The sequence below is a fragment of the Chiloscyllium plagiosum genome, unplaced genomic scaffold (genome assembly GCF_037043375.1).
Source record: "Chiloscyllium plagiosum isolate Xiang-an unplaced genomic scaffold, Cpla_swu_hap1 HiC_scaffold_36, whole genome shotgun sequence".
Taxonomy (NCBI): Eukaryota; Metazoa; Chordata; class Chondrichthyes; order Orectolobiformes; family Hemiscylliidae; genus Chiloscyllium; species Chiloscyllium plagiosum.
In genome coordinates this window covers 5,418,692-5,562,870 of record NW_028270174.1, presented here as the reverse complement: position 1 = coordinate 5,562,870, position 144,179 = coordinate 5,418,692, and the positions used below count along the sequence as shown (strand labels likewise).

The 144,179-nt window shown below is 43.6% G+C and overlaps 2 protein-coding genes, 1 long non-coding RNA gene and 1 pseudogene across 4 annotated transcripts; 2 read left to right on the top strand and 2 right to left on the bottom strand.

The window, feature by feature from the left end:
• Window positions 1-6,975: 6,975 nt before the first annotated feature.
• On the top strand, window positions 6,976-25,324 carry LOC148139889 (uncharacterized). Its single transcript, XR_015753224.1, has 4 exons — window positions 6,976-7,049; window positions 12,923-13,076; window positions 15,617-15,813; window positions 24,988-25,324. It is a non-coding gene; the product is annotated as an uncharacterized LOC148139889 (long non-coding RNA).
• Window positions 25,325-43,321: 17,997 nt separating this feature from the next.
• On the top strand, window positions 43,322-105,576 carry mttp (microsomal triglyceride transfer protein). Its single transcript, XM_043674459.2, has 18 exons — window positions 43,322-43,536; window positions 55,315-55,502; window positions 60,297-60,440; window positions 69,977-70,084; window positions 71,313-71,429; window positions 73,777-73,916; window positions 74,327-74,477; window positions 75,104-75,261; window positions 76,578-76,746; window positions 78,460-78,567; window positions 81,416-81,628; window positions 83,723-83,934; window positions 88,730-88,827; window positions 89,832-89,953; window positions 91,502-91,729; window positions 95,580-95,704; window positions 99,208-99,378; window positions 103,210-105,576. The coding sequence occupies exons 1-18, from the start codon at window positions 43,479-43,481 to the stop codon at window positions 103,373-103,375; spliced, it is 2,676 nt and encodes an 891-aa protein (XP_043530394.2). The 5' UTR covers window positions 43,322-43,478; the 3' UTR covers window positions 103,376-105,576.
• A 2,002-nt stretch (window positions 105,577-107,578) lies between these two features.
• LOC122558671 (syncytin-A-like) lies at window positions 107,579-109,031 on the bottom strand (annotated as a pseudogene).
• Window positions 109,032-112,176: 3,145 nt separating this feature from the next.
• On the bottom strand, window positions 112,177-143,759 carry LOC122539514 (uncharacterized protein C4orf54-like). 2 transcript variants are annotated; one of them, XM_087979905.1, is made up of 3 exons: window positions 143,606-143,759; window positions 137,428-141,259; window positions 112,177-112,316 (listed from the first exon to the last, which is right to left on the bottom strand). In XM_087979905.1, the coding sequence occupies exon 2, from the start codon at window positions 141,159-141,161 to the stop codon at window positions 137,448-137,450; it is 3,714 nt and encodes a 1,237-aa protein (XP_087836031.1). In that variant the 5' UTR covers window positions 141,162-141,259; window positions 143,606-143,759; the 3' UTR covers window positions 112,177-112,316; window positions 137,428-137,447. The 2 variants fall into 2 exon arrangements, with proteins under 2 accessions (XP_087836031.1, XP_043530392.2); XM_043674457.2 differs by lacking the exon at window positions 112,177-112,316 and adding an exon at window positions 116,943-121,647 and having other exon boundaries at window positions 143,606-143,758.
• Between the last annotated feature and the right edge of the window lie 420 nt (window positions 143,760-144,179).

Here is a 144,179-nt window from a genome sequence, read left to right as displayed (position 1 = left end):
CGGCAAGCTCAAGAGGTCATCTGATCTACTTCTATTCTTAAATGATGCATTTGTACCTTATACTTACTGCCCTAGAACAGGCAACATTTTCTGTATGCCTGGCATAACTTCTTCAAGTCTGAATGGCCTACTTCTGCTCCCTTCAGAGTCTGAAGAAGTTTCATGTTGGACTCGATAAATTAACTGTTTCTCTATCCATAGATGCTGCTGGGTCTGCTGAGTTTTTCCTACATTCTTTCAGCTCGTTCCAGATTTTCAGCATCCACAGTATTTTGCTTTTATTCTGTGTGTCTTAAGAATCTCTTCATAATTTTAAAGAACTCTGTTACTTTGTTATTTAAGTTTTATCTTTTCTAGAGAATAGAGCTCTCAACTATTCCATCTTTACTGATAGTTGTAACCCTATGTACTAAAATCACCTTCATCAATGTTTCTATGATTTGGAGATTTGGTGTTGGACTGGGGTGTGCAAAGTTAAAAATCACATAACACCAGGTTATAGTCCAACATGTTTAATTGGAAGCACTAGTGGGCCAACTACCTGATGAAGGAGCGTTGCTCCGAAAGCTAGTACTTCCAATGAAACCTGTTGGACTATAACCTGGTGTTATGTGATTTTTATCAATGTTTCTATATCCATTATGATGGTGGAGAAGACAGGAAAGGTTGTCTAGTTATGAGGAAGTAGAATTATTATATAACTACTATAATAATTCCTATTTACCCTCACAACTGTTGTGAGGGTAAATAGGAATGAATAATTATGTTGACCGCATATATTTTTCATTACTGATACCTCCTAACACCAAAGTCTTACATCTCAAAGCCCCCTATGGAGGAACCTTCCCAAACAAGATGTCCCAGTGAAGCATTCTTTGAATTAAGGAATGGGAAACAGGGAAGTCACCAAAAAGTTCAGTGTGACAAATCCCACCTATTGAATGGGAGGCTTTGATCAGCCACAGCCAGAGGGCTTCTTGCCAAACAGGTTCAGGATAAGCCAGGGTCACAGAGCTTTGGTTAACTACAACATAACTTCCACCAGTCTGTTCCAACCACATGGAGAAAGGAGCCAACATTCTGAACTCAAATCATTTACAGTCTGTTTTCTTTAAACCCTGGAAAGCTCAACTTGGCTAACTTCAGCTGGTTTGTACTTTGGAGCAGCATCATGGCTCAGTGGTTAGCACTGCTGCCTCACAGTGCCAGGGACTTGATTCCACCAACAGGGGACTGTGAGCAGTTTGCATGTTCTCCCCTTGTATATGTGACTTTCCTCCCACAGTCCAAAGCAAGGGAAGAGATTGTAGGGGCCCTTGCTGAGATATTTGTATCATCGCTAGTCACAGGTGAGGTGCCAGAAGGCTGGAGGTTGGCTAACATTGTGCCATTATTTAAGAAAAGTGGTAAGGAAAAGCCATGGAACTAAAGACCGACAAGGCTGACATCAGTGGTGGGCAAGTGTTTGGAGGGAATCCTGAGGGATGGGATTTACATGTATTTGGAAAGTCAAGGACTGATTAGAGGTAGTCAACATGGCTTTGTGCGTGGGAAATCATGTCTCACAAACTTGAGTATTTTGCAGGAGTAATGAAGAGGATTGATGAGGATAGAGAGGTGGATGTGATCTATATAGAATTCAGTAAGGTTTTCGACAAGGTCCCTCATGGTAGACTGGTTAGCAAGGTTAGATCACATGGAATACAAGGAGAACTAGCCATTTGGATACAGAACTGGCTCAAAGGTAGAAGCCAGAAAATGGTGGTGGAGCGTTGCTTTTCAGACTGGAGAGTTGTGACCAGTGTTGTGCCACAAGGATAGGTGCTGGGTCCACTGCTTTTCATCATTTATATAAATGATTTGGATGTGAACATAGGAGGTATGGTCAGTAAGTTTGCAGATGACACTAAAATTGGAGGTGTAGTGGACAGCAAAGAAGATTACATCAGAGTACAATGGGATCTTGATCAGATGGGCCAATGGGCCGAGGAGTGGCAGGTGAAGTTTGATTTAGATAAATATCAGGTACTGCATTTTGGAGAGGCAAATCAGGACAGGACTTATAGTAATGTCCTGGGGAGTGTTGCTCAACAAAGAGACCTTGCAATGTGGTTCCCAGCTCCTTGAAAGTGGAGTCACAGGTAGATAGAAAGTGAAGAAGGCATTTGGTATGCTTGCCTTTATTGGTAAGTGCATTGAGTATAGGAGTTGGGAGGTCATGTTGTGGCTGTACAGGACATTGGTTCGGCCACATTTGGAATATTGTGTGCAATTCTGGTCTTCCTCCTATAGGAAGGATGTTGTGAAATGCAAAAGGGTTCAGAGAAGATTTACGAGAATGTTGCCAGGGTTGAAGAGTTTGAACTACAGAGAGAGGCTGAAAAGACTAGAGTTACTTTCCCAGGAGTCTCGGAGGCTGAGGGGTGACCTTATAAGGGTTTGTAAAATCATGAGGGGCATGGATAGGGTAAACAGGCAAGGTCTTTTCCCCAGGGTGGGGGAGTCCGAAACCAGATAGTATAGGTTTAGGGTGAGAGGGGAAAGATATAAAAGGGATCTAAAAGGCAATGTTTTCATGGTACGTGTTGCAGGCTGGTACAGGTACAACATTTAAAAGGCATCTGGATGGGTATATGAATTAGGAAGGGTTTAGAGGGATATGGACCAAATGATGACACATGAAACTAGACTTATATAGGATATCTGGTCGGCATGGACAAGTTGGACCAAAGAGTGTGCTCCTGTGTTGTATATCTTTATGAATCTATGTGCAGATTAGGTAGATTGGCCATCAGAAATGCAGGGTTCTAGGGATAGGATAGGAGGGAGGGTCTGAGTGGGATGTTCTTTGGAGGGTTGGTGTGGACTCAATGGGTTGAATGGCCTGTGTCAGTACTGTAAGGATTCTATGATTCTGTTTCCTACTCATTGCCTTGTCCTGTTTATCATTATCCTAAGCCACTCGGGAGATCTGTTGCCCAATTCAGAGCAGTGGGTCTTTGAGAAAAACCAGCTTGCAAATTTAATGCAAATGGAAAATTTAGCCTTCCATTGGGTAATTTCTCTAAAGGGAGGAGGCTAGATGTGAGGAAAGTAACACTGGCCAAGCAACTGAACTACTGGCTTCCTAACTTTAAACAGAAGTTGCATTAACTAAATGTGTGCAGGTGCATCATGCTAGACATGGTTGATTGGGATGTTGTAGCGCATTTTCCCATCGTATGCATTCTTAATGATATTGATCATAGGGAAGTCTGTTGCATTGTGACATCTGATGTAGCTGTGGTCTCTGGGTATAGCTTTGGAGAGTGTTTAAATTTTAACAGGCTGCATTACCTAGTGGAATTAGCCACACGCTGATTACACCTCGCAAAGCTGGGACTTTATCAATGCCACTGAAAGAAATATGTTGACTGACCTCAACAAGAACTGTAGCAAATTTCTCATCCACGCCCAGCTCCTCACATCACCAACAACATACAAAAAAACCACAAAGGATGCAAGGAGAGCATCCTTCCCAGTTCTGGAGTGTGAAGGAATACTCCCACTTGCCTGGACGAATGCAGCTCCAATAACACTCAAGCAGCTCGACACTATTCAGGACAGTCCAACTCACTTGATTGACATGTTTCACCACCTTCAACATTCACTCCCCTCACCGTGCCATCTCCAAGATGCACAACAGACATTCACCAAGACTCCTTAGCAAACCTACAAAAACTTTCATCTAGAAGGACAAGGGCAGCAGATACATTCCAATATCACCACCTGCAAGTTCCCCTCTGAGCCACTCACCATTCTGACTTGGAAATATCTCACTATTGCTGGGTCAAAATTCTGGAATTCCCTTCCTAAGGACATTGTGAGTCTATCTACAGCACATGGACTGCTGCGATTCAAGAAAGCAGCTCACTAACACCTCCTCAAGGGCGAGTCGGGACAGGCAATAAATGGTGACCCAGCAAGTGACACCCATGTCCCATGAGTGAATAAAAAAAATGTTGCTGCAGGAAGGAAGCTTGGGCTGTGGACCTGATTTTTGAGGTTTGATGGTCTACTCTGTGTTTCACAGTGATATGGTCCACTGTGGCTTTAGAGATATATTGCCATATCGCAAGTACATGGGAGTACTAAAATTGAGACTTGTAATCTAGAGTCTAGTTTTTAGTTGATTCTACTTCCATCCAGTTTAGTTTATTAGCGGTAGATTTCTGTGTTATTGGTTTATGATATTTCATAAGGAATCTGAATGCTGTCTCAGTTACAATGTATTGACTATTATGCTGGTCTATTATTTGCTGCAACTTAGAAAAAAAATCACTTTTCCTTAACAACATCTCTTCAGGCTTATTCTTCTCTGCTTGTCTGGAATTATTTCCTTTCCTATTAATTATTTTTTTATTTTTCATTGTTGCCTCGTGTCTTCAGGAAAAAACACCTATGAGCAGGTAAAACCAACGATCGAATAGTTGAGTGAGTCAAAGGAATGCAGTAATGTAGAATTGCATGCAACACCATCCCTCATTTAAATAGCACCTTTAAACCTAGCAAAACATCCCAAGGCATTTCATAAGAGCATTATCAAACAAAGTTGGAGCCCAAGCCATATGAAGAACTATTAGGCCCAAAGTTTGTAGAGGTCGCATGAGGTGTGTCAAAGGAGGAGAGGTTTAGGATGAGAATTGCAGAGTCTAGGGTCCAGGCAGCTAAAGGTCTGACTGTGAGTGATGGAGGGATTCAAACCAGGGATGTCCGAGAGGCCAGGATGAATACAGGTATCCTGGGAGGGGTGGTGTACCAAAATTTCAGAGATTTGTTAGACAGGAGGAAGTTAAAGAGAGGACTGAGGCTATGCATGGGTTTGAAAACAAGTTGAGAATTTAAAATGGACTACAAGCATGGTTGCCAAATTTGCTTATAACACAACAGTAGATAGGAAGAAAAGTGAGTTGTGAACAGGATGCAAGGAGGCTACAAAAATATAGATAAATGAGTGGGCAAGTATCGAGGAAATGGCATATTATATGGTAATACGTATAATCATCCATTTGGCAGAAAGAATGAAAAAGAAGCATGTTATGTAGAGATTGAGAGGTTGCAAAACTCTGACATACAGAGAAATTTGAGTGTCTTTATGCATGAATCAGAAAAAGGTTAGTATGCAGGCACAGGAAATAAGTAAGACAGCTAATAGAATGTTATCACTTATTGCAAAGGGATTTGGATACAAAAATACAGAGATTATGCAGAGCACTGGCGAGCCCACATCTAGAATACTGTGTATAGTATTGGTCACCTTATGTGAGGAAGGTGATTAAATACATTGGAGGCAAGAAGGCATTTCCCAGACTAATACCTGGATTTGGCAGGTTGCCTTATTGAGAAAGGCTATGGTGCAATCCACTGGAATCTAGAAGAAATATGTAAGATCCTGAGGTTTTTTGACAGGCTGCTGTGGAAAAGATGTTTCCTCTTGTGGGAAAATGTAGAATGAAGGATCACTAATTAAAAACAAGGGATCACCCATTTAAATCAAAGATGAGGTGAAACTTCTTGCAGAGAGTCGTGAGTCTTTGGAATTTTGTTCCTCCAGGCGTCGTGTGACCAGAGTCTGGTGATGGAGGAGGCCAAGGACCTGCATGTCCTTGGCGGAGTGGGAGGGGGAGTTAAAATGTTCAGCCACAGGGCGGTTGGGTTGGTTGGTGCAGGTGTCCCTGAAACGTTCCGCAAGTAGGCGGCCTGTCTCCCCAATGTAGAGGAGACCACATTGGGTGCAGCGGATACAGTAAATGATGTGTGTGGAGGTGCAGGTGAATTTGCGCCGTCACGGTGCAGGTCCTTGGCCTCCTCCATCGCCAGACCCTGGCCACACGACGCCTGGAGGAATAGCGCCTCATCTTCCGCCTAGGAACCCTCCATCCACACGGGATGAACGTAGATTTCTCCAGTTTCCTCATTTCCCCTCCCCCCACCTAATCTTAGTCCCAACCCCCGGATTCAGCACCGCCCTCTTGACCTGCAATCTTCTTCCCGACTTCTCCGCCCCCACCCCCTCTCCAGCCTATCACCCTCACCCTCACCTCCTTCCACCTATTGTATTCCAAAAGCCCCCTCCCCCAAATTACCCCCCCCTCCCCCCCAGCACCTTTTATCTCAGCCCGCTTGGCACACCAGCCTCATTCCTGAAGAAGGGCTTATGCCCGAAACGTCAATTCTCCTGCTCCTCGGATGCTGCCTGGCCAGCTGCGATTTTCCAGCACCACACTTTTCAACTCTGGTCTCCAGCATCTGCAGTCCTCACTTTCTCCTCTCCTGATTGAATCACAATGCAGGCAAGATTTAATTGTCACTATTATTTGAGAACAAGCTTCTGAGTCTCAACCTCTTTGTCTCATTGTGTCTCTTGCTCCACTCAGTCTCTTTCCTTGCATTTATTTTCTCAAAGTATCTTCTGCGTTTTCATTGCCCCTTCATCTTTCCCTTTGGAGTTGAGTTTGTAACGTTTCATTCCTTTGTATTTCCCCCACTTTATTGTGCTGTCATTTCATGTGATGCATCTCTCTACTTTTAGCCCTTGTTTCACTATCTGGGAATGTCACAGTCTCTCAGCAAATGCTCTTTGGAGCTGGCTATTGAGATCTGAGTGGGAAAGAGCCTGATCTTCCCAGCCTACTTGAGTATGTGAAGGATAACAGTAACAAAGTCATATCTTAATGCACGGGCATGGTTTGAGATTTCACAACTTGCACCATATCTTTTTGACCATTCATACTGTTTAGTTTTTTCATTGATGGGAAAATATTTAGTGCCATAAGGTGATAGATAACATTAATTAATTAATCTAGACATGCCATCAAATCATAATAAGGAACTTTTTTCTGCTTAAATGAAGAGTTTGGTTTTTCACTTTGCTCCCATATCCTGTTTGGCTAACAATTTGAATGTTGTTGTTGACAGTATATAGGTGTGTACAAGTCAAAGAAAAGCCCTTTTAATGAAGGATGTCTGAAGAACTTTAGGGTGATGTTGCTGAGTCCTCTGCCTCCAAGGTAAGTTTTCCTTTTGAAGAACAAAATGAATGAAAATCAGTTTTATTTGTGGATTGTTATAATTTGAATAGATAATAATTTTTAAAAGTTAATATAGGCTCCATGCCATGTGATTAGTTTATAATGAAGTAGAGGACAATGTTGGTGATCAGAGCAATGCTTTTAAAAGTGCTTTTGTGTGTTCTTTAAAGTTTGATGCTCAGTACACCCCGTACAATACTACAGTGCAGGTTATTTTGTCCTCAGATTATGAACGCAAAGTTTGAACATAGTCCTTTAAAATAGTAAATACAATAACGAATGTGATGGAATCCCATATCAAGAATTTGGCTAATTGTTTTTAATGGCAAAAGAAAACGCATGGCCCATACTGATCTCTGTCCCTGAATTCTTGGTACCCATTCTTGTTCAGTATTAGGCGACACTATGTATTATTCGCTAGAGCCTAGACATCCATTACTCTTTTGAAACATCTGAGACTCTGTTTGTCTGTCTGACTTTATGATCTCTGCTATCAATTTCATAATATTTATGCACAAAGTTTGGAGCTTGCAGTTTCAGTTTTAGAAACTTTTAAAGTTTGGACGTTTGACATTCTATAGCCCTGTAATCTTTTATATAAAAAAGGGTTTTAATGTGGGAAATTATAATGAAAGTTTTCTTCAAAAAAACTTTAGTTTTTACACATACAGTGGCATTATGGGATATACTGCTTCTATACAGTGTATTGTGAGTGAATGGTGATGCAGTGCTGCAATTGACATAGGAGTACATAAGGGACCATGGTGGTTTGTGGGGGTCATGTGGTAGCATGAATGGGGTGTTGGAAGTGTGTGGAGGTTGAGAAAATGTAAGGGATAAGGGTTGGGATAAGGTACTCTATTCTGAATTACCAGAGCACCTAGTTAGACCTTTTTAAATAGTTCTCCTGTACACTCAGCAGCCACTGTGGCTGAACCCAAACTTCTCTTAGGGTTGGCTGCTCCAACTGCTCCCCACACTCCTTGCCCCTTTCTCCCTCATGCCCACTGGAGCCTGCTTTCCCAGAGGTGGGCTTGCAAGGCTGAGATATTTCTCAACATCTGCTATCAATATGGAGGATCAAAATCTAGCCTTGAGAAGCTATTTTCTCCTGGTCAGGGAATGTAGAACATGGGGGCATGGCCTTGGGACTAGGTTGAGGTCATTTTGGGCTGAGGTCAGCAGGAATTACTTACCTCAAAAGAATTGTGAATTGCTGCAATTCTCTCGCCTCCCAGTCTCTCAGTTTCACTGTGTCTCATGTTCCACAACCCAGAGGGTTTTGTTGCACCATCTTTGAATATACTGAAGGTTGACGTAGACATATTTGGTCATCTCCAGACAGATTTTGTTTTGTCCCTTAAGGAATTGAGGGAAATGGAGAATGTTGGGAAAGTGGAGTTGGTATTGAAGATACTTTACAGCAGAGCAGCCTTGACAAGCTGTCCAGCCTTCTCCCACTTCTGTCCGTTCTGTTTTTCTGGCTTTCCTTGGCTGATTGTGGCTTTTTATCATCATTAGCTGCTTCATCTATGAGTGACCTCATAAGGCCTGAGGCAGAATGTTCACCGATGACATCAGTGTCCAGCTTCATTCCAAACCCTCCGATAATGTCACAGCCCTTGCCCATGTGCAGCAAGACCTGGTCAACATCTAGGTTTGAGCAGATAAGTGACAAGAGCCAGGAAGTGACTATCTCTACAAGAGAGAGCCTGACTATCTCCCCTCGACATGCATGGGCATTTTTGTTGAATTGCCACCATCATTTAGGACAGCATGATGGCTCAGTGGTTAGCACTGCTGTCTCACAGCGCCACTGACCCAGGTTTGATTCCACCCTTGGGCGACTATCTGTGTGGAGTTTGTGCATTCTTCCCATGTCTGCGTGGGTTTCCTCTGAGTGCTCCAGTTTCCTCCCATGGGAAATGCAGGGTTACAGGATAGGATGGGGAGGGGGGCTGAGTCTGGGTGGGATGTTCTGTTTCCATGCTGTAGAGATTCTATGATCAGCAACTATGGTACTAGGGTGGTTTGTTGGGACTGAAGAATGGGCGTTACTAGCTCTTACCTGCCATAAAGACACTGTCTATTGACAGTCTTATGTAAATGTGCTAAAGGATGTCTTCACATGGGACACTCTAACTAGAGCCATAACTCCCATAAGTGGTGCCCCCCAACTCCTCAGATCTAAATGTGCCTCTTGCTTGTGTTGTGTATGCCATCTTTGACTGAACTAAGACTTTTAAGGACAAAGCTGCCTGTTTAATCAGCAGCCCATTCACCTGCTTAAACCTCCACCCAGGTGCCCATTTCCAGGATTCCCTGCTTGTTGAGCTCTGTCTTAAGTGTGACACCATTACAACATCTAGGTACTTGTACTTAAGATGGCACCTTGTGTGGTGACATTATATACTTTTCACTGTATTCCAATACTTCTGCCCATGAGTACATGTAACAATAAAATCAAAACCAAAATCACCAATGGGGCATCTCGGTTGCCCTCTAGAGAGGCCTAACTGACAATTCAGTGAGATCAAACTGTCACGATAGTTCCCATGTTGAGAGGGCAGGGCCCAAGATTACTTTTTCAATGTAACTAGAAATGAGCTGACAATAGGTGAGATGGTGGTATAGTGGGAATATCACTAGACTAGTTATCCAGAGGCCCAGGCACATGCTGGGAGAACACTAGTTCAAATCCCACCATGGTGAACTTTGAATTTAATGAATAAATCTGGAAATAAAAGGTAATGCCTGTCATAGTGCGTATTAAGCCACCATTGATTGTCATGGCAAAAACCTCATTTGGTTCACAGATGATCTTTAAGGAATGTGGGTGACTTCAAATTCCCTCTGAAATGACTAAGCAAGAACTTGAGGGATGGGCAACAAATGCTGGCCTTACCAATGATGCCCACGTTCCATGAAACATAGAACATAGAAATGTACGGCACAGAAATGTACGGCACAGACAATGTTGTGTCGAGGATTAATCCTAATGTAAAATAAGATAACCTAAACTATGCACCCCTCAATTCACTGCTGTCCATGTGCATGTCCAGCAGTCGCTTAAATGTCCCTAATCACTCTGCTTCCTCCAGCACCGCTGGCAACACATTCCATGCATTCACAACTCTCTGTGTAAAGAACCTATCTCTGACATCCCCTCTATACCTTTATCCTAATATCTTAAAACTATGACCCCTCGTACCAGTCACTCCTCCCCTGGGGAAAAGTCTCTGGCTATTGACTCTATTATGCCTCTCATTACCTAGTATACCTTGATCAGGTCACTTCTCTTCCTCCTTCTCTCCAGAGAGAAAACTCCAAGCTTAGACAACCTCCCTTCATAAGACAAGCCCTCCAGTCCAGGCAGCATTTTGGTAAACCTTCTTTGCGCCCTCTCCAAAACCTCTGTATCTTTCTAGAAGAAAGTGAGGACTAGAGATCAGAGCTGAAAAATGTGTTGCTGGAAAAGCACAGCAGGTCAGGCAGCATCCAAGGAGCAGGAGAATCAATGTTTCGGGCATAAGCCCGAAGCATCGATTCTCCTGCTCCTTGAATGCTGCCTGACCTGCTGCGCTTTTCCAGCAACATATTTTTCACCTCTGTATCTTTCCCCTAGTAGGGCGACCAGAACTGGACACAATATTTCAAGTGTGGCCTCACCATGGACTTGTAGAGCTCCATCAAAACCTCATGGCTCTTAAACTCGATCCCTCTGTTAATGAAAGCCAAAACACCATATGGTTTCTTAATAACATATAAGATAATCAGAGGGTTAGATAGGGTGGACAGGGAGAGCCTTTTTCCAAGAATGGTGACGGTGAGCACAAGGTGGCATAGCTTTAAATTGAGGGGTGATAGATATAGGACAGATGTCAGAGGTAGTAAAGGTATGGAATGCTTTGCCTACAAAGGTATAGATTCGCCAACTTTAAGTACATTTAAGTTGTCATTGGACAAAGCATATGGACGTCCATGGAATAGTGTAGGTTAGATGGGCTTCAGATTGGCAGGACAGGTTGGCGCAACATCAAGGGCCGAAGGGCCTGTACAGCGCTGTAATGTTCTATGTTCTAACCCTTGGGTTTCAACTTTGAGGGGTATATGTACTTGAAAACCAAGATCCCTCTGTTCCTCCACACTGCCAAGAATCCTGTCTTTTATCTTATATTCAGCATTCGAGTTCGACCTTCCAAAATGCATCACTTTAGAACATTTAAAAAGGGAGGGTGGAAAAAGAGGAGGGGATGTAGCATTGCTAATCAGAGAGTGCTTCATAGCTACAGAAACAAAGGTTGTTGAGGAAGGTTTGTCTACTCAGTCATTATGGGTGAAAGTTAGGAACAGCAAGGGAGCAGCCACCTCATTGGGGCTTTTCTACAGACCCCTTAATAGCAGTAGAGAGACTGAAGAACTCATAGGCCGGCAGATTTTGGAAAAATGCAGATGTAGCAGAGTTGTTGTTATGGGTGACTTCAACTTTCCCAATATTGACTGGAACCTCCTTAATGCAGTTTTTGTCAGGTGTATTCAGGTGGGTTTCCTTACTCAGTATGTGGACAGGCTGACGAGGGGAGAGGCCAATTTGGATTTGGTGCTCGGCAATGAGCTAGGACAGGCGTCAGGTCTCGCGGTGGGAGATCACTTTGGTGACAGTGACCACAACTGCCTCACATTTACCATAGCCTTGGAGAGGGAAAGGAGCAGTTACCAAGGGAAGATATTTAATTGGGGAAAAGGAAATTTTGTTGCTATCAGACAGGAGTTGGGAAGTACAGACTGGGAGCAATTGTTCCACAGAAAGGGCATAGCAGACATGTGGAAACTGTTTAAGGAGCAGTAGTTGCAAGTGATGCACAAATTTGTTCCTCTGAGACAGGTAAGAAGGGGTAAGATTAAGAAGCCTTGGATGACGAGAACAGAGGAGCTTCTCGTTAAAAGGAAGAAGACAGCTTACATAAGGTTGAGGAAGCAAGGATCTAGTACAGCTTCAGAGGATTACAGGCTTGCTACAAAGGAGCTCAGAAATGAACTGAGGAGAGCCAGGCGGGGGCACGAGAAAGGCTTGGCAAATAAGATTGGGGAGAACCCAAGGGCATTTTACTCATACGTGAGGAATAAGAGAATGATCAGGGAGAAGGTAGGGCCGATCAGGGATAGCGGAGGGAGCTTGTGCATGGAATCTGAGCAGATAGGGGAAGCCCTAAATGATTAGATTAGATTACATTACATTACAGTGTGGAAACAGGCCCTTCGGCCCAACAAGTCCACACCGACCCGCCGAAGCGAAACCCACCCATACCCCTACATTTACCCCTTACCTAACACTACGGGCAATTTAGCATGGCCAATTCACCTGACCCTGCACATCTTTGGACTGTGGGAGGAAACTGGAGTACCCGGAGGAAACCCACGCAGACACGGGGAGAACGTGCAAACTCCACACAGTCAGTCGCCTGAGGTGGGAAATGAACCCGGGTCTCAGGCGCTGTGAGGCAGCAGTGCTAACCACTGTGCCACCGTGCTCCAGCTCTAGTTCCCTAACTTGGTTTTCGAGGAGCTGGAGTTGGGTGCACTTCCCACAGATGTGGTCGGCAGAGACATGTGTCGTGTCTCTCACCTGCCACCTTCTGCAGGAGGAACATGTAACCGCCCTATCAGCCAAACCCCGCTAGTCTGAAAGCCCGCACAATAAGGAAATATTGCTGAGTGTATCAGCAGTATCCATAACTTGGGAATTAATGAACTAATATAAATTAGGATGCTGTTTTTATCTGATGAAATATTAATCTAAATGTGAAGAACGACAAGTCAACATCACTATGTAACTTTTATTTTCATTGCAGCCATGTGAAGTCCATCAAGAAATCCCAAAAAATAAATCATCACCAGGAACAAATCCCACTGTCTGTTGTAGCTCCGTCTGGTGACTTTCCCACTGACCAACCTCACTTGACTCACAACAGTGCAATGATTCGCTCCTTTGCTACCCCAGCAACTGTAAGTACCCTGACCAAACCGTCTTGTGTAATTTTTCTGCTTCATACAGAACAGAGTTAAGTGTTCTGCCTAACTCTTCCAATACAGCTCTCTCCCCCAGCCCAGCTCCCATCATTTCCCTGACCATCTCTCTCTCTGTAATGGCACTGAGCACTCCTTTTCCGTGAAGCTGTGCTAAGACACCACCCAACCACCCATCCCATGACTGACTCGATCGTCAACTTCCTTGCAACAGTACTGACCACCCCCTCCACTACAGCCACCCCAACTAACCCCTCCCTCCTGTAATTACTTTGGCTGAGCTGTATACGGTAACAACCCTGTTTATATCATCTGCTGTATTTACTCTGGCCAAACCTGCTCCTGGATTAGGTCAATATCTTCCTTCAGCTATAATTACCCTGATCTTTTGAAAACAATCTGTAGCCAGCCTTGTACTAACTGTCCAGAATAGCCTATATAGCCCAGCTGATCCTACTTGGTATCAATCATTCATTGTTCCTGACTATTAACACCATTCTCATTGCATTTTCTCTTCCACTTATAGAAGTTAACCATAGCAGACAACTCAATGACTTAACACAAAGTCAAGGTTCCTGACCAACGTGACTTTTTGAAAAGATATCAGCTCAGATTTGTTCAGCGTTTTAACTGGAGGAAGTGGTCCCAAGATATTTAACAGATCCCAGGTGGACGAGATAGAACCAGGGGAGGAATGGTTAGGAGCGTTGTACAGAAACCTGTTCAGACAGGTGGGTTTGAGGCAGAAGAGGACTGTGCAAGTGCTCTGGAGGGATTTAAAATTATGTGACATGGGTTTTAAACACATGCACCCCACCAGCATTATAAAACAGTGATTCTTAATTCCACCTCCAATAACCCTGTAACAACCTTTTAATGGAAAAGCTTGGCTCAGAGGAATTAACTATTTACCATGGGTATTCACCTGATGTTGCAGATCCATCAAGATATAGTCACATGGCTTAACTCCTCATTGTCAGTAAGTTCAGTGAGGGAAGCAACCACTGCAAGCTTCCCCAGACACCTTAAAGCTGATTACTTTGCCTCCCAGACACAAGGGACACTTCTTTCCTCATGACCTCCCAAACCCGGTGGTGATGGCGGTTTGGGGGGTGGGTGTGTATTGTTGGGAAAGGGAAGGGTGTTTACCCTGATTTTCCCCAGAGGTATCCAGAAGTTGTTGGCTTAGTCCATGTCCAGTTCTCAGCTTTACAACCACCTGGCAGAGTTTCTGGTCTGCACTGTTCATAGCCCTGGTTCTTCAGTGATCAGCCACCAGCCTGGATCTCTGCTCCAATTGCTGGCTGTTGTCCTGCTGTATCTCACTCGCTCACTCCATCAGGCTTCTCCAACTAAAGGGTGCTGCATATTGGTGTGACCAATATTGAGTAGTTGCATGCCTGCTCCAATTCTTCTTCCTGGTTCTCCAGACAGCATCAGAGGCTTCCTACTCAAGTCATAATGTTTTGGGTCTGCTAGTTTAACCTTTTGCTTATGGCCTCTGACTCCACCCGCACCCCCACCTTCCTACCTGCACTCTATGCCTCTCCTTATCTCCAGCTTGCCAAGAAACTGTTTTTTTGCAGGAAGCAACTTTAACATGCTCTTCCCCACCATCAGAGGACCACAGTAGCTGAAGACAATGTTTCTTGATAGTTTTGCAGGAGGTATGTGGGAGCGGACCCTCTATTCCAGCTTAATCACAGGCACTCCATGTAAATGCTGCCCATTGCAGTGTTATACTTCTTCCCATTCACAAGTAAAATGAGCCCATGGACATCTTCTAGGGCAGTCTGGTGCTCAGTAGTACAAGTGATAACAGTGACGGCACGGTGGCACAGTGGTTAGCACTGTTGCCTCACAGCGCCAGAGACCCGGGTTCAATTCCCGCCTCAGGCGACTGACTGTCTGGAGTTTGCACATTCTCCCCGTGTCTGCGTGGGTTTCCTCCGGGTGCTCTGGTTTCCTCCCACAGTCCAAAGATGTGCAGTTAAGGTGAATTGGCCATGCTAAATTCTCCATAGTGTTAGGTAAGGGGTAAATGTAGGGGTATGGGTGGGTTGCGTTTCAGCGGGTCAGTGTGGACTTGTTGGGCCGAAGGGCCTGTTTCCACACTGTAAGTAATCTAATCTAAAGTGACATCATGCGCAGCTCTTTTAACAGCTTCCCAGGAGCAATTACCAAACAAAACCTGACACACAGCCTTGTAACTAGATATTACGCCCGGGAGACTGAGACCTTGGATACTGGGGAGGAAAGCGGCAGAGAAGTTTAGGAGAGAATCCAGCACTTCGGGCCCTTACAGCTGAAGGCATAGCCACCAAGGTGGGGCAATGGAACTTGGGGGGGATGGTCAAGAGTGTGGAATAGGGGTGCAGAGATTGTAAGTGTGTTTTGATGGTCCAAAAAAAGGAGATTTGTGTCACAGTTTTCAGACCACGTAATAACATTCCAGTTTTCCTTTGCTTCCTAACCTTTTATAACCTTTCGCATCAATTGTTTTATCGATTTGCCTGTAGCACCAAACAGTTTCCAATTTGCTGTCCAGTTGCAATGAGTAACGATGAAGGTTAAGAGTTTGGCTGTGGAAGGTGCCGTGCAGGTGAAGTTGTACACGAGGACCTCGTTGCCCAGGTGCCAGTAAGCTCACACACTTTTCTACCACATTGAGGCTTGGCTGTTCCTGTCTGCAGAAGAGTTGACCCCAACTTTGATGGTAAGTTGTGACAGTGGGTTGGAAGCACTGATTTGCTGGAAGAGCTCTTTGATTCACAGCATTTATGCTTTATATGACATACTGACAAAAGAATGAAGGCTTCCAGAACGTGATCATTGGTTACTCCATATGATGTTGCTACTATTGATCCAATTGCTCACATCACCAAGTTATCTGATTGGCCATACACACTTCTCATAGGATGTAGGAGCAGAAGTAAGCCACTCATCCCCTGAAGTCCACTGCACTATTCTAGAGCATGCTTGGTTATCTACCTCAAAGCCATATTTTTGCACATCTCCATATTCTCTAATGTCACTCAGAACAACAAATCTATCATTCACAACTTAACCATACTCAGTGACAGACAATCCACAGCCCTCTGGGGTAGGGAATTCCAAAGATTCACCACCCTCTGAGTGAAGAGATTCCCCCTCATCTCAATCCCAAATGACCCAGTTCTTACTTTAAGACTGTGTGTCTCCTGGTTCTAGTACTCCAGCCCCCTGTCCAGCTAAGGGAAATAGCCGGCTTGCATCTGATTAAAGAAAGGGAGATCATGATGGACAAACCTCTTTTTGAGAATGTTACTTCCAGCAGAGATAAAGTAGATCCCCTGGATTAGGATTTTCAAAATTTTGATAAAGCCCCACACAGTTTCGTTTAGTAAGCCAACAAAAAAGCACATGGATTTGGGAGGGTTGCATGGGTGAGGTATGGTGGTATGTTGCCATGGACTCAGAATTGGTTAGCAGCCAGAAACAGAGAATTGCAATAAATAGTTCATCTGGGGGTGGCAGCCTATTACCAGTGGAGTACCACAATCAGTATTTGGGCCCCAGTTATTAACAACCTATATATTAACTGTGATGTGGGAAATAAACATAATATTTCCAAATTTGTTTATGACTAAAAATTCAAAGAACAGAACAAAGATCAATACAGCACAGAAACAGGCCCTTCAGCACGCCAAGCCTTCCACTGATGCCTTTCTAAACTAAAAACCTTTTGCCTCTTCATCATCTATATCCCTCTGTTCCCTGCCTATTCATGTATCTGTCAAACTGCCTCTTAAACATTGCTATTCTATCTGGTTCTACCACCTCATCTGGCAGCACATTCCAAGCATTTAACACCCTCTGTGTTTAAAAATAAACTTGCCTCTCACATCTCCTTTAAACATTCCCCCTTTTTACTTTAAACATATGACCCCAAGTAATTGACACTTCTACTTTGGGAAAAAGACTGACTATTCATTCTATCCATGACTCTCATAATTTTATAAACTTCTATCAGCTTGCCCCTCAGCCTCTGATATTCAAGTGAAAACAATCTCTCCTTATAGCTAATACCCTTGAAACTAGGCAAGATCCTGCTTAACCTTTGTTGTACTCTTTCCAAAGACTCCACATCCTTCTCACAGTGTCGCAATTAGAACTGTATGCAATATTCCAGAAATGGCCTAACTGAAGCTTTTATACATCTGCAACATGATTTACCAATTTTTAACTCCTCAAAAAATTCAAACAGATTTGTCAGATATGACTTTCCTTTGATGAAGTCGTGCTGACTCAGCCCTACTTTAGTATGCAATTCCAAGTACTAGAACGTAGAACAGTACAGAACAGTACAGGCCCTTCAGCCCACGATGATGTGCTGACATTTTGTTCTACTTTAAGATCAAACTAACCTACATACCCTTCAATTTACTATCATCCATGTGCCTACCCAAGAGTCGCTTAAATGTCCCAAATGTGTCTGACTCTACTACCACTGCTGGCAGTGCATTCCACGCACCCACCACTCTCTGAGTAAAGGACCTACCTCTGACATCTCCCCTCAACCTTCCTCCAATCACCTTAAAATTATGCCCCATCATGATAGCCATTTCCGCCCTGGGAAAACATCTGGCTATCCACTGTATCTATGCTTCTCATCAAACTTGATTGAGTTTTTTGAAGAAGTAACAAAGAGGATTGGTGAGGACAGAGTGATAGACGTGATCGATATTGACTTCAGTAGGGCATTCGACAAGGTTCCCCATGGGAGACTGGTTAGCAAGGTTAGGTCTCATGGAATATAGGGAGAACTAGCCAATTAGATACAGAACTGGCTCAAAGGTAGAAGACAGAGGGTGGTGGTGGAGGGTTGTTTTTCAGACTGGAGGCCTGTGACCAGTGGAGTGCCACAAGGATCGGTGCTGGGTCCACTACTTTTTGTCATTTATATAAATGATTTGGATGTGAGCATAAGAGGTATAGTTAGTAAGTTTGCAGATGACACCAAAATTCGAGATGTACTGGACAGCAAAGAAGCTTACCTCAGATTACAACAGGATCTTGATCAGATGGGCCAGTGGGCTGAGGAGTTTAATTTAAATAAATGCAAGGTGCTGCATTTTGGGAAATCAAAACTTAGCAGGACTTATACACTTAATGGTAAGGTCCGAGGGAGTGTTGCTGAACAAAGAGACCTTGGAGTGCAGGTTCATAGCTCCTTGAAAGTGGAGTCGCAGGTAGATAGGATAGTGAAGATGGCGTTTGGTATGCTTTCCTCTATTGGTCAGAGTATTGAGTACAGGAGTTGGGAGGTCATGTTGCAGCTGTTACAAGACACTGGTTAGGCCACTGTTGGAATATTGTGTGCAGTTCTGGTCTCTCTCCTATTGGAAAGATATTGTGAAACTTGAAATGGTTCAAGAAAGATTTACAAGGATGTTGCCAGAGTTGGAGGATTAGAATGATAGGGAGAGGTTGAATAGGTTGAGGCTGTTTTCCCTGGAGTGTCGGAGGTTGAGGGGTGACCTAATTAGAGGTTTATAAAAATATGAAGGGCATGTATAGGATAAATAGAAAAAAATCTTTTCCCTGGAGTGGGGGAATCCAGCACTAGAGGGCATAGGTTTAGGGTGAGAGGGGAAAGATATAAAAGAGAGCTGAGGGGTAACTTTTTCACGGAGAGGGTGGTGTGTTTATGGAATGAGCTGTCAGAGGAAGTGGTGGAGGCTGGTACAATTACAACATTTAAAAGGCATCTGGATGGATATATGAATAGGAGGGATATGGGCCAAGTGCTGGCAAGTGGGACTAGATTAGGTTAGGATATCTGGCTGACTGAAGGGTCTGTTTCCATGCTGTACATCTCTAAGACTTTATGTCTCTATTTTGTACATCTCTATCCAGTCACCTATCGTCCTTCTTTGCTCCAGTGAGAAAAGCCCTTGCTCCCTCAATCTTTCGTCATAAGACATGCCCTCCAGTCTAGGCAGCATCCTGGTAAATCTCCTCTGCACTTCAAATCTTTCCTTTAATGAGGTGACCAGAACTGAACAAAAGTACTCCTCAATCTCATCCTTAATAATGGACTCCAAGATCTTCCCAGCGACAGAGATCAGGCTAACAGACCTATTGTTTCCTATCCTCTCCCTCCCTGCCTTTTTAAACAGGGCTATTACTTTAGCCATAAGCATTTGCCCCACTGTTCTTTGAAATAAAGCTACAGATCTTTTATATCCACTTGAGAGGGTGGACAGAGCCCAGTTCAGCATCTCATTTGGAAGATGTCATCACTTTGGACAGTGCACAGAAGTGTGTGCTTCAACCTTATCGATATTGAATTTATTGTCATGTGTACTTTTACAAGAAAAATACATTGAAAAACGTTAGAAGTCACCCGACCATGGCACCTATATGAATGACAGAAGTCATACCTGACAATAAAAGTAAATTTAAGACATAAGTTCATCACAGTTCAGTTAATGGCTTCTAGACTCAGAGAAGCGATGGAGCACACAACTGGGACGACAGGGGCAAGGTGATCCTTGAAGCATTACAGCTTTCAATTAAATATTGCAGGCTGAGATTTTTATTAGCCTGGGTCTTAAGCCAGGAAATGTAACATGATTTTGACAGTTCACCATTTCCAGACCCCTAGAGGGAGCCAGAGGATTGGTGTAAATATTGTACATTCATTCAGTTCTGCTGGGGTGGAGCTGTAACACAGTCGGCAACTTGGCTGGTGGAGTTTGTATTTAAATAGTGCTTTTAATATAATAATCTGGATTAGTGGTGCTGGAAGAGCACAGCAGTTCAGGCAGCATCCAAGGAGCTTTGAAATCGACGTTTCGGGCAAAAGCCCTTCATAAACCTTTTAATATAATAAACCAACTCAAAAATTTGCAAGAATGCTGTGAATCATTTGGCATTAAATCACATAAGGGGATATTATCAGAGATGATCAGTAGTTTGGTCAAAGCAATAAGGTGTGACCTAATGTAGGAGAGAAAAATAGTGATGTTTGGGGAGGGAATTCCAGCTCTTAGAACCCCAGTAGCTAAGGGCACAGATGTTTTGGTGCAGTAATTAAAACCAGGATGTATTAGAGGTCAGAATTGGAGGTGTTTAAAGGAATGAACTATTGAGTCAAGAGCTGTAGTAGGCCGTTCATTTTCAACTGCTGCTGTGGCACTGACTGCCTCAACTTGTCCAACCCCCTCATCCACTCCAACCTCTCACTCTCGCAACGTGTAGCCCTCCACTCTCTCTGTTCCAACCCCAACCTCACCATCAAACCAGCAGACAAGGGGTCGCAGTGATAGTTTGGCGCATCGACCTCTACACCGCTGAAGCCAGGCACCAACTTGCGGACACCTCCTCCTACTGCCTCTCAGCCACAACCTCACCTCCCATCACCAAACCTTCATCTCCCAGACCATCCACAACCTCATCCCCTCAGGGGATCTCCCACCCAAGCCTCCAACCTCATAGTTCGGGAACCCCGCACTAACCGGTTCTACCTCCTACCCAAAATTCACTAATCTGACTGCCCCCGTCTCAGCCTGCTCCTGCCCCACGGAACTTATCTCTGCATACCTTGACACCGTCCTGTCCCACTTGGTCCAGGAACTCTCCACATACATTCGGGACACCACCCATGCCCTCCACCTCCTCTATGACTTCCGTTTCCCCAGCCCCAACACCTCATCTTCACCATGGACATCCTGTCCCTTTACAAATCCATCCGCCATGATGAAGGCCTCCAAGTCCTCCGTTTCTTCCTCTCCTGCTGACCCTTCCACTGACACACTCATTCGATTGGTTGAACTGGTCCTCACCCTCAACAATTTCTCCTTCGAATCCCCCCACTTCCTCTAGACCATGGGCACCCGCATGTGCACCCACATGGGCCCCAGCTATGCCTGCCACTTCTTTGGGTACATGGAACAGTCTATCTTCTGCAGCTACATCGGTACCATTCCCTACCTTTTCCTTTTTCCTCCGCTACATTGATGACTGTATCGGTGCAACCTCACACCCCCACGAGGAAGTTAAACAGTTCATCAACTTCACGAATACCTGCCACCCCAACCTCCAGTTCACATGGACCAGCTCAGACATCTCCTTCCACTTCTTTGACCTCTCCATCTCCATTTCTGCTGACTGGCTTAACATGGACATCTACTACAAACCCACCGGGTCCCACAGCTACCTGAACTGTACCTCCTCCCAGGAGAAAGCAAGGACTGCTAACACTGGAGATCAGAGTCAAGAGTGTGGTGCCATTCCTGATGAAGGACTTATGTCCAAAACATTGATTCTCCTGCTCCTTGAATGCTGCCTGACCTGCTTTGCTTTTCCAGCACTACACTCTACATGTCCTCCAACTCTGCCTCCTGTAAAAATGTTACCTTATTCCCAATTCCACTATCTCTGCCACATTTGCTCCTAGGAGGACCAACTCCACAATAAAACATATCAGAGGGCCTCCTTCCTCAAAGACTGCAATTTCCTCTCCCGTATGGTCAATGATGCGCTCCAATGCAACTCTTCCACTTCCTGCATCTTCACCCTTGAACTCCAGCCCTCCAATTGCAACAAGGACAGAGCTCCCCAGTCCTGAACCTCCACTTGGCGTGGTGGCTGAGTGGTTAGCACTGCTGCCTGACAGTGCTAGGGACCCAGGTTCAACTCCAGCCTCGGGTGATTGTCTGAGTGGAGTATGCATGTTCTCTGCATGGGTGCTTCCCAGTGCTCCGGTTTCCTCCCACAATCCAAAGATGTGCAAGTTAGGTGAATCGAACAAGCTAAATCACCCATAGTGTTCAGGGATATGTAGGTTAGTTGCATTAGTCAGGGGAAATGTAGAGTAAAAGGGTAGGGTAATGGGTCTGAGTGGATACTCTTTGCAGGGTCAGTGTGGGCATGTTGGGCCAAAGGGCCTGTTTCTTCACTGTAGGAATTCTAATTTCAATTTTAATTCAAACTTTGGAAACATCGCATCATCCTCTGCCATTTCCACCACCTAAAAACAGTACCTGCCACCAGGGATATATTTCCCTCTCCACCCTATCTGCATTTCAGAGAGTCAATTAATTCCCTCCCCGACTCCCTTGGGTTAGGTCCACGCCTCCCACTATCCCACCCTCCACTCCCGGCGCATTCCCGTGCCACCACAAGAGGTGCAAAACCTGTGCCCACACCTCCCCCATCACCTCCATCTAAGACCCCAAAGGATCCTTCCACATTTGACAGAGATTTACCTGTACTTCCACACACATCATCTACCATGTCTGTTGCTCAAATGTGAGCTCCTGTACATTGGGGAGTCAGGATGCCAACTTGCGGGACATCTTTTGGACACATGCACTAAACAACCCCACCCCCACCCACTCCACCAAGGACATGCAAGTCCTGAGCCTTCACCACCGCCAAAGTCTAGCCACCTGATGCCTGGAGGAAGAATGCCTCATTTTCCACCTTGGGAACCCTCCAATTACATGGGATCAATGTGGATTTTACCAGTTTCCCCATTTCCCTTTCCCCTTTATCCCAGATCCAACCTTCCAACTCGGCACCGTCCTCTTGAACTGTCCTACCTGTCCATCTTCCTTCCCATCTATCCGCTCCACCCCTCTCTCTGACTTATACCCTTCACCTCCACCTTCATCTACCAATCGCATTCCCAGCTACCTTCTCCCCCAGCCCCATCTCCCTCTAATTTATCTCTGCCGTCTTGGGCCAACCCCTCATTCCTGATGAAGAGCTTCTGCTCAGGATGTTGACTGCCCTGCTCCTCAGATGCTGCCTGACCTGCTGTACTTTTCCAGCACCACACTCTCGACTCTGATCGCCAGCATCTGCAGTCCTCACTTCCTCCATGCAGCCCTTTAGCCTGCTCCTCCATTGTATAAGAATGGCTGATCTGATCACTCTGTATTCCTGACTACCCTGATAACTTTTCAGCCTCTTTCTTATCAAGAATCCACATACCTCTGCCTTAAAAAATCTTGAAGGATTCTGCTTCCACCTCCTTTTTGAGGGAGAAAATTCCAAAAACTCACCACCCGCTGTGCGGAGACAATGCTGTTTATCTCTTTTAACTGAATCATCCTTTATGTTGAAAGAGTGATCCTAAGTTCTAAATTCTCCCAAACATAGAAACTTCCTTTTAACCCTCAGCAGCCTTTAGGATCTCCCATATTTCAATCAAATTGCTTCTTGTTCTTTTCAACTTCAGTGGATAAGAGCCCAAACTGTCCAGCCTTTCGTCGTAAGACAACCCAACCATTTCATGGATTAATTTAGTAAACGATCTCTGAAATGCCTTCAATGCATATGCAGCCTTCGTTAAATAAGGTGATCAATATAGTACACAGTCTCCAGATGTGGCCTCACTAGTGTCCTGTATAGCTGAGTTATAAATCACACCACACCAGGTTATAATCCAGCAGGTTATTTGGAAATACAAGCTTTTGGAGTGCTGCTCTTTTGTCAGGTAGCGCTCTGAAAGCTAGTGCTTCCAAATTACCTGTTGGACTATAACCTTGTGCTGTGTGATTTTTAACTTTGTCCACCCCAGTCCAACACCAGCACCTCCACATCCTGTATAACCCCAGCATAACCTCCCTATTTTTGTATTCAATTCCCCTCGCAATAAATGATGTCATTCTATTTTCTTTCCTAATACATACTAACCTGTTGTACTTATGCACTTGAATGCCCAGATCTTTCTACATCTCAGAGCTCTGCAATCTCCAATGTGATGTGCTCCTTTTCTTTTCTTCCAGCCAAAATGGACAATTAGATGTTTTCCCACCATATTTTCCATTTGCCAGACCTTTGTTCACTCGCATCACTTCATAATCAGAAATCACACAACATCAGGTTATAGTTCAAAAGGTTTATTTGAAATCACAAGCTTTTGGAGCGCTGCTCAAAAAGCTTCTGATTTTAAATGAACCAGTTGGATTATAGCCTGGTGTTATGTAACTTCTGATTTTGTCTGCCCCAGCCCAAGACCAGCACTTCCGCATCATGACATCCCTTCATAACATACTTATGTACTCCTCACAATGCACATTCCTACTTATTTGTGTGTCATCACAAAATTAGCAACCATACCTTTCATCTCTTAAGCCAGTTCATTTCTATAAATTGTAAACAGATAAAGTTTCTGCACCAAACTCTGTGCTACATCACTCATTACATCTTGCCAACCAGAAAATGATTCACTTCTGCCTACTCTCTATTCCTGTCAGCGAGCCAATCTTTCATCCATGCCAATGTGTGCCTCTCTGTGCCTCCTGTGAACAAGTGAACCTGGGGAAAGAAGATTGAAGAGCAGAAAGTCTTGGGAAGCTAAAAGGAATATCTCAATGACACTAATTGGTGCTTTTGGTGTTTCCACTGAAACATGCTTTTCCCAGTTTTTCTTTCCCTCCACCCATTAAATCCCTTTTAAAACCTTTTGTATACACGTACAGACAAAAAAAAAGATTGGGTTTGAGTTTTCACTCATAGAACTATACATTCATTGTTCATAACTTTTTAACTTGTGATTAGAGGTTACCTACTTGTAATGAACAATAATTCTTGTTAACTACAGAAACCTGGTCAGTGTTTTCTGATCAGACAGTAAATTTTGTGTGCTTTGATTAACTCATTAACCTTTGTGGTGACCTAGGACTGGCAGGTTCAGAACACTTTCCCAAATGGGTGATAATATTGGTGCCAATGTCCAAAAACTAGATTCTTTCAGACATGTATTTGTTTCTCTAATCTTAATTGCCCTAGGATGATTTGTCAGAGCCGCTGGTAATAATCCAGAAATTATTACCTTTGCAGTGCTCCTTATTTTGGTATCTGGTTCTTCATACTCTTTCCTCGTCCTACCTAGATTGGGATCAACATGGATCACAATGACTGGAGCCTTCTCCTTCCACTGCAAGTTCCTCTCCAGCCTGAGGAGATGTCCTGATTCTGGTAGCCTGGACTTTGTGGCAGCAAAGAGTGTTAATCCACACCACACAACACCTCCCCCCCACTTCCCCGCTCCCAAACCACCACCACCTCCACCCACTTTACTGAACACCACCATATTCCTTTTGCTCTGCTTACACGGATGGCTTCCTGTACTTGGCCAGCCATAGGTGGATTGGCCATACAAAATCATCCATAGTGTTTTGGAGTGTGCAGGCTGGGTGGGATAGCCATGGGAAATGCAGAGTTACAGGGATAGGGAAGAGGGCTGTGTTTGCATGGGATGCTCTTTGGAGGGTTAGTATAAACTCAATGGGCCAAATGGCCTGCTTCCACATGCTAAGGATTCTATGATCCTATGAGTTCACATACAAAGAAAGCTGATGTATGAACAAGGAAATTGAACCCTTACATGCTAAAGTTCAAAGTACACTATACACATTCCAGTGTTCATATTTTCTTATCTGTTTTTCAGTTTCACAGAAGTTCTTTAGCCTTAAGGTAGATGCAGTATTACTGGAATCAAAACCTTTATATAATGAGAAGTCACAACTGCTCATTTAAAGTAGAACCAATTACAGAATTAGATGGTATTTTGTAGCTCAGAAACAGGTGAATTGGTCACTGCTAATGTTTTGCTTACACACCATCTCTCATCTTCAGCTCACTCCATTAACATCTTCTTCTATTCCTTACCACCATATCTAATTTCTCTGTTAAAGAATCCAGAGTATTCACTTCACTGCTACATTCAGAAGCAGGTTTAATAATAAAGATAATTGGCCAGCGCTCGCAGGCCAGTCTGAGTAAACTGCTCGAAACAATTATTCGGGATAAACTTACAGTCAGGTGTGTTGTGAGTGTAACTAGGTCAGCCAGGTGGACCTCATAGAGTAGGAGTTCCCTGATTGGGGCTATTAATCTTCTCCAATCAGAGAGCCCTGGCTGACAGATATGGACAGGAGTATCAGGGCCCTCTTGTGATACAGTGATAGTGTCCTTATCCTTGAATCAATAGACCGAGGTATATATCCCACTTGCTCCAGAGATGTGTAATAACATTTCTGAACAATTTGATTAGGAAAATTATTTTTTTAAAAAATTAACAGGATTATCAGAAGTTCTGCTCACTCTGAGAGCTGATCCTGAGGAAACTGGGTCAGTGTCAAGAACCCTCCATATATAAATAAAGGGTGACTTGATGATGGGATACCAGCCTCTGTGGAGTTATTTCAACATGAAGAAAATGTGGGTTCAGTCAGAAGATCCAGAGTGGATTTGTCAAGGAAAAGACATGTCTGACTAAGTTGCTGGAGAAAGTTAAAAATCACACACCAGGTTATAGTCCAAATGGCTTATTTGGAAGCTCTAGCTTTCGGAGCGCTGCTTCTTCATCATTAATGCATGTCAAGTCTTTAATCACCTAGAATGGGGATGCTGGACTATTGTTCACAGCAAACTGCTCAACCTTCAGGACAGCATCAATCACAACACCATACAACTCTGTTGTACTACCATTACACATGGGGATACCACCAACCACATGCGCCGCAGGTATTCATCTGACTCGGCCAATGTTGTCTATTCAACACGTTGCAGGCAAGAATGCCCTAAGGCACGGTATATTGGCGAACCCAGGCAGCGCTACGACAAGGGATGAATGGACATTGCGCAACAATTTCCAGACAGGGTTGTTCCCTCCCAGTCGGGGAACACTTCAGCGATCAAGGACATTCGGCCTTGGATCTTCAGGTGACCATCCTCCAAGGTGGACTTCGGGATACGCAACAACCCTGGGTCATTGCTTGGAGGCTGATAGCCAAGTTCAATACCCATGAGGATGGCCTCAACCAGAATCTTGGGTTCATGTCACACTACAGGTGACTCCAATACACTATACACTCTCACACACACACTCTCATATTAGCACACATACTCTTATACACAATCACACGCACACAGTCGACAGTCGCACAGACTATCTCATACACACGCTCTCTCTCACATACACACATACTCACAAACACAGGCATATTCTCCATCACATTCGCGTGCCCACTCTATCAAGCACACGCGTGCACACGCACACACACTCATACACTCTCCCTCCCACCACAGACATACTTATAAGTCTATGGAGTGAATTTGCATTTGCAGATTTGTATTTGCAGATACATTCTATTTTGCTCAAAAAGCACATGATCTTCGGCAGTCAGTCCTTGTGACATTTTATAAATTCCTACTTTGGAAACCAGAACCAATCTGACTCAAGGTTAGGATACAGACAGACTCTAACCTCATGCCTTTAATGCATTGTCTGAGCTCAGATGGCACTTTTTTTTAATACTGATAAAACCTTAAATTGTCTTGGGATTGTGACTTGAAAGAAGTTCTTGGATTTATATATTAATCATTTGAATCCTGCAACTCCATTCTAAGTGATTAAAGACTTAACAGCAATCAAGGTTTGTTCAGTACATCGCATTGATTGCATGACACTTTGATCTTTTATGATAAATTCTATGATCATGCCCTATTAGTTACCTGATGAAGGAGTGGCTCTCCGAAAGCTAGTACTTTCAAGTAAACCTGTTGGACTATAACCTTTGCCCACCCCAATCCAATACTGGCACCTCCACATCTTAAGTTGCTGGACTTCTTGAAGAGATAAAAGAAGAGGTTGATGAGCACAGTGCTGTTGATGTGATAGACGTGGACATGCAGAAAGAATTTTATATAGTGCCACATAATAGACTTGTAAAAAATATTGTAACTTATGGATTAAAAGGGTCAGTAGCAACATGGATACAGAAATGCTGAGTTATCAAAAGTAGCGAGTGATGGTTAATGGGGATATTTCAGTTTGGGGGGAAGGTTTGTGCTAGTGGGACTAATATTGGGACTCTTGCTTTTCCTGAAAAATAACTAATTATCTAGATCTTATTGGAGGAGTTTAAGAACTCACTTCAAGAGATGGTAAGAATTCACGTGGAAGAACAGAAAGTGAGAAGGGCAGCAGAATTAGCAGATGAATATATGTTGGTGCACAAGACAAGCTTCCAGCCAGAATTTCATCCTGTGAGGAATTGAAGTTGGGAGAAGGGGAGGTCCTACACTATGAAACCAAGAGTAGGGAGCACCAGTAAGTGTTTAACACAGGATAAAAAAGAAGCCCAAGAAGGTGGAAAGGAGGTGAAAAGCCTCTGGTGTTTTCACTGTAATGGAGTGGGACACAGAAAATTTCAGTGCTAATGGTTTCAAAAGGGCATTGGGAAAAGATGTTTTCTCTGCCAGATGGTGGAACACATAAAGTCACAGCGCTGGCCATTAAAGAAAGGTGCTGTGGGAAAAGATGTGGTAAAAGAAGCTAAGCCAGTGACATTAGTGAAGGTGGTAAAGAAGACCCCAAAAGAGCTGAGGAGCTGCAGGAGAGTGCACAGCTGAGGCAGGGGTTGGGTATAGAGTTAGTACCTGCCTCTGTGGGTAAAGTTTACTCAGAAAGAACAGGGGGAGAAGGACAAGAAGTTATAATTTTGAGAGATATAGGATCTAACCAGTCGCTGATAATAAGAGATGAGTTAATATGCATGCTTTCTGATCTGTTACCCAAGAGTGTGGTAATTTGTGGGATAGATGGACAGAAATTTAGCGTTCCCCAATGTAAGATCAGGTTGGAGAGCCAACTCAAGACTGGGGAAATTACAGTGGGAGTGATTGACAAAGTGTCAGTTCCAGGAATTCAGTTTGTTCTTGGGAATTATTTGGCAGGATCCAAGATGGGAGTGACACCCTTTGTTGTGGAGAAGCCCAAGGAAGACCAGAGAACTGAGGAGTTAAAACAGAAATATACTGGTATTTTCCAAGACTGTGTGGTAACCAGATCCCACTATCATAAGTGACAGCATGAAGCGAAAAGTAAAGAGAAAGATGGAGGAGTTGAGGTTCAGTTAGCGGACACTCTGTTTGATGTAATTGTGCATGAAAGCCCTGAACAGGCAGATGGTCAGATAGAAGTGTTTACTCCTGAAAGACTAAAGGACTTGCAACAGCAAGACAAGACAATAAAAGATACATGTGTGTATGCGTACTCCGAAAAGGAGACAGAGAATATTCCTGAGGGTCATTACCTGAAAAATAGAATCCTAAGACGGAAATAGACACCACCGCAGGTTAGTGCGGAGGAGAAATGGGCTGAAGTGCACCAGATTGTGTTGCCGATAGCATACAGACAGGAAGTGTTACGGGTAGCACATGAACTACCTGTAGGAGGTAACCTAGGGGTATGAAAGACTCAGACTAAGCTACAAAAACATTTTTATTAGCCTGGAATGCACAAGGATGTGGTTAACTTTTGCCATACGTGTCATATGGTAGGTAAGCCACAGGTGGTAATAAAATCAGCACCTTTGTTGCCAATTCCCACATTTGAAGAACCTTTCACACGAGTTATGATTGATTGTGTAGGTCCCCTCCTGAGAACTAACAGTGGGAGTCAGTATTTGTTAACCATAATGGATGTGTCTACCACAATTCCGGAGGCAATTCCATTACAGAGTATCAAGGCAAAAACGATAGTAGAGGAATCTGTAGCTTTCTTCACATGGTATGGGCTCCCCAGAGCGATTCAGTTGGACCAACGGTCAAATTTTACTGCTAGGCTGTTTAAGGAGGTTATGGATAGCTTAGGTATACTGTACTTTAAATCTAGTGCATATCATCCTGAATCCCAGGGAGCTTTAGAAAGGTGGCATCAGACCTTGAAGACCATGTTGAGAGCATACTGTCAGGATTACCGCAATGATTGGGATAAAGGTATCCCATTCGTATTGCTTGCCATTCGAGATGCTCCAAATGAATCTACTCAGTTCACTCCCTTCCAGTTAATATTTGGGCATGAAGTGAGAGGTCCTTTAAAATTAATTAAAGAAAAATTGACAGGACCAAAGTCAGAGATCTCATACTTAGATTATGTATTGGAGGTGAGGGAGTGATTAAATCGAATAGGTGAGTAAGCTCAGCAGCACCTAAAGAGGACACAGTATAGAATAAAACACGTGGTAGATAAAAGCTCTAAGACTCTGACGTTTTCCCGAGGAGATGACGTGTTACTACTGTTAGCAGTGATAGGAGATCCATTCAAAGCTAGGTTTAGTAGTCCCCAATTTCTCAAATTGAGAAAACGTTGAGTCAGGTGAAGTATCTAGGCTGAAAATGTGTTGCTGGAAAAGCGCAGCAGGTCAGGCAGCATCCAAGGAGTAGGAGAATCGACGTTTCGGGCATGGGTCCTTCTTCAGGAATGAGGAAAGTGTGTCCAGCAGGCTAAGATAAAAGGTAGGGAGGAGGGACTTGGGGGAGCGGCGTTGGAAATGGAAGGAGGTCAAGGTGAGGGTAATAGGGGGAGTGGGGGTGGGGGCAGAGAGGTCAGGAAGAAGATTGCAGGTTAGGAAGGCGGTGCTGAGTTCGAGGGATTTGACTGAGACAAGGTGGGAGGAGAGGAAATGAGGAAACGAGAAATCTGAGTTCATTGCTTGTGGTTGGAGAGTTCCTAGGCAGAAGATGAGGTATTGTTCCTCCAACCGTCGTGTTACTATGGTCTGGCGATGGAGGAGTCCAAGGACCTGTATGTCCTTGGTGGAGTGGGAGGGGGAGTGAAGTGAGCCACGGGGTGGTTGGGTTGGTTGGTCCGGGTGTCCACAGGTGTTCTCTGAAACGTTCCGCAAGTAGGCGGCCTGTCTCCCCAATATAGAGGAGGCCACATCGGGTGCAGCAGATGCAGTAAATGATGTGTGTGGAGGTGCAGATGAATTTGTGGCGGATATGGAAGGATCCCTTGGGGCCTTGGAGGGAAGTAAGGGGGGAGGTATGGGCGCAAGTTTTGCATTTCTTGCGGTTGCAGGGGAAGGTGCCGGGTGTGGAGTTGGGTTGGTGGGGGGTGTGGACCTGACAAGGGAGTCACGGAGGGAGTGGTCTTTTCGGAACGCTGATAGGGGAGGGGAGGGAAATATATCCTTGGTGGTTGGATCCGTTTGAAGGTGGCGGAAATGACGGTAGATGATACGGTGTATATGGAGGTTGGTGGGGTAGTAGGTGAGGACCAGTGGGGTTCTGTCCTGGTGGCGGTTGGAGGGGCGGGGCTCAAGGGCGAGGAGCGGGAAGTGGAGGAGATGTGGTGGAGGGCATCGACGATCACGTCTGTGGGGAAATTGCGGTCTTTGAAGAAGGAGGCCATCTGGGTTGTATGGTATTGGAACTGGTCCTCCTGGGAGCAGATGTGGCGGAGACAAAAGGAATTGGGAATATGGGATGGCGTGTTTACAGGGGGCAGGGTGGGTGGAGGTGCAGTCTAGGTAGCTGTGGGAGTCGGTCCGTGTTGATTCGGTCGCCCAAGATAGAAATGGAAAGGTCTAGGAAGGGGAGGGAGGAGTCTGAGACGGTCCAGGTGAATTTGAGGTCGGGGTGGAAGGTGTTGATAAAGTGGATGAACTGTTCAACCTCCTCGTGGGAGCACGAGGCAGTGCCGATACAGTCATCGATGTAGCGGAGGAAAAGTTTGGGGGTGGTGCCAGTGTAGCTGCGGAAGATGGACTGTTCCACATATCCTACGAAGAGGCAGGCATAGCTGGGGCCCATGCGGGTGCCCGTGGCTACTCCTTTGGTTTGGAGGAAGTGGGAGGATTGGAAAGAGAAGTTGTTCAGAGTGAGGACCAGTTCAGTCAGTCAATGGAGGGTGTCAGTGGAAGGGTACTGGTTGGTACGGCGGGAAAGGAAGAAGTGGAGGGCTTTGAGTCCTTCATGATGGGGGATGGAGGTGTACAGGGACTGGATGTCCATGGTCGGCCGGGGCAATCAGGTTTGTGGATTTTGCCGGGGCAGTCAGGTGTCCACCTGGACACCCCGTGCTGGCCTCTTACCTGCCCTCGATCTCTTTATAGCTAACTGTTGCTGCGACATTAACCGCCTCAACTTCTCCACCCCTCTCACCCACTCCAACCTCTCACCCTCGGAATGTGCAGCCCTCCACTCCCTCCGTTCCAACCCCAACCTCACTATCAAACCGGCAGACAAGGGAAGCGCGGTCGTAGTTTGGCGCACCGACCATTACACCGCTGAGGCTAAACGCCAGCTCGCAGACACCTCCTCCTACTGTCCCCTTGACCATGATCCCACCTCCCACCACTAAACCATCATCTCCCAGACCATCCATAACCTCATCACCTCAGGGGATCTCCCATCCACCGCCTCCAACCTCATAGTCCCACAACACCGCACTGCCCGTTTCTACCTCCTGCCCAAAATCCACAAACCTGACTGCCCCAGCCGACCCATTGTCTGAGCCTGCTCCTGCCCCACAGAACTCATCTCTGCATACCTCGACACGGTCCTGTCCCCCTTAGTCCAAGAACTCCCCACCTACGTTCGGGACACCACCCACGCCCTCCACCTCCTTCATGATTTTCGCTTCCTCAGTCCCCAACGCCTTATCTTCACCATGGACATCCGGTCCCTGTACACCTCCATCCCTCATCACGAAGGACTCAAAGCCTTCCGCTTCTTCCTTTCCCACCGTACCAACCAGTACCCTTCCACTGACACCCACCTTTGACTGACTGAACTGGTCCTCACCCTGAACAACTTCTCTTTCCAATCCTCCCACTTCCTCCAAACCAAAGGAGTAGCCATGGGCACCCGCATGGGCCCCAGCTATGCCTGCCTCTTTGTAGGATATGTGGAACAGTCCGTCTTCTGCAGCTACACTGGCACCACCCCCCACCTTTTCCTCCGCTACATCGATGACTGTATCGGCGCTGCCTCATGCTCCCACGAGGAGGTTGAACAGTTCATCCACTTTACCAACACCTTCCACCCTGACCTCAAATTCACCTGGACCGTCTCAGACTCCTCCCTCCCCTTCCTAGACCTTTCCATTTCTATCTTGGGCGCTCGAATCAACACGGACATTTACTATAAACCGACCGACTCCCACAACTACCTAGACTACACCTCCTCCCACCATGCCCCCTGTAAAAACGCCATCCCATATTCCCAATTCCTTCGTCTCCGCCACATCTGCTCCCAAGAGGACCAGTTCCAATACCATACAACCCAGATGGCCTCCTTCTTCAAAGACTGCAATTTCCCCATAGACGTAATCGACGATGCCCTCCACTTCCCGCTCCTCCGCCCTTGAGCCCCGCCCCTCCATCCGCCACCAGGACAGAACCCCACTGGTCCTCACCTACTACCCCACCAACCTCCACATACAGCGTATCATCTACCGTCATTTCCGCCACCTCCAAACGGACCCAACCACCAGGGATATATTTCCCTCCCCTCCCCTATCAGCGTTCCAAAAAGACCACTCCCTCCGTGACTCCTTCGTCAGGTCCACACCCCCCACCAACCCAACCTCCACTCCCGGCACCTTCGACTGCAACCGCAAGAAATGCAAAACTTGCGCCCACACCTCCCCCCTTACTTCCCTCCAAGGCCCCAAGGGATCCTTCTATATTCGCCACAAATTCACCTGCACCTCCACACACATCATTTATTGCATCCGCTGCACCCGAGGTGGCCTCCTCTATATTGGGGAGACAGGCCGCCTACTTGCGGAACGTTTCAGAGAACACCTCTGGGACACCCGGACCAACCAACCCAACCACCCTGTGGCTCAACAACTCCCCCTCCCACTCCACCAAGGACATGCAGGTCCTTGGACTCCTCCATCGCCAGACCATAGCAACACGATGATTGGAGGAAGAACACCTAATCTTCCGCCTAGGAACCCTCCAACCACAAGGGATGAACTCAGATTTCTCCAGTTTCCTCATTTCCTCTCCCCCCACCTTGTCTCAGTCAAATCTCTCGAACTCAGCACCGCCTTCCTAACCTGCAATCTTCTTCCTGACCTCTCTGCCCCCACCCCCACTCCAGCCTATCACCCTCACCTTGACCTCCTTCCACCTATCGCATTTCCAATGCCTCTCCCCCAAGTCCGTCCACCCTACCTTTTTATCTTAGCCTGCTGGACACACTTTCCTCATTCCTGAAAAGGCTCATGCCCGAAATGTCGATTCTCCTGCTCCTTGGATGCTGCCTGACTTGCTACGCTTTTCCAGCAACATATTTTCATCTCTGATCTCCAGCATCTGCAGTCCTCACTTTCTCATCAGGTGAAGTATCTAGTAAATATGCCAGATAGAGTAAAGATATCGGATATGTCATGTGAGCATGTTGAAACCATATTATATTCGAGAGAAAGAACTGGAGAAACAAGTGTTAATTACTGCCCCACAGAGTGAGGAATCAAATCCATTTGGTGTGGATTTTGATGTGCCTTGAAGTAGATTAAAAAATGAAGAAGTCCTTGAGAATGGGATAGATTAGTAAACTATGTGTCTCATGAGCATAGAACACACTTGAAAGATTTGTTACTGCAGTACAAGGACATATGTAAGAATCTGGTGGGGAGGACTAATGCAAGTAGACGTGGAGAATACTGCTCCGATAAAACAACACCCCTATCGGGTTAATCATTTCGAAGCCAGAAAGGTCCAGATGGAGGTGGAGGCCATGCTTGACAAGGACATCATTGAACCAAGCCAGAGTGAGTGGAGTTTACCAATCATCTTAGTTGAAACTTTATTGCTGGAACAGCACAGCAGGTCAGGCAGCATCCAGGGAACAGGAGATTCGACGTTTCGGGCACAGGCCCTTCTTCGGCCTGTGCCCGAAACGTCGAATCTCCTGTTCCCTGGATGCTGCCTGACCTGCTGTGCTGTTCCAGCAATAAAGTTTCAACTTTGATCTCCAGCATCTGCAGACCTCACTTTCTCCTCAATCATCTTAGTTCCCAAACCGGATGGGACTCAACGAGTCTGTGTGGATTATCGGTAGGTCAACACCATTACAAAATCGGACTCATATCCAATTCCTAGATTGGATGACTGTCTCAAGAAAGTTGGACAAGCCAGTTACATCACCAAGTTGGACCTAATCAGAAATGACGAAAGAAATTTCTGCGTTTGTAACCCCAAATGGGTTATACCAATTTAAAGTGATGCTCTTTGGAATGAAGAATGCACCCGCCACATTCTAAATGCTCATGAAAAAACTCTGCAGTTTATTTGGATGATGTTTAATAAGTCCTGGAAAGATCACATTGTATAGCTGGCAGAGCTCTTTGAATGACTACAATAAGCAAAACTGGGAATAAACTTAAACAAACCTGAATTCACGAAAGCAGAGGTGATGTTCTTGGGACATAACATCGGTCGTAGAAGATTGATCCCACGGAACACAAAGACGAATGCCACCGAGAAATTTCCATGACCAATCTCGAAGAAAGAGGTGCTTCGATTCTTAGAACTCAGTGGATTCTATTAGACATTTGTTCCAAACTTTAGCAGTGTAGTGGCACCATTAACCAATTTGCTGAAGATGAACATAGAGTTTCGGTGGATAGAAAAATGCCAGGAGGCATTCGACCATTTGAATGCTAGTTTTAGTTACACCAAACTTTTTAAAACCTTTTAAAGTTGCCATTGATGCTAGTGACATAGGAGTTGGAGATGTACTCCTACAGGAAGATGAGGATGGGATTGAACTGCCAGTTAGTTACTTTTTGAAGAAGCTCAACATCCACCTGAGGAAATACTCCACGTTTGAAAAAGAACAATTGAGTTTGGTACTGGCCTTAAACATTTTAATGTGTATGTCATGAAGAATGTGTCGGAGACGGTTGTGTACATGGATCGTAATCCTCTTACATTCTTAGAAAGCTCTAAAGACAAGAATATGAGACTATTTAATTGGAGTCTTATGCTACAGACTTTTAATTTAAAAATCGTACATGTTGGGTCATAAGAATGTAATTGCAGATGCAATATCGCAGATTTAACTGATAAAGTTTAGATGAGATTTGTATTTATCCAATATATATAGATGGGAAGACATTAAGGTGAACTTAGGTTAAAGTTATCTGTATATTATGAAAATGTGTTTTAAGAATAGCAATCAAAATGAAGCCATCTTTTCATCATGATGGTACATTTTTTCTTGAGGGGGGAGGTGTTATGAAGGTGTAAAGGGGACAGTATCTTTAAGAGAGTTGAAAACTAGCAAGGACTTAGAGAAACACACTAAGTACTGGAAAATTTAAAATGTAACTTTTGGTTGAACAGCTAGATTAGCTGCGTTGCCTGGAGACAGAAAAAAACAAATTTGAATTTGGCCAATCAGTTTAAATTATGCCCCAAAATACCAAACTCCAATCAAGTTTGAATTTGGTATTTTGACAACATTAACACCAATGAAACAATCCAATGGTTTGGGGTATAAAATTGGGAAAACAATTGAACAACTGGGGGAGAATTGCCAAGCCACCAGCATGTACACACTGCCTAAAGCACTGCTCTCTTAAAGATACCTTTATCTATCAATGATCTGTGAAAGAGTAATTCCCCAAGAAGAAAATCTAGAGAAGGAAGATGCAAAGGGAAGATTCGATAGCTACCTGGTTTTGAAATTTGAATTTTTGATCTATCTTACTCGGGGGTTTTATCAGACTAGTATCATAGAAGGAAAAGTAAAAGATAGGTTAGAAGAAGGAGTTGTAAATAGTCGTTAGTTAATTATTCTCTGTTATACTTTAAGAAATAAAGTTGTTAATTTTTACTTTAAGTTCTTGGCCACTCGAATTTTCACAGATTACTGCACGGGATAAATCTTTTCTGTGTTGCTGGTTTAAATTAAGCAGGGGGTTTAACCCGTGTCGTAACAAAAGGTATCAGGTCAAGTAGAAACAGCTGTTCGGAAAGTATACTCTGCCCTCAGCTTTATTATTAGGGGCATTGAGTTCAAGTGCAGGAAGGTGTTGTTGAACTTATATAAGACACTTGCACCTCTGGTGGAGTATTGTTTAAGTGTGGGTGATACATTATAGGAAGAATGTGAACGTAAGAGTCATAGAGATTTACAGCATGGAAACGGGCTCTTCGAACATATTGGAGAGACCGCAGAAGACATTTTCAAGAATGGTTCCAGAGATGAGAAACCTGAGTTATTATGGTAGATTGGTCAAGTCGGGACACATTTCCTTTGGAAGGACAAAGCTATGACGAGATCTGATCGAAATTTCCAAGTGATGAGGACAGAGCAGATAATGGGATGCTGTTCCTGTTTCAAAGAAGGATGGAGGAAGGTGAGAGAACACATTTCAAAATGTTTTGCAAAAGAAGTAAATGCGAAGTGAGAAGATGTGTTTTCACCCAGTGTGTAATTAGGGTGTGGAATGCTCTGCCTGGAAATGTAGTGGAGGCAGGTTCCAGTGAGGCATTCAAGAGCGTTTTGGGTGGTTATTTAAATAGAAACAATGTGCAACGGTTACAGAGAAAATGCAGGAGAATGGAAATGTGTCAAAATGCTCAGAGAACTGGTGCAGACACGATACCTACCATTCATCAGGAATAAAGGCAGAGAGCCACTTCCGCCCCTCACATCATCGCCGATGCCACACGCTCAGTGACTTCCGCCACCCCTACTGCCGTGTCTGCCATCACTTCCGACCCCACCAGCGCCACTCACCTGCATTCTGCTGAACACGCCCCCCACAGACCCCACTGTCACTATCCCCACCCCCCAGAACCCCGAGGGGAACACTACCCCTGCTCATGACTCTACCCCCATTCCCCCCACCATCACACCCACTCCAGGTACTGGCTCCAACCCCACTCCCAGCTCTACACCCACACCAGCTCCCAGCTCCCAGCCCTGCCGAGTTTTCACCATCCCCCCAGACCTCCCCCTCACTGAGGACGAACGATCAGTCCTCAGCAAAGGACTCACCTTTGTCCCCCTCCGTCCACGCATCAATGAATTTAATACACGCCGTGACATCGAACAATTCTTCCGTCGCCTCCGCCTCCGAGCTTACTTTCACAATCAGGACTCCCGCCCACCTTCCGAGGACCCCTTCGCCCACCTCCAACACACTGCATCCACCTGGACACCCCACGCTGGCCTATTACCTGCCCTCGACCTCTTCATTTCCAACTGCCGCCGGGACATTAACCGCCTCAACCTGTCGACCCCCCTCCCCCACTCCAACCTCTCACCCTCACAACGCGCAGCCCTCCAATCCCTCTGCTCCAATCCTGACCTCACCATCAAGCCAGTGGACAAAGGGGGCGCAGTGGTAGTCTGGCGCACTGACCTCTACATCGCTGAAGCCAAACGCCAACTCGAGGACACCTCTTCCTACCGCCCCCTTGACCATGACCCCACCCCCCATCACCAAACCATCATCTCCCAGACCATACAGAACCTCATCACCTCAGGAGATCTCCCACCCACAGCTTCCAACCTCATAGTCCGGCAACCCCGCACTGCCCGGTTCTACCACCTTCCCAAGATCCACAAGCCTGACCACCCTGGCCGACCCATTGTCTCAGCATGCTCCTGCCCCACTGAACTCATCTCTACCTACCTCGACACTGTCCTATCCCCCCTAGTCCAGGAACACCCCACATACGTTCGAGACACCACCCACGCCCTCCACCTCCTCCAAGACTTCCGTTTCCCCGGCCCACAACGCCTCATCTTCACCATGGATATCCAATCCCTCTACACCTCCATCCGCCATGACCAGGGCCTCCAAGCCCTCCGTTTTTTCCTCTCCAGACGTTCCCAACAGTACCCCTCCACCGACACTCTCATTCGTTTGGCCGAACTGGTCCTCACCCTTAACAATTTCTCCTTTGAATCCTCCCACTTCCTCCAGACCAAAGGGGTAGCCATGGGCACACGTATGGGCCCCAGCTATGCCTGTCTCTTTGTTGGCTACGTAGAGCAGTTGATCTTCCGTAATTACACCGGCACCAATCCCCACCTCTTCCTCCACTACATTGATGACTGCATTGGCGCCACCTCGTGCTCCCGCGAGGAGGTTGAGCTATTCATCAACTTCACCAACACATTCCACCCTGACCTTAAATTTACCTGGACCATCTCTGACACCTCCCTCCCCTTCCTGGACCTCTCCATCTCCATCAGTGACGACCGACTTGACACTGACATCTTCTACAAACCCACCGACTCCCACAGCTACCTGGATTACACCTCTTCCCACCCTACCTCTTGCAAAAATGCCATCCCGTATTCCCAATTCCTCCGCCTCCGCCGTATCTGCTCCCAGGAGGAGCGGTTCCACCATAGAACACACCAGATGGCCTCCTTCTTTAGAGACCGCAATTTCCCTTCCCACGTGGTTAAAGATGCCCTCCAACGCATCTCATCCACATCCCGCACCTCCGCCCTCAGACCTAACCCCTCCAACCGCAACAAGGACAGAACGCCCCTGGTGCTCACCTTCCACCCTACCAACCTTCGCATAAACCAAATCATCCGCCGACATTTCCGCCACCTCCAAACAGACCCCACCACCAGGGATATATTTCCCTCCCCACCCCTCTCCGCCTTCCGCAAAGACCGTTCCCTCCGTGACTACCTGGTCAGGTCCACGCCCCCCTACGACCCACCCTCCCATCCTGGCACTTTCCCCTGCCACCGCAGGAACTGTAAAACCTGCGCCCACACCTCCTCCCTCACCTCTATCCAAGGCCCCAAAGGAGCTTTCCACATCCATCAAAGTTTTACCTGCACATCCACTAATATCATCTATTGTATCCGTTGCTCCCGATGCGGTCTCCTCTACATTGGGGAGAATGGGCGCCTCCTAGCAGAGCGCTTTAGGGAACATCTCCGAGACACCCGCACCAATCAACCAAATCGCCCAGTGGCTCAACATTTCAACTCCCCCTCCCACTCTGCCGAGGATATGGAGGTGCTGGGCCTCCTCCACCGCCGCTCCCTCACCACCAGACGCCTGGAGGAAGAACGCCTCATCTTCCGCCTCGGAACACTTCAACCCCAGGGCATCAATGTGGATTTCAACAGTTTCCTCATTTCTCCTTCCCCCACCTCATCCTAGCTTCTAACCTCCAGCAACTCGATCCCCTGACCTGTCCGGACTTGTCCGACCTGCCCAGCTCCTTTTCCACCTATCCACTCCACCCTCTCCTCCCTGACCTATCACCTTCATCTCCTTCCCCACTTACCTATTGTACTCTATGCCACTCTCTCCCCACCCCCACCCTCCTCTACCTTATCTCTCCATGCTTCAGGCTCTCTGCCTTTATTCCTGATGAAGGGCTTTTGCCCGAAACGTCGATTTTGCCTGTCCTCGGATGCTGCCTGAATTGCTGTGCTCTTCCAGCACCACTGATCCAGAATCTGGTTTCCAGCATCTGCAGTCATTGTTTTTACCACAATACCTACCATAACAGTTCTGTGAAGTTTCTCATTCTAACTTATAAACATTGGGCAGTTTTTCTTACTCTTCAATAGAAGTTGAAATGAGATATGCGGGAATGCACTAATTACCCTGAAGAACAGTCATAGGGTTTTGTATAACTGCAACTAGGAGAAGGTGAGGACTGCAGATGCTGGAGATCCGAGTCAAAACGTGTGGCACTGGAAAAGCACAGTAGGTCAGGCAGCATCCCGCTCCTCGGATACAGCCTGATCTGCTGTCGTTTTCCAGTGCTACACTTTTCAACTTTGTATAACTGCAGCATAACTTACTCATCCTTGTCCTCCAGTCATCAAGATATAAAGGCTAAAATTCCATTAGCTTTCTTGATTATTTTCTACACCTGTTAATGATATTTTAAAGATTTAAAGACCTGAACACTGAAGTCTCTTTGGGCATCCTTTAGATTTAACTTCAGCTAGAAAGTACCTTTGGTCCAAAATGGATAATGTCACACTTGTTCACACTGAACTCCATCTGTCAAAGCTTTTTCCCATTCACTTAGTCTATCAATATCCCTTTGTAATTTTATGCTATCATCTATACTGTCCGTGCTGCTGCCTAACTTGATGTCAGCAGCAAATTTGGATATGTGACTTTCTACGCCATTATCCAAGTCATAAATAAATAATGTGAATAACTGAGATCCTAACACCGATCTTTGTGGGGCGCCCCTGATCACTTCTGATGCATACATAGTCACAGGTGTTGGGTTAACAAATAATAAGCTATTTTACAACCACCAGCACTCTTCGGTCAGCATGTCATGCTTCAAGTTCCAGTGAAGTTGGAGTCTGAAACCTTCATACCCTCAGATCATATTTTTACCAGGATGTTGCCTGGTCTGGAGGGAAGGTCTTACGAGGAAAGGCTTGGGTCTGTTCTCATTGGAGAGAAGGCTAAGAGGAGATTTGATAGAGACATACAAGATGATCAGAGGATTAGATAGGGTAGACAGTGAGAGTCGCTTTCCTAGGATGATGATGTCAGCTTGTACGAGGGGGCATAGCTACAAATTGAGGGGTGATAGATTTAAGACAGATGTCAGAGACAGGTTCTTTACTCAGAGAGTGGTAAAGGCGTGAAATGCCCGGCCCGCCAATGTAGTTAACCTGGCCAGATTAAGGGCATTTAAACAATCCTTGGGTAAGCACGTGGATGATGGTGGGATAGTGTAGGGGGATGGGCTTATATTAGTTCATGGATTGGCGCAACATCGAGGACTGAAGGGCTTGTTATGCACTGTACCGTTCTATGTTTACTGTTCTCTGATGTGGTGATGATATAAGCTTGTCTCTTAAAAATAGACTGCACTCTAGAATTGAGACACAACACAACAGGTTTTGAGTCTAATAGGTCTTTACCTTTGGAATAGATTCATCCTGTTTTTTAACTTCTGTGAACATTTTCCTTGATATTTGTTACCCATCCCCCATCCTGATTCCTGTTCTGTATGGGATACTCCCACCACAGCCAACCCATCTTTAACTATTCGCACTTCTTGTTAGCACCTATTCAACATTTACCTGTCTCCTGGCTTATCACCAGAAATCACCTTTTCTGCTTCCCTTTATTTTCTCTCCCTGGGCACTGTCTCCATCTAATCCACTCATTGCTATCCCCTGACACCCCCACCCACACCTGCTGTCATCAACATAATGCTATTATTTCCCTGCTGCTTTCAGTTCTAAATAAGGGTCACTGGACTGGAAATATTAGCACATTCACTCTCTCTCCACAGATGCTGTCAGACCTGCTGAGTTTCTCCAGCACTTTCTGTTCCTTTTCCATCTAATGCTCCTGAACAGCTGTGGCTCAGTTGGTAAATGACTCACCTCAGAGTCAGAAGGTTGTAGGTTCATGATCCACTCCAGAGATTTAAGCACAAAATTTAGAACTGGTGCTTCCAATGCAGCACTGAAGGAGTGCTGCTCTGCTGGAGGTAGTGATTGATTGAGGTGTTAAATAGCAGCTACATCTACCTTTAAAGTGGACCTATTTCAAAGGAGTAGTGCTGGTCAGTATTCATTTATTCATTCAGGGGATATGGATGTTGCTGTATGGTTAGTATTTATTGTCCTTCCATAATTGTCCTAGAGTAGATGATGATGAGTGGCTTTCTTGAAGTCCATATGGTGTAGGAACACTCACAGTGCCCTGAGGGAATTTTGACCCAGTGACAGTAAAGGCACAGTGACATATTTCTAAGTCAGGATGGTGAGCGGCTTAAAGGGGAACTTGCAGGGAGTAGTGTTCCCATGCAATGCCACACCCACTGTCAGCAAGTGAGATTATCACACTCATTTGGGGTGTGTTTCAGGTAATTTAAATGACTGCAACGTTGCACCAGTGACTACATTTTAAAAGTACTTATTTACCTGTGTAGAAGGATTTCCTATAGTCAAGAAAAGTTCTATATGAATGCAAGACTTCTTTTTCTCGAAAGGATCACACCCAATATTGCTTGGCCTTGTCCAAGGTAAAGCAGCTAGCTGTAATTCTGAGTGAGATCAGTGATTTGAAGCTGCCACTAAGATTTTACCCATTACCTTTGACATGTTTCAAAGACCCTTTTCAAACCCACCACATTAAATCCTACCACGTTCAGTTCTGTGAAATGGACAGAATGTAACACTGGAGAGAATGTCAAAAGCTTTGCATTCTTGATTCACATTCCTAGAGCGAATGTGAAGTATCATGTACCTTCTCTCTGTCGGATGGAATGAGAGCTCAGAATGTTTTCTTGGTCCAATCAGTTTCTGTGTCAGGATCTGTATAAAATCATTGCTGATTAATATTTAACTCTAGGACTTAGAACCACAATGTGGAGTTTGGAACCTGACCTCTGTTCCATCTAGATAAACGTTAAAACCTTCTGCCCTAACTTTTTCAGTGGCTCCCTTCTCCAGAGCCGATTTGATTTTGTGAGTGCCCCTCCAAGCCACTCACCTCTCCCTCCACCTCTGTCTTTTTGATACGTTGGCATCTTCTTCGAGGCTGCACCTTCTAATTTCTCCTGCCTGGATACACGGTGTTGAAAAATGTCAACACTTGGGGTGCTGCTAATCCTGCTGATCTCGTCTTCAATTTCTGCAAAACGTGAGTACATGTAATTGGTGTTTTTTTCTTGGTATTTTCTGTGTGTACTGAAGTCTGCAAATGCAGTGTCCTGCAGCATTTATCCTAGCCAGTGTTTCTATCTAATTCCGGATCCTTTCCCTATCTTTCACAATTAATGAGGCACAAGGACAATTATTGCCGAAATAACAGTTGAGTCATTTGCAGCCAATACATTGCTACTTGTGTCAAACATTTCGCTCTGTTGTTCTGTTGTCGTTTGGAAGATTAGAGATTTACTTGTTGGGCATTGAGGGGGGATCCAATATCTCTAATATAGAATTCAGGAGAAGTCTCTTTACTGGGAGACTTGTGGGAATGAGGAATTCACTGGAATACCAGTTTAGATAAGTAGATGAATTAAGGTGAGAGAAGCTGATGAGCTTGCAGTTGAGAGGATTTAAAGGTTATGCTGATAAACTGAGTTGAACTGAGCTGAGATTTTTGATTTGATTTGTTATTGTCACATGTACCTAGGTACAGTGAAATGTTTTTGTGTTTTGTATGCAGCACAGACAAATCATACCATATAAAATGCATGAAGGTATTAAAACAGAGCAAGAAATACAATGTTACAGCTACAGAGAAGGCAGACAGAGCGCGAGATCGACATTAAATTTAAAATTTGAGAGGTCCATTCAGAAGTTTATTAACACCAGGGAGGAAGAGATGAGGCTCTTGCAGAACTTAAGGTGACAGGTGGGCAAGTTAGGCCAAACTGTTGTCTTCCTGCTGTTAGTTCGATTCAATTCCTTAACATGGAATCAAAGAGACCTATCTGGGCTGAATGGTCTTTATTTTGGTTTTGCGCTTTATTTTTTTCCCTTCTGACTTGAAGCTACTGTGTTCATTTGTTAGTAGGAGCCAATGAGAACATAAAAAGTTATTTTCACTTACACAAGGATATAAAATCACACAAATCGCATGCCATAAAAGTTGGGCAGAACATTCCTTCACAGTATCCAGCATATACGAACATAAAAGTAGGGGCATGAGCAGGCCATTCAGCTCCTCAAGGCTGCTGTGTCATTTGATAAAGCCATAGCTGTTCAATGCAATGTTACTCCCTCAACCCCTACACCCTTGTCAATCAAGTATCTATCTCACTTAACTTTAGAAATCATCAATGATGCTACCTCTATTGCCGTCAAATGGTCAAGATTCTTCAGACATACATAAATTGAACTGTGAAAATAGTTTCAGGGTTGTTATGATCTCAAATTAGGGGGAAAGAGCTGAAGCTTAAGAAAGATAAGTTTGGATTTAATTACATTACACAGAAGGTTACGAATTTGGTGAATGGGCTGTTCATGGAAGCAGATATTGTGCAAAGCACTACAGGAGAATTGGATAGATATTTTAAGGAGTATAGGACAGAGTGTTTTGATGTTTGAGATGGCCATAATTTGCAGTCTTTTCTGGTCATTTTTTTCCAAGTTCCCACAACTTTCAAAACGTTTTAGAATTAATTCACAGGATGTGGATGTTGTTGGCAATGCCAGTGTTTATTGCCCATCCCTAAATTTGCTGGAGTAGATGGTTGTGAGCCACCTACAGCTGGGTGGCTTGTTCTGTAGTTGAGTCAGCTACATTGCTGTGGACCTGGTGGTCCGATAGGCCAGACTGGGAAAGGGTGACAGATTTCCATCCCTGATTGGCATGAATGAATGAGATGGACTTTTCTCCAATCTGATAATTTCAGAGTCACTACACCCAGCCTAGCTTTCTCATTTCAGGTTTATTTATTTAATTAAATTCCTGGCTGTTGTGGTGATATTTGAACCCATGTCTAGACTTTGGAATTATTTGTATAAAAATTATTCTGTTTGTCAATATACCTCCACCAACTGTAAATCAGGTAGTGGCTCGAAGCTATTGCAAATTGAACATGACTGTGATTTGAGTCTAGGAAGAGTCTTGTCTAAGTATGCGAATATGGATTACATCTCCTTTAACTGTACATTGGATTTAAAGGCTTTAGAATCATGGTGTTTTACAGCATCATACAATTCAAAGTGCAAAATTCAACTAGTTTCACACTCAATCACCTTGTCCCTTTGAATTTTTTCTTTCCAAGTATTGATCCAACTCGCTTTGAAAATTATTAATCAATCTGCTTTCCACATCATTTCAGGTAACACACTCAAACAACCTGCTGTATTAAAATATTACATTGCAGTTTCTTTATATAACTCTGTTTGAGAATCTTGGGGGAGGTTGGAAGAACGTGATGTTACAGCCTAGGGTCAAGAAGAATATTATAGCCTTGTGTTGTGGATATATGCAAATGTATTAATATGTGTTTGAAAAAATAAGACTTTCCTCCTAGCTGTATCATTTATGGACCACCTTCAGCCTTTTTAATAAGTACTCTTCCTTTTTGTTTTCCTATAACACATTGTCCTTAGTTAGACTTTAAGGGGTATGACTTAGAGCTGTGCTTGCATGTCTCTTGAGCCTATCAGCCTTTGGGACATGGTTTCTCTCCCAGTGATTACAGCTAGAACTTTCCCCTGGGTTGTGCAGCTATAATTGCAAACCCAGTGTGTGGGTGTAGGTTCTGGGTGTGGATGGGGGAGACTGTGGGTTAGTTGGGTTAGCGTTTGGTAGTGGGGGAGGGGGCAAGGCTTAAACAAAAACAAAGTACTGCAGATGGTGGAAATCTGAAACAAACACAGGGAACAGCTGGAAAAACTCAGCAGGTCTGGCAGCACCTGTGGAGAGAGAAACAGAGTTAATGTTTCAAGTCCAGAATGACTTCTCTTCAGAACTGAAAGGAGCTAAAAATTAGTTTTGTTCAAACTTTCAACAGAAGTGGACGAGGGTCAAAGGTGACAGCGGTAGTAGTGCTCCAATGCAAAAGGCAAAGGGGTTGTTAAACAATAACACGGAGTGCAGTGGTTCAAGAAGACTTCACTGCCACCCTCTGAAGGGCAATTAGGAATGGGCAATAAATGCTGGCCAGCAATGCTCACATCCTGTGAGTAAATGAAATAAAACAAAACAAAACCCTTTGACTTTTGCACTGGGTTTCCACGCCATCTGTTACCTTCTCCCCTCCTCTGCCAAATGTATTTGTTCTGTAGAAGAGTGGTACTGGATTTACAATGTTAACTGTGTTTTCTCCAATAATGATAATGCTTAGGTAGATTTCTGAAGATGCTGAATCACATCTGCCCACTTTGTGTTATTTCCCCAACAATTACTTACAGGTTTCCTGTGAGCTGGCTATACAGACCAAACATGGACTTACACAAAAGTTGCAGTATGGAATCAGACCATTTGGCCCATCCATGTCAGTATTTACATTCCACACGAGTCTCCTCTCATTTTTGATTAACAAGGGAGTCAAGGAATATGGTGGTGCTGACAGGAAAGTGGAGTTCCAGCCATAATCAGATCAGCCTTGCTCACATTGAATGGTTGAACACCTCAATGGGCTGAATGGCCTACTCCTGCTCCAACTTGATCAAAATATCCTTCTAGTGTTCTCTGTCTTGTGTGCTCATCTGGATTCCCTTTACATGGAGCTATGCTGCTTGCTTCAACCACTCACTACAGAGAGTGGGTTCCACATTGTCACCATCCCCTGGGTAATGACATTTTTTCTGATTTGTTTATTGGACCTCTGGGTGACCAACTTACCTTTTACTGGCCCTCATCTTGCACTCCCCAGTTGAGAAATTGAAACATCTTCTCTATGTTTCCCCCAATAAGCTGCTTCAAAAAGTACATCCTTTATTCAGTCAACTTTGGAGATAAGAGCCCCACAATCTTCAGCCTTTCCTGATAATTTGAACCTCAGAGTGTGGCAAGGATCAGAGAAATTTGCAATTGATTTTATTTAAGATGTACCATTCTTGAGAAAGTAATTGATAATTTTTGGAGAGTAATAGCATCAAGAAACATGGAGATAGTGCAGGAAAGTGGCACTGGGGTAGATGATCTGTCTTCCTTACCTGGTCTGGCCTGCATGTGCCTCCAGAAGCAAGGATTCTTAACTTCCTTCTGGGTAACTACGGATGGGCAATAAATGCTGGTCTAGCCAGAGATGCCCACATCCCGTGAGTAGATTAAAGAAATGATCTAATTGAGTGGCGGAACAATCTGGATTGATTGGATGCTCTCCTCCTGTTCCTACGTGTCTGTGAACCATTGCATGCTGTAATCAGGCAGAGGGCTGCAGTAGTCTACAAACCTCTACCCACACAACATTGTACTTTAACTTGTCCACTAAAACACATGGGTTCACAGGGATAGGTCAGTGTCACTGATGTTAAGTCTCAAACTAGACTTGCAACTCAAAAACCTGTGTACAAGTTTGAACTTTTGCACCCAGTTTTATGGATTGTGACAACAACGCATTTTGATAAGGTGCCTGATACGTTATTGTTCCATTGAGTTTATGAAGACTTTAGCTTATCATGCACTTAATATAATCAGTATCAATATAATCAGTTTAATTTCAATGTATCTGTACTTCATAATGCCACAAGCATTGTACTGCATATTTGAGATACCATAGTTGGTCTCATCACTAGGGAGCAATGCTTCTGAAAATCTCTCTGGGGTGTCCAGGAAGAAATAAAGTGTTGTAGCTCACATCATGCTTCAATTATAAAGGGTATTTATGAGATCATTTCCAGGAGACTATGACCTATACATCATAAGATGTAAGAGCAGAAGTAAGCCATTCAGCCCATCGAGCCTGCTCTGGCTAATCTGATTATCCTCAGCTCCACTTCCATGCCTTATCCCTACCACCATGGATCCCCTTACTGATCAAAAAAAATCTGTCTTTCTCAGCCTTGAATATCCCAGCCCCAACAGGCTTCCATGTACAGTATTGATATCCTTATTTAAGGGAGGAATTAAATGACTTGGAATCAGTACAGAGAAAAATTCCTGAACTATATCTGGAATGGATTGTTTGTGTTATGAGAAAAGGTTAGTCTGTTAGATCAGATTGTATTTGCTGGAGTTTAAGAAAGTGATATATGCCCTGATTGAACAACCAAAGAACAAACTGCATATAGATAGCACGTTTAGACAATTTACTGTCACAAGTGAATTGACAGCAGTGATTATCAACAAAATTTGACACTGAATTGTATAAGAAGATATGAGCTGAAAATGTGTTGCTGGAAAAGCGCAGCAGGTCAGGCAGCATCCAAGGAACAGGAGAATCGACGTTTCGGGCATAAGCCCTTCTTCAGGAATGAGGAAAGTTTGTCCAGCAGGAATCCTGAAGAAGGGCTTATGCCCGAAACGTCGATTCTCCTGTTCCTTGGATGCTGCCTGACCTGCTGCGCTTTTCCAGCAACACATTTTCAGCTCTGATTTCCAGCATCTGCAGTCCTCACTTTCTCCCCTAAGAAGATATGAGGACAGATGACCAAAATCCTGATAGCAAGGTATGTTTTAAAGAAGATATTCAAGGATTAGAGGGAGGCTGAGTGGGACTAAGGGAGGAAATTCCAGAATTTTAAGCCTAACAAGCTGTCAATGGAGGAGCACTGGAAATCAAGGACGCTCAAGAGGCCAGGATTGAGAGAGTGCAGTTATATTGGAGGGTTGTAGGTCTGGAGGAGGTCACAGGCAGAGGGATGAGTGAGACCAGAAGGGTTCTCAAAACACAATTAATTAATGTGTACCATCTGTAACTGTCCAAGGCTCTTTAGGCAGCACCCTTGGAAGCAAGACATCTACCATCTAAAAGGATAAAAGCAGCCGATGGTGGGACCACCATTTGAAGTTCCCTTATATTGCCATTCCTTTATAGTCACTGAGTGATGTGGTGTGAAGCTACACCCGTAAGGACAGCAACAGTTCAAAAACTATGCTCATACCACCTTCAAGGCACTGGAGGATGGATAATAAATACTGGTCCAACTAGCAATACCCAGCCCATGAATGAATGAATGGAAAAATGTTACATTTTCAATCCATTGTTGGAGCTCGGTGGATCAGTTAGCCAGTTTAGATATAATACTGAGGGGTAAAACAAATATATACAAAGGATAGAGTTTTATATCACATTTGTGCAAAGCTAGTGTTGGAATCAATCTCAAATGTTACCTAATGAATGGGTTAGGTTATACCTGTTTTAGTCGTGTTTCACTATAATCCAGCAAGTTCTTTCATTTTTGGGAAGAGGAGTTTAAAATTGGGCCCTAGCAACACCTAAAATGGAATTGATCAATTAAATCACAGTTGACTAAGTTACTTGGTTATAGAGAGCTTGATTTTGTTGGAGAGACAATATTGAAGAATTGCATTTTGCACTCATCAGGATAAATGCAAGAATATCAAATTTCAAATAATCACAACAATTTATACTTCAGAATGAAAGGGTGTTGTTTGGTTGGCAAGTTGATTCGGATTGGCTGAGGTATTGCCATGGAGGAGCTGTAGACTCTCAAGTTCTGAAGTAATTCACAAAGTGGCAATGCTTTATCCAATCATAGTTGACATGGCAGCTAATGAACATTTTTTTGGCTGCTGTATATATTGTTCACATCGTTTGAAATTTGGAATTCTTGTATTGGTCCTGATGAGTGCAAGACATAAGGCTTCAGCAATGTGTTTCTCTTCTCAAAAAATATTAAAGCTGAAATTATTTGACGAATCAGGATAAATCAACATTTTGGTTACCTGCCCTCCACAATAACAATATTAACAAAGGCTAGAAAGATATTTGGCTTGTTTCAAACCTAATCCCAGTGGTACTTAAGTTTCTTCAATGATTCCAGGTTTTTGATCTCCACTCTCTGCTGGAATTGAAATCTACTTGATGATCACTCTTTGTGTGAAGACCTTTCAGGTATCAGGAATTTGTGCTGTACCAATTTGTCCTGTAACCACTTGTCCTGCTCACAGAATCATAAATCCCTCAAAGGTCAAATAGGAAGCCATTGTGCTGTTGGCTCTATCACGAGTCTACCGATTAATCCTACTCCTTTACTCTTCTCCATAGCCTGGAAATCTTTCCTTTGAATATTTTCATTTTCAATTCCAGCTTTGATAAGTTACCATTGAATTCCACCACCCAATCAGGCAGGACACTTCATACTCTCGCTGTTTCATTTAAGGACATTTCCTGAACCTATTTTTCTATTTGCCATCTTTTACACTTCCATAAGATCATTTCTCGACTAAAATTTCAAAATTAATAAGCTCAAGGCTCTCTTGTGTAAATGTATATTCTGTTGCTGATGGGTTATATTTAATGGAGGTGATAGGGGTGCTCACATGTCACTGCAGACCTGGTTAGAAGTCCTCATCACGTCATTTCAAGAGGGTCCACTGCATTAAGTTGCATCCAGGTACTGAGGGACATACAAAGTAGGAGCAGATGTCAGCCATTCAACTCTTCGGGCCTGTTCTGGCATTCAATAAGATCTTGGCTGCTCTGTTTGTTTCTGAATATCACATTCCCATCTACAATAACCATTGCCTAATAAGAATGTATCCACCTATATCTTTAATGAACTATGTCCACTGCCTTCTGAGACAGAGAGATCCAGTCACACAATGCTCTGAGAGAAATGCTTTCTGTTCAATAAGGGTGACCACCTAATTTTAAAAGTGTCCCCTTATTCTGAACTCACCCACAAGAGGAAACATTGTCTCCACGCCCACCTTGTTAAGACCATTCAGGATCTTATACACTTCGATCAAGTCACCCCTCGGTCTTCTAAACTCCAGAGGAAACAAGTCCAGCCTGTCCAACCTTTCCTCATAAGACAACCCATTCATTCCAGGTGTCAATCTAATAAACCCTCTCTCAACTAACTCCAACACGTTTTTATCCTTTGTTAAATAACGAGACCAAACCTGGACACAGTATTTGAGATGTGGTCTCACCAGTACCCTATATAACTGAAGCATAACACTATTACTTTAATATTTACTTTGCTTCATTATAATGGATATCAATCTATTAGCCTTCTTGCTATGTGCTGTACCTGCAAATACTCACGACCTGTCCCACATAAGAGTGGTGCTGTGTGGTTTGCAGTATTTACACTCTCTGCCTGAAACCACATGCCAGGCAAAATGAAAAGCTGAAAAAACACCCAGGGCAATTTGGAAAAAATACTCTGGGAAATTTCTCTCCCACACTTTAGTTAATCAAACAATTCCAGGAGATCGCTCTGACCCAGATTTGTTTCACCTTCCCTGCCTCTGAGCCACTCCAAGACTCAATAGTCAAAGACGGTGTGTTTGGTTCTTGGCTAAACTGATTGAATATCAACCTGTGAGTCCTTTCAACATACACCAAGGGCAGATGATAAGAAGAGGAGGAATTCCTGGTCAGTCCTGTGATGGAAGGAAATTCAGAGACTCTGCCATCACTGTCTATCGCACCAGAACATACTGTATGTATAAAAATTGTCACTGCACTCGGACTCACTGAATGCATTGTGATATACACACCTGCCTTTTGATTGAGGTGATCCTTGAGGTGGTCAGAATAACAAACACAAAGGATTAAGGTTGAGAACTGTTTAACAAGTTATAGCTTATTAAAATCTGCCATGACATTGCTACCAACAAATAGTGACAGGAGCTAGGGTTTTTGTGTGCAGGGATAGTATCCTTACCTCTGAGCAGAAGAACCTCTGGTTCAAAACTCAAGACCATTGGAGCTATAGACAGTTATGTCGAGTCCAACTTTCCTTCCATCACAAGCCTGACCAAAAATCTCTCCCACTCTTATCACTTGCTCTTTGCATGTGTTAAAGGGCTTGCAGGTTGATATTCAACCTGGGCCAGAGGTGTTTTATACTATATCTGAACAGGAAAGTTACAAATATCGATAGTGACAGGAGGGTAATGTAATCTATCATTCAACCCACAAAGTGTACCTGGATGTAATTGGACTGTGAATGTTTAATATGAGATTTAGATCCTGAAAATGAAACAAGTCCTCATCAGTTAGAGGCTAATTCCCCTAAACAGACCTTTAGGTCATTTAAAGAGTAATTATTTTTGCTGTACTCTCCCATCTTCAGGAAATTATTTTATTCCCCCCATGATTGCCTTGTGTCTCTAATGATGAAGTGTGCTAATCCAGTGTTCGATGGTCTCTGCCACATCTGCTCATATTCCACTGATAGCTCTCCCCATGGTGATGTTTAAAGTGAGTCAAAGAATACAGGAAAATAGGAACATGAAGAGGCCATTCAGCCCACCAAACCTGTTTTACCATTAAATTACATCAAACCATCTTTGTTGTGTAATGCAATAAAATACCCCAATCAATTATATTGCTATCAATCTCAGTTTTGTATTTTTTCCTTAATCCCCAGGTCTCAATAACTGGAGGGAATTGTAAATTTCTGCTATCCTTTTTTGTGAAGAAATTCTTCTTACTATCACTTTTCAATTGCCTGGCTTTAATTGTGAGATTATGGCCCCTTGTTTTAGACTCCACCAGAGTTTGTCTCTAAATAATCCATCAAATCATTTAATCATTTTCAATCGATTAGATGGCCCTAAAACTCCTGGACTCAACAGTTCGCTACTTCTGAAATCATCAGCTATAGCGTGATGGAAATTTATAATTTGAGTGAAAAACACAAGCCTTCTATACGTTAACAATGTAGACACATTATTTTCATTGCAATGCAATTAATATTCTCTCACCTGTTTCAGATAGTTACACACAGCATTTCTAGCCTGTTTGGAAGAAGAGTCATACTCAAGTCTTGAACTTGAAAAGTTAACTCTGTTTCTCTTTCTGCAGATGCTGCCTGACCTGCTGAGTTTCTCCAGCATTTCTGTTTTTATGTTCCCAGACTGTCTGGTTAAATTAAGGTCCTCTGCACAGTGTATATTTTACTAATTGAATTAACCAGACATTTGTGCACAACAGCAAAAACATGTATAGCACCTTTAACTTTATAGTACTAAAAAGTTCCAAGGCACTTTACAACTGAAGCGGCATGGAATTGGGTGTCACTGTGCCAGCATTATTGCCCTCTCTAATTTCCCTGGTGATGTTGAGTGCCTTCTTGAACCACTTCAGTCCATTTAGTTTAGGTATCCCCACAATGCTGTGAATGAGGACATTTCAGCAACACTGAGGGAACAGCGATATATTTCCAAGTCAGGATGGTGAATGGCTTGGAGGGAATGGGTTTCCATGTATTTGCCTCAGGATGGTAGGTGTTAGGTCATGTGCTAGGTGCTGTCTAAGGAGCTTTTGGGACAAATGGCATCAAACTGGCACTGATACTCATAGACCACATTACCCATTTGTGTGATAAGCATTGATCTTTTGGTTTGACAGCAGCATTCTGTTCGTGGTGAACACCACTCATGTTAGTACTGCATAGTAACAGTAAGAAAACAGCTAGCTTTGCCTGTAGCTCAAACTATTGAGATACCTTACCTGTTAAAATTCAACAAAACCTGTCTTTTCTCAGCAAAGATTGTTGTATAGTCACCTCAAAACGATTAGTTCATCAGGCACTCAAACATTTGAGTTTGAAATAGTGCAATTGGTAAGGGTTAGTCCATTAAATGAAGTGGCCTACAAGTAATTCATTTTATTTTGAGTGAAAATGTTAGAATATCTGTAAATATCAAGGAAATCACTCACCAAACTGTGTTAAATTAGATACACTGCACAAACTCAACTAAACAGATCGCTAACAAATATTATGGCAAAGTTGAGAATATTTTACTGATAGGGAACAGTGATTTACAAAATGGTCAATCCACAGCACATTGACATCTGCTTTGGACAGCACTTAATTCCCTAGCCTGCAAGCCTGTAAACTCACATCCCATTATGGACTTGTCTCAGTTGATACTTCAGAACAATACTGACCAGTGTGACTATCTATTCAAGTTGTTTTGTTTTATTCATCTGTGGGATATGGATGTGAATGGTTGGCCAGCATTTATTGCCTGTCCCTAGTTGCCCTTGAGAAGGTGGTGGTAAGCTACCTTCTTGAACCACTGCAGTCCACTTGCTATGGGTTGACTCACAATGCCATTAGGGAGAGAATTCTCAAATGAGCTGAGCACGGGGCCAAGGTGGAAGTGAGGGTTGTTTTGGCGAGGGTGTGGATCTGTGATTGAGATCTCACCTCAGAGAAAAGTGGGCAGCTGAGGGTGAGGATTGTCTGGTTCAGCCTCCAGGACAACATAGACCACATTACCCAGGAAAAGGGTTATGGATTGAGGTTTGTTCAGAATTCAAACCAAATGACTTTGTATTCCTAACCAGTTAGAGGAAATTTCTGCTCCTTCAGGAAAGGATATCGGAAAACAGATTAACAACTCAGAGACAGTAGAGGGATCAAGAGAGAGGTGAAGGTGGGCTGAGTGTCACTACTCTACAAGAAAAATCTGGCTTTCTTTCACTAACACCTTTAGGTTCAAAGATGTGTAGGCTAGGTGGATTAGTCATGGGAAATGCAGGGTTACAGAGATAGAGTGAGGAGTTGGCCTGAGTGGAATGCACCTTGGAGGTCGGTGAGGACTTGATGGGCCGAATGGTTTCTTTCTACACTGTAGAGATTCTATGATTCTACGTCTCTTGCACGTGCATCTGCCTTGATGTAAGTTTGCTTCCCCGAAACAAACTCTGCTGAACTTTCTAATGAGGCAATGCAATTGTTGCTTGGGGAACTGACAACAACCTTCACTTTCAACCAAGTGGGTATGACCTGAGATACTCCTCACAGGAACACAGCTTGCTGCAAATCTGACTTATTGTAATTTTAATTTTTTCTTTTTAATCAGCGCAACGTGGTGGACCGAGGTTTAATGCAGAGAAGACCTACAAATACAGTTATACCATGGAGGTACAATTAGACAGAGGTAGAGGAACAGACAAAGACAGTGCTGGATTTAAAATTGCATCCAACATCAATGTTGACTTGCTGTGGAGAAATTCAAGCAACGAAGAAGACCAGCTTATCAGAATTACGGTAGGTTTTGATTAATAGTAACCATTTTAATCTTAGAATAAACAACACTCAAGAGTCCATTTGGCTCCTTGTACCTGTGCTGGGAGTGGAGGTGGACACTGGAGTATGCTAGCGGAGAAGAATACTTTCTGCTTTTTGTGATTGTTCTCTTCTCTCCCCTTCATGCCACTTCTTGACTCTTTCTTTACCTTCAGTCACAGGGCTAAAGGTAGTCAGAATAGCCAGAATTAGGCTGCTGATAGGAGTCAATTGATTAACTAAGTGACTGAGTAAATATAGAGAGGGGGGAAAGGCAGGTCCAGGCAGGGGGCAGTGGAGAGTGGTCAAAGCTGCTGACTGTCTGCTCTTCCTATGCTGCTATATTCGTGCCGGGTGTCCTACAAGAGGGAGCACGCAATGTACATTCTCAGTACTTTTATAAAGTTGGGCACTGTAGGAGGTGGAATGCCATGTCTCCCCTTTCAATTCCAATTTGATTTAACCCCGTTCTCTACTCCCGACCTTTCCCTCACCTTTGGAGATTTGTATTGCCCATAGAAAACAAAGAACAGTACAGTACAGGAACAGGCCCTTCAGCCCACCACATTTGTGTACCTATTGGGTATTTCATTTCACTTGATTAGTTGGAAACACAACTGATTTAATTTGTGGAGGATAAATGATGACCATTACCATGGGTGATTTGATTGTGGGGAGAAAGCTGATCAGTTGTGTGTAATAATACTTTCTGGTTTTGGGGTAGCACGGTGGCTCAGTGGTTAGCATTGCTGCCTCACAGTGTCAGAGACCTGGGCTCAATTCCAGCCTCGGACAACTGTCGTGTGGAGTTTGCACATTCTCCCCGTGTCAGCATGGGTTTCCTCCCACAGTCTAAAGAGGTGCAGGTTAGATGGATTGGCCATATTAAATTGCCCATAAGGTCCAAAGCTATGCAGGCTAGGTGAATTAGCCATGGGATGGGTCTGGACACAATGCTGTAATGGGAAGTTGGTGTGGACTTGATAGGCTGAATGGACTGCTTCCACACAGTAGGGAGTTTATGAAGATATTTTAAAAATGGGAAAAGATGGCCCTGTTGTTGTGTTGCTGATTAGTCAATAAATTATTTCCACAAGAAAAAGATGTCTTGAGTTATATTTCACTAATATGCTTAGATCAGAATTGACAAGGAAGATCCCAATTATTCAGGGTCTCATGACAGCATCAATCTCCAACCTGCCCATTTCTTACTCATTTTTACAAGAGACAGGGTGAAGATGGATGGGGATGTTCAGAGTTGATTGCTTTTTGGTTTGTTTTGGTGAACATGATTCAGACACCAGACTTAATTACCAGATTTAGTCTTTCACCCTTCAGATACAGGAGCTTTAAGGCAGTTCACCAACCTGTGGTGACTGTCAACATACAGGCCAGGAAGATTCCAGGCTCAGTCACTGGCTGGAGTTGCCAAACTTCCAGGATCATCCAGGATCCATGTGAATGCCACTGTGCATTAAGCAAAAAGGCCAGGAACAGATAATGTGTGTTCCACCTACAGGAAATAAGAATATCTATCACAAATCAATGGCTTCAGTGCTTCATTCATCAGTGTTTTTAATACTTAGTGGTAGGCCTTGATATTCATAAACAGCCAACACAACTGATACAGAATATAATTTTTTCCTTATGGATCTTACCAGAAATGAACAATCATTGGGTTATCTATAATAGTGAGAGGTATTGTAATTATTTTTACATTAAATAATTAGAATGAAAACATCCTCTCTCAGTCCAGTAACAAATGGATCAAACGCTGGAAGTATTTAGCAGCTCGGGCAGCATCTAGTGGATGTACACAGTTTGAGAGAACTTGGGGGGTGGGCAATCCATGGTGAAAGTGTCTCTGGAGGCTTCGGTCCATCATCCTCCCCACGGTCATTTCCAGTTGGTTGACAGTGACTTGAGATGCAGGGAGGATGTTTCCTTGATTGCGAAGTCTCAAACCAGGGGACACAGTTTCAGGATGTGGTGTTGAGGCGATGACCTAATGGCATCATCATTGGATTGTTATTGTAGAGACCCAGGTAATGTTCTGGGGACCTGAGTTTGAATCCCACTATGGCAGATGGTAGAATTTGAATTCAATAAAAATGTTAAGAGTCAATGATGACCATGAATCCATTGCCACTTTTTGGAAAAGCCCATCTGGTTCCCTAATGCCCTTTAGGGAAGAAAACAGCCTTCCTTACCTGCTCTGGCCTATATGTAACACCAGATTCACAGCGATATGGTTGACTCTTAACTGTTCTCTGGGCAATTAGGGATGGGCAATAAATGCTGGCCTAACCAGTAATGTCCTCATCCAGTGAATGAATTTTTAAAAATCACAATTTAGGAAAGATTTCTTCACTCAAAGTGTGGTCACCCTGTGGAATTCTCTACAACAGAAGCTGTGCAGGCCAAGTCACTAAATATATTCACGAAAGAGACAGATATGTTTCAAAGGGATCGAGCATTTTGGAGAGAAAATGAAAATAGGGCTTTGAGATAGAATGTTGGCCTTGATTGTATTGAATGTGATTTTTGTGAGAAGATTTGTAGCTCAGGTTGAGGTTCAGGTTGTAAATTTGCTCGCTGAGCTGGCAGGTTTGTTTTCAGACATTTCATCATCATGCTAGGTAACATCATCAGTGAGCCTCCAGTGATGACCTAAAGGACCCAAACCAACAACCAGCAAAACGAATGTCATTTACAAAATACCCTGCAAGGACTGTAACAAACATTATATTGGTAAGGCAGACAGGATACATGAAAACCAGCTAGCCACCAAAAGACATCACCCACTATCACTTACATTCTGACGAAGATGGACACCATTTCCACTGGGACTACACATCCATCCTCAGACAAGCTAAACAGAGCCACGCATGGGAATTTCTAGAGGAATTTCTAAGCACATCAGTTTGGACCCATTTACCAACCTCTGAGAAAAAGAACCGGAAATGATATCCCACCTTAACAGACCAAGGCACATAAATAGAAAGCAGAACAAAACACCAGCACTTCACCGGAGGCTCACTGATGATGTTACCTAGCATGGTGATGTAACATCTGAAAACAAACCTGCCAGCTCAGCGAGCAAACTTACAACCTGATCGTATTGAATAGCAGAGCAAACTCAGAGGGATGAGTAGCCTAGTCCTGCTTTTAGATTCTATGTTACTATGACTTCTCAATGACAATAGACCCACCCAGTTGGGCAATTCTTGTCCTATTTGCCTTACCCTAGGGAAGTTATCTCGGTACTCCCCATTAATGAACAATGCTTATCATCCTGGATGGTGTGGTGAGCAAATCCAGTAGTTAAGTTCCAAAGCCAGAAACATTTGCGTGACATAGACAGGATGCAGAGCTGGGCTGAGAAATGGCAGATGGAGTTCAATCTGGATAAATGTGAAGTGATGCATTTTGTAAGGTCGAACTCGAATGCTGAATATAGGAATAAAGACAGTAATCTTGGCAGTGTGGAGGAACAGAGGGATCTGGGTGTGCAAGTACATAGATCTCTCAAAGTTGCTACCCAAGTGGATAGAGTTGTTAAGAAAGCATATGGTGTTTTGGCTTTCATTAACAGGGGTATCGAGTTTAAGAACCGCGAGGTTTTGCTGCAGCGTACAAGTTGCTGGTGAAATCACAATTGGAATATTGTGTCCAGCCCTGCTATAGGAAAGATACAGAGGCTTTGGAGACAGTGCAAAGACGTTTACCAGTATGCTGCCTGGACTGGAGGGCTTGCCTTATGCAGAAAGGTTGAATAAGCTCAGACTTTTCTCTCTGGGGAAAAGGAGGCTCAAGAGAGGAGACCTGATCAAGGTGTACAAAATAATGAGAGGAATAGATAGAGTCAATAGCCAGAGACTTTTCCCCAGGGCAGGATTGACTGGTACGAGAAGTCATAATTTGAAGATATTATGAGGAAGGTATAAAGGAGACATCAGAGGTAGGTTCTTTACGCAGAGAGTTGTGAATGCAGGGAATGCGTTGCCAGCTGAGGTGGTGGAATCAAAGTCATTGGGGACATTTAAGTGACTGCTGGACATGCACATGGATAGCAGTGAGTTGAGGGGTGCGTAGGTTAAGTTACTATATTTCACATTAGGATTAAGTCTCGGCAGGACATCATGGGCCTAAGGACCTGTTCTGTACTGTACTTTTCTATGTTCTATGTTCTACATTCCAATCTGTTTTTGTCTATCTAACTCTATAGTAGTATAGAACTCTCCCCCATGTGTTTATCTATCTTCTATTTCAATGTATCTATGCTGCCAGTCCCTGAGGCAGCGCGTTCCACACTTTCACCATTCTCTGCATAAATACATTTCTCCAGAATTCCTTCATGTTGGTGATTAACATTTCCATACGGCTCCTAAGTTTAGACTCCCCTTCGTTCCTCTTTTGCCATCGCACCCAAAAGGGGGATCTCTTCGTATCAAACACGTTCATAATCTCGAAAACCCAACCATGGAATTATTCAATGCTGAGGGAGTCCATTCAAGTCCATTGTTTCCATGCTGGCTCTTTGAGCGAGCTATCTAATTAGTCACACACCCCACTGCTCATTCCTCATCTTCCTGTCAATGTTTTTCCTTTCCAAATATTTATCCAATTTACATTTGAAAGTTTGTACTGAATCTGCTTCCCCATTACTCTTCCAGGCAATGTGTCCCAGATCACAACAACTCACTGCCTTGTTTTAATTTTAAAACTCAGAGTTTCTCTCCTGAGACTTAACTGCTGAATTGCCTTCTTTCCCAGATAACTGACGTCAACTTTGAAAATGTGAGTGAACGAACAGATGACAAAAACATCTTTAAAGATTCCACAGGAGGAGGGATCCTGGGAAAGACAAACCTGGCAGCTTTGAAGAGCCCAGTCCTCATCCACTGGATTAATGGGAAGGTACCGTGGACTGTTTTGTGATCTAAACTAAAACAGATTGTCTGACCCTTGTGACATTGCTTCTTGTGGGACCCTGCTGTGCATAAATTGATGATGCCTGTAATTGTCTACATTGTGACAATGACTATACTTCAAAAGATGGTTCATTTGATTTCATTTGATTTATTGTCACCTGTACCTCGGTACAGTGCAAAGCTTTGTTTTGCGTGCAATATAGGCAGATCTTAACATACAAAATGCATAAGGGTAATAGAACAGAGTGAAGAATACAATATCACAGCTGCAGAGAAGATGAGATGAACATTAAATTTAAAATTTGAGAAGTCAACTCAGAAGTCTATTAACAGCGGGGAAAGAAGCTGTTCTTGAATCCGTTGGTACATGTTTTGAACTTTTATATCCCAACAGAAGAGATTGGAAGAGATTATAGTTGGGGTGGGAGAGGTCTTTGATGATGTAGCAAGGAGTATAGATGGAGTCAATGGATGGAAACAGTGAGGACTGTGGAAGCTGGAAAGTCAGTCGATAAAGTGTGGAGGTGGAAAAAGCACAGCAGGTCAAGCAGCATCAGAGGAACATGGGAGTCAATATTTCAGGTTGGAATCTTTCATCAGGAAAGAAAGTTGGCTTGCATAAAGGACTGGATTACGTTTACGACTCTCTGTATTTTCTTATGGTCCTGGGCAGAGCAGTTGCTATACGAAGCCATGATGCTTCCAGATAGAATGCTTTTGATGGTACATCTAAAAAAGTTGGTAAGACTCTTACTGCAACACTCTGTGGGATGTGAAGTGAAAGGTGCTATATAGATGCAAGTCTATTTTCTTTTCTTTAAATTGCATCCCTGGTGATTCATTAAATGAGCAGCTTTATTAAACTTAAGGCACTGATTGCAGTCACAATGGAAGGCTCTGAAAGCTTTGGATGTGTATACAGGAATCAGAGGAATCTTCTAGAAACTTAGCAGACATTAGCCAGCCTAGAGATGGCCCTGAGCAATATTTCAAGCAATTGTAGCAGATCAAAACTACAAGACGTGACCAAAATTGGATCAAGAAAATATTGGGATTGGATATTAAGAAGAACATCTTTATGTAAGGAGATATTGTTCTTTATTAATTCATGATCTTTACGAAGGCCTGCTTTTGTTGCCCCTCACTAAAAACGTGGTGATGAACCAGCTACCTGTAGATCTGTCCACAGTGCTGTGGGAAGCAACGGTGATATATTTCCAAGTCAGGATGGTGTTTGACTTGCAGGAGAACTTGCTGATAGGTGATGTGCTTGCTGCCTTTGATCTTCTAAATGGTCGAAGCTACAGGATTAGAAATAATCAAGATGTGGAATAGCTTGGATAGGCAAATGGAGGGCAGAAGTTTCTAACGATCAAAAGTACCAATTAGTTGACATTACAGCAGGTAACAGAGGTTGTTTCTCCTGGTGCATGCACAAGGGATTTATTTTTAATTCATTCATAGGATTTGGCCATCTCTGGCCAGTCCAGAATTTATTGCCCAAACATCATTTCCCTGAGAAGTGGTAGGGAGCTGTCTACTTGTACTGCTGCAGTCCTTGAAGTGCTGTATGGAAAGGTCACGTATTTGCCCCTTATCTCCATGGTGTAATTTTGTGAATGGATCAAATCTATCTCTGCCAACAGTTACAAAGGTAATGTGTCAGCACTGAACATACATATGGTTGCCAGGTACCCAGTGGTACTTTGACCTCTTGATGGTCATTACGTCACTAATCTGATTAAGGAGGGATGTCCATATTCAGAATAAGCCAATTAAACTGTGACACATAAAGCTCTCAGTGACTATGATGCAGCCGTAGGAATTTTGCTGACTCTGGGAGTGACACACAAAATCAAGGCTGAAAATGTACTGTCAACGGCCAGGAGAAGATAATACTTTACAATCACAAATGATACTGCAAGTCATAGCCATGCATTTGTAGATATAGTGGCCTACTAGTGTTGTTAATGGACTAGAAATCAAGGTATACTGTCAAATGTTCTGGGAGGAAGAGTTTAAATCTTACCAAGGCAGATGGTAAGAGTTAGAGTCATACATCACAAAAACAGACCCTTTGGTCCAACTAGTTCATGGCCACCAGTTTCCTGAACTAAACTAATCCCATTTGCCTACATTTGGCCTCTCTTTCTTTAAACCTTTCCTATTCATGTACCTGTCAAAATATCTTTTAAATGTCGTAACTGTACCTGCATTTACCACTTCCTCTGACAGTTCATTCCAGTTATGAACCACCCTCTGTGTGAAAAAGTTGCCCCTTTTAAATCTTTCAACTTTCACCTTAAAAGCCCTCTCACCTTGAACTCTGCTACCCTGGGAAAAAGACCGTTGCAATTCACCACATAATTTTATAACCCTCTGTAACCTTCAACCTCCTATGCTCCAGGGAAAAAAGTTCAGCCGTCCAATTCGTAAAGATCTGGAATTGAAAGTTAGTCACAGTAATTGTGTCATAATCGTCTATGCAGTTTGGTCAGTGTGTGACTCCAGATCCAAAGAGGTAAAGTCATGAGCTGCTGTTTCATGAGAGAGAGAGAGAGAGAGAGAGAGAGATGATTGTTGGTGATATCACCACACCTCAGACATGAGGGCAGAGGTTGAGAAGGAGGTTCTCATGTTAACCTCAGCTGGTGCAGGAATTGAACTCAAGCTATTGTCAACCCCTTTGCATTTCAAATCAGATGACTCCAGATCCACAGCAATATGGCTAACCCTAAACTACTCTCTAACATGCTCAACAAGGCATCCAGTTCAAGAGCAATTAGTTGGACAAAAATCACTGGCCTTGCTAATGATGCCCACATCTCATGAAAAAAGACAAGAACTTTATTTATCCATTTGTGGGCGTTGCTGGCTGGGCCAGTGTTTATTGCCTGTCCCTAGTTGCCCTTGAGAAGGTGGTGGTTAGCTGCCTTCTTGAACCGCTGCAGTCCAACAGTTAGTTCAAGAATAGTCCTAACAACCTTCCAGGATTGCCTTCGAGTTTCCAGTTGAGTTGAATATTGATTTTCAGGCTCTGCCTTGGGCAAAAAAAACCCCAAGGGAGACAATTCATCACTGTCTTCAAGAAAGTTGCGTGCATGTCTAAAAACAAATTGTAATGAGAGACAAATGTATTCAAAAAGAAATATAGGACATGAGGAAAAAAGACCATTTAATGAAAGTGCAGAATCATTTGGGTGGCAAAGATATTTCCTTGCTTCTGATTTGGTCATGAGAAGATGAGCAACATGAAGATAGACCAATGGTGGCAGGGGCAGGGGTAGGGGCAGGGACAGGGCAGTTGAAGATCACGTGATGAGGCCTCCAGACATGCACCCAACCAGAGTTAGCGACCCAGCTGAATAAGAGGATGTGAAACTTACACTTTTATTAGATAGCGCTGTCCAAGCTCACACTGGAACAATACACTTTCTCCTATAATTTTATCATAATTATAAAATTATGATAATCTACAGAAGTTTACCTGGTGCCCATTCCAGTGCGTGGAATTCTTACTCTTGCTTTGTCAATGAGTTTTGCAAGACATCCTGCTCCAATTCAGGAGTGATAACTTACTGCTTTCTTGATCAGAAGGGTGCACTTTAACTCGGTGAATTGTTGTAATGATCATTGTGTGGTAAAGTCTTCATTACTACACCGAAAGCAATAAAGTTGTGTCTGAGTGTTGCTTAAGGTTCAGAGTCGAGAATCCTGGAGGCTGCTAATAGAGATAGGCCACCTTGGCAGTTCAAAAGTCAGGGTGCTCATTTGTAACCTTAATAAAAAGAAAACTGATATATTTATCTGTGACTTTAAACTTACTGGTTGTCAAGTGCAGAGTAAAGTGCACCTTTACGTGGTGATTTGTTCTGTCTCTTCTTTCAGGTGGATGATGCCTGATACCATAAATGTGCCACAACTTTCTTAATAGGAACAAGAGCAAGGAGGTGATGTTGAACTTGTTCAAAATGCTTGTTAGACCTCAGCTGGAGTATTGTGTACATTAAAGAGCATCACAATAGGAAAGACATGAAAATATTGGAGAGAGTGCAGAACCGGTTTACAAGAATGGTTCAAGGCATGGGAATTTCATAAGGATAGATTGAAGAATTTGGGACTGTTCACTTTGAAGAGAAGAAGGCTTAGAGAAAATGTGACAGAAATTTTCAGTACAAGGAGGTTAGATAGACAGGGAGGAACTATTCATACTCATAACATGATCAAGAACCAGATTGCACAGATTTTAAGCAATTTGCAAGAAAGCAAATATGGGTTGAGAAAAAGTACTTTTTCACCCATTAAGTAGTTAGGGTTTGGAATGCACTGCCTGGAAATGTGGTGGGGGCAAATTCAAATGAAGAGGGAATTGGATGTTTATTTGGAAAGAAATAGGATGCAAGGTTACAGGAAAAAAAACAAAAGATCAGCACTGAGTAATGATTCATTTGAAGGTCTGGTGCAGACATAAGAACCCAGATGGCCTCCTTCTGCACCCAAACACATTTGTGGTCCTGTGATAACAAAACTCTGCTTTAATTCCTTTTGGAGTGTGGGCTGATTTCTTCATTAGACTATCACTTGGTTATTCCCGTATCTCACCTTCTCTAGGTTTTTCCAGGGAGGAGGAACTGATTGTCAGGAGGAATTCCCAAATTTATAACTTCATTTGGAGCCAGTCATATGTTCAGAGGCTGAGCCCCATCAGCATGTGAGGGTGTACTGGATTTCTGTAGGAGGTGAGGGACATTGCTCTAAAGGTGGTAGCTGGGATATGGCTATCAGGTTAAGGATGTTGGCTGAAGTTCCTGTAACTAGCTTTTTAACATAATTCATTATCAGTTTCCATGGCAAGAAGCCAAATGGACGTTCTAAGTTCATAAGAGGAAGTAGCAGAATAAGGCCATTCGGCCCATTGAGTCTGCTCCGCCATTCGATCATGGCAGATATGCTCTTCACTCCGTTTTTCTGCCTTCTCTCCATAACCCTTCCACTCTTCCATTAAGAACCTGTGACTTTATATATTCCACCCTTTACAACCATTGGATGTTGCAAAGATGTTACTGCCAATGAATGTAATGTGAACACTACATGGAAATATGACAGTCAGTAATTGCACAGCAAGCTCACAAAAACAGCATTATGATATGAATAGTCTATTTTTAATAATGTTATTTGTAAAGTGATTATAGGCCAGGACTGGGGAGAACTTCCTTCTTCTGAGTAATGGTACGGTCCACTCAAGAGAGCAGACTTCCAATCTCATCCAAGAGGAGAACATTTTTTCCCTTGTTTTTTGATGAATTGTGGGCATTGCCAGCGTGTGATGCCCATCCCTAATTGCCCTTGATCTGAATGAAGCATTTTAAGAGGGCAGCTCATTGTGTGAGTCTGGAGTCACATAGAGTCATAGAGATATAAAGCATGGAAACAGACCCTAGGGTCCAACTCATCCATGCTGACCAGATATCCTAACCTAATATAGTCCCATTTACCAGCACTTGGCTCATATCCCTTTTAACCCTTCCTATTCATATACCCATCCATTGCCTTTTAAATGTTGTAATTGTACCAGCTTCCACTACTTCCTCTAGCAGTTCATTCCGTACACACACCACCTTCTGTGTGAAAAAATTGCCCCTTAGGTCTTATGCCCTCTAGTTATAGACTCCCTCACCCCAAGGAAAAAGGACTTGTCTGTTTACCCTATCAATGCCCTTCATGATTCTATAAATCTCTATAAGTCACCCCTCAGCCTCTGACACTCCAGGGAAAACAGCCCCTGCCTATTCAGCCACTCCCTGTAGCTCAAATGCTCCAATCCTGGCAAGATCCTTATAAATCTTTTCTGAGCCCTTTCAAGTTTCACAACATCCTTCCGATGAGAAGGAGACTAGAATTGCATGTGATATTCCAAAAGTGGCCGAACCAATGTCCTGTACAGCCATAACATGACCTCCTATACTCAATGCACTGACCGATAAAACAAAAGCATACCAAATGCCTTCTTCACTATCCAATCTACCTGCGACTCTACTGTCAAAGAAATATGAACCTGCACTCCGAGGTCTCTTTGTTCAGCAACACTCGCCAGGGCCTTACCGTTAAATGTATGAGTCCTGCTCTGATTTGTTTTTCCAAAATGCAGCATTTATCTAATTTAAACTCCATCTACCACTCCCCAGCCCATTAGCTCATTTGATCAAGATTCTGTTGTACTCTGAAGTAACCTTCTTCACTGTCCACTGCACCGACAATTTTGGTATCATCTGCAAACTTACTAACTATACCTCCTATGTTCACATGTAGGCCAAACCAGGTAAGGACAGCAGATTTCCTTCCCTAAAGAACATTAGTGCACCAGATGGGTTTTTACAACAATCAATGCTCACCTTACCATCAGTGGGACTAACTTTTAATTCCAGACTTATTTATTTAAGTCAAATCCACCAGCTGTATGGACAGAACCTGTGTCCCCAGAGTATTCATTGTGCCTCCCCATTACTAACCCAGCAATACTGTCACTTTGTCACTGCATTCCCTAATGAATGGGGAACAAGAAACACCCATTTACCTCACCCCCTCAAACCAACAAGATTTCCAATCATATCCATCCACAACTTTACATCCCAGGACCATAGAGTAAGTCCCCTCTCCCTCTCCTCATGTATCCTGATTCTGAATATATTCTGGGCTGAAAAATGTGTTGCTGGAAAAGTGCAGCAGGTCAGGCAGCATCCAAGGAGCAGGAGAATCGACGTTTCGGGCATAAGCCCTTCTTAAGGAATTGTAGAGGGAGGAAGAGAGCTTCTTCAAGGAAGGCATCCTTGCAAGAGGATTCACAGTAGGTTAAAATCAACTAGGAGAAAGTGAGGACTGCAGATGCTGGAGATGACAGCTGAAAAATGTGTATCTGGAAAAGCGCAGCAGGTCAGGCAGCATCCAAGGTGCAGGAGAATCGATATTTCGGGCATAAGCCCTTCTTCAGGAATTGTAGAGGGAGGAAGAGAGCTTCTTCAAGGAAGGCATCCTTGCAAGAGGATTCACAGTAGGTTAAAATCAACTAGGAGAAAGTGAGGACTGCAGATGCTGGAGATGACAGCTGAAAAATGTGTTGCTGGAAAAGCGCAGCAGGTCAGGCAGCATCCAAGGTGCAGGAGAATCGACATTTCGGGCATAAGCCCTTCTTCAGGAATTGTAGAGGGAGGAAGAGAGCTTCTTCAAGGAAGGCATCCTTGCAAGAGGATTCACAGTAGGTTAAAATCAACTAGGAGAAAGTGAGGACTGCAGATGCTGGAGATGACAGCTGAAAAATGTGTTGCTGGAAAAACGCAGCAGGTCAGGCTGCAACCAAGGAGCAGGAGAATCGACGTTTCGGGCATCTGCAGTCCTCACTTTCTGAATATATTCTGCAAGGCCCTGTGGAATCTCTACCTTCCTGTGGGACCACAACCTGTTCTTTGGGTAGAACACAAACAGGAGGAAGTAATTTGACGTTTTTGACCTGTGCTTTCATTTAATTTGATCTTGGGGCTCCTCTGCCTTGTAACTCTGTTTATCTGTCGTGTTCCATTCCTTTGAAATAGCTCTTCAGAGGCTGGTATCCTGTCACCAAGTCACCCTTTATTGATACATCAATAGTATTTGCTACTGATCCAGCTTCGTCAGAGACACTCTCAGATTGAACAGAATCTCTGACGCTCCTGTTCTGATCTGTCAGCAAGAGCTCCCTGTTTGGACCAGGTTAATAGGCCCAGCTAGGGAACTCATATACAGTGAGGAAGATCACAGTGAGTCAGACAGAATTCATGGAGAGAGAGCAAGCTAACATTTCGAGTCGAAATGCCTCTTCATCAGAGATAATCACTTCACTTCAGCTGTGATGAAGAGTCATCTGGACTCGAAAGGTTAGCTAGCTGTCTCTCCATGGATGCTGTCTGACCCTGCTGTGATTTCCAGCGTTTATCATTTTCAGTAGAGATTCCAGCACCTACAGTAATTTGTTCCTTCATATTCTATAAGGTCCACCTGGCTGACCTTGTAACGTCATTACACCCTTAAGTGACAAAGTGTAGAAAACGAGTAACTAAATAAACCATTGCACCCTGAAATAATTGGAATAAAGGTACAACCCTGTATTAAAGGGTACTGCATTGTTGTTATAATAAAGACTGTAAGTTCTGGAGAAACGCAGCAGGTCTGTCTGCATCTGTGGACAGAGAAACAGAGTTAACGTTTCAAGTCAAATATGACTCTCATTTAAAACACTTTATATAAAGTTGTTAAGAAAGCTGTTCCTCTCCACTTCTGCCTTCCTTTTTTACTGAAAGATTTTGGTTTATGCTAGAATATTATCCCACGGCAACTAGTTCTTCAGTAACTCAATCAATCATCATAGAAGTAGGCCATTCAGCCAAATGTGCTTGTGTCATGTCTTTGAAGTAGTACCATTAGTCTCACCCTGTGTTTTTCCCCACAAAGCTCTGAAATTTAAAAAAACTCCTTAAAGTATATATCCAAGTCCCTGTTGAAAGTTATTGTTAAATCTGCTTCTACTAGTTAGCTTGCTCTCTCTCCATGAATGCTGTCTGACTCACTGTGATCTTCCTCACTGTATATGAGTTCCCTATCTGGGCCTATTAACCTTATCCAAACAGGGAGCCCTGGCTGACGGATAAGAACAGGAGTGTCAGAGGTTCTGTTCACTCTGAGAGGTGACTGAGGAAGCCATCCAGTGTCAAATACTATGCATGTGTCAATAAAGGGTGGTGGAGGCTAGTACAATGAAAATATTTGAAAGGTGCCTGGATGGGTATATGAGTAAGAAAGGCTTAGAAGGATATGGGCTAAAACTGACAGATGGGACGAGATTAATTTAAGATATCTGGTTGGCATGGACAAGTTGGATTGAAGAGTTAGTTTCCATGCTGTACACATCTATGACTCTACTGCCCCATCTTAAAAACTCACTGTATTGAAACAATTCCCCAAATCTCAGCTTTGGTATTTTTGATCATTCTCTTAAATCCGTGTCCTCTGGCTATCAACCCTCCTGTCTGTGCAAACAGCATTCAATCCAGCATCACAGATCCTTGCTAAATGGCCTCCTCATGCTTCATAAAAATAGTGTGAATCTGTGAGAATAGTGCATGATTATTCACAATAACTAGGAAGTATACAATTCATCATCAGATTTACTCAACAATTTACAAAGTCCCATATTTCATGTGGTCCTTTGGCGGCTGTGCCTTTAACTGCTTCAGCCCTATGCTCTGGAATCCCCTTTCTAAGATTGTCTATCCCTCTGTCCTGCTTTAAGATGTTCCATGTCATTGGCCAAGCTTTTAGACACCTCTCCTAATATATTGTACATGGTTTTATGTCAAATTTAGTCTGATTACTGGGGACATTTTTGCCAAATTAAGAGTGCTACATAAATGCACGAAGTTGCTGTTGTTGAGGACTTTCAGAGTCTGTTTCCAGCACCAGGTTTTGATGTTTTTTGATGTTTTCATTTTCCAGGTGAAGACCTTTTATTCGTTTTCAAATGAACCAGTCATAATCCAGAACATCAAGAGAGGCCTCACCAGCCTGTTCCAAGTACAGCTCACAACAACCAGTCAGACTGAGGTAAACCTGTCTTTATGAAGCAATTCTATATGTTTTAGGGTTGTGATGGGTTCACAATTTCATGATTCATTATTTGGAGATCTAGTGTTGGATTTGGGTGTACAAAGTTAAAAATCACACAACACCAGGTTATAGACCAACAGGTTTAATTGGAAGCACTAGCTTTCGGAGCACTCCTCCTTCATCAACCACCTGACGAAGGAGCATCGCTCTGAAAGCTAGTTGCTTCCAATTAAACCTGTTGGCCTATAACCTGGTGTTGTGTGATTTTTAACTTCATGATTCATTGCAATTCACTATTCAAACTTGCTCCTGTACTCACTTCATTTAATCTCATTAAGTGCTGTCTCATGTTGGGTTTTTCTATTAAAAATCAGAAAATCAGCATTCACTCTTTCCAATACTGACCCTCAGTCACAGTAGTGTGTACTATCTACAAGAAATTCACTGCAGAAATTCACCAAGGTTCCTTAGACAGCACTTTCCAAACCCACAAACACTTCCATCTGGAAGGAAAAGGGCAGTAGGTAAGTGGGAACACATCCCCTGCAAGTTCCGCTCCAAGCCACTCACCATCCTGACTTGGAAATGTATCACTGTTCCGTCAGTGTCACTGGATGAAAATCCTGGAATTCCCTCCCTCAGGGAATTGTGGGTGTACTTTCTACTTGCTGCCTTCCGGAGGGCTATTGGGGATGGGCAATAAATGCTGGTCTCGCCAGTGATGCCCACAGCCCATGAATGAATGTAATGCAACAGCAATAATCTTTACCATGTCTGCAACTACTGATTGTGTGAGGTAACAAAGCAACTGAAATGACTCACAGGCGATGGGTAGAAGGGGTGACCAACTCCTGCGTAGTGATACCTGTCACAGCTAGGAATTGTCCAAAGACAAACCTGCTAGTTCTCTATTTGTTCGTGAGAAGGCAGAGGATTGTAAGGGTGGATACGTTGGGTGACCAGTGGAGAAAGTGATTAGGGTGGAGAGGAATGAAATGGTTGCAGGTGATGAAGCCTCAACAAGTTTTCCAACTGGAGTTAACAACCTAATGTGAAGGCCAAGTATTTTGTTTCCTCTACCTTTAATTATCTTATTTGATATCTCTAGTCTTTCTTTTCCCTCTTATTTTTCAACGTATTCTTGTTCCGCATCCCCCTCTTTTTCTCCCTTATTTCTCCTTTCAGTTTGTCTCATGTTGTTGTCTTTCGGCCCCATATTTACCAGGTTGACGTCTCTGGGAAGTGCAAGGTGAATTACCAAGCCCATGACAACAAGGTGACCAAAGTGAAATTATTGGACAGCTGCAAAGGAGTTCAGAGAGGATTCACCAGTCACAGCAAGGTCAGTATCGAGACGATATCCAGCACCTCGATCCCCATAGTGATCAACAGATCATTGGTATATGCAGGTTTGTCTATGAATAGAGAAGCTACGAAGAATTATATGGAGTTGCATCAAATTTACAGGGAAGAAACAGGCCATTCAGACCATCTGCTCCATGCAGTGTCGCTGCTCCAGACAGGCCTACTCACATCACATTTTACTTCATTAGCTATCTTCCTTTTCCTATCTCCCTCTTGTACCTAGCCAGCTTCTCCATGAACGTTTCAGTATTGCTCACCACAAACAGTCCCTTGCTAATGACAACTACATTCTCGCTACTGAATTTTTACCATTGAATTTATTACTGACTGTCTGTTAGGAGAGGTGATGGCTTAGTGTTATTATTGCTAGACTGTTAATCCAGAGACTCAGGTAATGTTCTGGAGGCTCCAGTCCCAATCCCACCATGATGAAATTTGAATTCAATATATTTTTAAAAAACTGAAATTAAGAGTCTAATGAAAATCTTAACTGGTCTGGCCCATGTGCCACACAGCAATAAGGTTAATTTGTAGCTACCCTCTGGGCAACTAAGGATGGGTAATAGGTGGCCAGGCTGTTGATGCTCACATCATGTGAACGAACTTAAAAAAAACTTCATTTATAACCCTTGGTTTTGGTAATCCCCACAACTGGAAACTTCTTCTCTACATCAATCCTATTGAACCCCTTTATCATTTTAGTGTCCTCTGTTTGGCTACCTCTTCTCCTCCTGCTTTTAGTGAAAAGGTTTTCAGTGTGTTCAGTCTTATCTGACAGCTGACACATTAGCAGTATGCTACATACCGCAACACGAGGGCCTTTGTACATGCTCCAGCCGAGGCTTATCCCCAAAATTCCCACTTATTCCTAGGGAGAACTGAGAAAAATAATGAGGGAGAGATAAAAGAAAGAATCCAGGCTTGTTGGGAGATTTCATTGGAGTGTTCAAATGATGTGGTTCTTTCGGTGAAGTAGTTATAAAGAAACAGTGCAGGACAGCCAGTAACCAAAGAACATAAGTTCCAGGTCATTGTAAAAGTAACAATGTGGGATGAGCAAATCTGTTTTTGAAAGCAGCTAGACACTGGGATCTGCGATATGCTGCTGGAAAGGGAGGTGAAAGTAGATTCAATAGGGACTTTCCAAGGGAGTTGGAGATGTGCTTGAAAAGGAAGGTTTTGTAAGACTAAAGGGAAAGAGCAGGAGATTGTAGCCAATTAGCTAGCCCTATCTGAGAACCAACAATGGGCGGAAAGGCTTACTTCAGTCCTCGGTCATTCCGTGATTCTTTGAAATAGTGAAAGAGTAGCATGTGGGAAGCTGGAAAAACAAAGAATCAAATGGTTAAAAAATTAGCATATGGAAAAAAAATCCAAGCTTGGGACTGATTGAGTTTACATGCGCACAGGTTCTACGGCACAGAAATGGCCCGTTAGCCCATCAATTCTGTGCTGAACTTGCTAGAGTTTTTTTTACAGCACTGAAAGAGGCCCTTTGTGCCTGCACTAATCATCTATCATCTCACTATTCTAAACGTCTTGACTAATAAAGGCAAATATCCCATATACCTTCTTATTCACTTAGACTGGAGAAGCTGTGATTAGTTAGATCTTACATTTCATCTGGTTAATTTTATAAGAAACAACAAGAGCTTCCTCGGCATCATTATGTGTATATGTATGAATGTGTACATAGTGTATATTGCTTACTGCATAGGATCATGTTGAGATGAGCTTGATGCTGAAAAGGGAGATGGCTGACATAGTTTATACTGATTGGCAACTCAGAAATAAGGGGAAATTTGCATGAAGTGGGACAAATAAGGCAGGAGCTAATGAAGGGGTGAGCATGAAAGAAGGAAATTACACTTCCTTTATTTTGAAATAAATTAATTCCTATATATGATTTAATAATGTATCATACGCAACTTTGATTAATGGCAAAGGAAATGATTCCTGCTTCTTGTTTGCTACTGGTATTAAATTGGATGAAAAACAACTTATTTTCACTTTTAATTATTTTCAACCAACCAGTTCTGACATGCTATGACACACCTCCAGGTCAGGTAGGTCTTGAACTTGGGCCTTTGAGTGCAGAGGTAGGAGCATTGCTACTGCATCACAAGAGTCCTGGAAATTGCATTTTTTGTCCAGCTGTGATGAGCCCTTAGTTTTAGTTAAGGGTTGTGACTTTGAGGGATCAACATCAGTCACCTATTTACAATGAGAGCCACTGACTGTAATGTGAAAAGCTGTATTCAGGGTGAGAGAGTGAAAGGATATTGTACGATTATGTATTTTAATACTGACTTGAATTTTTTTAGGTATTAGGAGTCAATACAACATCAACATCAGCTAGCATTTATCTACTGGAGAAGAATCTCATTCATTCAGTACTGTCTGAGGAACATATCCTGGTTTCACTCAATCTACGGCGAGAATTGGCAGCCAAAGTTTTATCAAAGTGAGTTCAAAATGTTGATACTTGGACAAAGGGGAGACTTGCATTTATGCAGTGCCTTTCTCAAACCTAGGGTATCCCAAAGAACTTTACAGCCAATTAAATAATTATTGAAGGTGATGTCATGGTTGCAATGTGAAAAATGTACAGTAGTTAAACATGTACCAGAATTCACTTATAGAGTTTTATCATTACAACACTGGAACTTGAGAAAGGGAGACAAGATTAATTATTTAAATATTATCGCTTGTAGTCAATAAATGGAAATGCCATTTCTAAACCCCGTCTTTTTACATTGAAATGAAGAAAAACATGAATATGCCTGTCAAATAAAGCAGCATGGTGGATATCTGCAGGAAACTGAACTGAGTGTGGAAGACACCTAACATGAAAACTCTTTCCTTCACTTTTAGACAGAGGTTGGAATTTCAGTTGACAAAGACTGGACCTAAACAAATCCAGGCAGAACAAATTAGCAGTGTTGTTGATTCTGTGAATCCTGAATATGTGTCCATCCCCTTGACCTCGGCAGCAGTCAAAGTAACATGCAAACGTTGCCCTTCAGTAAGTAGTCAAAACTTTAAAATGTTATTTTGGTCATGTTCGAGATTTAATTTTGCACGTTGAGTTAGACCTGAGGAAAAGTTTTCCATATTTTGCAGCCAGCATAAAAAAACAAGCATTTTCAATTCATAGAATCATATAATCCCCACGGTATGGAAGCAGGCCATTCAGCCTATCGAGTTTACACTGCCCCTCCAAACAGCATCCCAACCAGATCCACCCTACCCTATCCCTGTGACCCTGCCTTTCCCATGGCTAACCCCCCTAGCCTGGACACTATGGGCCATTTAGCCATGAGCAGAATTTTAATTGGCAGTCCCTTCATATTAAGGATACTCTTTCAGTGGATGGGTGTGGAAGAAGTAAGATGTTTCTTTTCAGAACAGCTTTGAGCCCTGCCTTAGCCACACTGGCTGTCCTGTATTCAGGCCATCAGTTCTCAGTCAGTCAACTGGGGACAGCTTGCAACTTCCTGTCTTTCTCTCTCTCACCATTCTCTGTCCCTCAGTGCTGCTCTCATGAATTGGAAGGTCTTGATATCATTTTAGATGATGGACTGCCATTATGGACAGGATAACCTGTGCCTGATAAGGATTAATTTTGTATTTCTCTCTCTCTGTTGGTAGCTTATTGAATATTGGAAGACCATACGGGAGGAACTAGAGCCTAAGAATCTCGCAAAAGCCTCTGCCACCAGGAGTTTCCTATTGCTGGTTCAAGCTTTGAGAAAAGCCAAGAAGGAAGATATCCTGAAAGTCCTGAGAAGTGAGAAGGACAGCACGCTGTGAGTCACACTCTCACTCGCAGCTCTCAGACAATTTAGGATTTTGAGGATGGACTTGCTGAGTCAGTTTGCCAAGGCCATACAAGGCAAGAAGGAGGCAGATAATAAGGATCATCATTAAAGACAAGAAAGTAGTGGAGAAACGTTGTATTTCTTGAAAATCAGTGAGACTCTTTGATTAAAATAGAAATTGCTGGAGAAACTCAGCAGGTCTGGCAGCATCTCTGGAGAGAAAGCAGAGTTAATTTTTCAAGTCCAGTAACCCCTGCAGGACTCTGCAGCCATCAGGACTCAATGTTGAATGCAATAATTTTGGCACCTGAGCATCTTCTTTCATGTCCTTCATCCACCCCCACACCCCCAGGCCTCTAATAACATGGGCTGCTTTTAGCACAGCCAAACCCATTTTCATCTACACATGGTTCCCGTTATCACCTAGCTAGCTTCTCTTCTTCCTGTTCTGAAGAAGACTCATACTGGACTGAAAGAACTCTGTTTTCTCTCTCCATGGATGCTGCCAGACATGCTGAGTATCTCTAGCAATTTCTGTTTTTGTCTGTTTTCCAACAGCTGCAATTCTTTGTTTAATTTTAAACTGATTACAAAGGCGTAAAGCTAACAAACACAATTACAGGTAGTAACTGAATCATTCTCTTCATCTCTTTCATATGCCACCCCCCCCCCCCGGCCCGCCTCCCCATTCCAACAATAACCCCTAGGATTGAAGTCAAATGGTCTAAATGAAAAAGTTGCAACCGCAGATTGCCACTATTCAGCACAAAAATTGGGAGTAAACCCATTCACAGGACAAGAGGTGCTTTGAATCAAAGTTTAGCATCCTTTAGTTTCTGGACTAAGGGGACTGTTACCCATCAGTTAATTGTCTTAAAATAAGATACACTAGTGAAAATAGTAAGTGAAACTAGTTGAACTTGCCTTGCGTATATTAACATGGAATGCACAGTTTGAACTAGTGCCATTGTTTCTAAGTTTTAATAGTGGTATTTACCCAGATGTCCACTGCTGGCACCTTGTGGTATTTGCCACCTTTACCAGCATGCGGTTGTTTATGCAACTAGGGCAACAAGTTGATGATTGGTTAGTGAGGTGATGAATTGATTTGTCTGTGTTGAATAGTTCAATATTTCTTAAGTTTGAGCTGGATAGTTCCTTAATACAGAGTAACATCTCTGTGACCGTGGACAGGGTAGAAGCAATTACTCAATGTAAAGTTGGAACTTTGGAACTTGATGTTTGCTCCTCAGATCTGTGATCAATTGCACTCATCCAGTTACTATTCAATCTTTCTGTCCCAGTCCACAGCTAGTTGATGCTGTGACTTCAGCTCAGACCTCAGCTTCATTGGCAGCGATGCTGGAGTTCTTAGATTTTGGAAATGACAGTAGCACCATCTTACAGGAAAGGTTTCTGTATGCTTGTGGCTTTGCTTCTCACCCCACTGAGGAATTACTGAAAGCGTTAATGGTGAGTATTTCAGTCTAAGAAATGAGATATTGCAACACTGACATGATCTTTAAAAATTGTACTTTTTTTAGTTATGTCCTCTTCCTGTCCTAATGCATTGACTCTTATTGGGATGAATTCCTGAGAATAGTAGCACTGTGCATTACCCTTATGGTCATTCTGCATCGGTAGAGCAGGGCCAGCATTATGTGAGGATCTTTATTGCTGCCAATGACATTGTTAAAGAATACAAAGCAATGCCTGTGACTTTTTGGATGAGCAGTAGATTCAGTAAGTTTGAGAAACAAGTCCCAGAATATCAGAAGGCCAGCAAAGAGTGAAAGAGATATAAAAAACAACTTGAGTCCTATCACTGAGGTACAGCCACACATGATTCTCTTTACATTAGGAAGCATTCAGGGATTGGGAGTTCTGGCTCTGAGTCATTAAGGATGATTGTCACCAAATGTCCAAACATGAAGACTTTACCCAAGGTTGGGAATGCCAACTACTCACGCCCAGCCTGCTCCAAGGGGGTGAATGACCAAATACTGACTTGGGAAAGGGAGAGCTTTAACCCTCACTTTCCAATTTACAGACTCGATAAGATTAATACATGCTTTTTGGAGATATGCAGATACAGGGCAGCCATTGGGTCTCCATCAAAGAGATATCAAAGGGTATGAAGGGGAGAAAGCCAAGTGGGCAAATCTTTCAGTCATTCATGGACAGGAGAGTCACTGGTTGGATTGGAATTTATTGCCCATCCCTGGTTGCTTGTCCCTTGAGAAGGTATTGTGGAGCCACCTTCCTGAATAGCTGCAGTCCTTGTGGTGTGGGTATACCCATGTTACTATTAGGGAAGGAATTAATGATATGTAATTTCCAGATTTCCAGAATATTGAAGAAATATATTTTTCGAAGGAAGTTCTAAGGCTGTGAGATGCTCAGGGTATTCCAAGCACGGGAGGGGGTCACTGTGAGTAATAATGTTTGTCAGTCTGAGGGCCTTCTATGGTGTTCAACCATGTTTCTCACAAAGTAAAACTTGGATCGATAAACAATACTCACTAAACAACTACAGGAAGTGAAACTTGAAACTGACTGTACTGACTGAAGTGGTCTTGCATACATTAATACGGAACTCACAGATTGGACCAGTGACATTGTTTCCAAGTTTTACTTGTGGTAGATAACCACTGCTGGCACCTTGTGGTATTTGCCACCTTTACCAGATTATAGTTGTTTGAGATTTTGCCCCCGCATTGGTTTTGTTTTCTCTCGGGTCTATCCAGTGGTTATTGGTAGAGGATACAACAATGTAGAGTGCCTACAGAAGAGACATTGTTCTCAGATAACAAGAAGTCTTGTTGCTTGATAGGAGGAAGTACATTTGGTCCTGCAGAATTTCTAGAACCTTAAGCAGCTGGTACAGATACATCTGCTCTCTCTGAAAGTGAGAATAGAACCCTTGATTCCACCCTTAGACTGTGTGTGACTTCAGTAGAATAGGTGGAGCCAATGTGGCATGAACATGAACCCTTTAAGAACCATGACCTTATACACCATTACTAGTAGGAGACTTGGTCTTGTAAGTTTTGTTCCATGATAACAATCTGAACCATGCTAATGTGCTATTAATTGTTACATGTTTGCTTCCACCCAATCTTTATTTTATGAAAACTATCTCTGCTTTTCACATCAAGAGGTTTTCTTGTCCCTGGTCTGTCACAGGCTAAATTTAATGGAAAAATCAAGAGCAATGATATCCGAGAAACAGTTGTGATTATCATCGGGGCACTCATCAGGAAGTTCTGCCAGAAAGGACAGTGTGAACTGCCGGTGAGTACAGGTACAACTAGAAAGTCTGCCGCCTTTCGTTTACATAGAATTCTATTCAACCTACAGCACAGAAAGAGGCCATTCAGCCCAACTCCTCAGTGCCAGCATTTACACTTCAAATGAACCTTCTCCCACTCCTCTTCATATTTTCATATCACCATATCTTTTTATTACTTTCTCCATCCTGTCTGTGGAGTTTTCCTGTAAACATATTTGTACGGATCAGTGATCATGCCTTATAGGAGTGAGTTGGAAATTTCCAAAAACGCCCCTTATTCTCCCACCTCCACCTCACCACCACCAATCAACCCATCACTCCCCAGACCATCCCCCAATAAAGAGGTTTCTTCTGGTTTCCCTCCATGGAGCTGCAACTTCCAGACTTTGGGATAAATTCCCCACATTGAGGTCTTCAGATATCCTCATTGACTGCTTGCTGCTGTATCTATTTTCCAATCTACCATGGGAAACCATCCCCATGGCGGGAATATAGTAACAAAATGTCCCAGTGCGGCTCCTGGTTATTGTCTAGTCTGGTCTGGCAAAGATGCCTGAGACAAATGGAAGTAGGGAACAGCTGATGGTGAGATGTTATTTGATAACAGGATGAGTATTTGATTGGGTGTAAACACATCGACATATATCTGTATTGTTGGGGTGAAGTCTGACCAGGAACATAAAACCATAAGAAATAGGAGTGGAAGCAGGCCATTCGGTCCCTCGAGCTGCACCACTATTCAACAGGATCGTAGCTGATCTGACATTCCTCACATCAACATTCTGCATTTTCCATATAACCCTTGCTTCCCCAGCTGATCAAGAATCCATCTCTTTCAGCCTCAGCTTATACTGTATTCTGTCTAATCAACACTTTTACTTTTAGTATTTGAAATAACTCCACAAAGGCTGGTAAACCAAGTCACCCTTTATTTACATGTGCACAGTAAATGTCACTGACCCAGTTAGCACAGAGCCAGCTTCTAGAGTGAACAGATCTCTTGACACTCCTATTTATATCTGTCAGCCAAGACTCCTTGATCAAACCAGGTTAACAGCTCCAAGCAGGGAACTCCTATTCTATGAGGTCCACCTGGCTGACATTGTTCCCATCACTGCAGTATTGAATACTGCCCTCTATTCACTGGTACCTTCACCTAAGCCTGCCTTATCAAGGCCATGTACATTCTATCCTCTCTCAAGTCTAATCCGTGAAAACATTCTGTAATTTTACAAACCTCAATAGTCTCCAACTTTGTGTTTTCTAGATAAATTAGTCGATGTCTTTCCTGATAGTTTTACCTCTCAGTCCTAGAATTGGGAATGCTACATTGATGGTAATGTGGTACATACATTGGGAATCAGGTAGGAGCTAGATTGAGCAATTGGCAGGAAATCACTGGACAAGAAGCCCATTTCTCTGTAGCCCACCTGAAAGAGGGTAAATTTGAATCCCATCTTTGAATGCCACTCAAATGTAGCCATTCCCCTCCAGGTTTCGTTGCTGGGATGTTCAAGCTACAAAATGAAAGAAATTACATTTATAGAACATTTTTCACTACCTTAGGGGTGTATTTCAAAGAGCTTTAAAGCCAATGAGATATCTTTGAGGTCCAGTATTTGTTCCAAAATAGGAAACACAGCAGTCAATTTGCACACAGCAAGATCCCACAAACAGAACAATGGTAAATAACCATTTAATCCATCTAAGATGTTGACTGAATAAATTATTACTGGCCAGGACATCAGGGAGAACACCCCTGTTCTGCTTCAAAGGAATGCTACAGAATCTTTTAGATTCACCTAAACAGGCAGGTTGGGCCTCAGTGTATTCCCTCATCCAAAACGTGACCCCTTTGACAGTGCAACACTTCCTTATTCCAGCCATTCATAGTCTAAAAAACAAATGCCCAGCAGCAATAAGGTCATTGACTTGGACGTTAAATAATGTACCTTTTTATGATAAGGTTGGGCATTTTAAAGTCTGTTGACAAGGCTGCCATTCAGTAATTGACCTTAGGCAAAGGTAAAGCTGCTGTCGTCCCAGAGGACCACTCTATCATTAGAGAGACACCACCAGTGGTGATTTTACCTGAGGGTCAGCACGCCTCAGGCAAGGGGAGAGGTTGTGAAGGAGATATCTTCATGGTAACCTCAGCCAGTGTGGGAATTGAACCCATGCTGGTGGTGTCACTAGCAATCTAGAGGACTGAGATAACCGCCTCCCAAATACTTTAATCCTATCTGCTGTATCAACAACAACTTACATTTATAGTGTTTCACATGAGTGTTGGCAGGTACAACATGACACACAAACCCACTCAGGAGCAAAGATTATAAGATTTAAATATTATCTTAAAGGTGGGGGTTAGATTAGATTAGATTACTTACAGTGTGGAAACAGGCCCTTCGGCCCAACAAGTCCACACCGCCCCGCCGAAGCGCAACCCACCCATACCCCTACCTTTACCCCTTACCTAACACTATGGGCAATTTAGCATGGCCAATTCACCTGACCCTGCACATCTTTGGACTGTGGGAGGAAACCGGAGCACCCGGAGGAAACCCACGCAGACACGGGGAGAACGTGCAAACTCCACACAGTCAGTCGCCTGAGGCGGGAATTGAACCCGGGTCTCTGGCGTTGTGAGGCAGCAGGGCTAACCACTGTGCCACCGTGCCGCCCACAAAGGTAGGGAGGTAGACAGGTTTAGGGAGGGGATTCCAGAGGTTTGGGACCCAGGTAGCTGAAGGCACAGCTGCCACTGGTGGAGAAATGGCACAAGGAACATTAGTAACTTGGATATTATTTTAACATTCCTGTGCCCAATATTATTCCTTTCTCTTTCAGGCTGTGATCAAAGCGAAAGAAATTATCCTTAATGGTGCAGAATCAGCAAAAAAGGAATCTGATATTGAGATGTACATCTTATCTTTGAAGAATTCTCTTCTCCCTGATGCTATTCCTATTTTACTGAAGCACGCAGAGTCTGGAACTGGACCCATCAGTAATATCGCTCTCTCGACTATCCAGAAATATGAACGAGTATACATCACAGAGGAGGTGAAATGACATGTCATTATTATGGACTCATCGAATCATACCGTCCAGAGGGAGACTATTCAGCCTGTTGTGTCTGTACCAGTTCCACTCTCCCACCCAGTCACAGCTCTAAAAATTACTTTATAAAAGCTAAGGTTCCTATCAACAAATCTGTATGCAAACCTGCTTGGACACAAACTGCTCATTATACTTGTCGCAAAAGAACAGCAGATAAATGTAATCTGCCTTAGCAAGTTGAAATGTTGATCTCACTCTCTGTCCATCTTCTCTGCAGCCATAACATTGTATTCCTCACTCTGTTCTTTTCCCCTGATGCACTTTGACTGATGTGATCTACCTATACTGCACGCAAAACAAAGCTTTTCACTGTACCTAAGTACATGTGACAATAAATCAAATCAAATCAAATCAAATGGAAAAATTGCAAAATAGAAAATTGCAAAAATGTGAATGTTTCCACACATGCTGGAAGTACTCAGGTCCAGCAGCATCTGTGGAGAGAGAAACAGAGTTAACATTTCAGATCGATGGTTTTTCATCAGAACTGGTAAACACTAGCAATATAAGAGATTTTAGGTGAGGGCGGAGATACAGAAAGACAGGGATGGAAAGAAAGAACAGAAGGAAAGATCTACAATAGGGTGTAAGGCAGGAATATAAAAGTGAAGGTGTTCCCTCTTCGGTGTTTGCACAGGAAGGAAATGAGAGAAGGGAAGGAGATGCCAGAAGACTGAAACAGGATGCTGAAGGGGGAACACTGTTTTCAGAATTTGTTTTTAATTATTCATTCATTGAATGTTGGCATCACTGGTTGGACAATCCCTAATTATCCCTTGGTACAGTTAAGAGTCAATCACATTGTTGTGTGTCTGGAGTCACATGTAGGTCAGACTGGGTAAGGAAGGCAGTTTTTCTTCACTAGAGGGGTTTTTATAATAATGGCTACATGTTTATTAGGCATTTTGTATTCCAGATTTCAAATTTCACTCTATACCATAGTGGGATTTGAACCAAAATCTCCTGAACATTAGCCCAGGGCTCTGGATTGCTTGTATAGTGACATTACTACTTCAGCCCATGGATGCAGGTGGGAGGGGAAAGAAGATGATAGTTTTAGTGGTGGCGTCCAAAGTCCCTCCCAAACACTTTGAAATGTTGATTTGCCAATACTTCATTCAGTTTCATAGTCACTGCTCATGACCTGGCCACCTCTACAAGTTGGGAGTTAGCATGGTTCAGTCTGCCAGCTTATCCCCAAACTTCAGCTACACATCCTTCCATCCTTTTCCCACTCTGGTCTCTCTGATCTTGACCTCCTGTTTTGTTCCAATGAAACTCACAGAAACTTGAGAAACAGCTCCTCAGCTTCCCATCCTCCAGATTTAACACAGAGTTCAATCAACACAGAGTAACAATATTTCCTTCATTGAGACAGGAGTGCTGTTGGTAATGATGTCACTCGCACCTTCTTTAGGCTCAGATTTTGCACTTTACTGGTCCCATCACCATCTTCTCTTGCCTCGCAATGTCACCCCTTTTGCTTTCCTCCTGCCTTCCATCCTATTATAAACCCTCCTTTTTGTTCTTCTCCTCCCTTTTGTTCTCTGTCCCCACGCTTGATTAAAACCTATTCTGTCTCTGAAGTTTCCAGTTCTGAAGAAGGATCATAGACCTGAACATTTACTATCCTCCTCTCACCGCAGATGCTGCCAGACCCACTTGCTGTTTTCATTACAAATTTCCAGACATCTCCAGTAAATTTTGCTTTAGTGCCAGATAATTCTTTTTGGGGATGTTGATTGACTGATAAATTTGTGACCAGTACACCAGATATTGCTCCCCTGACCTTGTGGCACAGTGGCAGTGTCCTGACCTCTGAGCCAGGAGGTCTGTGTTCAAGTCCTATCTGCTCCAGAACTGTGTAATACCATCTCTGACCAGGTTGTTTAGAAGGTATCTAGAGTGAACTTGGCCCAGTGTCTATTCTCCAGTCGGTAGCTTGTTTCATTGCCTCACTGAATAACTTTGAACAGATGCATTGCATGGAGTGTCCACGTTCCTGGAACTCAAATCCTCTGGTTTGTGTCTGACCAGGTGAGGAAGACAATGAACAGGATCTATCATCAGAACCGAAGGACACATGAGAAGACTGTGCGGACAACTGCCGCTGACATTATCTTCAACAACAACCCGTCATACATGGAGGTTAAAAACATTCTGCTCTCCATTGGAGAGCTACCAACTGAAATGAGCAAATACCTGCTCTCGAAGATTCAGGATATTCTGCGATTTAAACTTCCTGGCAGGTAATTAGGACCTTTGCTGTCATGTGTACATTGTGTTCTATTATAAAACAGATGTAAGGGAATTGCCAGTGTAATTCTGAGGGTAGATGAGTAGAAATGTCAGATGCAGCAGGTTGTTGTTATTTAGAGTCTGCCACCTGAAAACAGATTCAATTTCCAAAAGGCTCAACTGGATTAGTGTTTACAAAGGAATAGAAATGCAGGTTTACAGGGAAAGAGCGGGGAATTAGATAAAGCTTTCAAAGTGCTAATATGTTCAAGATGGGCCATGTGGACTCCTTCTGTGTTCTAATTTCTGTTACTAGAATTACTATTCAGCAGCAGTCGTTTGTACCATGTAAAAGATGCACTGCTGAAATTCACTAAGGCTTCTTAGACAGTACCTTCCAAATCCATGATCACTTCCATCTGAAAGGAAAAGGGCAGCAGATACATGGGAACATCACCCCCTGCAAGTTCCCCTCTAAGACACTCACCATCTGACTTGGAAATATCTTAGATACATAGAATCCCTGCAGTGCAGAAGCAGACCATTGACTCTCCAAACAGCATCCCACCCACACTCACCCCCTCCCCTGTCCCTATAACCCTGCATTTCCCATGGCTAATCACCTAGCCTGCACATCCCTGGACACTTTTGGCAATTTAGTTTGGCCAATCCACCTAACCTGCACATCTTTTGACTGTGGGACAAAACTCCACACAAAGAGTCATCTAAGAGTGAAATCGAACCAGGGTCCTTGGCGCTGAGCAACCACATCATTTCAGCAAAAATATCACTGTTATATACCACAGTTCCTTCAATGTCTCCAGGGCAAAATCTTAGAATTCTCTCCCTTAGGGCATATATGGTTGACCTTCGTCTGATTAACTGCAGCAGTTCAAAAGGTCAGCTCACCACCACCTTCTCAAGGGTAACTAAGGATGAGCAATAAATGCTGGCCCAGCCAGTGACACCTACATCTCACGAGTAAATAAAAGGTCTCCAAACCTTGGCAACCAATCAACAATCTGTGTTCATATGGCATAACAAATCCTTCCCTCTTACATTGGTATTTCTTGTGAATTGTTTGTATAGAGTCATTGAGTCATACAGATGTACAGCACGGAAACAGACCGTTCGGTTCAAATCATCCATGCCAACCAGATAACCCAACCCAATCTAGTCCCTCCTGCCAGCACCCGACCCATATCCCTCCAAACCCTTCCTATTCATATACCCATCCAAATGCCTCTTAAATGTTGCAATTGTACCAGCCTCCACCACTTCATCTGGCAGCTCATTCCATACACGTACCACCCTCTGTGTGAAAAGGTTGCCCTTTAGGTCTCTTTTATATCTTTGCCCTCTCACCCTAAATCTATGCCCTCTAATTCTGGATTCCTCCAGCCCAGGGAAGAGACTTTGTCAATTTATCCTATCCATGTCCCTCATGATTTTATAAACCTCTATAAGGTCACCCCTAAGCCTCCGACGCTCCAGGGAAAACAGCCCCAGCCTATTCAACCTCTAACGATAGCTCAAATCCTCCAACCCTGGCAACATCCTTGTAAATCTTCTCTGAATCCTTTCAAGTTTCACAACATCCTTCTGGTAGGAAGGAGAGCAGAATTGCACACAATATTCAAACAGTGGCCTAACCAGTGTCCTGTATAGGTGCAACATGACCTCCCAACTCCTCTACTCAATACTCTGACCAATAAAGGAAAGCATACTAGCTGCCTTCTTCACTATCTTGTCTACTTGCGACTCCACTTTCAAGGAGCTATGAACCTGCACTCCAAAGTCTCTTTGTTCAGCAACACTCCATAGGACCTTACCATTAAGTGTATAAGTCCTGCTAAGATTTGCTTTCACGAAATGCAGCACCTCACATTTAACTAAATTAAACTCCATCTGCCACTTCTGAGCCCATTGGCCCGTCTGATCAAGATTCCGTTGTACGCTGAGGTAACCCTCTTCGCTGTCCACTACACCTCCAATTTTGGTAGGTCATCTACAAACTTACTAACTATACCTCTTTTGCTCACATTCAAATTAGATTACTTACAGTGTGGAAACAGGCCCTTCGGCCCAACAAGTCCACACCGACCCGCTGAAGCGCAATGCGCCCAGTCCCCTACATTTACCCCTTCACCTAACACTACGGGCAATTTCCCATGGTCAATTCACCTGACCTGCACATTTTGGATTGTGGGAGGAAGCCGGAGCACCCGGAGGAAACCCACGCAGACACGGGGAGAATGTGCAAACTCCATACAGTCAATCGCCTGAGGCGGGAATTGAACCTGGGTCTCTGGTGTTGTGAGGCAGCAGTGCTAACCACTGTGCCACCATGCCGCCCACAAATGTGGCACTCCACTGATCACAGGCTTCCAGTCTGAAAAACAACCCACCACCACCACCCTCTGTCTTCTACCTTTGAGCCAGTTCTGCATCCACATGGCTAGTTCTCCCTGTATTCCATGAGACCTAACCTTGCTAACCAGTCTCCCATGGGGAACCTTGTCGAAGGCCTTACTGAAGTCCATATAGATCATGTATACCATTCTGCCCTCATCAATCCTCTTTGTTACTTCATCAAAAAACTCAATCAAATTTGTGAGACATGATTTCCCTTGCAAGAGCCATGTTGACTATTCCTAATTAGTCCTTGCCTTTCCAAATACATGTAGATCCTGTCCCTCAGGATTCCCTCCAACAACTTGCCCACCACCAATGTCAGGCTCACCGGTCTATAGTTCCCTGGCTTGTCCTTACCACCCATCTTAAACAGTGGCACTACGTTAGCCAACCTACAGTCTTCCAGCACCTCATCTGTGACAATCAATGATACAAATATTTCAGCAAGGGGCCCAGCAATCACTTCCCTAGCTTCCCACAGAGTTCTAGGGTACACCTGATCAGATCCTGGGGATTTATCCACTTTTATGTGTTTCAAGACATCCAGCTCTTCCTCCTCTGTAATATAGACATTTTTCAAGATATCGCCATCTATTTCCCTTCACTCTATATTTTCCATATCCTTTTCCACAGTAAACACTGATGCAAAATACTCGTTTAGTATCTCCCCATCTCCTGCGGTTCCACACAAAGGCTGTCTTGCTGATCTTTGAGGGGCCCTATTCTCTCCCTAGTTACCCCTTCATCCTTAATGTATTTGTAAAAACCCTTTGGATTCTCCTTAACTCTATTTGCCAAAACTATCTCATGTCCCATTTTTGCCCTTCTGATTTCCCTCTTAAGTACACTCCTACTGCCTTTATACTCTTCTAAGGATTCATTCGATCTATCTTGTCTATATCTGACATATGCTTCCTTCTTTTTCTTAACCAGACCCTCAATTTCTTTAGTCATCCAGCATTCCCTACACCTACCAGCCTTCCCTTTCACCCTAACAGGAATATACTAACTCCGGATTCTTGTTATCTCATTTCTGAAAGCTTCCCATTTTCTAGCTGTCCCCTTACCTGTGAAAATCTGCCCTCAAACAGCTTTTGAAAGTTCTTGCCTAATACTGTCAAAATTAGCCTTTCTCCAATTTAGAACTTCAGCTTTTAGATCTGGTCTATCCTTTTCCATCACTATTTTAAAACTAATAGAATTACGGTCACTGGCCCTAAAGTTCTCCCCCACTGACACCTCAGTCACTTGCCCTGCCTTATTTCTCAAGAGTAGGTCAGGTTTTGCACCTTCTCTAGTAGGTACATCCATATATTGAATCAGAAAATTTTCTTGTGCACACTTAACAAATTTCTTTCCATCTAAAACTTTAACACTATGGCAGTCCCAGTCTATGTTTGGAAAGTTAAAATCCCCTACCGAGATCTCTTTACAATTTTGTTTCTCAATTTCCCTCTGACTATTATGGGGTTTATAATACAATCCCAATAAGGTGATCATCCCTTTCTTATTTCTCAGTCCCACCCAAATAATTTCCCTGGATGTATTTCCGGGAGTATTCTCCCTCAGTACAGCTGTAATGCTATCCCTTATCAAAAACGCCACACGCCCCTCCTCTCTTGCCTCCCTTTCTGTCCTTCCTGTAGCATTTGTATCCTGGAACATTAAGCTGCCAGTCCTGTCCATCCCTGAGCCACGTTTCAGTAATTGCTATGATATCGCAGTCCCATGTTGCTAACCAGGCCCCGAGTTCATCTGCCTTCCCTGTTAGGCCTCTTGCATTGAAATAAATGCAGTTTAATTTATCATGCGCAGGATGAAAATCTTTAACAAAATATGTCTTTTCTCAGCAATATTTTTAACTAACAAAATGAAAATTTAAATAATGATTTACCACTTTTGACAGCTGTAAGAAACTAACACGCCAGGATGCCCTTATTGAAACATACAAGATTCTGTAGGATCGATGTGGAAAGGTTGTTTCCCCTTGTGGGAGACTCTAGGACCAGACAGCATCATCTCAGGACAAGGGGTTGGACATTTAAGATAGAGATAAGGAGGAGTTTCTTCTCTTGGAGGGGAGTGAATCTTGGAATTCTTTACCACCAAGGGATGTAGAAGTTGGGTCATTAAGTTTATTCAAGGCTGAAATAAATTTTTAATCAGGGTTGTAGGGAAAACGCAAGAAAGTGGAGTTGAGGATTATCAGATCGGCCAAGGTCTGAATGGTAGAGTAGATTCGACAGGCTGAATGGCCTACTTTGATTTCTACGTCTCATTGTCTTATGATCTATAAGTAAATTTGCTGTATATTGAAACACATTATAGCAGACCTCAACTGGCAATTGATCATGGTGCTATGTTCCTAACCATGTCTATTTTATCCCTCAGTGAAATGATATGGAAGGTTCTAAAAGATACTGTCGTCCACAACTATGACCGTTTCTCCAAGATTGGCTCCTCATCAGCCTACTCAGGATACATGAAACGTATGACAACAACAGCAACATTCATATAGCACCTTTCAAAGTAATATAACGTTGTCAGGAATGTTAGAAAAAGCTTTGTGTGCTGTTTTATTCTACTTATCTCAGGGGAGATATTACTGGCCATAGAGGGTGTGCAACAAAGGTTCCCAGGGTGGTGGGACCGCTACATGCAGACAGATTGGGCAAACTGGTTCTGTATTCTCTACAATTTCAAAGAACGTGGGGTGATCTCATTAAAAGCCACAAAATACTGAAAGGGATAGACAAGGTGGATATTGGCAAATTATTTCTTCAGGTTGGATCGTCTAGAACCAAGAGACACAATTCAAAAATAGGGATGATGGTGTGATTTAGGTCTGAACTGAGAAGAAACAATTTTATTCTAAGGATAGTGAAACTTTGGAATTCTCCCCCACTGAGGGACTTGGAGGCTCAATCTCTGAGTCTGTTAAACGTAGCAATTCATATCTTTCTGATTATCAGTAGTGTACAAGGTTATGGAGATGGGGTGAGTAAAAGGCACTGAAGCATTCAATCAGCCATGATTGCACTGGATAGCAGGACAGGCTCAGTGGGCTGAATGGCTACTTCTGTTGGATTTAGAATGGAATTAGAATCCCAACAGTGGGGAAGCAGGCCATTTGGCCCATCAAGTCCTCACTGATCCTCAGAAGAGCATCCCACCATGACCCACTTCCATACCTTATAACTCTGAATTTCTCATGGCTAATCCACCTAGCCTGCACATCTCTGGACACGAAGGCCAATTCACCTAACCCATTCCTTATGTTCATTCGAATCAGTGTTTCCTATTGGATCTATGTATTTGGGTGTTTGTGTGTACGGGAGGAGGGTTGTCATGGGAGTGTTGGGGGAGGGGGGGGTGCAGTGTGAATGCAGAAAGGCAGAAGAAACCCTGGTGCTAGATGCTTCCTGCTGAGTGGGTCATGTCTCCACCAAGCTCATTCAGGGCGAATTACCGGGGCAATCTTCCTGTTTTTCAGAGGGAACTGACTCATCATCTACCTATAGTCTGGACATTCTGTACTCGGGATCCGGCATCCTAAGAAAAAGCAACATGAACATCTTTATTTTCAGCCAGGAGACAGAGCTGCAAGCTACCCAGGTATGTTATAACTCAAAATCATCATTCTTTTATAACAAAGGCTTTCATTGGTTAAATCATTTTCTTATTGGAACAAGCAAAGTTTTGTCCAAAAAACATTTGGACTCATTTAAATACCTATTCCTGGCATAAAGGCAGGAAATGCTGGAAAGCCGGTAAAACAGGGTGAAAATCAGGGTTAACGGATCCGATTTTAACCTATCAAAATGTGCCCTCTTCACAGAATTAAAATCAAGGTTCAAAGAGTTTCAAGAACCAGACTTTTTGTCAGACGTAGTTCTGGCAGAGGTGAGAGTTGCTACAGAAATGGGCATTGATTTTACATCACTGAATCTGGCTCTTTGGCCCAACTGGCCCTTGTCAGTGTTTGTACTCCTCATGAGCCTCCTCCCAACTGACTTCACCTCACTCCATTGCCCCGACCTTCTGTTTATTGCTTCCCCTTGTGTTTCTCTAACTTTCCTATAAAGCCATCAATACCATTTGCCTCAAACTGTGGCAGCTATGATAGTATAAGGGTTAATCTTTAACTGTGCAAGATGCTAATGAGCTACAGTCTACACCATCACAGGAAGTGACACAATGTCATTTGAATTTGCCCTCTCTTGCTGTCTCTTGGCATGCCTAAGTCACAGTAATATGTTTCTTAATTTAATTTAATGTTTCATTACCTGAGCAGACTCTAAATATCCTGCAGCAGCATAGCCAGATCAATGTTAGAGTGAGTTCCCCATTGTTGCCACTCTCTGGATGTAGGGGTTTCTCCTGAATTTCTGACTGGATTTAATATTGACCATCTTGTTGTAAGACCCGATGTTTTTGATCTCCCCATAATTAGAAACATCTTCTCTACACTGATCCTAATGAATTCCCTCATAGTTTTACAGACCTCCATCAGATCTCTCTGCAAGAGACCGTGGTGTAGTGGTAATGTCACTGGGCTGTAATCCAGATTCCCACACTCCCATGCAGGTTAATGTTCTGCAGTCATAGGTTCAAACCCTACTATGGCAGATGATTAAAATTTGAACTAAATTAAAAATAAAATCTGGAATTTTAAAAAAGGCCTAATGATGACCAGGAGGCCATTGTTGATTGTCTTAAAACTCCATCTGGTTCAATAATGCTCTTCAGGGAAGGAAATCTGCTGTCCTTATCTGGTCTGGGACTTCATATGACCCACAACAATGGGGTTAACTCTTAACTGCTCTCTGAGCAATAAATGCTACGCTAGCCAGTGATGCCCACACCCCAGGAATGAATGAAATGTCAACCCTCAGACTTTGTTTTATGTAAATAAGAGACACCAGCCTGTTCTATTATTTGTGGTGATGATAACCTCTCTGGCTGTCATCAACCCGATATTCTTTGAAATAAAGTCATGGGATCTTTTGCGTTCACCTGTGAGGTTTAATGTCTGACCTACAGGGCTATACCTCTGTCAGTGCTTCAGTACTGCCCTGGGAATGTCAGCCTGGATAAAGGCGGGTTGCTGGTGTCTCTGCAGGAGGGCTACTTGAGATTTCATGCTATTTTTATTTTCTGCAGGTTGTGATTGAAGCCCAGGGTTTAGAGTCTCTTATAGCCGCAAAGGCCGATGAGGGCGAGGGCGACCTTGAGTCACTGGCTGGAATGTCCGCAGTACTGTTTGATGTCCAGCTTAAACCAGTTACCTTCTTCCGAGGCTACAGTGACTTAATGGCCAAGATGTTCACAGCGACGGGAGAGCCAATGAATGTGGTCAAAGGCCTTATTTTGCTTGTTGATCATGCAAAGGTACCTGCTCATCTCCATCAACCTTCACTTCTGGGTTTTTAAATAGCCATTGAGTTTAACAGTTTAGACCTTTGATTTTTATTTGTTGGTTACTTGACCTTAATTAGAATGTTCTTTTTAATTGATATTGCTCAAATGTAGAATTTTAATTTAGATTCCTTTGTTAATCCTGTGTATGATTTGCAAAAATATTAGTGGTTTAATGAAGGCATATATGTTATTATCATTTGTGATTTGGAATTTAAAATAGAGGAAAATAGATTTTGGTCAGTTTGGTGAAGGATTTTCTTTTAAAAGGTCAGAAAGTAATTTGGAACAGTGGCCTAAGTATCTCAGTTCCAAGCAGACACATGATTTCAGTTAATTCCCTGGCCACAAGCCTGTGCTGTTAATGGATGAAATGTTTATACTACTGGGTTTATGACAGGCAGACCAGGGCAATCAATTGCAATAAATAAACATATGATCTACCAAGCCAGATTTCATTCTGGGATCTACCTTGTCCGGTCTTACCATCAGCTGAAATCATAGCAATGGGATATGACCAGCATTTGTTGCTCATTCCTAATTGCCTTTAAGAAGGTGGTGAGGTATCTTCTTGAACCACTGCATCTTGTGTAAGTACTCCTATAGTTTAGGGTGTAGGTTTGCTCGCTGAGCTGTAGGTTTAATATCCAGACGTTTCATTACCTGGCTAGGTAACATCATCAGTGGCGACCTCCAAGTGAAGCGAAGCTGTTGTCTCCTGCTTTCTATTTATACCTTTCTCCTGGATGGGGTTCTTGGAACTACATGGAGAAAGTCAATGCACTACTCGCAGACCCGACCCCACAACTAGGAAACAAAATTACATACCTCTTAAGGAAATTACACAATTCCGGACAATTAAACAAGATGGAATTCCAGAAAATGAAACCAGATGGGACCAACACCCCATGATTCTACAGACTACCAAAAATCCATAAACCAGCAGACCCCCTCAGACCCATAGTCTCACTACCCGGAACACCAACTTACAGACTAGCCAAAGAACTACACGCAAGACTGAAATACCAAGCAGAAGAGTCACAGCACTCCATCCAGTCCACCCAGGAATTCCTAAAAATCATCAAAAACACCAAAATAGAGGAAGATGAAACAATGATCTCATTCGACGTAACAGCACTGTTCACCTCCATCAACATCGACCTAGCAAAGGAAACACTCGCCACACTTTTAGAAGAGACCATCACACACACACACCAACCATCATCAATCACATTACTAATTAAAACATCATGAAGCTAGTGGACCTGTGCCTCACCACCCACTTCACCTTCAACAACATAATCTACAAAGAAACCAATGGCACACCCATGGGATCTCCGTGATCAGGATTCATAGCAGAAGCGGTAATGCAAAGACTAGAACAAACAGCCCTATCAACCATCAAACCAAAAATCTGGGTCCGCTAGTAGATGACACCTTGACCATCACAAAACGAAATAAGATAGAAGAGACATTTAACACCATCAACAACACCCTCATAGGCATAAAGTTCACCAAGGAGGAAGGAAACGACAACAAGCTCGCATTCCTGGACGTCACAGTCGAAAGAAAGGACAACGGAGAACTACTAACCTGCGTATACAGAAAACCGACAAACAATGACCAAATACTTAACTACACCAGCAACCATCCCAACACACACAAACGAAGCTGTATCAGAACACTATTCCAACGAGCCATCACACACTACAGCACAGACGAACTTCGGAAAACAGAGGAGAACCACCTATACAACGTATTCAAGAAGAACGGATACTCAAAAAATACAGTCTGCAGATTCCTCAAGAACAAACCACGACAAGCAGACCAAACACAGCCAGAAACCCTAACCACCTTACCAGAGATCAAAGAAGTTTCAGAAATGACAGCCAGACTACTAAGACCCTTCAGAATCCTAGTAGCACACAAACCCACCAACACTCTCAAACAAAAACTAACAAACTTAAAAGATCCAGTACAACTCATGGACAAAACCAACGTCATCTATAAAATTCCATGCAAGGACTGCCACAAACACTATGTAGGACAAACAAGAAGAAAGTTAGCCACCAGGATACACGAACACCAGCTAGCCACAAAAAGACACGACCCTCTCTCCCTCGTAGCCCTACACATGGATGAAAAAAAATCACCATTTTGACTGGGACAACACATCTATCCTGGGACAGACTAAGCAAAGACATGCCAGAGAATTCCTAAAGGCCTGGCACTCCAACCACAACGCCATAAACAAACACATAGATCTAGATACCATCTATCAACCTCTCAGAAAACGAACAGGAAATGACATCACCACAAACCCCAGGAACCCCATCCATGAGAAAGATATAAATAGAAAGCAGGAGACAACAGCTTCGCTTCACTTGTAGGTTGCCACTGATGATGTAACCTAGCCAGGTAATGAAACGTCTGGATATCAAACCTGCAGCTCAGCGAGCAAACCTATAGCCTAAACCTCAACCTGAGCTACAAACCTTCACAAACCTTGCAAAAATACTCCTAAAGTGCTGTTAGGAAGGGACTTCCAGGATTTTGACCCAGTGACAGTGAAGGCACAAAAACATATTTCCAACTCAGAATGGTGAGTGGCTTTGCGTTCCCAAGTATCTGTTGCCCTCATCCTCTAGATGGTAAAGATCACAGGTTTGGAAAGTGCTGTTGAAGGTTTTTTGATGAGTTGTTGCAATGAATCCTGTAGATGATACACACTGCTACCACTGTGCATCAGAGCTGGAAAGACTGAATGTTGAAGGTGGTAGATGGTGATTAAGCTTTGAATCAAGTATGACATGGAACACCCAACACAAAAACAGATTACTCAGCCTGACTGGTGTTTGCTATTGTTTATGCTGTACCCCTTCTCCCATTCTACTGATTATAATCCTGTCCCTGTACATTTTTTTTCCTTATGCATTTATGTAGCTGCCTTTTAAATGTAACTATGGCTTGAGACCAGGGACACCAGAGAAAGTGTAAAAAAGATTTGCAAATATCAGATCTGAGTGGACATTGTTATCAGTATTAATTAGTCGAAGCCTCTCTTCCTCAGTAACAAGAAAACTGAGGGTTAACTTGATAGAAATCTCCAGAATGAGGATGGGTTTCAGTACAGGTCGATATAGGGAAGACAATTCCAAGCAGGTGGTAGCCTAAAACTAGGAGCCACAAATAACAAACAGTCGTTAATAGATCAGGAAATTCATGAGAAGCTTCGTTACTCCAGAGAGGACTGAGAATGTGGGGCTCACTCCCTCAGAGAATGTATTGATATATTTAAAAGGTAACTGGATAAATAGATGACAGGGAAAAAAACGAGGTACAGATAGGCTGTGATGGAATGGGATGGGAGGAGGCACATGATAAATACAAACACTGACATAATGGTCAAAGATGTTGCAAGTTCTATGTAACTTGTGTGAGGAAGGTTTGCTCTTTTGCAAATCCAAAAAACAAAACTAGAGGGCATGGGTTTGGGGTGAGAGAGAAAAAATTTAAAAGGGACCTAAGGGGCAATATGGAATGTATGGAATGAACTGCCAGAGGAAGGAGTGGAGGCTGATAAAGTTACAACATTTAAAAGGCATCTGGATGGGTCTGTGAATAGGAAGGGTTTAGAGGGATATGGGCTAAGTGCTGGTAAATGGGACTAGATTAGTTTAGGATATCTTGTCAGCGTGGATGAGTTGGACCAAAGGGTCTGGTTCTGTGCAGTATATCTCTGTGACTATGAAATAGACTGGGAATCCAATGTTTCAGCAAAGAGTCCTTCAGATCTTGAAGCCTTACTTTTTTTTAATTTCAGAGTTTTCAGCTGCAGTCCGGACTGAAAGCGATAGTGGAATTCCAAGGAGGATTGGCCATTGATATCTCCGGTGGGATGGATTTCAGCCTGTGGTACCAGGAATCTAAAACCACCGTCACCAACAGGTACAGTCTTCCCTGTAACTTGCATTCTGTGGTTTGTATGCCTTTCGTCCAGCTGTACCTACTGTGACAACCTGGGACAGGAAGGAGGAGGCTAATCAGCCTCATTGAGTTAATGCCACCATTCACTGAGATCATGGTTGATGAGTATCTTAATTCCATCCTCTTGCCTTGAATTCATTCATAGGACATAAGTATCGCATACAGGGCCAGTTTTCATTGCCCACTCTTAATTGCCATGGAAGGGTAAAACTGAATGCTTTGCTCAGCCAGTTCAGAGGGCAGTTAATTGCTGTGGGCCTCGAGTCACATGTCAGCCAAGAAGGTGAGGATGGCAGATTTCCTTTCCTAAAGAACATTAGTAAACCAGACTTTATAACAATCCAGTAGCTTACCCTTTAAAAATATAAATAAAGAACTGATGATGGTGGAGATCTGAAACAAAAACAGAAATTGTTGGAGAAACTCAGCAGGTCTGACAGTAAGATACGCTTCCAGACCTGCTGAGTTTCTTCAGCAATTTCTGTTTTTGTTTCAGTTTCCCCTTTACTATGGTCTTACATTTTATTCCAGATTTTTGTTAATTAAATTTGTGCTCCCCAGCTGCAATGGAGTGATTTGAAATCGTGTCTCTAGATTACTAGTCTAGATCTTTGGATTACCATCTACTAACATAGCCATTACATAGCCTGGACCTAGTGCTTTGCAATGAACCAGATTCTATAAAAGATCTTAAAGTAAGGGAACCCTTAGGAAGTAGCGACCATAATATGATAGAGTTCAGTCTGGAGTTTGAAAGGGAGAAGGCAAAATCGGATGTAATGGTGTTACAGTTGAATAAAGGTAATTATGAGGGCATGAGAGAGGAACTGACTAAAATAGACTGGAAGCAGAGGCTAACCGGGAAGACAGTAGAGCAAAAATGGCAGGAGTTTGTAGGTATAATTGAGGACACTGTACAGAGGTTCATTCCCAAGAAAAGAAAGATTAACCAGGGAGGGATTAGACAACCTTGGCTGACAAAGGAAGTCAGGAAATGTATTAAAGAAAAAGAGAGATCCTATAAAGTGGCTAAGAACAGTGGGAAATCAGAAGATTGGGAAGGATACAAAAGCAAACAGAGGATAACAAAGAGTGTAATAAGAAAGGAGAGGATCAAATATGAAGGTAGGCTGGCCAGTAATATTAGAAATAATAGTAAAAGTTTCTTTCAGTACATAAGAAACAAACGACAGGCAAAAGTAGACATTGGGCCACTTCAAACTGATGCAGGAAGCCTAGTGATGGGAGATAAGGAAATAGCAGGAGAACTTAACAAGTACTTTGCGTCAGTCTTCACAGTGGAAGACATGAGTAATATCCCAAAAATTAAAGGGTGTCACGGGGCTGAGTTGAGTATGGTTGCCATTACGAAAGAGATAGTGCTAGAAAAGTTAAAAAGTCTTAAAATTGATAAATCTCCTGGCCCCGATGGGATACACCCTAGAGTTCTGAGAGAGGTGGCTGAGGAAATAGCAGAGGCATTGGTTGAGATCTTTCAAGAGTCACTGGAGTCAGGAAAGGTCCCGGATGATTGGAAGATGGCTGTTGTAACCCCCTTGTTCAAGAAAGGATCAAGGCAAAAGATGGAAAATTATAGGCCAATCAGCTTAACCTCGGTTGTTGGTAAAATTCTAGAATCCATCATTAAGGATGAGGTTTCTAAATTCTTGGAAGAGCAGAGTCTGATTAGAACAAGTCAACATGGATTTAGTAAAGGGAGATCATGCCTGACAAACCTGTTGGAATTTTTTGAAGAGGTAACAAGTAGGTTAGACCAGGGAAACCCAGTGGATGTGGTCTATCTAGACTTTCAAAAGGCCTTTGATAAGGTGCCACACGGGAGGCTGCTGAGCAAGGTGAGGGCCCATGGTGTTCGAGGTGAGCTGCTGGGATGGATTGAGGATTGGCTGTCTAACAGAAGGCAGAGAGTTGGGATAAAAGGTTCTTTTTCAGAATGGCAGCCGGTGACGAGCGGTGTCCCGCAGGGTTCGGTGCTGGGGCCACAGCTGTTCGCATTATATATTAATGATTTGGAGGAGGGAACCGGGGGCATTCTAGCGAAGTTTGCCGATGATACGAAGTTAGGTGGACAGGCAGGTAGTACTGAGGAAGTGGGGAGGCTACAGAAGGATCTCGACAGGTTGGGAGAGTGGTCCAGGAAATGGCTGATGGAATTTAACGTGAGCAAGTGCGAAGTCTTGCACTTTGGCAAAAAGAATAAAAGCATAGACTACTTTCTAAATGGTGAGAAAATTAATAAAGCCAAAGCACAAAGGGATCTGGGAGTGCTAGTCGAGGATTCTCTAAAGGTAAACATGCAGGTTGAGTCTGTGATTAAGAAAGCGAATGCAATGTTGTCTCTTATCTCAAGAGGGTTGGAATATAAAAGCAGAGATGTACTACTAAGACTTTATAGTTAGGCCCCATTTGGAGTACTGTGTCCAGTTTTGGTCCCCACACCTCAGGAAGGACATACTGGCACTGGAACGTGTCCAGCGGAGATTCACACGGATGATCCCTGGAATGACAGGTCTAACATATGAGGAACGGCTGAGGATACTGGGATTGTATTCGTTGGAGTTTAGAAGATTAAGGGAGAACTTAATAGAGGCGTACAAAATAATACATGGCTTGGAAAAGGTGGATGCTAGGAAATTGTTTCAGTTAAACGAGGACACAGCCTTAGAATTAGAGGGGGTCATTTCAGAACAGAAATGCGGAGACATTTCTTCAGCCAGAGAGTGGTGGGCCTGTGGAATTCATTGCCACGGAGTGCAGTGGAAGCCGGGACGCTAAATGTCTTCAAGGCCGAGATTGATAGATTCTTGTTGTCTAGAGGAATTAAGGGCTACGGGGAGAACGCTGGTAAGTGGAGCTGAAATGCACATCAGCCATGATTGAATGGCGGAGTGGACTCGATGGGCCGAATGGCCTTACTTCCACTCCTATGTCTTATGGTCTTATGGTCTTATGGTCTTACATGACAGTCTGGGACACATTAGTGCACGGCTGTGGAGAGCCAGAGTGTGATATTGTTGTTCACTTAAAGTGTTAAGGGAATATAAACAAGTCTTCAAACTGAGATACCGAAGTGATGGCACAAATCGATTCAGCCGAGCAGTTCAGGTACCTCTTGACTGACGCTTGGCCACTCACTTAGAACATGCAGCTGCTGGCCCACAGTTCTCCTGCCTGATCCACCCCACAAGGCAACTACTAACTGCTGATGACAACCATCTTGTGTTCTGTTGCACTCCCCAGCCAGTTCCTCACTACCAACAGCTCCTGGCTTCACCAAACAAGAGTGGGGCTTGCTGGTTTAGGACTTTTGCATATTAAACCAGTGTTGTGAGGTTGGGAATTGGAAATGATCTGGCTATCAGATTCCCAAAAGTACAGGATTTTGGATTCAATGTTCACAGATGGGGTAAAGCCTCAAACGGCTTGCTTTTGTTTTCTTCCAGGGGTGCAATGGTTGTCGTTGGTAACATCACAGTGGATTCTTTGTTCATTAAGAGTGGTGTTGAGGTGAGTGTGGAAACTGAGGCCCTACTCGATTTCATCTCCACTGTGAAGTTCTCTGAATATCCATTCCTGGTCTGTATGCAGATGGTCAAAGACGAATTTCCATTCAGGTAAGACATACATCAATTCTGTCTGGACAGGGAGAGAGGTGGCCTGCTCAAGTGTCTTTAATAGTATGGAAGGTTTAGTTTGTACATACCGAGAGAAGGTGTTTCCACTAGTCAGGTCAGCCTAAACGTAGGAGCTTTAAATATCACATAGTCCCATTATGAAATTCTGGAGAAACCTCTTTACTGAGGGACTGCTTAGAATGTGGAACTCACTGTGATATGGAATGGTTCAGATTCAATGAAGAGCACAGGAGGATATCCCAGGGCCTGTAGCTAAACAACAAGGTGGCAGCCTGGTGAACATATCAGACTTTTTGCATGCCAAACAGCATAAGCAGCAAGTGATAGAGCTTAGCAATCCTACAATCAATGGATCAGATCTAACCTCTGCAGTTCTGCCACATCTAGTCGTGATTGGTGGTGGACAATTAAGCAACTTACTAGAGGAACTGGCTCCAAAATATCCCCGTCCTCAATGGTGAACAAGCCAGCACCTCATTGCAAAAGTCAAGGTTGAAGCATTCATAGATATCTTCAGCCAGAAGTGCCAAGTTGATGATCCATCTCAGCTTCCTCAAGTAGTGCCCAGCATTACAGATACCAGTCTTCATCCTATTCGATTCACTCCATGTGATATATCAAAAGGGTTACAACATCGGCATCTACCCAACAATGGGGTAAATTGCTCAGGTATGTCCTCTACACAAAAAGCAGGATAAATCCAGCCTGGCTAATTTCTGCCCCATCAGTCTACTCTTGGAACATCAGTAAAGTGATGGAAGAGGTCATCAACAGTGCTATCAAGCAGCAACTGCTCAACAATAACCTGCTCAGTGACACCCAGTTTGGGTTCTGCCAGGGCCACTCAGCTCCTGATCTAATTAAAGCCCTGGTTCAAACATGGAGAAAAGAGCTAAATTCCAGAGTGGAGGGGAGAGTGATAGCCCTTGACACCAAAGCTGCATTTGACTGAGTGGGGCATAAGGAGCTTTAACAAAACTGGAGTCAATGGGAATTGGGGTAAAACTCTTTGGTGGTTGGAGTCATACCTGATATGTAGGAAGACGGTTGGCATTGGTGGAGGTCCGTCATCTCAGCTCCAGGACATCTCTGCTGGAGTTCCTCAGGGTAGTGTCCTAGGCCCAATCTTCTTCAGCTGCTTCAAAACTGATCTTCCCTCCAATTATTAGGTCAGAAATGGGAATATTTGCTGATGATTGCACAATGTTTCACACCATTCACAACTCCCCAGATACTGAAGCAGTCCATGTTTAAATGCAACAAGATCTGGACAACATCCAGACTTAGGCTTACAAGTGGCAATTAACATTTGCGCGACATAAATGCCAGGAAATGGCCATATCCAATAAGAGACAAACTAACCACCGCCTCTTAGCATTCAATAGTATCTACATCACTGAATCCCCCACTACCAACATTTCAGGGGCTGACCATTATCCATGAGCTGAACTGGACTCACCATATAAATGCAGTGGCTACAAGAACAGGCCAGAGGCTAGGAATACTGTGGCCGGTAACTCATCTCCTAACTTCTCAAAGCCCATCCACTATCTGCAAAGCACAAGTCAGCAATATGATGGGATACTCTCCACCTGCCTGAGGAGTACAGCTCCAACAATACTCAAGAACCCTGACACCATCTTGGACAAAGCAGCCCATTGCTACTCGTCTTTCTAGATGGTAAAAGTCGTATTTGGAAGATTTGGCGCATTGTTTCCAAGCCAGGTCTTTTTAAGTCAAATCCAGATGGTCCCATTTCACGTACACACCATTTCTCCTACAAATTCTGCTCCCTTCAAATGTTTATCTGATTAATCTTTGAAAACTCCTATTGAATTTCTACCCAGCAACCAGTCAGGCAATGTTTTCCAAACGTTCATCACACACATAAAAAACTGCCTTTTTTCCCAGTCGCTTCTGATTTTTTTCCAACAGTTTCAATCCATATCCTGTCAACTCTTCAGCCATTGGAAATATTTAATTATGTCTTCAAACACTGTCACATTCCCTGTCACCTCCTTCATCCCAGGTTGTCCAGTGGTCGCACTTATCGCTGGAACTGATCTTGTAAATCTCTTCTGTACCCTCACAATAACCTTCACATTCTTCCTAAAAGGTATTCCACATGGATGGGCTTAAAGTTCCAGCTGTTTTATGAAGGTTTAGTGTAATTCCCTGACTCATATAATCCAGTCGTCTATTTATTACGAGTGTGTAATAACCAGTTGGTTGAAGTACCAAGAGGCAGCTGCTATGTGAGGGTGGCTATCTCTGTATGCACCAGTTCCTCCAAGCAAGAAAGGCAAGAAATCTAAATATATGCAAGGTTTGTGAAGGTTTGTAGCTCAGGTTGAGGTTTAAGGTATATGTTTGCTTGCTGAGCTGTAGGTTTGATATCCAGATGTTTCATTACCTGGCTAGGTAACATCATCAGTGGCGACCTCCAAGTGAAGCAAAGCTGTTGTCTCCTGTTTTCTATTTATATCTTTCTCCTGGATGGGGTTCCTGGGGTTCATGAAGAACGGATACTCAAAAGATACAGTGCGCAGATTCTTCAAGAACAAACCACGACAAGCAGACCAAACACAGCCAGAAACCCTAACCACCTTACCATACATCAAAGAAGTTTCAGAAATGACAGCCAGACTACTAAGACCCCTCAGAATCCTAGTAGCACACAAACCCACCAACACTCTCAAACAAAAACTAACAAACTTAAAAGACCCAGTACAACCCATGGACAAAACCAACGTCATCTATAAAATTCCATGCAAGGACTGCCACAAATACTGCGTAGGACAAACAGGAAGAAAGTTAGCCACCAGGATACACGAACACCAGCTAGCCACAAAAAGACACGACCCTCTTTCCCTCGTAGCCCTACACATGAATGAAAAAAACCACCATTTTGACTGGGACAACACATCTATCCTGGGACAGGCTAAGCAAAGACAGGCCAGAGAATTCCTAGAGGCCTGGCATTCCAACCACAACGCCATAAACAAACACATATATCTAGATGCCATCTATCAACCTCTCAGAAAACGAACAGGAAATGACATCACCACAAACCCCAGGAACCCCATCCAGGAGAAAGATATAAATAGAAAGCAGGAGACAACAGCTTCGCTTCACTTGTAGGTCGCCACTGATGATGTAACCTAGCCAGGTAATGAAACGTCTGGATATCAAACCTGCAGCTCAGTGAGCAAACCTACACCCTAAATCTAAATATATTTCAGGCAGTTAGGAAAATGTAGTGTAAAGGAAAATAATTACAATCATTTTACAGAGGCATTGGTTAGAATTTCAATTGCATTACCTGATAGGGTAGTGTAAACAGATTAAATCGTAACTTTCAAAAAGAGTATTGAATGAATATGTGAAGGAGAAAATTTTCAGGAATATGGCGAAAGAACAGGGGCTAAATGAATTGTTCACAAAAAGAGATGGCACAGACATGATGGGCCAAATGGCTAACTTCTATCAAGAGAGAGCAAGTGAACATTTCAAGTCTAGATTACACTTCATCAGAGTTGATCATTACCTCTGATGAAAAATCATCTCAGCTGGAAACATAAGTTGACTTGCTGTGATTTGTAGTAGTTTTTGTTTTCAGTACAGATTCCAGCATCTGCAGTAGTTTGGTCCTACCCGGCTAATGACTATGCTGTACTAAATATGACAATTACAGTGGATGTCACATCCATCCAGGATGTATTGGCCTGTTTGAAAATCTTACAGCATTGAGTACTTGATCATCTGAAACGTGTATACTGAGGAGCTGTTAACCCACATTTAATTTTACAGGCAATATGTGACCAAATATGAAAGCTTGCCATCAGGAAAATCGTATGTATCTCGGAAAGGAAGGAAAATGCTGGTGGCTGGATCGGAATTCCCTCTCCACCACGAGAACTCTGCCATGTGCAAGAAGATCTTTGCGAAGGAGTCGGACTCAGAGGAGTGGTTCTGAGACCTGGGGAGGGGCTGTGAGGGCTGCTTTAGCACTGGCTATGTGTGTAGGGAGGGGATGAAGAATTAAACTAAATGAAACACTAGAGGGAGCTGACACCAAGCTCCTTATTAACTAATGGAGAATGTGTCAGAATTGTTAGATAATTTTAAATATGAAGGGAAGCCTTTGTGTCTTTCTGTTCCTACTTTTTATGACGATTTAATGTTGGGATGTCATTTTGACCTAACCTGGTGAAAGCGAAATTGACCACACCATGTCTGATATTCATTATATTCTTTCATACAACACACCAAAGCCCCTCTTCCTTTGAAACTTCAGTAGGATGTACATTTGAACCATACAGTGTCAGACCCCAGGTTTTAAACCAGTTTAATTTCCTGTTGAAATTTTTGGTTTGGTTAAAATTAACTTTCTGGATTCTTTCAGAGGGCCCTCACAGTCTGTTTGCCAGAAAAAGATTCTCACTGCCAGAGCTCGGTGCTAAATGTCCATGCAGCCCCCAGTATGTCCTTCTCCCCAACTGTCCAACCAATACACACCATTAAAGAGAGGACTGAGTCACCTTATTCTGCACCTGTATTAATATTTAGAATTATTTCTCAAATACACTTCCCCTTTAAGGCTGTGTATTAATTTAATGGCTCTGAGATGTTTACATTTTTACATGTATTTAAAGTTTTTTTATGAAAGAGTGGGAAACAAAGAAAGAAAGAAACCACAACTATAAGTCAAGACACAGCCAACATAGATGTCTTGGGAATTGTGTGGCAGGTAGGTTGGGACACATGGGATAAGAATACAGCGTTAATATTTAAACATCAGTGGAGAGGCAGGTTTGTGATTCTGAAGAACGTTGGTTTCAAAGATCCTAGTCCACCCATCGCTTGGCACATGGATAGGAAATGATGGGAACAGGTCTGTGATTTCACACCCAGTAGTCTCAGTGAATGCTATCTTTCACCAGCAGGATCCAATGGGACATAGGAATTAGGAGCTAAATTAGGCCATTCAGCCCCTCAAGTCAATTCTGCCAATTGATAAGATTTATTTGTGGCCTCAACTCCACTCTCACCCCTGCCCCCAACCTGGTGCCTTCAGCCTTTGGCTATTCTGTTACGGTTGCCAATTCTGATTGAATGGATCCCCAAGGGAACTTTGTCATATTATTTAAGTTGCAGTCCCCCTCCCCCACTACTCACCTTCCATCATTGGTCTGCTGACTCATCCTTCCTCATCACACCAGCAGCCAATTGGAAAGCCACCAGTCTTTAAATTCCCTGATTGGATGGTAATTGGACTCTCAATATATTTTCTGTCCCTAACTAATAACAAATGTATTCAGCCTGGAGCAAAGGAGAATTTTTTCTTATATGCTCCTGTAATTTTCTTCCAAGGTTTTGTCCAGGAAATTTATCTTTATTTCCTGGACATATCAGGGCAATCCTGGAGAGTTGACAATCTAAAGCTGTGAGTGGGAATATTATTATGGGCACAAACCCAGCCAGGATTTGGAAAGGTTAGGCTCAGGTCTCAGCATTCTGTGCTCCATCATTGACAAGCTGCATCTTTTTGGAACGGATGCTGGGAAGGGAGGCAAGTGATCACAGTTTCAGGCCACTTCTGAAAATGTTCCTGTCTTCCTCATGTTGTGTGAGGACTAAGTAACACTTATGAACAATATTGAGATATAAACTCTAAAGTAAAATAAAAATTCTGAAATGACTTGGACCAAAGTTGGGAAACCAAAACTATATATTTTTGACGAAAACTTTTTATTTTGTCTCTTAAAACCCAACAATGAAACACAACTCAAAATTAAGACTTTCTCAATGGGAGGACTGTAGCTAAATGAGTAGACACTTGCAATTGATAGCGACAGGACAAAAAACTTTTTAAAATTACAGGATTAAAGTCATATCCAGAGAGCTTTCCAAATAAATCGCTTCTTATGGACCTCAGTTTTGTACATAATCTAATTGAATGGCAGAACAGGCTCAAGGGGCTGAATAATCTCCTCCTGTTCTTTTATAAAAAAAGTCACTGACTCGTTTGTTGAGATTTTTTGTGTCTATCCCTTCAGTTCTTCCAACAAAACCCCACAAGGTTAAAGTTATCGAAACATATTGTCTTTGTGAAGTTTTTGGATGTTTTGAGAATTGGGAATAAGATTAAAGAGAGAAAATCCTGGTGGAATTGAATTGGGAAGTGACGGGTGTATTTCTTTCAAACCCATTGCATTTCCATTTGCTGAATATCTGAACAGGACTGTTGGTAAATGTTAGATAAATACATCGATCCTGAAACTGTAACGCTGTTTCCTGTTAGTTGATCTTGGGATGTGTCAATCAAGGATTCAGGGATGACTTGGCGAGGATGTGGAGTCTATTCTCACTGTAACAGAATGGCTGGGTTCAGGGACCCAAAGACAGGGGCAACATGAGTGGTGAGTTACTGTGACCAATCTCTCAGTATCAGAGAATTGTGTAGCACCAAACAGGCCATTTGGCCTAACTGGTCCATGCCAGTAATCAACATGAGCCTCCTCCCACTCTACTTCATTTTGCTCCATCAACACATCCTACTATTCCTTTCTTCCCCATATGTTTATCCAATTGCTCTTCAAATTCATCCATGCTGTTCGCCTGGAGACACCCTGTGGTAATAAGTCCCACATTCTCACCATACACTGGGTAAAAGTTTATCTGTGATGATCTGATGTTTATGACCCTCTAGTTTTGTTCTTTCCCACAAATGGGAACATCAACTCAATGTTTTCTCTATTGAGAGATGAGACCCAACCATGTGATTGGCACCAGTATGCCTGGTCTAGTCAGTCATAGTTTCCCTGGGATTGGCAGCAGTGAAGCCTACTGAGGGATTGGGTTATCATCTGGAAAAATATAAGGGTGTCCAAGGGACATGGAAGAGCTGCAGTGTCTGTTCTTTCTAAGGGCATCTATATTGTTCATCTGACAGTCCATATGGACTGCTACTGTGCCTGAAGTCTCCAGCAAGGTTTCCACTGCAGGTACTTCTCCAGACTCCAAACGTGTCACTCCCATCGACTTGGCCACTTGGACCTTGTAAACTTCAGCAGGGGTCTTTGGATTAGCCCCACTCACTCCCCACCCTCAGAGGGAAATTACTGAGAGTGATGTCAGCAGTATGTGCACACTCAAACTGGATTATTTTAGTGAGAACTGCTAATACCAAGTAACAGCCAAAACACTTTGTACAATATATCTTCAAGTCAATTTGGTTGGATTAAAATACCACTGAGGTCAATTTCCTACCAGATACTTTGCAACCTTTTCCACATTGACCCTAGAATCTGCAGCTTCACTCTAGAAAATGACACTGGAAAAGCATTGAAGATCTGAATGGAGCCAAATCAGTGCCAACTGATGTTCAATTAAAGAATTTTCAATTCATTTTCGCTTTGGAAGTGTTAACACACAGTAATTTTCAAGGCGTTAATAAAGAGCTGCTTTGTAAGCTATCTTCAGTGCAGTGCCAGGACTGCTGCCTTGAATATCCCTGGTGCCACCAACCAATATGGGCCAGTGAGGGTTTGTTTTCTACACTCAGCAAAATTAGTTCAGAGTTATGTAACATGTCCCCCATCTTTCCCCTGGACTGATCACTGTGTGAGAAACAGAACTCACTCACAAATCAATCAGCCTGAGACAAAGCCTTGGAAATAAGAACAATTTATTACAGCCTTGCAAGTACCGGACACTTCTGCAATCAAGCAGAAATGCGCGCGAAAACAGAGCATATTAGCTTTCTTATTCAGTTTACAAGTTGCGGAATCATACCTCCCTTTTCCCATCCTATCATAAACCGATTACCTCATTTGTTTTTTTCTCTCTAGTTATTTTCTTATCTGGCCATCCTGCTGTCCTTGTCTGCATTATTTGTTCCTTGTTTGTTATAGCTTGTTCTTTTATCCAGTTTCTCTTATCATACTATAAGCCTTATTGTGAAATGCCTCTGCTGCTTCTTTTTGTGGTCAACTACAACACTTTAAAGTTATTTCCTGCTTAAAACTATTTTCTTTAAAAGACCCTCTATATTCATTAAAATCTTAGCCTTAAGTATGCTACATGCTACGTGCTACAAGAATTCCGCGACACCTTCCCCTCCCCCCACAACACCCCCTCACCCATTTGCAAAAACAACATTTCTAACCTCCCACAATTCCCCCTTTTTCTTTTTTTAAAACTGTTGTTTCTGCACTTATAAAGTCTCCTTTAATCCATTTTCTTATTGTCTGCCCTCTTATGTCTTTTGGCGATGAGGTTCACAACCTTACATTTTACATTTGTGTTGTTCGTCCCTCGAACTCTAGAAGCATTCTTTGACTTTCTCTTTGTTGCATATCACCTGCTGATTGTAAAAGCATCTGATGATTTATTTGGGTTCCTTCCCCAAGCGATGTCATCAGTCGGCTCATTACCCATTTTAGGACATTGAACCCTACCACCAGACCCACTAGTATCAATAATCTATAGATAGCTAGATTGACTAACCACCTTCCCCAACCAGTCAATACCCAATTCCCCCATTCCCATTCTTTTTCGTTCCGGTACCGATTACCGGCCTCCCTTATTTTGGCGATTTTGTCTTGTACATGTTTGGAGATATCAGCAATGTTAGAGGAGACCTTAGGTATGTACGTACAATATTCCTCTCCAATTAGTGCACAGGTACCACCCTTCTCTGCCAGAATATAATCCAGAGCCATCCTGTTATGAAGGGTTGTTAGCCTAGTGGTAATCATTTCGGTCGTTATGGCTGCTACTTGGAACTGGGTTTCGGCCAACGCATCGGCAGTATTGTTGGCCAACTCTTCCAGGGAAGCCGCCAACTTTTGTATTTCTACTCCTCGAGCGGTCCCACACATAGGTATCAAAGTCCAGAGGAGGCGATCTCCTTCATTTACTTTCGGGTTACTCGCCTTCCTCCCTGTTTATTCCGAGGTATTTTTGGGGCTCTCTTTAACAGCCTCAAGTGGGGAATTATATAGGCAAGGTAGCAGCAGCCACTCCAACCTTTCTGGTTTTGAGATAGTGTCTGAACTGGATGGTCCCAGCACCCATTCCCGTGACATCCGCCACTCCAAACGTACTTCTCGCCGGGGATAAATGAGTAGGCCTTTAAGCCACACACCCAATATGTCCCATTCAATACTTGGGGAATGGTTGTGGGAGTAGCTTGGCTCGTGTGGACACAAAATGATTTTCCTAATCGGAAGAGTGCGGTATTATTCTGATTACAGAAACAAGTGGTATATACTGCTCCTTTCAGTGGGGAAACTCTAAGGCCATCGATAGCACCCAGAGTTTTCGGGACTAGTCGAGGGAACCACCCCGCAAAGTTATAAATACCCCTGTCAGATCTCCAAGTTGTATCATTTGAGCCCAAGTCAAATTGTTGTACATCGTACACTTCTCTTTTGGTAAGTGGTATTGCCGCGAGAGGAATTCCAGATTCCCCATGGTGTGGGATCTTCGCACATACCCAACAGTCGGTATGCCCCTTTAGTTTAGCATAATTCTGACATAAAGCGGTAAAATTATTTTTCCCACCCCCCTTGGCAGCTAGCGCCAATATTATTGTGACAATATAAAGCTGACCACTCATTTCAGCTCACAACCCTATCTGTCTATTCCCTAACCCTTTGTATGACAGGGAGGAGTGAGTCCATGCAACACTTACAATTGTTTTGGGATACAGTTTTTTTTTAACCAATACTTAATAGTCTCTTATCTCAGTCCATTCTTTTTGCTCAGCTTGACTTTCAGAGGGTTGCCTGTAGGACGTGCTTGCCACTCTGCCAGAGGGGAAGGAGCGTCCACTGGGCCCTTAACATGAGTGTGATGGCTCCACCCTTTTTCAGTAGTTCAGACGGCTGTTTCAGTAGTCAGGAGGGTTAGGAACGGTCCCTCCCAGATTGGGTGCAGTTTGGTATCTTTCCAGATTTTGATCAGGACCCAATCACCCGGTCTTATCCGATGTACTGCGAACTCAAGTGGAGGTGTCTGGGTCAACAGACCCTTCTTCCTAAGGACAGACAAAGAAGAGCCGAGCGCCACAATATAGTTCTTTAAAAACTTATCATTGAACTCTACAGTTGGCAATTGTCCTGTCACTTCCTCATAATTTCCTCTAATTAGGGTTGGCTCAAAAATAGGCACCAAGAATTCCTCGCCTTTTACTCCGGAAACCCATAGATTCTTGTTAATCAATTTAACCCCGGTAGGTCTAAAACTTAGGGATGACCGTGCCGCTCCCGTGTCCACCAAAAATACTGCCTCCTCCCCTTCAGGTCCCACCTTTAAATTTATCAAGGGTTCCCGGTGGGTCTCAGGAGGAAGGAACCCCTGACTCCCCTAATCTTCATCGAAGGTCATTCGGGAAACTGCTTCCCTTTCTCGTACTAATTCCGGGCATTCCCGTTTAAAATGCCCCACTTTCCCACAACAGTAACACCCTGCCTGTTGCCTCCTTTCCCGGGTGTCCGACCTTTGTCTTTTGTGTTCTCCCCTACCCTTCCTGTTACCCCCTGATCCCATTGTCCTTTTTGTTATTTCTTCTACTGCCCCCACTATCATTTGGCTTTCTGTTTCTGCTTCTCGTCTTCCCTTTTCACGTACACTTTCTGTGCCTCACCTAACAGTTCTTCCATCTGTCTTTCACTCCATCCATCTAATTTCTGTAATTTCTTTTGTATGTCCGGCCATGATTTAGTTACAAACTGGATCTTTAAGAGTCCCTGTGCTATCGGATTATCGGGATCCATTCCCGAATATTTCCTTGTGGCCTCCTTGAGCCTTTTGAGAAATGCAGAAGGGGTTTCATCCTTCTCTTGTCGTACTTCAAAGGCCTTAACAAAGTTTTGTGATCTAGGTACCGCCTCTTTAATTCCTAATCTTACCATTTCTTGTAGATCCCGCATTGACTCCCTATCTTCTCTGTCATTATTTTCCCAATGAGGGTCAACATTTGGGAATTTCTGTTCTGCTGGGGCCCCTTCTTCCCCAACTGGGTGCTTCTTTTCCCATTCCTGTAAAGCCGCTCTCCTGATCATACCTCGTTCTTCCCCTGAAAATAACGTTCCTAAAATTGCCAACAGTTCTTCCCAGGTATATAAATTAGGCCCTAGGAATTGGTCTGATTGTTCGGCTAGTCCAACTGGATCCTCTATTAAACTTTTCATTTCCTTTTTAAAAACCCTGACTTCACTGCTAGTTAAGGGAGCGTTTACATATCCAGTTGTACCTTCCCCAGTTGGAACCTCTCTTAAGGGACATAATTTTATATTTTCCATTATCTCTGCCCCTCCTTTGCGTGTGGTGGCTCGAGTGACTCTGGGCCCCCATTGGGTTCTGCATCTTTTAGTTCAGAGTTCATTCCCCTTTCTGTGTCTGGACTCGGTTCTACTTCGGGAGCTGTAGGCTTGTTCCGGGGAGTAGTATATGGGGGCGGAAAACACGTTAAGGGATCCAATTGTGGCTTCCCTTGTTCATTCTTTTTCTGTTCTTTCCCTGATTCCTCCGTATTCATGGGACATAATTTTACTCCCGTGCTCCCTATCCAGCAAGCCGCATAATCGGACTCTTTTTGACTGTACGGTTCTTTTTGATTGACATATATATTAAGGTCTTGACACAGCCAATCCGCATCGGACCCATATTTGGGCCAAAAATACCAGGTGCCTTAATACTTTCTCTAGTCCAAACGAAACAACAATAGTTTATCATTGTAGCCTTATCTTTCTCCCGCGTCCGGGAGTTGTGTTCCCAATTACCCAACAATCTCCCCAAAGAACTGTCGGGCAGGATATATCCCCCTTTAACATTATTTGCAGATCGATCGTTACACAGGCAACTCCCCGTGCCTCCCATTGTTGCTAATTTAATTAATCTTAACGAGGTCCGGTGTCACCTTCTTCCACACCCCCTTCAGGGTCCTAAGCACCTTACTCGTCTGATTAATCTGACCAATTATATGCTTTTTTTTTGAGACTTCAACTGTTCTCCATAAATCACTTTTATGTAAGGATAAAAGAGATTAGTTAGAAACTGATAGTAAGGCAGTCATGACCTGTAAAAAGAACAGGAGTTAACATTTTATTTCATAATCTGTAAAATCCTTAACCTTAAAAGAAGTCATGTTAAAATTTCCATAGTAGAAATCAGATTCAAAACAGTCCCGGATCTCAAGCTCCAGGGAACAAAACACAAACATTCAAACAAATGTGCATTCAAACCGAATCCCAAAGGGTTAAACTTTCTACAAGCTGTACAGCTCTTTCTCTCTCGCTCCCTCTCTCTCTCTCACACACACACACAGACACCGTGTCTCACAGACACTTTGAGCTTCCCGCAACAACTCCTCTAGCTTTTGAATATTTTTCTGGACGTCTGGCCATAAGTTAGCTACTAGCCCTTCTAACATGGGCTGTTTACCATTGACATATGCTTTATTTTATATATCGCCAATTCCCCATACTTTCGTATGTCCCGACCACCAAGGCAATACTTAAAGGTCTCTTTTCTTATCTTGGTCTGTGCACAGAGTTACCTGGTTGTTTTGGTGCGGCCCGTCTCGTGGCAATTCCTGCAGCAAATACCGCTGCCCCCGGTCGCCCAGATATATCCTTTAAGACCTTTCCCTACCCGGGTCTTGTGCACAAGAGTTGCCTAAACAAACCCGCCGCGTCTGCCCGCCTTGTTTCCAGGGTCTCCCAGTCCGGATCGTACTCGCCCAAACCGCGAACGACAAGCAAGGGAGTCGGCGATCACCGAAATCTGCGAGGTGCACCTCCCCCGTCGTCCCAAGAGTGTCGGGCCGTCGGAGGTTTGGATCCCGGATGAGCCCCCAATTGTGAGAACCAGAACTCACTCACAAATCAATTAGCCTGAGACAAAGCCTTGGAAACAAGAACAATTTATTACAGCCTTGCAAGTATCGGACGCTTCTGCAATCAAGCAGAAATGCGCGTGAAAACAGAGCATGTTAGCTTTCTTATTCAGTTTACAAGTTGCGGAATCACGCCTCCCTTTTCCCATCCTATCATAAGCCGATTACCTCACTTGTTTTTTTCACTCTAGTTATTTTCTTATCTGGCCATCCTGCTGTCCTTGTCTGCATTTTTTGTTCTTTGTTTGTTATAGCTTGTTCTTTTATCCAGTTTCTCTTATCATACTATAAGCTTTATTGTGAAATGCCTCTGCTGCTTCTTTTTATGGTCAACTACAACACTTTAAAGTTATTTCCTGCTTAAAACTATTTTCTTTAAAAGACCCTCTATATTCATTAAAATCTTAGCCTTAAGTATGCTACATGCTACATGCTACAAGAATTCCGCGACACCTTCCCCTCCCCCCACAACACCCCCTCACCCATCTGCAACAGCAACAATTCCAATCTCCCACAACTGTCAAAGATACCAGGCCTTTTGACAAGCTGTTCTGACCGTTGCTGAATTATAGAATATTTTATTGAAGTTGATCACGCATTATTGGGTACCAAGTTTTTAAAATGTCATCAGCAGCACTGTGTTTCCTTGGAAGGATAAGGCTGACTGTCGCGTGTGGGTCATATGCCAAAATAAATTTCAAAGATATCCTCATCACTTCATCCAACTCCACAGGGTAGGGAAGGTGGTTGGGCCTGGGAGGGATGCTTTTCGGAGGGTCGGCGTGGACTCGATGGGCCGAATGGCCTGCTTCCACAGGGGTTCTATAATACTTTGGATTGACACAACAATGGTACTGCAGGTTTGCGGCATTGTTCAAGGTGCTATTTTTCAAATTAGATGTTATATTGAGTCTAAAACCCAGTCTCAATCCCTCAGGTGGATGTAACAAATCAACTGCTTCAAAGATCAAGAGAAATTCTCTGACTATAACCTGACCAGTATTTATCCTCCAAACACCATCATTAAATCTGGTCATTTTACTTTGCTGTCAGTGGGACAAAAATTGTTTGTAACTTTACCTGCATTACAACAATAGCTACACTTCAAAAAGTACATTGCTAAATTGTTTAGGACATACCGAAGTCAGGAAGGGTGCTGTACAAATGCAAAACTATCTTTCAAAGACTGGAGCGGACACGCTTTTGAACGTAAGTGAAAATGTTTTGCATTAGTTTTTGTCAATAACTGTGTCAAATGCACAAATGATATTGTTGTGTCTCTCCAAGATAGGTTGCTGGGCATTTGTTACAAGGAAAAAAGATGAATTTTAAAAATTTATTATGATCATCTCTCATATGATAAAGCAAATAAGAGTATTCAGTGCTGACTTGTAAAGTAACTGGAACTGTGGGTTACCCCACAGTGAAGCAAAATACTGTGGGATGCTGCAAATCTGGTATAAAAACAGAAACTGCTGGAATCACTCAGCAGGTCTGGCAGCATCTGTGAAGACAGAAACAGGAGCAGCTCAGTGACCTTTCGTTAGATTTGCAATTTGTACTTTTCCTGCAAACTCCCCTTCAGTTTGACTGCACTGTACATGTTTCTATAAGGTAAAGTCACCATAGTCTTACCAGACCATAGGGCTGCTCTCTCATTAGAGAGAGGCAACTGGTGGTAGTTTAACCTGAGGGTGACCACACCTCAGGTAAGGGAGACTTTAAGAATGAAAGCCCTTTTTGATAACTTCAGCTGGTATAGGAGTTGAACCCACACTGTTGGTATCACTCTGTTTACTAACCAGTTAACCTACCTCCTTACAATAGCCCACCGACAAAAGAGGGATTATACGCTCTCCTTATTCCTGTTACCATCTCATTTACCAGTTCTGAAACTGATTTTTCATTTACAAGAAAAAATCATTTTGCAATTACTTACAAAAGAAGACTATGAATGGAAAAATAGCAATGCAGCAAAAGGAAGAGGCCATTCATTTTCTCAAGTCTTTCCTGCTCTTCAATGAGATTATTAGATTAGAATTTGTTTTATTGTCACATGTACTCACATGACTACAGTGAAAGGTTTACAAGTCGCCACATGGCACCATCTTAGGTACCAAGGTACCTAGATACAGATTCTTAAGAACAAATTCTTAGGGGAAAAAAATAGAAATAAAAAGTCTAGCAATAAATTAGAAAAATAGAGAAATGTATTCCTTCCAACCCAGAATGCACCAGGCTCCATCTGGAGATCAGGAGTGTAGGAGTCGAGTCCACGCGGAGGCTGGGAGTTGAGCAGGACTGATCTGTGACCTGACTCCATGTATCAGCCTTGGCTTCAGATCCCTTCACAAACTTAGCTAGAAAAAAAAATCGATCTCTGATTTAAAATTATTAAATGAAGTAGCACCTCCCACTGCTTGTGAGGGAGAATCACATTTCTACCATATTTTCAGTGAACTTCTGAAAGGCCAGGCTCTGATTTGAAGATTATTTCGCCTTGTCTTAGGCTTTCCCAGCTGCGTAAAAAGCTTCACCTCAGCATGGTAGATCACAATAATAAACCACTACAGGTCCACTTGAATAGAATCATGCTTTATGGCAGGAAATTGGTTTTCTAAGATAGAATTCAGATCCGTGCAAGTCGTGGGTTCAGTAGTTTCAAGTATCAACTTGGCTTGTGTTTCAGTGGCTGCCATTCTCTCCTTTCAGTTTACAGTGTAACATATTAATTCTTCAGACACCTGCTCTGAATTTTAAAACAGATGATCCCAAGCTCAGTACCTTCAATATGACTTTCACTATGACCTGAACTGACTTCTAGATTCTTGTTTCAACAGAACTTGTGATGATTGAAAGGAGCTGTGCTAAATCTCATTGCTGGGTCCCATGGGGAGAGGGAGGTTAGATTTATGGGAGGAGGGGTTTGTATTCCTTGATGCTCCCACCTTCCCTGACTAAAATGTCCATATGTAACCCACTCCCCCCAGCTAAAACCGTTTATTACACTAAGGGGCAGGTTTTCATTAATTCAGAGTGGGATGTCCACCCAGCAGACAATCTGATTGAAGCCAGCAACACTTCAACCCTAGCAGCAGCAGAAGTGAGCAGTGACCATTCTGGGACTAGGAGAAGTCACAGAGGATAGCACTGACCCCAAACCTTGCACCTCTAAATAAGGAGCTTTTCTTTGTGCCTGACAGCAGACTGTGCAGTGAAAGCTGAGAAGCCTCCTCCTCTGTCTCTATAAAATGAGCCATTTGGGGAGGCAATAGCCTACTGGTATTATAACTGGACTCTTAATACAGAGATGGAAATGTGTTGCTGGAAAAGCGCAGCAGGTCAGGCAGCATCTAGGGAACAGGAGAATCGACGTTTCAGGCATTAGCCCTTCTTCAGGAAATATCCCTAATGCCCGAAACGTCGATTCTCCTGTTCCCTAGATGCTGCCTGACCTGCTGCGCTTTTCCAGCAACACATTTCCATCTCTGATCTCCAGCATCTGCAGACCTCACTTTCTCCTCTTAATACAGAGACCCAGCTAATGTTCTTGGGTCCCTGGTTTGAATCCTGCCAGGGCAGATGGTGGAATTTGAATTCAATTTTAAAAATCTAGAATTAAGAGTCTAATGACCATGAAACCGTTGTCAATTGTAGGAAAAACCCATCTGGTTCACTAATGTCCTTTGAAGAGGGAAACTGCCATCCTGGTCTGGCCTACATGTGACTCTAGACCCACAGCAATGTGGTTAACTCTGGGTCATTAGGGATGGGCAATAAATGCTGCCTAAACAGCGACGCCTTCATCCCATTAATGAATTTATAAAAACTAAAGGGCTCCAGGTTGATTGGCCTTCTTGGATCATTCTCTTCCCATGGGGATGTGGGAGATGGTCAAGACTAGACAGGAATGCAAGCAGCCCACCCACCTCATTTTATGAGCTCTCCCTGCCCATCCACGTCCCCTCCCCCCCTACTCAATTCCCTTCTTCAGATGAACAGCTGGATTGAGGGAGTCTGAGAGTTTAATAGAATGAACGCCACACAGGTACTGTTATATCTGTTATAGTGATTACATCAGTCAGTTGCAACTGAGGATAGAATGCCCAAAACAAACACAGAGAAAGCTGGAGAATATAATTGTCCCTTCAGAACGTGGTCGTGGTGAGCTACCTTCTTGAACCCCTGAAATTCTTGGGGTGTGGGTACATCCAGAGGGAGGGAGTTCCAGGATTTTGACCCAGCAACACTGAAGGAAGGGCAATGATATATTTCCAAGTCAGGATGGTGAGCATCTTAGAGTCATTGAGGTCTACTGCACAAAAGAAAGGCCGTACGTCCCATTCTGTCTGCGCTGGTCACAAACAACCACTGAAGGAACAGTGATATATTTCCAAGTCAGGATGGTGAGTGGTTTGGAGGGGAACTTATAGGGATTGGTGTTCCCATGTATCTGTTGCCCTTGTCCATGTCAGTGGTAGAGATGAGAGATTTGAAAGATGCTGTTTGGAGAGTCTTGGTGAGCCGGTTGGAATTTAGTGGGATATTTAAATTGTAAATGTTTTAATACATCTGATCCTAAACTCTAATCCACTAAAAAAACGTTTTAAAGGAAAAGCTAAGCCACACACAACTGTTCACTGGAAAATTACATTATCTTTATTCAGCAAATCCAATACATACATAATATTGGCCTGCACATTGCTTCCATATTTGACATTATAAAGAAGTAAGAAACAGTCCTCCATTTATTAACACAGTTATAAAATACTTTCCCTATGTGCAACACTTGACTAGTGCAATTTCCTGATGTACATCTGTATCTTTACAATATTTTATCAGTTTCAAGGATCTTTCTCAAGCTCATTTCTGTGATCCACATTTTGCTCCTCTTCCTCTTCAATTTCACCCTCATCCCAACAGCTAGCCAATGCTTCTACCAACAATTGCTCCCTTGAATTGGGAGACAGCCTTCAATTTCCACGGAGCTAGATACAATAGTGATTTGGTAGTTCTTGTGTACTACGGGATTCCTTCCTTACATCTCTGTCGAACATAACTCGCACCGTCTTTACACGTACTGTGAACATTCTTTTTACAATATACATCTGACACATTGAAACAGTGTAAACAGTAGACAGTATGGGTGGAACTCTTGGCTAGACGAAGTTAGGTGCACCGTACTTTACAATGTTCAGAAAACAAAAAAATGCTGGAAATCACAGGGGGTCATGCAGCATCTGTAGAGAGAGAGCATGGACGCTGCCTGACCCAATGCGATTTCCAGCATTTTTTGTTTTCAGTACAGATTCCAGCATCTGCAGTAATTTCCTTTTACAATTCAGGGTTGATGCAACAAAACCAACACAGAAAATGCTGGAGAAACTCAGCAGGATTGGCAGCACTTACGGAGAAAAAACAGAGTTAACATTTTGAGTCTGGGCTGGAGAGTCACACTGGACTTGAAACGTTAACACTGTTTCTCTCTCCATAGATGCTGCCAGACCTGCTGAGCTTTTCCAGCAATTTTTGTGTTTGCTTGTTTCAGAGTATTTTGCTTTATGCCAATGTATATAGCATGGCCTACCCAGGAAAGTGCCATCGACATGTACTTGACAGTAAATGAGTAACTGACCTCTAGTCAATAAAATAAAACACAGTACCAACCAAGGCAGTGGAAAAGGAGAAAATAATAAAGACTCATGTGAAAATCAAATAGTATTTTTTAACAAAGTTGCAGCCTTAGCAGCTTGTGAACCCTGACTTATACTTAATATTTCAGAACACATACTTGATACCAGACTGAAAGTGCACACTGCAACTTCTTCAGAGTTGATTACCCTATTGTGTTACAAATCTTTAGTTCTAGGATCAATCTATGAATTAAAGATTTAAAAATAATTAGTTCAGTGCAGGCAGCTTTCCTTTCAAAAATAATTTCAGGCTCAGAACGATTTCTCTGGTGCTGTTCCCTGGGGGTAAATCAGAAGGAAATAAAATATCACAGATATCTCACATCATTTTCTCTGTTTGAAAGTGATGGTTGGAGAATCAAGCATGGAGGGCTCCAATTTGTCTGTTGTCTTTTCCATATTTGCTGCACACAATCTGAAAGATACAGAAACATCTCCCTTTCTCCATCCACCAAGAGTTAGGAACACATTCAGGTTGTTTAAATTCCCAAACTAATGGAAACTGAAGAGCTCCTGGCAGTCAGGTCCTTCAGGAACACCTGCTGGTACAGCACTGTTTTAAAAATATTACAGCAATACATTTTCATTTTAAAATGTATCCTTTTATTTGCAGGAATTCAGATGGATATGAAATATAATTTTACCTTATCCCTGACTTAGCTCAATGGGTCTGTAGTCCAAAAAGGCAAGACCACCATCTTTGAGTTCATCAGGCTGGTGTTTTTTTAGCCGGGGCAGAGAATGTGTTGAGGAAACAGAGAGTGTATGTTATACCCTTTCCCCACTAAGATTCACCCCTAGCTGCTCCCAGATCAGTGATGGTATGAGTTACTGCAGATCTTGCCTCCTTTCTATTTAATATATTGTCAGGGATTTGAAATCTTAGAAACACCATGCTCGAAACTTCCTGCAGATTATGATGAAACAAAGATTCTCTTTTTGTAACATGAGTGGATTTCCCCCTTAAAGTGTCTTAAATGTGACCTCTGATTGACACCCTCTACGGCAACACTTTTATTTTCGATGCTGCACATATTGATGGTTACAATGAGACTTTTGAATTGTTGTCAAACCCCGGGCCAGAAACTATCCTGCTTCCAATTTGGGAGTAACCACTTCTGAGGTTGTCCAAACTCATATGTAGAAAAACAAAACTGGGGATAATGAAATATTTCTGCACTGTATTCATTTCTCTTCATCGATGTGGTTCATTTGAAGATATTGGGATATTGAGCAGGCTCCATGAGGTTCATATATACACAAGGACTTCATTTTCCTAATTTCCACTGACAGTGAAATTCTCAACAATCAGAAGTTTTCCAAACCAACAATGATGTGATGCAATAGGTCATTTGGTTCATTATCTTTGCCCTTTGAAAGACCTGTCCAATTAGTCCCAACCCCCCTTCTGATCCCTCACTGACCCACAAAATAGCCCCTTCCAACCATATTTCCTATTCCCTTTTGAAATTCATTATTGAATCTGCTTCCATCATCCTTTCAAGCAGTGTTTCCCAGATCACAATGACTCACTCTACAATATAAATTGATACTCATTCATTACTGCATCCACTGCCTTCAATTTTTGAACATCTCTATCCAATCTCCTGCCAACTACCTCAATTTTGAACAGACTTATCAGAGTTTCTCTGGACTCTCTGCATAGCTTGAACTCTTGTATCCTGGTTTTTCATTCCAATAAACCTCTGTTTTAACCAGATGTTTGCTATTTTTAGATCAGATTTTCACCTATTAGAAAGTTTGCTAGATAATTGCCCAAAGTTCTCGAAAATGTATTGTCACCCTACTTTGGTGCCTCCAACACAGTACCTGCATTTCTTGCTAACATTTGTTAAGAAGTCCACTCAAAACAAAATGAATGAAAATAATCAGCAAAAGTGATTGAGGGTTTCTACGAGTCCTCCCCTTTCGAGAGTCGGGAAGTCTGCTCTAACACGAAATAATAAAATTTTTTACTTTAATACAAACCGTGCACTGTAACTGGTGCATGTGTTACAAGTTGCTGCCCCATCCCAAAAATTACTTTTCAGCTCAGCTGCACTGCAGTTGCCATTAACACCACAATGGGAAATGCTTTAGAATTCTGTCCATACCCCAAACATGAACAGCGCTGATCACTGAATATCTTTAAAGTATTATTTTCAAAAAGAAGTACGAATCTATCTTTTTGGCGGTTCAGTAACAGATTAGCTCTGCCTGTAGTTTCGAAGTGCAAATGGTCTTGCTAGAAACCCTGAGAATTGTTGCAAATGTAAACAGGATTGACATTGCACCAGGACCTTCTATAACAAACCAAAGAGTATCATCACCACACACCAGTAAAACTAAATGACTAGATATTCCTGTCCTGTAAAATTACCAAGTTACCTCTGACTAGATTATACCTGTTATTTGCTCCTGACTTTGGTTGAAAGCATCATTTAGAATTCCTGATGTTAGGGTGCAGAATCCGACTGCTTGGTGGTAGCTGGGTGCAATGATGAAATGTTTGATGTTTATATTTCCGCCAGGAGTCAGGCACCCAAGGGGTGTGCTTCTGGAAATAGCAAGTGTGTGTTGCCAGATTTCCTGTTTGCTAACTTTAAAGGATACTCTAAAAATGCGCCCCCAGGGGCTGAGACTCCATGATAGGACAGCAATTAATAAAATTGTACAATGTGTACAAGGCTGATATTATGCCAGACTCTATGAAATAAAATGCAAAGAGCTACAAGTTATCATTCTAGGTAATGGTCACTATTTCCTTCATGTCTATGCTACATATGGCACTAGTTAACCAATGGATGTGCTTATGTCAACTAATTGTTAGAGAACAAATACGGAGGAACCACATCTGCTTGACTTTACCCAAGTCTTTGCTTTGCTTAAAAATAAGTAGTGTCAGGCTAAATCGCTATCACCAGCATAGCAATTGTCACAAAATCGTGAGGAAACAGCCATCTAGACTTACCAGAGTCAGAAAGTTTGAATCAAATAAAACATAAAATCTAAAACTGGTATAAACTATTCTGTAGATTAGATAATTTTGTTTTTGCTCTGCACAGCCCTAATACAAAAGACAGTTGCAGCTTAAACCTTTAATTAAATCTAAATTGAGGTATGTAACAGATGGAGTTGCTTGCACTTGGTAACATTATCCTTCACTGAATAACCTATGTCACAGTTTATTAGGACTTGTTTGTGAATAATATTATCTTGAATGCGCTGGCACTACAAGTGTCAAACGTGCACAAATTCAAACAGGGTCACTAAATTCTTCCTCAATACCTTACAATCAAATATTAGTTTATCTGTGACTTACTGCTATCACCTCTTCCACCATCAAAGTGCTGTCATGTACAAGTTTCACTACAATGACAAACCAGTTATCATCTTTAATATCAAAATGATGAGCAAATGCACAGTCATCTAGTGTCGTCAGTCATTAAAATTAAAAGGCATTGAATGCTCTGGCATAAAATATTTATACATGCTGCCAAAAATGTTGCTTATTACTTTGAACAGTAAAGAATTTATATTAAACACACATAACTACATTTGAGAATAGGAAAATCCTAAGGAAGTTTTAAGAAGTTGTTTTGCATTATAAAGCAGTCTTCATATGACATTCTTCAGTCACATCTCCTCCTGAATAAATACAGATAATATCAGAATTAGTCTCATATCTTACATTGTTGCATTTACGTTTGACAATGCATTTTAACCCTTATAAATAAGACAAAGCAATTTATTTATAGTATAGGATTAATTATAGAAAGTACCTGATTGGAACTCTATATGATCAGCACGGATGGAGGGCCATCAGCCCAGTGTGCACGTGCTGATTCTCTGAAAGAACTTTCTAATTAAATCCCACTCTCCCTGATTTCTCCTCAAAGCTTTGACTGTTTTTCCAAATGCTTTTGCAAATCACCAAAATTCCTATTGCATTAGCTTACTGCACTCTTTATGGCACGTGTTCCAGAACAGAATAACTTACTGAATAAAAAAGAAAATTCTGATTATCTCTCCACTCAGCCCTTTTGCCAATTACCTTAAATTTGCAGAGCAAAAGCAAAGAAACTGCAGATACTGAAAACCTGAAATAAAAAACAAATGTGCTTTAAGAATCTGGCAGCATCTGTAGAGAGGAACAGAGATAATTTTGAACCAAGCATTGCTCTTCTTCAAAACTAAACAAAAGAATAAAATATTGGTCTTGGATCATTAACTCTGTTTCTCTCTCCACAAATGCTGCAGACCTGCTGCGTTTCTACAGCATTTATCAACTTTGTTACCTTCAATCTATATTCGCCAAATCCCCTGCCAATGGTTTCTCCCTGCTTATTTGATCAAAACCCTTTCATAATCTTTAAGCCTCTCTTAAATCTCTCCCATGCCTTCTTTGATCTCAGGGGAGCAATCCCAGCTACTCTGGTCTCTTCACCTCACAGAAATCCCTCATCCCTGAAATCATTCAAATGCCCCTCTTCAATGCCTTAACATTGTTCCTCAATTGCGGTGTCCAGAATTAAAAATAAGAAGCTAGCTGTGACATAAGCAATGTGCTATATATAATTAGCATACCTTATTTGCTTTAATATTCAATTTACAAAGTACAGGGTACCGTATGATTATGTTTTTCTAAAAAAAAGCCATATCACTTTGTCCTGTCACCTTTAACCATCTCTGTATATTTTGATAATTTACATCCAGGAATTGCTGTCTTAATTTTTTCCTTTTTCATTTTCTCTATTGACGTTGATCCTCTCAACTGGTTTGTTTGAATTATAGAACAGTTACAGTGCAGAAGAGGCCATTCAACTCTTCGTATCTGCACTAGCTTTCTGGACCAGCACCTTGTCTTGTCCCATCCCGCACCCTTACCCTTTAACCCTGCAAATCTATCCTCTTGTTACTTGAAATCCCTGCTTCTCTTTGCTGCTATCTTTGATTGTGGTCAACATGAGGAGTGACCTTTACCAGGAAGATGACTAAGTCCATTAGATAGTGAACTATCATCAACACATGGGAAGCCACCAGCTGGCAGAGACCTGGGTTCCCATGGCAAAGTAAACAAATCTCACTCTGTCACTGGCAGCAGGTCAAGATAGGAGTGATGGGAGACTTTGACATGTAACAAGGTTTCTGCTTTCTTTAACCCCTAACCCAAGAAATCTGAGAAGTTGGTTTTCAAATTTCTACCTGACTATAAAGATGACCTTGCTGATTGTCTGTAATAGAAAACTCCCACTTTTCATCGCTATGATATTACAGGATTGGGGGGGGGGGGGGGGGGGGGAGGTGATAGGGATTGGCTGGTGGGTGGGGGGGATGTGGGGACAGGCAGGTTCACCAAGTAATTTTAAGGCAGAGGTAGACAGATTTTTCATTAACAAGGGAGTCAATGGTTATCAGGGGATAGGCAGGAATGTGATATTGAGGACACAAATGATCATTTGTGATCTTGAATGACAAAGCAGGCCTGAGGGGCTGAATGGCCTAATTTAATCATAGAGTCACAGAGATGTACAGCATGGAAACAGACCCTTCAGTCCAACCCATCCATGCCAACCAGATATCCCAACCCAATCTAGTCCCACCTGCCAGCACCCAGCCCATATCCCTCCAAACCCTTCCTATTCATATACCCATCCAAATGCCTCTTAAATGTTGCAATTGTACCAGCCTCCACCACATCCTCTGGCAGCTCATTCCATACACGTACCATCATCTGTGTGAAAACGTTGCCCCTTAGGTCTCTTTTATATCTTTCCCCTCTCACCCTAAACCTATACCCTCTAGTTCTGGACTCCCCGACCCCAGGGAAAAGACTTTGTCTATTTATTCTGTCCATGCCCTTCATAATTTTGTAAATCTCTATAAGGTCACCCCTCAGCCTCTGATGCTCCATGGAAGACAGCCCCAGCCTGTTCAGCCTCTCCCTGTAGCTCAGATCCTCCAACCCTGGCAACATCCTTGTAAATCTTTTCTGAACACTTTCAAGTTTCACAACATTTTTCTGATAGGAAGGAGACCAGAATTGCATGCAATATTCCAACAGTGGCCTAACCAATGTTCTGTACAGCCACAACATGACCTCCCAACTCCTGTACTCAATTCGCTGACCAATAAAGGAAAGCATACCAAACGCCTTCTTCACTATCCTATCTACCTGCGATTCCACTTTCAAGGAGCTATGAACCTGCACTCCAAGGTCCCTTTGTTCAGCAACACTCCCTAGGACCTTACCATTAAGTGTATAAGTCCTGCTAAGATTTGCTCTCCCAAAATGCAGCAACTCGCATTTATCTGAATTAAAGTCCATCTGCCACTTCTCAGCCCATTGGCCCATCTGGTCCAAATCCTGTTGTAATCTGAGGTAACCCTCTTTGCTGTCCACTACACCTCCAATTTTGGTGTCATTTGCAAAGTTACTAACTGTACCTCTTATTATGTATGTTCATATAAACAAAGAGAGACATAATCTTGAGGAACATTTCTCATTTTAGGCACATTATCAGCCACAACAGCAAACTGTCTTTTAATTCACTTGGATGTGGGTGCTGCTGGCCGGGCTTAGCGTTTACTGCCTCATCCCTAGTTGCCCCTTGAGATGGTGGGGCTGAGCTGTCTGCTTAAACTGCTGCAGTCCATGTGCTGTAGGTAGACCCAGAATATCCCTTAGGGAGGGAATGCCAGGATTCTGACCCAGTGACATTGAAGGAACGGCGATATAATTCCAAGTCGGGATGATGAGGGGCTTGGAGGGGATCTTGTAGGTTGTGATGTTCCCATGTGTCTGCTGGTTTTATCCTTTTAGGTGGAAGTGGTGTGGGTTTGAAACATGCTGTCTAAGGATATTTGATGAATTCAACAACTTTAAATCGTAAGCATCCCTCCCATTTTTTCAGACAGTGAGACTGAATGATGGTTCTGTTCTAACTAGTTGTTTCTTTATCTATCCTGTTATCATCCCCTTTGTAAATTTATTGTAAAAAAAACATTTTGCTGAAGATTATCATCTTGTACTCATCAGGAAGTTTACAAGAAGTAAAAATGTAAAAAGGAAGAACATTTTATACTGAGTTAGAAGAGCATGCTGATTGTTGACATGTGGACTCTGATTGATGGAGGTGATGTAGCTCACTTGATGATGTGTATCCTGGTAGCTACATACATTGATGCACAAAGCACTGTTTTCTGAAAGAACATGTCCACACATTGTGCCTTTCTCAACTTTAAAAATAGACAACAATCATTCTTTGCTTAATTATTCAAAGCAATGCCTTGACCCAATCAGATGAGCAAGCGCTGATGTTGGCGGGGTGGACAAAGTCGAAAATCACATGACACCTGAGGAAGAAACGGGGTCTCTGAAAGCTTGTGGTTTCGAATAAACCTGTTGGACTATAACCTGGTGTTGTGTGATTTTGGACTTTGACCAATCAGATTCAACTTGCCTGGTTTAAATTCAAACAATGTTTGGCAGTTAATCGTAAGTCATCATCTAACTGGTACATTCTCCATGACAATGTCACCAACAATCAGAGTCAACATCTCCAACCAATCAGCATTCTGTTCTCAAACAATACAAAATGTGGTTTCCCTTAAAATTTGTAGTCTTGCAAATCTCCATTTGAAAGTGAGTCAAAGCTTTGCATTGTGTTTTGTTCAGAAATTATGCTCTGACAGGGGTGTCGGGAAAACTATCTGTCTGGATAATGGGACTTATGAACTAGCTCACTGTAGTTACGACAGCAGCTGCCCAGGCAGAAGAAACCTCCTTGGATCATACCTTATTTAAACTGATTTAACACCTCTGCTCAAACAGCAGGGGAGAGAAACCTCAGATATGTTCTCGAGAGCATGTGCACATTAGGTTCTCTGTTGAGTCATTGTGAGGCTTGTGTCTTTCAGTCAGTAGGTTGACCAAGCACTCCCGTGACTCGCTGTCAGCCTGTCCATGTTTCCAAATCCAGGGCCAACCATAGCCTGGGCAAAATAGGTCCTGAGTATTGGTCAGAGTATTGAGTACAGGAGTTGGGAGGTCATGTTGTGGCTGTACAGGTCATTGGTTAGGCCACTGTTGGAATATCGCGTGAAATTCTGGTCTCCTTCCTATTGGAAAGATGATGTGAAACTTGAAAGGGTTCAGGAAAGATTTACAAGGATGTTGCCAGGGTTGGAGGATTTGAGCTATAGGGAGAGGTTGAACAGGCTGGGGCTGTTTACCCTGGAATGTCAGAGGCTGACGGGTGACCTTATAGAGGTTTACAAAATTATGAGGGGCATGGATAGGGTAAATAGCAAAGTCTTTTCTCTGGGGTTGGGAATCCAGAACTAGAGGTTTAGGGTGAGAGGGGAAAGATATAAAAAAGACCTAAGGGGCATCTTTTTCACGCAGACGGTGGTGCGTGTATGGAATGAGCTGCCAGAGGATGTGGTGGAGGCTGGTACAATTGCAGCATTTAAAAGGCATTTGGATGGGTATATGAATAGGAAGGGTTTGGAGGGATATGGGCTGGGTGCTGGCAGGTGGGACTAGATTGGGTTGGGATATCTGGTCGGCATGGACGGGGTTGGACCGAAGGGTCTGTTTCCATGCTTTACAGCTCTATGACTCTATGATTGGCGAGAGGACTCTATCTGGTGGAGGTATTGCCATGGAGAATGCACCATTAATGCTGATTGACAATTAACTGTCAAGCTTTGTTTAAATTTTAAATCAGGCAGATTGGGTCTGATTGCTCAAGGCATTGGCCTCAGAAATGAAGTAGCAAATTGTTGTCATCTAATTTGTTTAATTGAAACAGATTCAGTATATGAACATGCTATTTCTGTTTGCAAAGAACAGGGCTCTGTATATTCAAATATGTAGCTTCCAGCACATGCAAGTGCAACACAGTTTTGGCCTGACTGACGTATACAACATTCAGTGACAGTGTGATACCAAGTAGGTTGGCTGTACTTCTCAAAGACCAGCCAACTTATCAAACAGCAAATTGTTCTTTGCAACAATCTAGGTACTGCCTGTATTCAACCAGCCACATTGGGCACATCACAATGTTCAACAGTAATGCAATTCTGCAAATGGACAGCAGTTGCTGGATAACCCTGAGTGTGACAATGAATTTAGGATTATCCATTGGGCTTCCAATGTGGTGTACTTGTGTGTGCTGGAAGTTATGAATACATGTGGCGTCGTTCTTTAGAGACAGAAAGTGTACCTCCACACATTGTGTCTATTTCAGTTCAACAAGACAGGGGGTTGCCAGTTGCTGGGTCATTTCTCAGGGCAATGCTCTGAATAATCACAGGTTCGCTTGCTGATCAATCAACACTCTCTTCTCATGCAGTAGAGATATTGGTTTTCCCCTTGTGCAGTCAGTTCTGCTGTAATGCGGTAGTTCTATTCTTGTGCAGTCCCGTGTTATGAGAAAATCACATAATAACAGCACCATTTAATCTAATACGGTCAGAGTCACATTATAATTAATACATGCTTTAAAAATTTGTGGTTTAAAAACAGTGTCCCCAATTTGTCAGTTGTTTTACAGTGAATTCGCGTTAATGAAACAAATGTTATAGCATAACGACCTGAATTAATATTCAGGATTATACAATGTCAACATGGATTTATGAAAGTGAAATGCTGTTTAACAAACCTATTGGAGTTCTTTGAGCTCATAACTCGTAGAATAGAGAGAGAGCCCTGGATGTGACGTATTTGGTTTGTCAGAAAGCTTTTGATAAAGCTTCCACATTAGTGGTTAGCTGGCAAAATCAAAGGTCACAAGATTTGGGATAATAAACTGGCATGGATTGGGAGTTAGTTAACAGACAGGAAACAGAGCATAAGTAAATGGGTCATTTTTGGAGTGTAAGGCAGACAAGTGGGATAGCGCAGGGATCAGTGCATGAACACCAGTTATTCACAATATATGTTGTGTTTGCATGAGGAAGCCAACTGTAGTACAGATCATTCTGTTATGACAAGAAAGTGAGGTCTGCAGATGCTGGAGATCAGAGCTGAAAATGTGTTGCTGGAACAGCGCAGCAGGTCAGGCAGCATCCAGGGAACAGGAGAATCGACGTTTCGGGCATTCCTGAAGAAGGGCTTATGCCCGAAACATCGATTCTCCTGTTCCCTGGATGCTGCCTGATCTGCTGCGCTGTTCCATTCTGTTATGACACCCATTTCGTCAATGTGAATTCGCTGTAATGCGATTGACAAACTGGGGACACTGTTTCTACAGCACAAACTTTTCAAATGTGTGTTGGCTATAATGCAATTACAGCACCAACACTTTAAGCACGGTTTCTAAAGTGCAGTTTCTCTATAATCATGTTATTGTGGAACTGATTGTGCTAAGGGCACAAATCTAGGTGAGATTGTGTGTAGTGAGGAGGATGTAAAGAAGAGCTAGGATGATTTAGACAGGTTGAGTGAGTGAGCAAATGTACGGCAGAATCTATAGAGTCACAGAGATAATGAGTGTAAAGTTGTTCATTTTAGTCGGAAAAACAGAATGGTAGGCTATTACCTCAATGGTGATAGATTGGCAAGTGTTGATTGTCAACGAGAACTTAATGACTTTGTATATCAGGCATTAAAAACAAGCATGCAGATACACTGTGCAGTCAGAAAGGCAAATGGTGTGATGGCCTTGAGTACTGGAGCAAGGAAGCATTAACTGCAGCTGTAGTAAGCCATGATGAAAACACAACAGGGTGTACTATACGTTGTTTTGGTCTCGTTACCTAAGAAAAGACGTACTTGGTGTAGAGGGAGTGCAGCAAAGACTGATTCCTGAGATGACAGGTTTGTTGTATGAGCAGGGTTTGGTTCAACTGGACCTGCATTCACTGGAGTTTGGAAAAATGAGAAGGAATCTTCTTGAATGCAGGGATAATATTTCTCGTGGCTTTGGGGGGAGGGGTTCAGGGTCACAGAATACAGGGAGGCCATTCCAGACTGAACTGAGAAGAGATTTCTTCACTCAGAGGTTAGTGATCTTGTGGAATTCTTTACTGCAGAAGGCTGTGGAGGTGAAGTCACTGAATATATTTAAGAAAGAAATAGAAATCTAAAGGTTAAAGGTGTCAAGGATTATGTGGAGAGAGTGAAAATAAAGCATAGAGATAGAGTATCGGTCAAGATCATGTTGAATGCCAAAATGGGATCAATGGGGTGAATGGTCTACTCCTGCTCCTGTTTTCGATGGTATTATTGCAAACTGTCCTATTGAATGCACAAGAAAAAGCATTTACAGACTTTAAAAAAAAATTATACTTTGTAATTCTCTACCTTTGACAGCAGTGGAGACTGGGTTATTGAATATATTCATGGATGAGGTCAACACAGTTTTGAATTAAAATAGAGTCATGGGTTAATGGGCTGCAGCAGGAATGTGGAGAGAAGTGGTAGTGCAGGTTTGAGAGGCTGAATGGCCTAGTCCTACTTACCGAGTCATAGAGATGTACAGCAACGGAAACAGACCCTTCAGTTCCACTCATCCATGCTGACCATCTAAACCCTTCCTATTCATGTACTCATCCAGATGCCTTTTAAATGTTGCAATTGTACCAGCCTCCACCACTTCCTCCGGTAGCTCATTCCATACACGCACCACCCGCTGTGTGAAAGGTTGCCCCTTAGGTCTCTTTTAAATCTTTTCCCTCTCACCCTAAACCTATGTTCTCTAGTTCTGACTCCCCCACGCCAGGGAAAAGACCATGTCTATTTATTCTATCCATGCCCCTCATAATTTTATAAACCTCTGGTCACCCCTCAGCCTCCGACGCTCCAGGGAAAACAGCCCCAGCCTGTTCAGCCTCTTCCAATAGCACAAACCCTCCAACCCTGGCAACATCCTTGTAAATCTTTTCTGAACCCTTTCAAGTTTCACAACATCCTTCTGATAGGAAGGAGACCAGAATTGTATGCAATATTTCAAAAGTGGCCTAACTAATGTCCTATACAGCCTATAATGTCCTGACCTCCCAGCTGCTGTACTCAGTGCTTTGACTAATAAAGGAAAGCCTACCAAATGCCTTCTTCACTATCCTATTTACCTGTGACTCCACCTTGAAGGAACTTTAAACCTGTACTCCAAGGTCTCTTTGTTCAGCAACACTCCCTAGGACATTACCATTAAGCGTATACGTCCTGTCCTGATTTGCTTTTCCAAAATGCAGCACCTCACATTTATCTAAATTAAACTCCATCTGCCACTCCTTGGCCCATCTGATCAAGATCCTATGTTCTAGAAAACAGTCATATATATATATATATTTAATTTATATGTTATGGTATATATGCACCATCAATGCTCAGTAATCTCACACATTCACCTGATACCCATTCGAATAGGTAACATGTGGAACTTTGCAAATAAATATCGTTTAACTTATCTTGCATTGGTCAGATGCAGCCCTGGTGTACAGCACCCTATTCAAGCCACAAGGATCCTGGCAGCAGGGAGTTTGTGGAGCTGGGAGGGGTCAGATTACTCTTCCTGCTTCTCGATTAAATGTTAATAACGTCTTTTACTCAGTTACCATTTTCAAAATATCTGCTGTTGGTTCAGGGTTAGGCTCATTGATGAATACAAGCTTTTGCCAAAATGGCAACAGAATTGGCAGAAATCTCAGAAAACGAGTCACCTGGTGGCTACAGCATGTAACTACACCGTGACAAGTAACAAACCAACACTGAATGAGACACATTGATACAGCAATTTATCATGATTAGTTGTTGAGAAGAAAGTATGATTAAACATTAAGCCAAAGAAAGCAAAGTTTGTGGTTGGGAAAATGTTAATAATAACAAAACAACATAAGATATATGGGCAGGATGAGGCCCTTGAGCCTGCTTCGGTGCCAATAAGATTATGGCTAATATGTTGTGGTCTCATCTACACCTTGCCTGTGGCCTATAATCTTTGACTTCCTTGTTAATCAAGACACAGAGTAACTCAGCCTTGAATAAATTCAAAGACCCACCCACTGCTGCTGGCTGGGAATGAGAATTCCAAATACCAACAGGAAAAGGACATTCTTTCTCAGCTCCATTTTAAATGGACAACCATTATTTTAAAACAGTGCACCCTAGTTCTCAATTCACCACGAAGGGAAACATTCTCTCCACATCCTTTTGTTGGTTAAGTTATTAATGGTTACAGAACCACGTGGTAAATGGAGTTCACCCATAATCGAAAAGGAATGGCAGAATAAGGGAATGAATGGCCTCCTCCTGTTCCTAATTTAGTAATTTAAACAAGTTCATAAATTATAAGATTATAATGAACGGTTTAAAAATACTGAATGTGTGAAAAATCTTGCATTTGTATAGCACCTTTGACAATCTTGGACAATCCTAATTGTTTGCCTTTGCTCCAAGAGATCGGGGTTAAAGAAAGTGAGGAAGTTAAAAATTCATTTGCATATATACTGGTTGGAGCCCACCCAGAGTATCCCTTCCTGAATTCACTGTTCTTCAGGAAGGAAATACTGTAAGTTGAGACTGCAGTGTAGATATATCAGATTGTTATCAGGGTTTAGGGTGTTAGGTTACAAGGACAGATTGCATAGAATGGGCTTACACTGCCTTAAATATGAAAGAGTTAGGGTTGATCTAGCTTAAGTTTTTAAACATTGAAAGATTTGACAAGATACGTGGAGAGATGCCATCTCATTGAAATCAGGAAAGGGTTTTTTTTGGGTGGGTGAGTGAAGGTGGGCTTGAGTGTGGGGTGGTCTACAACAACTTTGTAGAAAATGGATAACAAAGCAAGGTGTTTCCAAGGTGATATCAGCATGCATGTTTCATAGGGTAGATGCAAGAAGAGGTTTCCGTTTGTGTGGGAGATTACTCAACGGACCAGAAATGTAAATTAATCACAAAAAAATGGACAGAGGTTGAAGAGAAACCTCTTTGTTGTGTGTGGTAAGAATCAAAAAAACCACTGACTCCCACTTCAAAGGAATTTAGGAATCTGCTTCAGTGATGGCTTCAAGTAGAAAATTACAAATTTAAACCACCGAGGCTTAAAAACCCTCAATACCACCGGGAATAGTAAAGGTGCATTTAAGAGGAAACGAGACAAGTGCATGAGGGAGAAAGGAATAGAAATGACAGGATTGGATGAAATAGGGCAGCAGGGCATTCTTGTGGGACATAAACACCAATATGATGGGCTGAATGGCCTGTTTCTGTGCTGTAAATATTTCGTATTCATGACATGGTGATCAACAACTTTGTTTTGAATATCAGCAACTGGCTTCTTGGCACAACTGCTAAAGTACTTAACATTAGATAGGGCATGCAGCTTGGAGCTATTTCTAGCAACATAACAGCCCAACTTTGACTCTCTTTAGATCATTTATAGTAAACGCCACCATCTTAAATTAGTTACAAACAAAACACTCTCTGATATTTTCTATGATGCACCATTAACGGGAAAAATAAGTCATCTTAGTACAAACAGAACCATGACTATACAGCCAAATAATTCGATGAAACTGCATTAATCTAGTAGTTATAAATATAGAAGTTTTGCAAGTTTCACATTTCAGATGTTACTGCTCTAAAACCGCTGACAAATGGAAGGAAATTACTAAAAGACTAGCCATTTCTTTCAGAAGTTGTGTTGGTATAGAAATTGTTAGCTCTCAACTCTGCCCAATTCAGGCTGAGCTCATTGTTCTGAAATATCCACTCTGCAGATGCTTGGTGTTGCCTGTATTTCTAGTTTACCTTTCACGTTTTTAGCACCAAAGAATTTTACTTTTTATGCATCATGTCTATCTTGCTTCCTGCAACAAAGCTCCTGTCATTGTAGATCATTATTGGCCAAGAGCAATGTGCTACCTACAGATAATACATTGTGTGTCTCCTGGTACAACATTCCTGCCTTTATAAGACAGCATGTTTTCAGACTCGCTATATGATAGCTTGAAGATTATAATTTCTAATGCTATGTACAGATTGTTCACCAAAGTATTGTGACATCTGTGCAATGGTTGGATGTTTGCAATTCCTACCATATATTCATGTCATCACTAATACCACCTTTGTTCACTTCCACTACATGAACTCCACCCCTGCTTCAGCTTATCTGCTGCTGAAATCCTCATTCATTCCTTGGTCACTCCTGACTTGACTATTCCAAACACTCCTGGCTGGTCTCACACATTCCATCCTCTGTAAACTTAAGGTCATCCAAAACTCTGCTACCCTTGTGCTTAATTGCACCAGGTCTTGCCCACCCATCATCACTCAGCTTGCTGACCTAGAGAGGCTCCCATTTAAGCAATGTCTTAAACGAAAGCCTCTCATCCTGGTTTTCAAATCATCGCAGGATGCTGGGCCACTCTTTAGCATTGCCGTCTGCAACCCCACCACCTGCCAAGATATTTGCAATCTTAAATTTCTGAGCTCTTGAACATCTCCCATTTTAATACCCTACCAGTAATGGCCATGTGCTGCCTGAGCCCTAAGGTCCAGAATTCTCTCTCTAAACCTCTCCAATTCTCCCTCCTCCTTTAACACACTCCTTAAAGTATAGCACTTTGGCCAAGTTTTTGGCAAGTTGTTCTAGTATTCACTCATGTATCTCAGTTTCAGATACTGTTTGATAATCATTACTATGAAGCTCCTGAGGATAGTTTGTTCCATTGATGGTGTTATGTTTTGGAAGCCGCTGAACCCCACTTCAAAGGAAGTTAGGAATCTGCTTCAGTGATGGCTTCAAGCAGAGCCTAGTTTGATTTTCAGGTGTGAAACCAGCCGCCTGCAGACAGTCAGTGTTTGCTGTTACTGGGGTTGGTACTGAAATTACAGGGTGTGAAATTACAAACTTAAACCACCCAGTTTAAAAACCCTGAAATCACTATTTATTTACATTTCTTAAACCTTTACCTTCTTGTTACTATGATGAAAGGTGTGTGATGCATGGTAGTCTTTTTTTGCTGTGAAAAGTAACTAAGGTCAATCTGTTTGAATAATGGCTTTAAGCCAGTATATGCCGGAAAGCAGACTCATGGAGTGTTAATGAAAGTTTGTTTATATTGTGAGGTTTTACAACAGGCGAAGAAAACAACATTAAACCATTGACCCAGCAAAAGCAAGGATGAGTTTTCTTTTAAGAAAAATAGTTTAAAACTTCTAAATTCAGCTTGCTGGGGGCCTGCCTGAATGGATGGTCTATTGGTAGTATTGCTAGACTGTTATGCCAGAGACCCAGGTAGTGTTCTGAGGACCTGTGTTCAAACCCTGCCATGGCAGATGGTTAAATTTGAATTTTTAAAAAATGGAATTCAGAGTCTAATGATAAAACTGTTGTTGATAGTTGGGAAAAAAATCTGGTTCACTAATCCCCCTTAGGGAAGGAAATCTGGTCTGGCTGACATGTGTCTTCAGACCCAGAGCAATGCAGTTGGCTCTTAACTGGGACTAGGATGAGTAATAAATGCTGGCTTAGTCAGTGATGTTCACATCCAATGAATAAAAGGAAAGGTCTCTTCTTCACCCATTTTTCCATGCTACTGTCCTACCCTGTATCTCACCACCACTCCCTCACACTCACCCCCAGATCCTCCCCTCACACTCACCGCCAGAACCTCCCCTCACACTCACCGCCAGATCCTTACCCTCATTCACTTCCAATCTGTGACAGAGGGATGATGCGCTAAAGGCAAAGCAGCAACATTATCTGTTATTTAAGATATTCAGCTCACATATACACAGGTGAGAATGTCTGCACTCATTTCAGTCATATCCAGAGGTATGATTCTGGGGAATGCTATAAATCTCACCCATTTCACCTTCAGGGAGAGCAAACTTCCTGCTCCCACCCTTACTGTTAGAAAGCTGACCTCCCACTATCCAACCATATTTTGATAATGGATGGGAAAATTGAGCAAAGGGATAGCACGTTGGCTCAGTGGTTGCAATGCCTCAGCGCTAAAACGGCGTCACCTGCAATGACTGAGCCTAGTTTGACATTCAGGTGTGAAACCAGCCGCCTGCAGACAGTCAGTGGCTGCTGTTATTGGGGTTGGTACTTTTGGGGTGTGAATATGGCATTCGGTGCCAGGTTATCAGACAAAATTGGTTCCTGATCTTGCTAGTCTCCCAAAGATAAAGTTTAAAATTATTTTGTGACCTCGAATTTCCTTTTGGAGTGTGTGGGCGATTTGTTTAGATGCAAGGTCTTTTAGGTCTTTTTGAGTGAAAATTTCAAGTGTCTGACTTGTGGGGCACCATTGTGGGCACCTTCAGGTTTTGTACATGGCTTAGAGGGAACTCTGCTTTCACTGTTCTCTTTCGCAGCAGCCCTCAGCTTTGAGGAGTGTTGGTCAGCCTGCACATTGCCAGTATAAATAAGCAATGTCACACTGTCCACTCACCTTTACCTCAAAATTGCGTCAGGGTCCGAGGTTATGCAATTGAGCTCCAATTTGTCCCTTGAAAGTAAATGCTCACTGGACACCTGTCTCAGCACCCAACTAACAATAGCACTGAGCGAGAGTGCCAGTGCAGGTGGGTATCAGATGACAGCTTCAATCTGACATTGTGCTCAGTTACAGCATTTGAAATTAGTGTCACTGACAAGGTCCACAAGTGAAGACTAGTTCATTGCTGTTCTGTATTGGAAAACAACAGCAGAACTGTGCACGAGCAAAAAGATACAGTTTCATAAACAAGAAACAAGTTAATGAGAACAATAAAATAGGCAGCTGTTTCCCCATCCATAAGGAGGGAGTCTGAATATGTCAACTAATATTTGTCACTATATCAGATACAACTGTATATTCCTTGTAAAATATATTGCACTTCCTCAAGGATGATTCATTAGGGAATGATCCAATTGCAATGACTGAAGAAATTCAGAAGTCACACGATGCCAGGTTATAGTCTGACAGATTTATTTGAACTCACAGGCTATCGGAGCATTCCCCCTTCATCAGGTGAAGCGGTTACATTTTGAAAGCTTGTGATTTCAGATAAACCTGTTGGGCTACAACCTGGCGTCGTGTGACTTCTGACTTTGTCCACCCCAGTCCAACATTGGCTCCTCCACATGATGATTGAAGAGTTAGATCTGGTTGATAGTGAGGGAACTGTTTTCTCTGGAGGGACAGTTAGAGGGAGGGCCATCCCAAAAGCATTCTTTTCAGAGACTGGAAATCTGAAACCCTTTCCCCTCACCCTCGGGGCAAACTGAAAATTTTCTGAGCAAAGATCTGTGGATTAATATATAGTGAGGGTACCCAAGGATACAGAAGCAGGACAGCTTGGTGGAGTTGAGATAGAGGTCAGGTGTGATTTAATTGAACAGAGAATTGAAGGGGTTCAAGGGGTTCGATGATCTATTCATTTTCCTACCTAAAATATTTAGCAGTATAAGATATTCCCATTGAATGAAGTGTTTTTTTATTCATTCATGGGACCTGAGTATTGCTGTATTAATTGCTCATAGCAAACTGCCTCAAGTGGCTTTCAGAGGGCAGTTAGAGTCAACATTGGTGTGGGTTTGGAGTCATATGTAGGCCAGACCAGATGAAGACTGCACATTTCCCTCCCTAAAGGACATGATTGAACCAGATGGATTCCTGCCACAATCTGGTATTTTACGGTCCTTACTCCTCATTTACTCAATCATGTAAACAAATTTAAACTCCCCAACTGCCAAGGTGGGACAGGCACTCAATATTCAGATCATTTGAACAACGCTCTGGATTACTAACCCGATAACTATAAAAACTCAAACAGAAACTGCTGGCAAAGGTCAGCAGGTCTGGCAGGGAGGGAGAGCAGGATTCTGATGAAGAGTCACTGAATTGGAAATGTTAAAACTCTGTCTCTCTCTCTCCCACAGATGCTGCCAGACCTGCTGAGTTTCTCCAACCATTCCTGTTTCAGATTTCCAGAATCTGCAGGGAGAAAGTGAGGACTGCAGATGCTGGCGATCACAGTCCAGAGTGTGGTGCTGGAAAAGCACAGCAGGTCAGACAACATCTGAGGAGCAGGGGAATCGTCATGATTCCTGATGAAGGGGTTATGCCCGAAACGTCGATTCTCCTGCTCCTGGGATGCTGCCTGACCTGCTGTGCTTTTCCAGTGCCACACTCTCTAAAGTCATAGAGATGTACAGCATGGAAACAGTCCATTTGGTCCAACCCATCCATGCCGACCAGATATCCCAACCCAATCAAGTCCCACCTGACAGCACCCGGCCCATATCCCTCCAAACCCTTCCTATTCATGCACCCTACTTCCAGCATCAACAGTTTTTCTTTGTATTATTAACCCTACTCATTAACGCGTGTTAAACAAAATGCTACGGTTTTGAGGTTTTTGCTATGTCTGCATGGTTAAACCTGGGGCAGTGCTGATTCCCGGTGAAGGTATGTACTCACACACAGTGATCCAGGACTGTTCATCTGTGCTCCACAATAAAACTCATGGTGGTTCCGTCAAAGGATGGAGGAGCTATGATCCTCGGGCCAGGTTGGGAGGTGATGCTGATGACTGGTTTACCTTCTGGGAAGCCTTTGCTGGCTCTGGTGATGTGCTGAGAGGTCACGGTGTGTGTGGGATTCATGGACTTGCCAGTGGGGAAGTAATAAGGACTTTCCATGTATTGGGCTTCTCCAGGCTGGCTGATCGCACTGGGGGGCTTCACAGTCTCATTGCACTCGCTGTCGGCCCGGGCCAGCTGGCTCTGTAGAGGGGGCAGCACAGCGGGCGTGGGCAGAAATCCCGGGTACAGCATGTAGGTGGTACCATAGGCGCCAGGGTTGATTGCAATGGGAGACATGGGCACAGACATTGGTGCCAGGGGCTGCTGAGGAATGGGCACATCCACATACTGCCCGGTCTCCGGGTCATACAGCCGCTTGCGAGCTGGTTGGAGGGGCGTGTCGACCAGGTAGTACTGCCCGGTGGTGGGGTCCAGTAACATCTTGCGTTGTGTGTGCGGGCCCGGGAAACACGGTACTGGGGGACTCTCCACCAACTTGGCGTGGCTGATCAGCTCTGGGGGCTGCACCGCCAGGGCAGGGCTGGAGTTGAGCTTCTGGGACGGAGGCTGGTGGTAGATGGTGGCGGGAGACGGTTCCCGTTGCTGTTTGGGGCTCGGGCTGTGTAGGTGTCCGGGGATGGCAGAGTAGGTGGTGGGAGGCTCGGGGACAGGAGGCTGCTTGATCGGGATGGTCAGGTAGTTCTCAAACTCTGCCGGAGGGCCGCTCCGGGCATCCGCCACATTTTGCGCCACTTTCTCGCTCTCCTCCAGCGACGGGCGGTGGGGGGCCCGCACCGAGCGCACTTCGGGCTGCACCGGCGGGGATCGGACAGTGGCTGCCGGTTTGAACTCTCTCCTGGCGGGGGCTTGGCTCACCGGTGCCACGGTGAAGAGCTGCGGGACTGTGCACTTGGCGGCGGCTCCGGGGCTCTTGGGGATACCGGCGGTGGTGGAGGGTTCGGTTTTGTGAGTGGGATCGGGAGCCTGAGTGGCCGCCGGTGCCTCGCGGTCGGAGCCCGATGCCTCCTCGCTGGCGATCAGGGACAGGACGTGACTCCCGGCCAGGGCTCCGGTACCGGGAACCGCCTCACTCTTGCGCTTCCATTCGTTCCGGTCGAAGACGTAAAGCTGCTCCATACTCTTCACGGCCGCCGTCAACTTCTCCAGTGCCAACCGCTTACTCGCCTCAGCCTGGCAGCTGGCACCGAGCACCTTGTCCAGTCCTGGGGCTGCTCCTCCGGTGGTGGGAGGGCTCGCTGCCGCTCTCCCGGCGCCGGGGACCGGGAGGCTGGCCCTGGGCACCGACCTGGAGCCGGTGATCATTGCGGTGTCCGGGGACCCGGGGCTCGGCGCTTGTGGCAAAGCGCTGTCGTTAACGGCGTTCTGCAGGCTCCCACCACCACCACTGGCCCAGGCACTGGACTTCCAGTTGCTGGGGAGCTGCTTCTTACTGACTGCCTGGCACTTGATGACAATGGGTACGGAGGGGCTGCTGGCGAGGGCTGGGGGCGGTGGTACCCTCTCCTCCCGGGATACGGTGCCACCGTGCACGGTAACGATGTGGTAGGAGCTCTTGAGGAGTTTGCGGACGTCCCGGACCCGGTGGAGTGGAGCCTGCAGCCTCTGGATGTTGTCGCGGATGTCCCGGACGGTAAAGTGCTGAGCCCTGGTCCTGCCCCCTTCCTCATGGCCAGCCTCCGCCAACATCAGCGGCTGGCACCGGACCTCAGGAACCGCCCCCGGTCCCGGGCTCCGGCGGCTCCGCACCTTGATGCGGATTTCTGGCGAGCGGACGGCGGCGCTCTCTCCCTCCGCTGCCCCTTTGGGAGGGGGCAGGCGGCCCCGGGGAGGCTGGGGGGAGGCTTTCCTGGGCTCGGTGCCAGGCGGTGCCCGCTGGATCCCGGGCACGAACAGGTGGGACATCTTGGTGTCTCTGCCCGGGCTCTGGGCGATTTCCGCTCGGATGCTCTGGCCCGCTCGGGCGGAGTTGGCGCCGGCGTCAGGCCAGGCCCGGAAAGCGCTGCGCTGGCTCGGGAACAGGCTGCTGCGGGCCGAATGGCCTAGCTCCGGGCCTGGGGGGCTGTTGGAGCCGCGCCCCGGGGACGTGGTGTCGCTAATCTCGCCCCTCTCCATGCGGAGCTCCTGCTCGAACTGCATCCGCTTCCAGATGATGTTCTGCAGAAGGCTGGACGCCAGCTTCGACTTGCGCTGCGGCTTCGCCATCTCCGCGCCGCTCCTGCGCCGTTCCCGGCTGCCGGCCCCCGCCGCTGTGTCCGTCAGGCCATCGGCGGAACCCGAGCCTCCCGGGGGCTGCCGCTGTCCCTCTGGCTCGGAGCTGAGCTGCACGGTCTCCCTTGACGCGATGCCCCTGGAGCCCAGTTGCGCCGCTTCTCCGCTTCTCCCTTCGCTGCCGCCGGGGCGCTCCGCCGAGTGTTCCTGGGGGGCGCTGGCGGGTTGTGGCCCCTTTCCCTCCGGGGGTAGTTCCCCGGGACCTCCCTCTGGACTCCTGGTGTCCTCCCTGGGTGCGCTCACGCTGCCGTTTGCTGTCTCTGCAGGAAATTCGCCGCGATCTGTCTTGCCCATTGATTTGCGGCAGTGGGCATCCACATACTGTGCCCAGCGGCTACACCCGATACTTCCCTCTGACAGTGATGACAAATCGGTTGATCTATTACCGGAGCAGTAAGTGTCCAGATACTCATCGCCCAAGCACGCCAGGCTGCGGAAACTTCGGGCGGTCAGACTGCGAACTTCCTTATCCGCTTCGTCCAGCTCACTCACTGCGCTGGAGCTGCAGCGGCTCGGCTCAGCCTCCGCTCTCCGAGCGCCCGAGTTTCCGCGCCGACCTCCCGCCGCACCGGCGCAAGCTTCCCGCTCCTCGCCGCGAGTCTCGCCCACCGCCCGGGAGCTGGCCCGGATCGACAGGTGGACGTGCCCCCCGCCGGTGCCCTCCCGCCGGGCACCTTCATCTCCCGCCGATTCCTGCGCCGGCGCTGCGCCCGGAGCCGCCGGCGCTTCTTCGGCGGAAGCCGGAGCCTGAGGGGTGAGCGAGCCTTCCTCCGAGGCGTCGCTCTCCAGGGAGCTGCTGTCCAGGAAGGAATAAGCGGCGCTGCTCTCCGCCAGCGCACAGGAAGATCCCAGCGCAAACTCACAGTCGCCGTCATGGTCCAGTTCAAACAGCTGGATCTGGTGGGTGGTTATAAAATGCAGCTCGTCGCTGCCTGCCGCCGCCAAATCCGCCCAAATTTCGGTGCACTCGCTCTCCCCTCCGCCCGAGTTCCCCTCCAGCCGGGCTCCGCCGACCTTACGCCCACCGGATCCGACTCTGTCGCTGTCGCTAAAACTCTCGTAAATATCCGAGCCCACGGCGGTCTCGTAGCCGGAAAATTCGGCGGGGGACTCGCCGCGCTCTCCCGCCCGAGTTCCCGCTGCGCCGGCGTGACTCCGGCGAGAATCTCCCTCTCTCCTCATGGGCGCTGGCTCCCCGTCCGCGCCGGGAGTTTCCGGGCGCTCCGCCGGCTTTGCGCTGCTCACTCCCGCCGCCGTCCGCTCGCCGGTGTCGCGGGCCGGGAGAGCCCAGTTCGCCGCAGATCCCCGGGGCCCGGCCACCGACAAGTGCAGGCACAGCATTTGGCGACGGTCCGCTCGCCCTCCGCACGGCGTCACGTCAACAGCCACAGGTTCAAATCCCGGGCGTCCCTGGGCCGCCACAGCACCGACAGCATTCCCTGCAGAGGGACAGAGAAAGTGTCTCAGTGACCCGGTACCGGCAACTCTCCCGCTCCAGCACCTCTCACCTCACACCACAACCCGGTCAGCTTGTCTGCTCGGGGATCCGTGCGTTTGGAATACATTTGGGGGGGGGAAAAGTACAATTTTGTGGGACTTTGAAAGGAAGAACGGGATTTGCATTGATATAGCGCCTACCGTGATGAAGGGTGACTGGAGTTGCTTTCGTTGGAACAAAGTGGGGGGGGGGTCACCTGATTGAAATGCGTACAATGATGAGGGGCAGAGAAAGCCCCCTCCCGCTGGTGGAATGACCGGGGTGGGGGAATATATTGAAGGGAAAGGGGCAGGAGGTTTCGAGGGGATGTGAGGAAACCCTTTCTCACCCGGGGGGGGGGAGGGGGGGGGAATCTGGAACCCACTGCCTGTGAGGGTGGGAGAGGCAGGAACCCCCATCACATTGAAGAAGGATTTAGATGTTCACTTGTAATGTCAAGGTGTACAGGGCTATGGGCCAAGTGCTGGGAAAGGGGATTGGAAGAGTGAGGGGGTAGTATTTGACTGGCACAGACTCAGTGGGCCGAAGGGCCTGTGTCTGTGCTGTAGATCTCTGACTCGAAGGACGTTTAAAATCCAGCCAGTGAATTGGACGCTCCCTGTTATTTTTTTTTTTAGAAATTCCATCTTCATTTATTCGAAGTGCAAGATAAAATTACTACTTAGTCCATTTACTTGTAGTAAATATTTCCTGTAATTATCAAAAGCTATTTCACCAATATATAAACATTATGGGCATATATTGTATATAGGTGGTTCCAATGGTATTCTTTATACAGCTCCAAGCACAGAAAGACAAAGTAACACTCCCTGTTACAATGGCGAGACCGTGGGAGTGATTGGACAGTTTCCACAAGGCGGGACAGAGTTATCTTTCTTTCTCTGTGATACTTGCTCCCAACCGGACTCTGAACATGAACTCTGTTCCCCTCTCTGCACGGCTGCCGCCTGATCTGCTGAGTTTCTCCAGCACTTTCAGTGTTTGTTTCCGAACGCCAGACCCCAATTCAGAGCTCCAGTTAAAACCCGCAGGAGCCGTGGATGCTGTATAAACCAGAAACACATAGAGAAATTGCTGGACTCGGAGCTGAGGAAGGGTCACCGGACCCGAAACTTTAACTCTGATTTCTCTGCCCAGATGCTGCCCGTCCCGCTGAGCTTTTCCGGCAACTTCCAGTTATGTTTGAGATCTCCAGTTTCTTGGGTCATGACAAAGGCACAGTACTGACGTGACGGGCCGATTGGTCTCGTTGGACACTTTCCTCCCACATCGGCACCCACCCACACTCTGAATGTTTAAAATCCCTTACTGACAAATTTGCAGTTCCCACATCCATTTTGGGGTTAACGCACACCAGGAATTTCGGACTGATCCATTCTGACTGTAGATTAGAGTGGTGCTGGAAAAGCACAGCAGGTCAGGCAGCATCCGAGGAGCAGGAAAAATCGACGTTTCAGGCAAAAGCCCTTCATCAGGGAATTCTGACTTTATCCTGGGGGAAAAGACGATTTCAAATGCCTGGGGACTTCCAAACAAAGCGCCCCGTGAAAAGGAAACTTGGTGCTAAAATTTACGCACCATCCAACCCTCCCTTTTCCAGTTTCATTCTTTTAAGACGCGAAACTTGCACAAAAAAATCAGCGTTTAGTATTGGGGGGGGGAGGAGCCGCAGATATCCTCGAGTTAATATCAGTATCCCAGAGAGATCCCATTCTAAAATGTGTAGCAGTGGGGTCTGCTGACAATAACTCACTGCCTTTATCAATATCATTTGGAGATGCTGGTGTTGGACTGGGGTGGACAACGTTAAAAATCACGACACCAGGTTATAGTCCAACAGGTTTATTTGGAAGAACTAGCTTTCGAAGTCCCTGCTCCTTCATCAGGTGGTTGTGAAGAATGAGATCGATCATATACTCCATCTGATGAAGGAGCAGTGCTCCGAAAGCTAGTGCTTCCAAATAAACCTGTTGGACTATAACCTGGTGTTGTGTGATTTTTAACTTTGTATCAATACGAACATTCCCGAGTTCTCCATCCACGCCAGACTAACAAGGTTAAAGGATTGACTTGCAACAGACTAGGAGATGTCCGAATGTAATTACAATCTCACGGATGTTGCTAAAGGTAACTCCAGAGGTGGCAAATTTCCGGAATGTAATATATATTTGTACAGCGAGAGCGGATTATTTAAACCTTTAGATCGATAGCAGTAAGTGCTGCAGAGATAGGGAATCAGATCGAATTGAGACTGGCCAAGGTGACATTATAGAGAGAGCGAACTCACAATGCTGCTCACAGCGCCTGCATTTCCGAGAGTTGAGCGGCCAGAGGCGGACGGAGGATGGACTGGGTCCTGCTGCATCGGGAGTTTCGCCTGGGCTTTGTTAGAAGCTCCTCATTGAAGACGACCACAGCCTGAACTATCAACTATTCATAGACTATGCGTCAGTTATACCGATTGAATAAAGTCCTATTTAAAACTAACCCATTACATTCGCTCATTGTTAGAATAAAGAAGGGTGGGACTGAGGTGACAGGAAACGGAAACCCTGGATGGACAGGGTTTGCTCGAGATGCTGGGAGCTGTGTTCATGTTCCTGGTTCTGTACCAGCGGTGAACAAACTTGGGATTGACCGTGCAAAGGGAATTTGCAATATGAGACAAACCGTGGCGATATTTTGAATGATGTGGTTTGACGATTAAATGTTGACCGGTTCACTATGAGACAACTCTGTGTTGGCCGCAGGAGTTCCCAAGCGCTCCCTCATGCTCTGCTGGAAAGAGTGAAGTTTCCACAGCGCTCTCTCAACACTACACAAAAAAACCCCAAAGAACTGCGGATTCTGGAAATCAGACC

Bases quoted from the DNA above. Each gene is read 5' to 3' on its own strand.
- mttp (XM_043674459.2), top strand. From the start codon at position 43,479: ATGTCAACACTTGGGGTGCTGCTAATCCTGCTGATCTCGTCTTCAATT. The intron at 70,085-71,312 runs GTAAACCTGTCT...CATATTTACCAG, and splicing joins CAACAACCAGTCAGACTGAG to GTTGACGTCTCTGGGAAGTG. The intron at 78,568-81,415 runs GTGAGTACAGGT...TTTCTCTTTCAG, and splicing joins AAGGACAGTGTGAACTGCCG to GCTGTGATCAAAGCGAAAGA.
- LOC122539514 (XM_087979905.1), bottom strand. From the start codon at position 141,161: ATGCTGTGCCTGCACTTGTCGGTGGCCGGGCCCCGGGGATCTGCGGCG.